At 39.7% G+C, this 144179-nt stretch overlaps 1 protein-coding gene across 1 annotated transcript; it reads right to left on the bottom strand.

Annotated features, from left to right (window-relative positions):
• Positions 1 to 59850: 59850 nt before the first annotated feature.
• On the bottom strand, positions 59851 to 113378 carry LOC147623881 (uncharacterized). Its single transcript, XM_086820815.1, has 5 exons — positions 112361 to 113378; positions 111940 to 112277; positions 60694 to 61067; positions 60533 to 60593; positions 59851 to 60383 (listed from the first exon to the last, which is right to left on the bottom strand). The coding sequence occupies exons 1-5, from the start codon at positions 113376 to 113378 to the stop codon at positions 60027 to 60029; spliced, it is 2148 nt and encodes a 715-aa protein (XP_086676941.1). The 3' UTR covers positions 59851 to 60026.
• Positions 113379 to 144179: the final 30801 nt, after the last annotated feature.

The following is a 144179-nucleotide window of genomic DNA, read 5'->3' as shown; positions in this document are numbered from 1 at the left end:
GGATGTTCATCATTATCCTAATACATGGATTGACATGCAAAGAACCAAAGTACAGATGGAATCTTGCATGCTCCTGCTCATTGTGAAGTATTCCAACACATTTAAATACAATGGCCGATATTTAAAGATGAACCTTGAAATTTGAAGCTTGGATTAACACTTAGCAGAATTAACCCATTTTCCATAAGATCATCCAAACGGTCAACATGGCCTATTATACTAGTCAACTATACTATTCCTCCCTTTATGTCAATAAAGAAGGAACACTTGATCTTAAGCTTGTTGATTCCAGTTATGAAGTGTTATCATTATTCTTTATAAATTTGTATTATATAGAACTAATTTTTTTTCTAATCATCTTTTGTTTCTCATGCTTGGAAAAATGTGAGGTAAACAACATAAATGTGTACTTGGCTCCACTAATTGAGGAGCTATGAGAACTTTGGATAGGTTTTGATATGTTCAAGAAATCAAGGATTGAGGGACTTCAAAACTTTTTTTACATGGTATATTGTGTTGGATAATTCATGATTATCTTGGTTTTGCACTATGTTTCGGTATAGCATTAGAAGCTTTCTCTCTATAAGTATATTATCTTCTCTTGTATTTTTCCTCCATAAGGGGAAAAGAGCATGTCCCTCTTATGGAGAAAACTTGGATTATGGAGAAACTAAGGGGAAAAGAGCATGTAACTCTTATGGAGAAAATTTGGATTACAAATGGAGTAATAGCTTGAATAAATGTGTTTAACCTCATTATATGAGGTTTTTACCTATGGATCATCCATTTTTAGAACAATTGAAAAACATAAGTTTAATAACAAAGATGAGTTGCTACCAATGTCTCCTATAAGGACTCCACAAGATTGGGATATAGCTTTGACAACATTTGAAATTCAAAGAATACAAAATCCACGTGTGAAGAATCCTTACGCATGAATCCTGAAAAGTCTATATTTTATAAGCTTGAGTACTGGAAGAAGTTGAAACTTGTACACTTTTTGGATCCTTTGCATGTGTTTAAAAACATTGGAGAGTCCTGGTGGGGGACGTTTGATAGGGATAAAGGACACGAATGCATGTAGGGCCGACCTTCAAGAGTCTGGCACCAAATAGCTGTTATGGCGGCCTAAATATAACAAGGAGGGTAATCAAGAGGATTACGAAAGGGCACCAAGTTAGTTCTACAACGGATTGCACAAGTGCAAACTCCAACTGGATATGGATCTTCCTTCAAAAATCTTTTCACAATAGAAAACAACAATCTATCGGGTCTAAAGAATCTTGACTGGAACAACTTCATTAAGGTATTATAGCTTTTAACACACATCATTCTTAATATTTATCTAGATACATTTGTATGATTAACATCTACTTTCTTGATCACTTGGTAGCATGTGCTACCATTGGTCATTCAACACTATTGGACACCTGCCATACATGATATTATTTATCCACTAACATCCTTTTCTCGGTAAGGTTACCGAATTTCACTTTATTGTTATTCCTTTATTCTCAATATGTTTTCGGAACAATTCTAAACGAGTTTGATGTGTTATGCCAGGTTTTTTTTTTCAAAATAGATTAACTCCTTTGACTTGCCGAGCATGAAAGTTGAAAGCATAATTCTTTTATGTTTGATGGAGAAAGAATTACCAAGAGGCTTCTTTGATAGCCAAGTGCATTTACTTGTTCACATCATAGATGAAATTTTCCTGGCAGGTGTCATAAGTAGCCAATGGATGTTCTTCTTTGAGGGCTTTATGAAAGTTATAAAGGATTTGTGCATCAAAGAGCACAACTAGAAGGTTCCATTGCCAAGGGATGGTTGGTTCTTGAATCATTATATTATGTAATACAATTTATGGTTAATTTGGATCCAAATACGCCAAGGTTATGGTAAGCTAATGAAGACGATAAGAATACAGGGAGGTACTATCACACAATGGAAAGGAAATAAAGCTATCACTGGAGCTTCATGAAAATATAAATACCTTTATGTTATGTAACACAGAAAAGATGAAGAAATGGGTCAAAGTGTAAGACATTGAGATGGTAAAGTGCACAAGAAAAAGATCTCACCACAAATGTCAAAAAATGCCTTGTGATGGAATGGATTAAAGGGTTAATGATGAAAACCATAGAGAAAGAAGGCAAACCAATTAATCTAGATGAAGAAGGGAATATCATGGAGAAAGAAGAGAAAATAATTGATCAAGATGGAATATAAATATCATGTGGATGTGATAAATATGTATGAATACCTCCTTCACTACTTTAATCTTTGGAATCATGCTATTTAATTTACGTATGTATAATTACATCTTGATCACTCATTAACATCATATTGTACTTACACGCACACTATTATAGTAGTATGTGGAATTATAGATAACATTTTTGCATTGAAAGAATTGATAAGCAACGAGTCACTGGATTCTGGCATATCGGCCTTGTTTCTACAATAAAGTCCTGAGACACAAATGTTATTAATGGCGAGTAAGGTTATGTAGGTGTTCTCAAGGAAATCATCTAGGTCAACTACAGGTCCTTCAAGAAAGTGCTCCTAAAGGTACGATGGTTTCAAACTGTGCATCATGACTTCAATGCTACATTCAGAAAAGAGGAGAATGGATTTTATGTTGTTGTCTCAATAGAAAGTTTACAACAAAGAATTTAACCTTTTGTCTTCCCCTTGAGCACTCTTAGCAAGTATTCTTCCATCCAATTCCATGAGATGAAAATTGGTGGTATATAGTCCCAGTAAATCCATGTGGACGATGTGTATTTGAAGCACCAAAAATTAGAGAAAAATGAAAACCTAGAGCAAGATGAGATGGAAGACGAAGCAGTGAGTGTGAGAAACTCGATCGAGAAAGAGACCTTAGGAAACATGGAATCTAGTAGGCTTCTTGAAGGCAATGAGGACAAATATGATAGGCTTCCACTGAAGGTAAGGAGGATGAAGAGGATAATGATAATGACAAGGAGCTACCATAAATCGACGAGGATGAGGATGACATTATCCACTTGCATGTTGTTATTCCAATTGATGATTTGGAAACTTCACTAGATGAGAATGAAGACTCGTCATGGATGAAGCTCTTGGTATGCTCAAGGAAGACCATCGAGAGCCTTGAGGTAAATGATTTGGTTATCTTTCTTTTTAAGCATTGTATATTTTTATTTTCATGGAGGAAGACTGCTCCAAAATTCCTCTTATTGAATGAAATTCATATGGAGCATGGGTGGGGCCGAGTGCAAGTTTCGGGTGACTTTGACAGAATAGATTAAAACCCCTCATCCATGGCATCTAATCCAAATGTGAGGAATACACTATTAACTTTTATTATTTAATAGTGCATTACGAGAAATCGTTGTCCTAACTTTTTTTTAATGTTATACATATAAAGCTTACAAATTTTTAATTTTTTAAAGCTAAAACATACAAAGCTTCTAAAGCATAAAACCTCAAATAGTTAGAGCATACGCATAAACCACACAAAGCATATATAGAGAATCCATATGAATGAGCTAAATCATATACAAGTTAAATGTTGTACCTCACATTGTCACGTCTATGTCGTGTCATCTCTCATATCTCTTAATACAAGAGCATGACTCCATCCACCCCCGAACTCCTCCTTCAACTAGTTCAGCAAGCACCATTTTCTTTCTCTGGTGTGGTAAGTTTCTATATTCAAATATCATTAGATAACAATTATGAGTAAGTTGAATTAATGTAGAAAATAAAATTATAATACTTTCTTCAAATGTATTTAAACGTAGATTACCTCCAAATAATATGCACATCCTCGAGATAAATGCAGGTTAACTATTTAATGCGTCTGTGAAACTCTCTACCCACATCATCAAACATAATCTTCTCAGTGGTGGTAAGCAAAATGGAGATACCAATGTGTTGAGTTGTAGTACTATCATCCGCATCATTTGTAGGCCTCCTAGATGAAGTAGCACATCTAAGTGAAGAGCTCGGGGTGGGTATAGCTATCAGTGAAGGTGGGCATGGGTGAGCGGCTAGTCCTAGCACTATCAACTGGTCAGAACCCTCTAGGATCCTACTTAGGTGTCCTAGCACTTCACTCAGGGAGACGACTTCGTCGGTCCTCGCCCATCGTACTGGAAGCGCACCATTTTAACCATACCGAGGCTGGTCAAGACCTTGGAAGGCTTTGCCGCGAGCAACATCCCTCGACGACTCCCCACCAGCTATTGCAAACAATGAGTCTCTCCTTAGTTAAACACATACTAAATGCTTCCTCCAGCATTGTGGCATAAAATAATCCTTTAAAAGAAAAGAGAGGTTCTATGCAAGTAGAATTCCCGGTTTGAGATTGGTTCCACAAAATCCTTTTTCCTTAATCCATATTTTCCTAATGAGAATCATTGATCTCTCATCAGGGTAATCTACCGATCATTTTACTGAATTTCTAACTAGATTCTTGGTGACTTCGGTCAAGGGAAAACTATGCTAATTCAATGGTAGTCTATTCTTTGTATTAAGAACAGGAATTGGTCATGAGGTTTTTGCTTGATTCAGATCAAGAAATGGGCAAGTAGTTTACTGGTGGCCATCCCTCTCATAATCATGGTCTAACAAAAAATATTCGGTTTTCTTCTAACTTTGATTACAAGGATTTTCTTCAGATAAACATCTACTAAACTTCTAACCGTAAGGAAAATTCCAACTTTATGAATTTCATTCCTTCCTAACCATAATAGATTAAGAAATGGTTTTATATGAGAATATCGGATTTTTATAAAAATACTCTTTTTGCATTTAATCTAATTTTGGGTAAATATCAATTTGGTGATTTATCCACATAAAATATCTAAAGATATTATTTCTACCAATTTAATTTATCAACCCTAATTCTCTAGAAGAAATTATGGTGAAAATTCCTCTTTTGTCACCAAAATTTAATTCAAACCTTTCTCTACTTAAATATCTCTACTTAAATACCATAAAAATTATTCTTTTAATTGAATACAAATATCTTTTTTTTTTAAATATACTTAAAATTTCTCTTTTTTTTCATTTAATGATTGAATTTAAAATGTCATGGAAATTTTTCTCTTTTATCATGTAAAAATTTCTCATGCATAAAAGACCCATTTTTCCCTCCCCGCAACAACCTTGGCCAACCCCATCATATGTGCCTCAACTTCAACCAACTCAACCATTCCAATTTCCACCCGTTGTACCACCTCACCTTCAAGTGACCTCACCACCTCTTTTGCCTTTAGCACCCCCACCTTCTTCTAGAGTTGTGGCTCCCCTAACCTCTTCAAAAAATCATGTTCCTGCCCCTCATGCTCCATCTCCGTATGTGACTTACCCTAATTCTACTTCTACCACTCCACCACAAGCACATCACAAGGGGGGGATGGGTATGAAAGCACTGCGTCTAGTATTGGGGATTTGAAAAACATGATGACAAATTACATGAAGCAACTTAATGAAAATGTGAAGGCTGTAACTCTTGATGTGAATTTTCTAAAGTGCCAACAAAACTTGTTGTCTGCACGTCGCCCTAAGCCTAATCCCACCAACATGGTGTGTCGAGCTTGTCATGTACCTGGCCATCTTTCCAAAGATTACCCCACTATTGTTTGCACTTATGAGAAATGTTTGGGTTGGGGGCACACAGAGGATATGTGTTACATTAAGATGCTCCATTTGATGAATAGGAGCACCACTTTACCACCCCCCGGCCCCATTAATCATCGTATTGGTGTCGAGAAACCCCCGGGCCCTAGTTGGACACTTCTTCAGAGGGGGTTTCCTAGTTCTCTAGCAGTTTCGTAGCAGTTTCTTTGTCTAGTGCACCACCTACCACCACTAAGAACCCTTCGATTAATATGATCGAGTTAGATTCATCACCCGTGCGAGCCATCACACGAAAGGGGAAAGAGAAGGTTGTTGATGAGGAGGGAGATCCCGAACCTGTTGTTGCTACCCACCCACGCACCCATGTTGTTGTTCCTGTTGCCAACTCTTTACCTTTACCTCGCCACACTTGTCCACGCCCTACTCCAAGTAAGTTGTTTTCCCCCATTCTTTCTTTTGACCTTGTTTTTGCTCTTAATGGAGTAGAGCTCACCATGTCCCTTCCACAATACCTTCTCACTTCTCCTTCTAGCCGAGCCCTTTTGAGGAGGTACTGCAAAGCTTTGAGTTCTTCCCAGGGAGTGGGTCCTAATCTTCCTGTTGTTCAGAAAGTGGATTCCCTTCTTGCTGAGCGTGAGTGTCCTCGAGTGGAGTGCATGATCCACCAGCTATTCCACATGCTATTGTTGATGGAGGATCTGGCGTCAATGTTTTGAGTTATTCTACCTTTTCCAAGCTGGGGTTATCTTTCAATGGAGTTCCTGCTACTAGTTTGCGTATGGGTGATCATCAGTGAGAGTTGAGGGTTTCATCCAGGGTTTGCTAGTCACTATCGTTGGGCGTATGGTGGAGATTGAATGTTCTATTTTGCGGCTTAGTCCAGGACCTGGCTAGTACCAGCTTCTTTTAGAGCGACCTTGGATATGGAAGACTTATTGTGTTATTGACATTCCTAGAGGGCGGTTGCTTCTTGGTAGAGGATCTTCTCGAGCAGTTCTTCCTACTTACCCTTCTTCTATTGTGAGTCCTAGGGTTACTTACTGATGTTGAGAGTGATGGGGATGATGACAGGAGTTCTACTTCTTCATGTACACCAAGTTCCTACTATTGCATTTACCCTAATTCTGTTGAGATTACCCTTGATGATGATGAGGAGACTCCAGCTTTGGCCAGAGAGGAGGATACTGTGAGAGTTCCTATAAAAAGGGGGATGAGAAAGTTGTGTTTTTGGGAACTTCTTAAATCCACCGTTGAGGGAAGAGATTATTGATTTATGTCGGGAGTATCGACATCTTTTCATGGGATTACACTGAGTTGAGAGGTTTTCCACCCGAGCTTGTTGTGCACCCGACACTACACCTGTGCACCAACGTCAGCGCAGATTGCCTGAGCATTATAGAGAGGGGGTTTACACAGAAATTAAAAAGCTTTTAGAAGCTGGTTTGATTTTTCCTGTCGATAACACTAAATGGGTGTCTCCTATTGTTGTAGTCTCTAAAAAGAATAAGCAGCTTCGCATATGTGTTGATTATAAGCAGCTTAACAAAGTTACCATTAAGGACTACTACCCTTTGCCTTTTATTGACCAAATCCTTGACTCTTTAGCGGGGAGGGAGATATATGCTTTCTTGGATTGCTTTTTTGGGTACAATCAGATGGCTATCACTGATGAGGATAAGCTCTTTTCTGGGAACAATCAGATGGCTATCACTGATGAGGATAAGCTCAAAACCACTTTCACCACTATATTTGGCACATATGCATATCATGTCATGCCGTTTGGGCTTTGCAATGCGGGTGCTTCATATCAGCGCTATAAGCATGAGTCCTTTCGTGATGATTTGACCGATTTCTTAAAGATCTTCATGGATGATTTGGGGATTGGGACCACGCATGATAAACTTGTTGCAGCCCTTACATATGTCTTTCACAAGTGCTGTGAAAAATCAATAGCTTTGAATGCAAAAAAGTGTGTGTTTGGGGTCACTTATGGCATTTTGTTGGGTCACCTCATTAGCAAGCATGGCATGTCTATGGATCCCCAAAAAGTTGAGGCTATTCTTGCATTTTTGCCACCCACTACCCTGCGTCAAGTAAGGGGTTTTCTTGGAGCCGCTAAACACTATAGCCGCTTCATTAAATATATGGCACATCTTATTTCACTGAATACACTTCTACGCGTTGAGCACAAGTTCATTTGGGGGGAACCTCAACAAAATTCTTTCTCTTCTCTTAAAAGTGCATTCACTACCGCCCCTATCCTCAAACCACCTGATGCTTCCAAGCCTTATGATTTATTTTCTTCTTGTTCTCATTTGGTAATATCCGCTTGCATTGCACAACTTAATGATAAAAAAATGCACCCCATTGCATATTATAGCCGCAAGCTTAAAGATGTTGAAACGCGCTACACATGGGTTGAGAGAGCTTGTCTAGCTATTGCTGAGAGTGCTAGGAAGTTTCGCACATATATGGCTACCCAGCACACCATCAGCTATGTCTCTAAAGATTCATTGTGCCTTTTATTGAATAAGTTAGAGCCCCCTGAGCGTATTATACGATGGATTGTCGAGTTGCAGGCCTTTGACTATGAGCTTAAATTTGAACCTCCTGCATTGCAAAAGTTAGTGGATTGCTTAGCTGATGTAATCCCATGCAAAGATGAGCCTATTGCACCTGCACCTGAGTTGTTTCGCGTTGAGTATGCACGTGAGTGGTATGACCAAATTGCTCATTATTTGTCCACACTTGAGTTTCCTTCTGTCATGAGAAAAGCCGCGAAGAAGAGATTAGTTACGCATGCTCAGAAATTCACTATCATTGATGGGTCTTTGTACCACAAGGGGTTTGAGGGCATTTATCGCCGATGTGTTGCACAAGAGGAAATTCCACACATTTTGAAAGAGTGTCATGATAGTGCATGTGGAGATCATTTCAGTGGGAAACTCACTGCATTGAAAATTTTGAGGGCTGGGTATTTGTGGCCATTTATTTTTAAAGATTCATTTGAGTGGTGTAAAAGATGTGATGTTTGCCAGAGAGCCACCTGCCTTGAGAATCGTTTGTGCCCTAATAATCCTATTTTAGCTACCCTTCCTTTCGAGAAGTGGGGGATTGACTATGTGGGCCCTATTACACAAACTTCCAGGCATGGGAAATCTTATATCATTGTTGCTATGGATTACTTGCCTAAGTGGAGTGAGGCTAGAGCTCTGAGGAAAGATGATGCATGCACTACTGCTACATTTTTTACTGAGCATATCATTTGTCGTTTTGGGGCACCTGCTGAGTTAGTTTCTTATAGGGGCACCCATTTTCTTAATGATGTCATTGAGGAACTCACTGCTTATTTCAATATCCGTCATGATAAAGCCACCCCCTACAAACCTTCTACTAATGGGCAAGTTGAGAGCACAAACAAAACTTTGGTCACTATCCTTAGAATAATTGTGGACACTCATAAAAGGGATTGGGATGAGAAGTTGCCAGCAGCTGTTTGGACTTATAACACTACTTTCAAGGAAGCCACGGGGTTCACTCCTTTCTCTTTAGTTTAGTTGCAGATGATGTTTAATCTACCATGCCTTTTTGGAGTCTATACTTTGATGGAGCATGTAGGGGCTAGGACAAACTTGGTAGTTGCAGCATTGTCATATATCCACGTGAAGGGAATGCTATTCTTTTGGGAGATCATTTGAGCAACAACATTGCTGAATATCAAGCACTTTTGATTGGTTTGAGAGCACTACTTCTTTTGGGAGCATCTCATGTTCATATCTATGGAGATTCACAGCTCGTGGTCCACCAGTTTCATGGCCAAGCCCGCACCCTCCACCCTTTGATGCACTACTATAGTCTTTTAGCTCGTGACATCTTCACCCATTTCACCTCTTCTTCCTTGACCTTTTTGCCTCGTCATGGAAATCGTGTTGCAGATTCCTTAGCTTTGATTGCCCTTTCCGGTTCCTTTACGCAAAATTTTGATCGTGCCTTGGTAGATACCCCTTCCTTTGACATTGATCCTTGGGAAACAGTGCAAGACCTTAAGTGTTTGGGAGTTGAGGAGTTGGGTAGTCTTCTAAGGGTTTTCAAGTCATCCCATCCTTCCACTTTTGCTTCTCTCATTCTATCCATGACCCGTCGATTGATTCACTTGTCAGATGTTACCTTTCTCACTATAGATCCTATCCATTTGCTCATGATCCTGTAGCCCAATGGATAAGGCAGTAGTCTAACCGGAGATTCTTGGTTCACACTAGCTAGCTAGCTTTTCCCGCACGATGCCACTGTTGCATTTTTTTCCGCCCTTCCACTATGTTTTGATGCATGAGCATATGCGTAGCAGCACGCGCATATTGAAGAGTGATGCCTTCACTTCGTACCCTCACATGGTTTTGGCACACAATCATTTTTTTGCAGGGGCAAAGCTAGCATCAAGGCACCACACTCAAGCATGTGTGGGACCAAGGGCATGTCCCACTTTAATTTTTAAAGCTTGAAACCTTAGCTTGGTGGGAAAATTGACAAGCAACATATATTCGAAACGCCGCCATGCATGCCTGCACCGAAGCGTCGCCAAGCACATGGACCACACGCATTCGCTTGAAGAGAGAGAGAGTGTAGCCATTTTCTGGGCCGGCCCTTGTGCTGCGAACAAAAGAAGTGAAGCAAGCCTTGCTAATCGCCACTGCAGCCTGTCGCGCCGAGATTGTGAAGGAGAAGAAGAGGAAGTCGCACACTCCCTTACACGTGCAAAAAGAGAAAGAGGTGTGCTCATTCTGGCATCCAGAAGTGTAAGAGTGAAGGGGAGAAAGAGAATGATTCATCCCAGCTGCATTGCAGGGAAATAACCTTCATATTATATGTTTCTTTTAAGCTTTTCTTTATAAAAAAGTATCGTTGAAAAGGGGCTATTCCCGCTTTCACTTGACCAAGGGAAAAAAGGGGTTTAAAAAAAGAAAAAGCATAATAACATTGTCTCGTTTCCTTGCATGTGGAGAGGGAAGCGGAAGAGGAGAAGATATTTGTAATAAAGAAGCAGGTGAGATTCTCGGCGGCAAACAATAACATAGCTTCAAACTCACCCACTCACATAGTCATGCGTTAGTAGGCCTCGTAAGTTGTTTGTATTCAAAAATTGAAAGCATTGTAAAATTCAATCATTGAGGGCCGTGAGGGCATTGTTTCTTGTGGAGGGCATCATCGGCAAGCACGCAAAAGCTTCGTCAGCATCAAGCAAGGAGTGTCTAGATAAGATCTTTCTCTTTCTCTCATATAAAAGCTACATAAATTTGCTTTATGAAGCAAACACGCTGTCATGACGTGGGCGGTGTCGCTGGGAAAGCGCGAGGCTTCTGGCTGTGAGAGTAAGTGGTTGAACTTCAAGGGGTATCACTAGCAAAAGCTAGAACCATCAAAGATCGAGTACCCAACTATACATGTGCATCCTCAAAGCCAATATTGGACACATGATACATATAATAAACTGACATTAACATGGCTTGTTTCATCTCATATGGCTTTGCATTCCAGAAAGTCACCTTGTGGTATTCACATGAAGATATACATGGCCATCATGGAGCATCAGAGGCTCAACATCAAACAAACTATAAAATCAAAGCAAACATAGACACCTCATATACATGACCAAACCAACCATCTTATGGTTCCAAAACCCAAGAAAAATCATAACATTGTGACCTCATGATCAGCAGCAGCATCTTCATCTCGTGTAAAATATTTGGCCCATAATCTCCAGGTCTACCTCTTCCTTCCCCTCTGAGACCTTTCTGGATTGAATCTCTGTCCTCTTCTCATTGCCCACATTCAGGAAATCTGCACCATCCCTAATCACTGCATCACTCACTGGAAAAGCTGCATGCACCATATCTGCAGGTACCCAAGTTCTCTCGTAATGTTCTTTTCCCTTTTTCTCATAGCCCTGTCACCGCTTTGGTTTCTACTAGGAGAACTTGCTGCCCCGCTTCCCTTGAAATCATCTAGCGCTCTCATAATCACGGAGCTCCTGCTCCTTCACCTCTACTGCCAGAACTCTTGATCTTCTAAGTCTGAGACTCCTCAGAGAGTTAAGAGATGAAAACGTCTTGAAAAGCTCCCCAATAGAGTGGTTCGATCATCTTCTTAAGAAACCACCACACAGTCTCAATAGCTAAGCCTGGGTTGTAGGAACAGAAGATGACAAATCGGGAAGCAACAATACTTGATTCTAATGGAGATACAGGTGCGCACGGCTCCTTCACAAGATTCAGACAGCAGAAGGAATCCACTACACCAACCCCGCTCTCTTATTACAGATTCACGATCACCCAGTTCTGGTCCTCTTCTGAAGAAGCCTCCCCACCAGCAGCTTGTGCTCCCCGGCCTGTCACAAGGCTCCCCCTCCGTATTACCAGACGATCCTCCCCCTTGTATATCTGCTGCTGCGCTCCCCTCTCTTCCCGACACACCGCCTTCACGTGCCCAGCGGCCCCGCTTCCGACTCGCCAGCCTCGCCCAGCTTCTGGATTTCCAGCTGGCCGCTACTGAAGCTCCCCGCCAACTTTTTAGGAAGGCACGTCCATTTCTTATTTTATTTTATTTATTTTTATTTATTTGAAAAATGGCCACCTTACAATCTCTTTTCACACCAATGCCCATGCTTTCCTTGGCCACTTCAAATAGCAACCTTGAATGCTCGCTTCTCTATATCCAGACATCCGAGCAGCTGACATCATCTCCATCATCTGACCTCTTACTGACAGGCCTGCAACAAGCTCAAAGCCAATACCGTCCACCCTTAACACCTGGCGACGCCCTTAAAAGCAAAACCCTCCACACGCCATACATCCCATATGTACACAGGCACTTAATCCCATTCATCTGGATTTGTATTTAACGGCCTCACATGCATGGTTTCACACCATAGACGTGCTGTGGCACGACATCCACCCCCTCTAAACCTGCACATCCTCTGGTATGTGCCACACAGGTCCTGGAATTCAGTGTCCATGCATTATTTGCACACCAACATTGGTATATGTACAAGCCTCAGCAATCACATCTGAATGGTTCTGCTTTCCCACCTGGATCAAATACCAACCGCTTTTGGCATGTGTGCCATATCCTTTGCTCATATGAAGCCCTATCCTCACTTAGATTCCCCGCATATGCATAATTACCCTCATCATTCAAAGTGGGATGCTCTTCAAAATGATTTGCTTCAAAATTTTCCTCAGGCCATGTTTGAAGCCTTTGCACCACATATTGTATGGCCACACCAAGTAACAACTGCATTAACAGCATGGAATACACACTTGGTAACATCCCATCCAAATCTACCTTGCCTGGATCCAGCTCTGATAAACATTCATTCTTCTCATCCAAAGACGGAAAAGCATCAACACATACAAAGTCCAACAAGGCATCATCGAGAATAGCCTCCAGCTCTGAATCAATCTCATCACAATCATTTGGCTCACATAACACCTGCACATCCTCACTTGCACCCGACAGTTGACTAGCATCAAGCATAGAAGAGTCCAAAGCTGATGGGGATCTATTATATACCATGAAATCATCCAATGCATCATCTAGGATAGCATCCAATCCAGGATCAATCACATTGAAGCCATTATCATCTTGCAATCCCACATGTTGATTATCATGAACATTCATACCCCCATAACTATATCCATTTGGTTGCTCATATGCAGCCTCATGAGGCTCTGTGTCCACACTTTGCATATCCTGCATGTTATCTCCCAGTATTTCTTGATACCTGTCTGCAGATGGGCTTAGAATTATGGGTCCCTCACCCAAGTACCCTTGAATCTGTATGTCATTGAACCCTGCATGATCCAAAAAGACAGATTCAATTTCCCTCTCCAAATCATCATCATAAACAGGCTTCCAAGCTCGAGATTGTTGCTCACAAATGTGGTTGCAAGGTAACCCTGACACTGATGACATAGCATCACCCTGTTTATTGTTGGAACACCCTGTTAGCATTCCAGAATAACCCAAATCCAAAGAACCTTGGCAACCAGCTTCAGAAGCAACATCACTGTTGGAATCACCCATATCACTCACCCCCTCTAAATCAATCACACATACTTGTGGCCCGTCTGCATATTCATGTACATCATCCTGCTTATAAGCATCATATCCAGATAAGAATGCAGTAATGATAGCATCTTCTTCTTGTCTTAGATCTTCAAACTCTGCAATCATGCTTTCAGCAAGAAGCATTGGTTCCTGCTGTTCTTCACACATATGATACGACCCCTGAGGAATACCCTTCAAATGTGTCTCCTCAAGCATAGGCATACATACATCATGTGGTATGATTATAGGACCCTGTATGTCTGCACCCAAGGAAATCAGATTATACTTGCACAGTTCACCCATTGCATCTTTTTGAGTCTGTAGCAAAGCATCACTTTTGGCATTGTGAAGGCCTTGTTGCTCACTAATGGCTTTTTGCAGTCCCAATTTAGCATAAACAGCCTCCACAATCTCTGTATCAGCCTTGAATAGCAATTGATTGTCCTCCATAAGACATGCATCAACAACCGCTTCTAAATTGGCTCGGTGGAACACTATCACAGCTCACATTATACCTGGAACTCGCATAAATAAGTGCATCTGCAAAATCATTCCATCGTTTGGAGTGATACTCTGCTAGTTCCAGCACTTCATCTTTTAAATCAGGACTTACAAGGTATGCAAAAGATGCAATCATCATGTTTTCTGGAACCCCTTGATCCTTCATCTCTGTCTCGTAACACCTTAGATAGCTTTCTGGATCATAACCATCAAATATATTGACCCTGTCATATACCAATTGCACCACAATTTCCACCGCTTCCTGAATTCGCTTTTCTTCTTCAATCTTCCTGAACCGCTCTTCAAGCTCTTTCATCTCTGCATATAAATGCTCCATTTTGCTAGCCATCTCTACGTACTCTCACCCCAGCGGTTTCACGTCGGGTTCACCAAAGCTGTCATGACGTGGGCGGTGTCGCTGGGAAAGCGCGAGGCTTCTGGCTGTGAGAGTAAGTGGTTGAACTTCAAGGGGTATCACTAGCAAAAGCTAGAACCATCAAAGATCGAGTACCCAACTATACATGTGCATCCTCAAAGCCAATATTGGACACATGATACATATAATAAACTGACATTAACATGGCTTGTTTCATCTCATATGGCTTTGCATTCCAGAAAGTCACCTTGTGGTATTCACATGAAGATATACATGGCCATCATGGAGCATCAGAGGCTCAACATCAAACAAACTATAAAATCAAAGCAAACATAGACACCTCATATACATGACCAAACCAACCATCTTATGGTTCCAAAACCCAAGAAAAATCATAACATTGTGACCTCATGATCAGCAGCAGCATCTTCATCTCGTGTAAAATATTTGGCCCATAATCTCCAGGTCTACCTCTTCCTTCCCCTCTGAGACCTTTCTGGATTGAATCTCTGTCCTCTTCTCATTGCCCACATTCAGGAAATCTGCACCATCCCTAATCACTGCATCACTCACTGGAAAAGCTGCATGCACCATATCTGCAGGTACCCAAGTTCTCTCGTAATGTTCTTTTCCCTTTTTCTCATAGCCCTGTCACCGCTTTGGTTTCTACTAGGAGAACTTGCTGCCCCGCTTCCCTTGAAATCATCTAGCGCTCTCATAATCACGGAGCTCCTGCTCCTTCACCTCTACTGCCAGAACTCTTGATCTTCTAAGTCTGAGACTCCTCAGAGAGTTAAGAGATGAAAACGTCTTGAAAAGCTCCCCAATAGAGTGGTTCGATCATCTTCTTAAGAAACCACCACACAGTCTCAATAGCTAAGCCTGGGTTGTAGGAACAGAAGATGACAAATCGGGAAGCAACAATACTTGATTCTAATGGAGATACAGGTGCGCACGGCTCCTTCACAAGATTCAGACAGCAGAAGGAATCCACTACACCAACCCCGCTCTCTTATTACAGATTCACGATCACCCAGTTCTGGTCCTCTTCTGAAGAAGCCTCCCCACCAGCAGCTTGTGCTCCCCGGCCTGTCACAAGGCTCCCCCTCCGTATTACCAGACGATCCTCCCCCTTGTATATCTGCTGCTGCGCTCCCCTCTCTTCCCGACACACCGCCTTCACGTGCCCAGCGGCCCCGCTTCCGACTCGCCAGCCTCGCCCAGCTTCTGGATTTCCAGCTGGCCGCTACTGAAGCTCCCCGCCAACTTTTTAGGAAGGCACGTCCATTTCTTATTTTATTTTATTTATTTTTATTTATTTGAAAAATGGCCACCTTACAATCTCTTTTCACACCAATGCCCATGCTTTCCTTGGCCACTTCAAATAGCAACCTTGAATGCTCGCTTCTCTATATCCAGACATCCGAGCAGCTGACATCATCTCCATCATCTGACCTCTTACTGACAGGCCTGCAACAAGCTCAAAGCCAATACCGTCCACCCTTAACACCTGGCGACGCCCTTAAAAGCAAAACCCTCCACACGCCATACATCCCATATGTACACAGGCACTTAATCCCATTCATCTGGATTTGTATTTAACGGCCTCACATGCATGGTTTCACACCATAGACGTGCTGTGGCACGACAACGCGCACATCAAATTCAATATACAAGGCACATTGCACATTATATCTTGCCTCATTCATTGGTGTCGTAGTGTCATCTCGCTCTTTTTTCATTTAGCACAAAGCTTGTTTAACAATTGTGTGTGCATACATCATCAGCACCCCATCATTGCAGCGCCGTATTTGTCGGAAAGATCCATAGCACACATTTAGTGCCTTCTCCTTTGGGGTGTTGGGAGAGTGTAGCTCCATTCTTTGTTGGATATCTGGGGGGGTTGTCGGGTTTTGTCCTCTTTGCCTTGCTTGTCCAGATATTTCCCAGACATTATGTTTTGTCCGATACCGAGGAAAAGAGTTCCCAGGCCCCCTACTGACGCTTCAAGCAAAATTTAAGGTAGGCATACCACGTACACACCTAATATATGAAATTGCCATTATAACAGATTCGGCTGTCTTTAAAACAATCTTTCAATGAAAATCATAGTATTACTGATCATAATCCTCCAAAATATGGAGCCCATCGTTTTACAAAATATATCATCCGGACTCTCCGTTGAAGACCAGCTGGTCAACCAATGAGATCCAATATCAAACATTTCACAAAAGTCATTCTTTCCAATTCATCCGAATCTTTCTCGACGTACACATGGGTGTCCTAGCAACCGCGCGCCTGTGCATCACCTGGTCAGAACCCTCTAGGATCCTACTTAGGTCTCGTAGCACTTCACTCAGGGACCGCTTCGTCGGTTCTCGCCCATCGTACTGGAAGTGGACCATTTTAACCATACCGAGGCTAGTCAAGACCTCTGTAGACTTTGCCGCGAGCAACATCCATCGACGACTCCCTGACTCAATTGTATGGTATAAAATCACATGATTGGCTAAAGATGTTACAGATATGTTCAATTTGTTTGTATAAGCTTCTTGATGGTCTTGAATTGTAATTACATAACATTGATTACATTGTTTTATGCTACATAGTTCATTCTTCCCATATGCATTAGTGATGGATATGTAGATCAAAACGTGTGCAAGGCTATGTACAAAATGGGGGTAGTGGTGGTGAGGTATGAAAAAGTAAAATTCCAACATGGCTTTATTTTATTGTTGCACTAGTTTGTAAGATAAGCTGTGCTAATTTAATGGAATCAACTTCATCTTAGGTACATAATGTAATGAAGGGGGCTTGGAATTAGACTCAAAGACAGCCCATGGGCATAGGTATGGCCGAGAAAGTGTAGAGGCCCAACTTTTACATACTTTATCAACATACTTTAATCAATGAATTGATACTTTTTGGAGCTTCATGCTTCTTGGCTATGGTGGTACTCCCTTGAGTGCATGTGGTACTCCATCTTGAGTGCAATCTTATCTCTCTCTTTTTCCCATCATTACAGTGGTATCAGAGCCTTGTCTTTGATCCATGATTTCTAAAAATTTTAAAAATTCCTACATTTTCTTTATTTTCTTTATTTTCTTGGAGTTTCTTGGGAATTTTCTTGATTTTCTTGATTTTGATTGAGTTCTTGATCAAGAAATGGGAGTGTGGAATACTTGGATCATCTTGAATTTTTGATTTGGGTAAATTTTTGGGGTCATGGGTTAGCTAAGGACCAATTTCCGAGGCGGCCGTCCCAAAACTTGAAAGGGAGGATCACAATTGGGAAAAAATTAGTGGCTAATCTTGAGTTATCTTTACCTAATCCAAAAACGTTTTTGATTAGCCCCTTCATCTTCTTCTTTACCATCGATCAACATTGTGTTAGGGTTTTGAATGTGCCTTCCAAGACCTTCCTAATGAACCTATCAATGGAGCTTCACCATGGAGGACTGTGAGCTGTTTTTGTGCACTGATTTGAGGAGGTGTGAAGACGTTTCTTGCACGAATCAGGGCTATACAACCATGGAGTTCCTTGTTAGGCTTTAGCTAAGGTAAGGCAACCTTATTACACAACATCAAGGCTGGTATGTTTTTTTTTGTCCTGTGCTAGCAAACCTACATCGTTTTCTGCATATTCCTACTGTTGGCTGTGCAAGCGCCGACTTCGCTGCAATAATCGACTGTTCACAATCCCAGCAGCGGAGTCCAAGACGGCTACAGCAACAGATCACACGTCGGTTTTCAATTTGCAGTCTGCTCTGACTTCCAAGATGGCTGAGACTCATTGCTTCAGGGTCTGAGAGTGCACCACAGGCCGAAGGGGGCCACTGGTGGGCCGTGGGAACAAACAGCCTTCTTCTGGTGAGCGTGACATTTGCGCTTCTTGCATGGGATGCAGGCAATCATGGAGTCTGTTTTGATGGAGAATATTCAGACTATTATGTGCGCCGTTTTCTACTGTCGTGGAGCCATTTTAATGGAGAATACACTGTTCTCTGCACCACGTTGAAGGGTTTTGAAGCCGTTTTTGCTCGAATCAAGGCCATACAGCCAGGAAAAAATGAAGCGATTCCCATCTTCAAATCACGGGAAGCAGCAGCGTTCGGCAATTTTGACGTGCAGCCCATCTATGGAGGTTAATCAAGCTTCTTTCAACCGTTTTGATTTGATGCTTCTTGTTGGAATGTGTGGTAAAATTCTTGCGTTTTATTCTTCTTGAGAGCTTCTAATCAAGCTTAGCAAGATATTCTTAGTGTTGAGATTGAAGTTTTCTTTCCAACAAGGGGTCTAATGAGTGCATTGAAATCATGATTATGAGCAAGATTGATGTGTTGAGATTCCATTTGGATGCATGAGATGTTCTGCTTTTATTCCATGCCAATCGGATTCTCTAGGGAACATGCATTGCTTATGAGCTTTGAAAGACCCTTGCATATTCAATGGGCCTACCATTGAACTGATTTTGAAAATATATCATATGAGCCATTCATTTGCTTAAGCATTAAGCAAACGTCACTCCCTTGGTGTTCATTATTGAACCAATTGGAGTCTACTTGCCATATGATTGCTTGATTGGAGCATTGATGAGGGCCATGGAGTAAAGGCAATGGGACTGAAGTGAGTACTTATGAATCACATGATTTTGGATGCTATATGTCGATGTTATTTTATGGTGATTGATGTGATGGAGCTACTTTGGATGAATTGGGGAAAGCATGAGTGCATGCTCTTTGTAATGATGGAATGAAATAGCATGAGCCATGCTAAAAATATTGTAAGTACTCCTATCTTATCTTTTTGAAGCTACATCCACATACACTTCACTGTTTCAATTCATAATATCTACTATGCTTGTGAGGGTACTTTGGGCATTGGAGGAGAGGCCTGGAGGGAGCATGACATGAACTCTCCTTGTCGTGAGTGCTTTTGGTAAAGCAGTAAGGAGGGGGATTAGGTACTTGGATGTGAAGACTTGGCCCCAAATTGTGCCTAGAATCAGACTAGGTACGAGGGTGGGAAGGCTTGGCCGGGAGATCGGCAAGCATAAAGCCCTTCTGTGGAATTTTTTTGTATGAGACACTTTTGGAGATGCAACAAATGTACTTCTGCATTCATGAGGGAAGTCAAGAAGATTCCAAACAGCCCATACATTGCTCCATACATGGTTTCAAGGATAAAAACTTTGGGTAGGGATGGTTTGTAATGAAGGGGGCTTGGAATTAGACTCAAAGAGAGTCCATGGGCATAGGTATGGCCGGACAAGTGTAGAGGCCCAACACTAATGAGTGTGAAATGGGAGCAAGTATATAAGTGAATATTGTGCATACTTTTACCATAATTTTTACAACATACTTTTATTAATGAATTGATGCTTCTTGGAGCTTCATGCTTCTTGGCTATGGTGGTATTCCCTTCAGTGCATGTGGTACTCCATCTTGAGTGCATGTGGTACTTCATCTCATGAGTGCATGTGGTACTCCATTATGAGTGCAATTTTATCTCTCTCTTTTTCCCATCATTACACATAATTTCCAAGGAGATCCATCCATCCATGATTTAAGAAACTCAAGTAATGTGGCCGTAGTGGTGGAGGCAATGTGCATGATTGAGAAAAACTTCCCAGTAACTATCCTTACTAGTCAATTACATCTTGTAGTACACTTGATAGATGAAGTGTCAGTGTGTAGTGTTTTACAGTCATGTTGTTTCTTGAGATTTTCATGAATACTTCAAAGGATTTTGTTAGGCAAAGAGCTATGACAGAAGGAAGCATGGAAGTGGGATAGTTAGTGCAAGAAGCATGGGTCTAAATTTAAGAGTATCTATGTTGATTGGATTGTACAATGCTATGATTATGGAGCAATGAGGATAATGAGCGTATGGTGTGTCGGCATGTATCACAAGAAAAGTGAAGAGCAAGGAAAATGAACACATCAATGTTGAAGAAGGTGAACATTTGCATTCTCAATACTAAAGTTATGAAGATATTAGCGAAAATTCAGGCTCCAAAATGGGCCTTTAGATCCTATTAAATGATATAAGGCCATCCAATGAGAGTGCTTGGATTCTAGATCCATGTCACAAGGTTTTTTTGGGTCAAAATGGTCCCCACGATTTCAAGCTCAAAAAAGAGGAATAAAATATAGTGGCATAAAACTTAAAAATAGAAGAATGTCAGGCCTAAATACCACCTCCAAAACATTATGTCAGAAGGAATATCATAAAAAGAGGCCAAACTGATTGAAAGCTAGTCTGATTGAATACTTTCTCCACAATTTGAACTTAGTTCTCTTCGTTTCCTACCTCTCTTATAGCGTCACTTATTTTTTCCATATTTGCTTCATCTCTTCTTCTTCTTCTCTCGGCCTCTTTTTTCTTCTAGCTTAATAGTCTAGTAAACTTCGTTAAGCTATGTTTGCTAATCATGATTTTTTTGTGACCTTATTTTGTTTATTATGTTCTTTAACCTTCCTAACCATGATGTCATTTGTGAAATTTTATAGGGTTATTTTTCAACTCAAGGAAAACAGAGTACAAGGTTCACAACATTTCTTTATAGTCTTATTTTTGTTATTTAGATTGTTGAGCCCACGAAATGGTAATAATGTTCTGTTTTTCCTTTGTAGATGAGCTCTAGGAGAAAACACATTTGTAGCATTGAAATAGTGGAGCTTTTTAATAGGAGGGATGCTGATGGCAGAGTTGGATCACTGAGTGATTCATGTAGCCAGACTAGGTCACAATGAGACCCAACACTCGAGGAGCACTCAAGGTAAAACAAAAAGATATTGGTGATCCTTAACAAGCATTGGAAAGGTAGAATTGTGTAGCATGTTTATATACACTCGGATATAATGTTATGTTACCGTGATATGAATGTATAAGATCTAGGACAAACAGTAACAATTCAATAAGTATTCTTCATTTTTAAGGTTTAATACCTAATTGTTTTGTGCTCTATAACTAAGTAGAAGATGTCGATTTAGTTATAGAAGATGGCGATTATGGAGAGGTGTCTGCAAGCTTGGATCAAGACATGCGTGATGAAACTCACTCTTCCATCACAGATGTGGTAATCCAATTACAAATTCAAGACCCATTTTAGGGGTCAATGTAGAAAGCCATTGGCCATTGGCCTTTCTTAGACAAGAGATCCAATTGATGTGTTGTAGTGATGCACTGAGGGATTTCTATTTTGAGCAACAAACCCGTTGCAGAGCAAAAATAGGAGTGATTCGAGTAGGCAAAAATGGCCCAACACCTAGCTACGCTTTAGTTATAAAAACACTGCTATACCCTCATTATGTTGTAGTGGAGCAGGGTTGCAATGTTGCATGGCTCTCCGGGGGGTCACCACACTGCTCCTGGTGGTGGAGCCGGGTCGCAACACGGCACGGCCTGTGTGTTGTAGTGATGCACTGAGGGATTTCTATTTTGAGCAACAAACCCGTTGCAGAGCAAAAATAGGAGTGATTCGAGTAGGCAAAAATGGCCCAACACCTAGCTACGCTTTAGTTATAAAAACACTGCTATACCCTCATTATGTTGTAGTGGAGCAGGGTTGCAATGTTGCATGGCTCTCCGGGGGGTCACCACACTGCTCCTGGTGGTGGAGCCGGGTCGCAACACGGCACGGCCTGCCCGGGGGGGATCACTGCACTATGGGGGAGGGGTTGTGGCATGGCACAATAGGGGTGGGGGTGGGGTCATGACATGGCTTTGGGGTTGTGTGGACAACATGGCCCGAGGGAGTGGGCTACTGTTGGATGGTGAGCCAAGATAATGCTATCGGTTTACTTTTCTGGGTCGTCCACAACCTCATAAACCATATAGTGCTCTAGATGATATGCTCTAGACCTCGATGCCAATGTCATGTTGGAGATATGGTGTTTTGGTTATGGTGGTTATGATTTCCTTAGTCAATGACCTCGACTAGGGATAGGGTTAGCTAAAGATCAATAATGGTCAGTTAGCGTCAGTTGAGTGCCATAGGGAGTTATTTTCATTAGGAGCATTTAGGTAAGACTTAGGCCAGGCCATAAAGGATATCTTCCAAGCCATAGGAGGGCTTGGGCAGCCAATGAGTTACCCTATACATGCCCCATTGGCTTCGGCCACGATTACAGCCTCCCTATGGGCTATCAGCATAGCAAATACTCCTGCTTGCATATAAGCTAAACCCATCATTATATTTAGAGCATCACTCCTCTATAGAGTATAGCTTACATAAGAATCATGGCTTACATCAGCATTAGAGTAGATCATCATGGCACCGTACACATGGGAATTTATTTGAATGTGTGTGTGTGTGTGTGTGTGTGTGTGTGTGAGAGAGAGAGAGAGAGAGAGAGAGAGAGAGAGAGAGATAGCATTAGGGTCGAAAAACGAGACTCATTACTTGGCCTTTTAGAGAAAGGAAAAATAGTTGCCCAACCAATGAGTGCAAAGGCTACGTAGTAACGTAGAAATTCCTCAAAAAATAGATTTTTTTTTAAAAGATTGAATTTGTTGCTCCACAAAAAAAGAAAGAAAATGATGTTCTCTCTCTTCTTTTTCCTCTCGTATGCTAGATGATGTCAACATTAAAGTTTGAAGCAATAAATTTTCCTTTGCCTCCCATTGCATACATTTGGGAATGCTATTGCGAGCAAACTAGGTAATATTTCTTGAAAACGAGAAACATTTAGCATCTTTCAAAGATTCCATAAAAAAAGACCAAAATTTTACCTTTTTTTGGAAAGTGGTCTATGCATGCGTACAATGCCGCCCAAAAACGACACTATTTAGGACACTCTACGCATTTTTAACAAAAAAATGGAACGAAAAAAGAGACATGGTTTTGCTTACTTTTTGAGATTACAACTTAAAATCTAACAATAAGTATTAAAAAATAAATCAAAATAGATACCATTTGTCATTGACATCTTCAATCCAAAAAAGTAATTAATGCAACTTTAAAAAAGGAGTTGTTTTTTAGACATACAACTCATGGCATAGTTATGGCTCTTCATCATCACTGCTACCTATACCATCCCCATCACTTGTTGGTGTGTCTTCCCCTGAGGGGGTAGACGAGGCATCCTCTTCATCACTTGTTGGTGTGTCTTCCCCTGAGGAGGTAGACGAGGCATCCTCTTCATCATCATTGCTACCTATACCATCCCCATCACTTGTTAGTGTGTCTTCCCCTGAGGAGGTAGACGAGGCATCCTCTTCATCACTATCCACAAAGACATTTTTTTCTTCTATGTGTACACCTAAAGCTAAAACTCCTTAGGTTCGTTGTCGTGTTAGCACACCCGAGGATGTACTACCATGCTCAGAGTTATTGAAGCAAGGGATCTTCTCTTGTAAAATAGAAATGGTTGACTTTCTCAAGTAGACTACTTTTGTGAGAGTAAAGTCATACACCAAAATATCTACCTCATTAAGTGATAGTACACTAGTGCTAGCAATGTTCTTTCCCCTCTTGCACTTGCCCTTTCCTTTTGTTGTATTTACCATTTCCAAGCTATACTTTCCCTCAAATGCATTTGCATGAGGTGTTCTCATCTAGTGCACTGTGAGTGATATAAGGTCTCTCCCAAGCCATGTATGTGTCTCTTTTAATATAGATTTCAATAAGGAAAGAGAGTGTACTTAGAGAAGAGTGAGACAATAAGGCTAGAAAAATTAGGAAAGTGTTATAATAAAAAAAATTAGCTCCAAAAATCCTAAAAGAAATAAGAAGACAAGAATAGTTCTATTAAGAGATAAGTATCTCCAAAAATAGAAATTAGAATTTAAGTGATAAGAGGTCGTATTTAGAGTACTTTTACATATTTAGAGTCCATGCATACTAAAAATGTGAAAAAGCAATGCGTTTCTAAAGATGGCGCATTTGCAGCTATATACGGACATTTTTGCCTATTCTACCTGGGTTAGCTTGTAGACTAGATAGCTTCTAGTCCTTTTGACTCGTTATACGACCATATTCTAAGTTCTTATCGGAGAGTTATGGATAAAACAATTTACTGATTTTGTCAGGGTCTCTACAAAGGGAAAACGAAGAAGGCAACAACAAGTAGCATCAAGGTAATCCTAGAGCTTGAGATGTATATATCCCTTCTTTCTTATCTGATCTCTTACAAGAGAAGGTTAGATTGCGGTGGTCTTTCGAAGGAAGAGACCAAAAACTCCATAGCTTTTCCTTTAAAGAAAGAATAGTATGCCATAGCTCTACAAGAGAAGGCTGTTCTACCATAGACCTTCGAAAGAGAGAAAAGTTAGAGTACGAGTAAGAGGAGATAAATCTTGGGGATGATCACATGATTTCAATTCGTAAGAGAAGGTATTAGAAGACTCTCCATTCTCATATATCAAGCTCTGAGACTCTTATTAACGAGAAAAAACAACGATAAATGACAAATTTGTATAAGGTATATATATATATATATATTTTTTCAATTATGTATCATTCTTAGGGGTTGAGGTATGGCCCCAGCTTCTCTATTAATTGTTAATAGTGATCTATTTGATTGATTTATAGTTAAAGTTTGTATTCTTTTAAACAACAGCATATGCCTTAATAAAGAATGTCTTATCACACAATCTCAAGTTGAAATGCTAAAATCTTTGTGAAAAGGATTGTTTTCTTAAGAAGGTAACATGGATTCTAGTCCTATGGTTTAGTTGAGTAAATGGATTGTTATCTTGGTTAAATTAATGTACAGGTATAACTCTCCCTGCCTTGATGCTGCCCCGTTCTTGTGCTTGTATAGCAAGACGGCACAGACGTTAGTAAGGCCCGAAGTTCGCCCATGGTATTCCTCATACCATTGGAAGAATGAGGTTTGCCGATTGAGGTGAGTGATTGTGATCCTACCTGAGGGCCCGGGCTAGTGTGGTGAATTAGCCCACCCTAGTGCGTAGACATCCCTCTAAGGGGCGGGAGGATCGAGTGACGGAGCCTGAGAGGGCGACAGGTTGGCTTGAGTCCTCGCCCCAGCGGTCGATGATGAGGTGTATGGTCTGGTAGGGTTTTGCCCAGCATGTAGAGGCTAGAAGGCCAAATTCTAGATCATCACCAGTATAAAGGAAAAAAATAAGAGAAATGGCTTGTATGGAATTGATTCATGTATAAATATTTTTTATAAATCTTATCTTTAGCATTAATGTACTATGAAAAAAGGTTGTTTTAACGAACCTTGTGAAAAGGGCCTTAATTAAGGAACATGTTTATTTATGTCAAACAGTGTGGTAGGATTAATTAGAAAATAAATTGACGCATGAGTAGGGTGGAAAGTGGGAGGATGGAATGCCTCGACGGCACCATCCTACAGACGCGTGGACACGATTAGTCAGGTAGCTTTCCAACAGATTCAGTGAAAGCCCTATGCTAGATAAATAGGTTCTTGAGGAACTCTATTCTAGGAGACTATGCTAATGACCGTGCCTTGCATGGATGAGGAAAAAAGCGTTGTCTCTAGGAATCAAGATTAGTAGTTTCCCAAATTATGCTCCATTACCCTATGGGTAATTTGACTTTTAGAAGACCACGCTCCCCCTATGGGATAGGACTAGGTCTTACCTATAAATTATATCCTTGAATCTCTACATGGTCAAGGTGTTGATGAGTAGGAAATTTTCTCCAAGATAAGACTTAGTGGACTATCTTAAGTGTTTCCCCTATTTTGGAATGTCTTGTGGATCACCACTCCACATCTTTTGAATTCTTTTTTGCCTTTCTTTTGATCGTCTGGCTCCTATGTACATCTCTCTTGCTTCCCCATGAAGAAGTTTATCGATCTCTGTTGGAATTGGTATTACAAAATAAGTGGTTTTTTCAACAAGAGTTGGCCACTGAAAATAACTGGCTAGATTCTATGAATATTGATATTCCTTTCAAGTATTTCTTCTTGTTGTTCAAAGAATGTGTCCCACCATTTTACATCTTGCTCTCCTGCATACTGTTTTGCCTTCTCGATTAGTGATCTTCTCTCTGCAATGCACCTTTGAAAGTCCATAGCGGCACGACCTACCTTGTTTGACTCCTTTGCTTCCTTTAAGCTTTCCAAGGGTGCCATTTTTGAAGCTTGCATAACCATGTCTAGGATAAATTTGAGAACTTTAAGGTCACCTGAAGAAAGCCACTCTACATCAGTAGAGACAATATTTCCATACAATAATGTTTGACCACTTTCTTCTACATGTTTAATCAGAAAGGCATGTTGATGACTTAGATCATTCAACTACTCCAAGCACCTCCTTTTTTCTATCCTTGGCCCATTAACAAAAAACTTGAAATCCATTGTCTCCTTCAAATGCTTTACCATTGGCTTTGGTGTGTAAGCTTTCTCTATAAGTGTCATCATGATCGGCAAAGTAAATGCATTGTGGCGAGATAATTTTTTGAAAACATGCTAAACATCTGATCAATGTGGTCATGAGTGTGACCCACAAGTAGAAAATTCACTTTCACTTTCTTAAACACCCCTAAGGAAACCAACATGCTTAGGTATCCAAGAACTATTTGATTCTTATTCTCTCTTGCAGTGTTATCTAGCTGTAAATATAATATGTTTGGCAATGCACCTTCCTAATTAGATATCACATGATGAATGATTGTGATGGTTAGATTTGGATATGTGAAAAAAACCCTTGGGTGAGCTTGAGCATTGTATACAAGGAAACCAACCAAATGCATTTGCACAAGTGTGTCTTCTGTAATGTCCTTAGGCAGCCTAGCAAAGTGAGGTAAGTAAGTTTTTTTCTGGTCCATTCCATCAATAACTAGCCCAAAGATACTTTTCTAGAGATGCAAAACACTTTCCTCTATGATCCATTGCCTTCCTTCTTTCATTTTCTTGCTCTTCCCTATGAATTCTCAAAGCATCCTTGACTATCCTGAGCTCATGTGGATCACTTGCAACCTTTCTTCTTGTTTTTGGCTTTGCACACATAGTGCACACACCCATTCGAACTTTTCGTGGGATAGTCACGTTGGCAAAGAAGGTTTTCCAAAGCGTGGTGAAATAAGAGTAGCTTGTATATTGCTCTTGTTTAGTTGTCATAGCATCTCTATACAATGAGAATACCTCTGACCTTGTAAAATTGTCACATAAGTTAAACCTTCCTATTGTCAGTATACATTTTGCATGATACTTAAAATAACAATGAAGCCATGTTAAAGCATTTTGCCTCATTGGACCTATGGATAATAAAGGATCTAACGACTTCGGTCTGCCTCATTTTTTGGTCCTGCACTTCACCCTCTCAAGCCGTACATTTCCAAGACTCAAAGGAACCTTAAAGGCTGTCCTACATACCAAATGAGAGCCAAGGCTATATTCAAATTTTCCATGCAAACAAGGTATTAGCAGACCACTAAGAAGTGCATCTTGCTCTCCACTGCTCATGTAAAAATAGCGTGTTCTCATAATGCCTTTAACTTTTGTAATCCAAACTTTGCTAGATAGTCTTGCTTACAACATTCTGTTTTAACTACATCCCTTAATTGTCTATCTGCACACAAGAATGCTTTTCCCTTCAACCCATGGTAGGTCTTACCTGGATACATTGGAGATGATGTCAACTGCTCAATGGTATTCAAGGCATCATGTTCATCTCACTCCCATCATTTGTTTTCTTACTTGGAGAAGCAAAGTAAGGACTCCTTCTTGTGCTCATACCTTAATATGATGTAAAAGATAAGCCTGGTGATTGCCCATGGCTTGGAGTTTCCACTTCTCTATCTCTATTTTCAAAATTTTTAACCCTAGGAGAGACAAGGAATAGGATGAGAATGAGAGACTCTTTGAATGTGATGTGGCGGTAGGGGATGAGCTTCCACCACTTGTGTAGGGGAAATGACGAATGGAAGGTCTCTCCTCATGTCTTTCTCCTTGCCTGACAAATGAGAAATGAAAACCTAATAGCCCATGTGGCCATCGTATAGAAAGTCATTAAACTTTATACATAATTAAGGTGGGACTTGATTAAGAAACCCTAGATTTAAAACACTAAATAACTACTATTTTTGGAACTATGAGACTACATAAGAAGTTAAGAGGCCCATTTGGTCACCTCTCATTGTGAGAGAGAGAGATATAAAGAAAGAGAGAGAGCACTATTTGGGCACCCAAGAAGCAAAGCAACAAGGAGAGCAAATCGCACTTTCAAGTCCAACCATGGCGAGGTACGCAAAATCTTGATCCTTAGAAAAATATTCCATAAAGATTTCCTTTTCTTCTTATTACTTAAAAGCTTTATTTGTGGTAACATAACATTATTAATATTTGTTTGAACCTATAGGATTTTTTAACTTAGATGTTAGAAAAACCAATATAGAATGTACTTATATCTACCGATGAACAAAATTTTAATAACAACAACTAGTTTGAAATAAATCTTAAAAGATAAATAAAGTTTCTAAAGTATTTTTCTTAAAAGAAAACTCCCACAAAGAATGGACACAGTTTTAGTGTTTTTCATATATTAGGAGAGTAGCACACAATTTTAAAAAAATGTTTGTGTACACAAAGTTGATACATTGCATCAACTTTGGCATAGAATCTTGATGCTGTGCATCGAGTTGATACACACAACATTAAGTTGACTATGTTTGTGTATGCAAAGTTGATGCAATGTATCAACTTTTAAAAAAATTATTTATGCATAAAAATTAATGCATTGCATCAGTTGATGTTTTGTATCAAGTTTCTGTATGAACAGTTGATGTTTTGTATCAAGTTGATGCACAACATCAAGGTGGATTGGCAAAGTTGATGCAATGTATCAACTTTGAGAAGATGCACAACATCAAGGTGGCTTAGCAAACTTGATGCAATGTATCAACTTTAAGAAGATGCACAGCATTAAGATGACCTGACATTAATTTTAAGAAGTTTTGTTTAATAATGCAAAGTTAATGCATTTCATCAACTTTGCTAAGAAAACAATGTATGCAAAGTTGAAGCATTGTATCAATTTTTCCACGCAAACTTGATGTTTTGTATTCAGTTGATACAGAATATCACGTTTATGTAGCAAAGTTGATGCAGTGTATCAACTTTAAAGAATTTTGTTTGTCTGTACAAAGATGTTGCATTCCAGCAACTTTGCCACACAAACTTGATTTTGTGCATCAACGTGATGCCCAACATCTAGTTTGTGTGGCAAAGTTAATTCAATGCATCAATTTTGCATATGCAAACAAAGTTTTTTAAAGTGGATGCATTGCATCAACTTGTCCACATAGACTTGATGCTATACATTGAGTTGAAACACAACATGTAGTTGGTGTGGAAAATTTTATGACATGCATCCACTTTTGAAAACTTTTTTGTGTATGCAAAGTTAGTGCATTGCATCAACAACAAAGTTGATGCACCGTATCAACTTTTTCACGCAAACTTGATGTTATACATCGAGCTGATGCACAACATCAAAAGTTGATGTAGTGAATCAACTTTAAAAACCATTATGTAAAGTTGTATAAACTTTTTCTCACAAACTTGATGTTATACATCGAGTTGATGCACAACATCAAGTTTCTATGGAGAAGGTGATGCAATGCGAGAACTTTTTATTTTTTAGGGAATTTATATGAGATGGTTTTTGATTAAGCTAGCACAATGTTAGTTAGGTTATATGTATGTGCGGAAAGTTATTTCTAAACCTAACCATAGAAGAGCTATATCTGGAGGCACTGTCACACCTCGCGCAATTAGGCCAACAACTTATAGGCACCCGATAGGGTACACAGCCAAGGGGTGAAGGGGGGGGGACACGCCCCCTTCTTAGGGGGTCCGAGGGGTAAAAAACCAATGATGTTTTACTGTAACATCCCAAAGGGCCGTTATAGTAAAACCTCATTGGTTTTCTCCACCTATCTGACAGTGTAATTAGTACTCATATAGTGATCGCGAGCCCAAAAAAGCATAGTTTCTTACATAAAGTTAATGCACTGCATCAACTTGTCCATGAAAACTAGATGTTATGCATCGAGTTTACCACAAAATCGATGCACGACATCGAGTTTGTGTGGAGAAGTTGATGCGGTGCATCAACTTTGCTTACATAAGCATGCCAAAAATAATAAGCATGATATAATAGTTCAAAGTCTCTTTCTTTTACTAGTAAAATCGCCCTAAAATCACTTCACCCCCAAAAAACCATCGCTTTCTCCTTGGGGACACTTTATCGTTTGCGCATATCTTCTTGCTATCCCTTTTTCTACATAGCGGGCAATATCTTTGCTTGATTTCATGCTACGCCACTTCTTTACGTTTTCTATACCACATTGTGACTACTGAAATTTAATGTCACAAAGATGATGGACAAAAGAGAAGGCGACCTTCATCTAAGGGGAGATATTCTTCTCCATTCAAACTTTTTTAGTTTTTCTTTTATTTGATTCCGTTATAATGCATCCACTTCTCCATGAACTCGATGCAGTGCATCGATTTTGCATGTAAACTAAAGGTTGAGAACAATCTACACTCAATCTTCTCCTAAAAGGACAGTGCATCTCGACAATTATTCTTATTCCTTCTCCTTTGCCCTCAATGATCTAGCAACCATATCGATGTGCCGCATCAAAATCTAGGCCCACAAGTTTATCCCTTCTCATCTCTCCCTTTGGTTTTCCATACCACTTTGCAACAATGTAAGTCCTCTTTCAATGTTCTCCTCCTTGTTGCCTTTTTTCTACAAAAATTAGTTTATTTCTTAATTCATTCTTAAATTCTTCTTTTTTTATCATATAGAAGTAGAATAATTTTTGTTTTACTTTTAATGTCGCCTGATTTCATTTTCTTGTCTTATAGAAGCTTGTTTTGCTCTATTTCTTGCATATTTTTGTTTTTGATCTGCTTGTGATAGCCTTGTTTGTTGCTCACTTTAATGGTTAGCTCCACCTTATTGAATTTTTTTTGGATTTGATTGATTGAACCAACTAATAATTATTGTGCGAAATCTATTTCTTTTTATCTATAAAGTAGGGGTGACGAGATGAAGAAGTCCTCTAAAAGGCCTGCCATTGAGGCTCCAGAATTTGATTCATCTCCTCAAATACAAGATGCAAAGAAATTAAGAAAGGAACATTCTAAAAAAATTGCAAAGGAAGCCCAAGCTGCTACTTTACCTGGGAAAAGATCCCTCTTCCAACAAGTGGAGGCTTCACAACAACATGAGAAGAGAGATGGTGTGGCAGGTGTCACGCATACCAACACAATGTTGGATGCTATTGCAGAGAAAGAAGTACAAAATCAAACTCGACCAGGTTTAGGGACCATTGCCACTTTTCCTCCCCGAGTGCTACGACTATTGAAGCCTTCACTCAAAAGAGATTTATAGCTTCATCACCATCCTCTGTTGGATGAAGATGTAGAAGAGAAACAGGAGGGTGATTCTACGTATGTTCCAGTGAGAGCTAGGACAAAGACAACAACTTATTATGTACCCCCAGGAAGAACTCATGGTTTTATAAATGCACCAAAAGATAGACCTCAACTCTGAGCAACAAGTACATCAATTAAAACTCTTTCTTATCTTCAACATGACTGGAGTCTTTCTGGGATCGATGGTGGTCTTTTTTTCATCATTGCTAGGCACTCTGGCGGCAAGGGTAATCTTCTTAGAGTTCAAAAGTCTTGTGGCAAAAAGTTAAAGGTGGATTATACAGGGGAAGAGAGAGATGATGTTGTTTCTTTTATTGTTGACGATACGAAAAACATTAGAGAGTTTCTAGTGAGACAAAATAATCTTCAAGTGGGTCTTTGTGGTCCTGTGCAACTAACTTGTGCATTGGGAACAAATGACAATTTGTTAGTGAGCTTAGGACCTTTCTTGACTCTGACTACTGCAGCCCTCTAATGTTGCTAGCTTAGAGGTCACCCCTCAAGAGCCTCCAAGGTCTTTTGCACTTGACTCTCATGGGAAAGGAGGGAAATAGAGAGAAGTTAAAAGGATTTCTATGTCTACAAGCTCTCGAGATGAGAGGAAATCTCATAAAAACATCAATTTGTCAAGCGAGGAGGATTTTGTATCTTCAGATGACAACGAGGAGCTTGACATCATCACTCCTAGTGGTGAGCTTGGCACAGGTGCACTCCCAAACTCAACAAAATAAAATAAGGGAGATAATTAAATAGTAGAAACTTGTGCTCAATAGTAGGATTTTAAACTTGCCAATGGAAAAGATACTTCAACCACCTGTTGATACACCATTTGGTAGAAGATCAATGGAGATTAGAGAACTCAAAGAGTACATGTCAATAATCTTAAGAAGAAAATGAAGGTCAATCCCCATGCCACAGTGGTCCCATTTATTGTTTTGGTAGACCCCCAAGGTTGTCCCAATAAAAATATCTTTAAAATGGCAGAATGTCAGAATTATAACTATTATGTCATTGGGGGCTCACACTTTGCTGAAGCTATTAAACGAAAATCTAGATAGTCCTTTTACTACAGCACTATAGATTGCAAATTAAAATCTATGCTGCTCTCACAGTTGAAGAGGCAAAACTTCTTGCATGGGATCATAATAATGACAATGACTACCGTGCAAAGATGTCCTAGATTGAGAAAATCAGGTTTTTTCATCACCCATGAGTTTGAGGAATATGTGGCTCGATACCAAAAGGTTGATGGAGTCTCTTGTTTGGTATGGTTTCAAGAACTTATGTTTTTAGTTTCTTTTCATTATTATTCAAACACTTTAAATTTATATTTTACTAAATTTGATTGTAGGACCAAAAAAATAAAGATCATGTTCCTTATTTTCGTTTAAAAAGTTCCTTTGAAATGATCACGGTTGGCTATTGGGATGACATTGAGCAAAGACATGTTGAAGCACATGTCAATGATATTGGATGCTCCAATGTGCTTTCTTTTCCTGTAGTAACTAGAAAACTAAGGCATGTGACTGAGTCCAAAGCCTTGGTGAATCCCTACCAGAAGCCTCAATGCTTGATTAATCGTTTGATCAACCTATTTTCTACGCATACTTGACTTGTTTTATGAAACTGGTATACACTTATTTTTGCTTTAAAAAATCATATTTAAATATATAATTTCTTATTGTTGGTTGTATGTTAGTTCTTATATTCATTTTTTTAAAATTGGAGGTACAACTGTGACGTGCAGTTAAGAGAAAGAGAAACTGCATTGCAGTTGAAAAGGATGAGATCCAAGCAGCCTTTATTCCTATGCATGTAAGGGTGCTACGGAACTGCCAGATGAAGATCAAGAGGTGGGAGCAGTCTCCATTGATGCTAATGAGAAGTTCCCACCAGCATCAAAAGAACCTATGCCTCCCCTCTCTAATGAGCCTGGGAAATTAGCATTTCTAATAGAAAATGAAAATCTTACTTTGATGCTCCATGGTTCCCAAGGAGAATAAAATGATGACCAATCCAATAAAGAAGGAGAGGAATATCCAGATCAAGTCCTAGATGTTTAGATTTTTGAGTCTACTACTTTACATAATTTAGTTTATCATGACTCTCCTACTTTACATGCTTTAGTTTATTGCTCTAGAAACCTTCAAGAAGTTTCATCTCATCTTTGTATGAAGAACCTTTATTTCATATTATTTGTATTGGCTTTGCTATCTGGGTTTAGAAATACATTCAAGCCTGATTGTAGGGTTTTTTATAAACTATAGAGCTTATGATGTTATCTATTCTAATCTTTTTTTATCACTTGTCAAATAATATGTATATTTATGTATAGTGGTAAAAACTTTTCCAAGAAAGTTCATTAAAAAGGTCTATTTCATTCATGAAATCTATAAAATAATTTTTAATTTAAAAAATTTTGGTATTTCTTTAAGTTATGGGGACTTCTTCTATCCCATTTAAAAGTCAAGTTGTTTTTATGTCAAGCATTATTAGTTTATAAATCTATGGAGGTCACCACATGTTCTCTCTTGAAAAAAGTGTCAAAATTCATGGTTTTTTAATCTACACATGGAATTCTATATGTGCTTTTAAAAAAAGCGTGTCTTTAAGCTATTTTAAAGCTTTCATGCATTTTTTCAGGGAATCTTTTAAGGTAATCCTCGTCAGTTACCTATTTTGCCTGCAACAGTATTTGGGAACACACCCAATCTCTTCTCTTTTTTGCACACACCCAATTTCTTCTCTTTATCATGCTCTCCTTGCAATAACATACCATCTCACTATGATTTCTCAATTTTTTACTCTCTCGTCACTCACCAACAAACAACCCTCCGACTGAAATGTCGACGTGCCCAGGAGGCCATCTTCACAAATCCAAACTATTATGATTCATAACATGATATATGCACAAAATGCATGGAATCCTCTGACGGTTTTGAAGGAGAGTTGGATTTTGCTATAGCTTTCATGGAAGAGAAAGCAAAGAGGATCATCAATAAACGATTTTGTATCATGTTGGAAAGGAAGAATCCAAGGATTCAAACACAGAAGCAATAATTCAAGTATCAAAGAGGTGCTTGTCCAAAATGTGTATTTGCATAACGAGTTAAGGTTGGATGGTTAGCCACATGATCTTCCACATGCCATAGACTAAACTGCAAGCTTCTAATTCATTGTAGCTTTATTTTAGACTCAACACAGCTTTTTTAGTCAGATTGTTTGATTAATTTTTTTAGATGTATATCCTTCAACATATATTGAATGGCAACCAGTGGAATCAATAATTGGCATCCTTGATGTTCTGCATGCATATACTGGAGAGCAAAAATACAAAGGTCGCTCTCCAAGATCATTGACTAAGGCAAGTATATTCTTTTATGACTAATATTTCCAAATTCATAATGGAACGATAGCCTTTGACACATTGAGTAAGGCTCCTCTGCCCGAATTCACAAAGTCGAGAGTGGGAATTACCAAGTGCAGCGATAAGTGAGTTATTGAGCAAAAAAATTTCGAGAGGTGTAATGTAATCTCTAACCACAGATCTCAACAGGATGCATTCGAGTAGCATTTTTTGGTAGTAACGGTATTTGTGAATTCATTTGCAAAGTCAAGAATACGGGTTACGAAAACAATGTTTGTGTGTGAAAACATGCAAAACATGGATATGCTTGAAATCCTTGTCAGAGAATGGGATAGAAAGAAGATATAAATGTAATTTGCTGCGTGGTAATGAATACAATGTGTTGCAAGTATGATGTTCATAGTCAAAACTTCATCATGTCTTTCTACTACAGATGTATACACAGAGTACATAACAAATTAGTGCCAATGGATCAAGACATGGATGAGATGGATGGGAATGGTCTTATTGAAATTTCAATAAACTCAATGATAGAGTGATTTCAATGAATGTAAAGTTGGCACCCCCCCTCGATCTGAATGAAGGGTGCCAACTTTACATTCAAATGAATTTTCAGCCATGGATACGAAGTGCCTAAAGCACATAAAAAACTCTGACTTCTACTTTAATGGATACACCCAGCTATATCTGGAGTAATCATCAATAAAAGTGACAAAGTAAAGATATCCCCCAATAGATAGTGTCCTCATAGGACCACATACATCACTATGTATGAGCTATAATTTCTTAACAGCTCTCATAGATCCATCATTTGGAAATGATGCCCGATGCATTTTACCAAGAATACACCCCTCACATACATGTTTAGTAGGGGTCTCAAGAGTTGGCAATGCAAACACCATATCATGCCTTTGAAGAAGGCGTAACAAACTACCATAATTTAAATGGCCAAATCGTGCATGCCATAATTCTGCATTGCTTATAGCACGAGTCGTAGAGACTAAGCAAGCATCATGCTGCAACTTCTCAAACACATCCATCTTGTCTAGGTCATGAAACAAGGTACCTAAGGCAATGATATAATAACCATCATTTCTATCTGGAAATGTACATCTATCATCCACAAATTTCACCGTCAAGAGTGGTGTACTCATGCTCAAAGAGAATACAATTATTTGAACAAGCATAGTGTGTGTAATAGTCCATCCCTATAGAGTGAAACATTTCTTTTCCTCGTGCACAGTTTGAAGTCATCTCATTTTCTTATGGTAGAATTTAATCCTTCAATAACCTATTACATATAACAAAACAGTTTGAAGTCATCTCATTTTCTTATGGTAGAATTTAATCCTTCAATAACCTATTACATATAACAAAACAAATAGTAAAGGAGAAAGACAAGACATTCATGCAAGCATGTGAAACATAGAGAGGGTAAGGGACACATACCTCATAAGTTTTGAAGTCATCTCATTTTCTTATGGTAGAATTTAATCCTTCAATAACCTATTACATATAACAAAAAAAATAGTAAAGGAGAAAGACAAGACATTCATGCAAGCATGTGAAACATAGAGAGGGTAAGGGACACATACCTCATAAGTTTTGAAACACTTGTATCAGACCACCCATATATTGATTACAAGTTCAATATGGAGAGACAAGTGTGGATAACTAAAACACCTGCTCTAGAATAAAGTGCTAGACAGGCAAGCCTATGTAGCTCTTTCTCCTCTTGAGAAGTATGCTCCACACGTTGTCAGATGTCTTTTAATTATTGGGCCATTGCATGCTCCGAATCATGATCGTCTACTTTGTGGCTTGTGACATGCAAGGTATCTATCATGTCGTCCATGTCATGTTCTAGAACTTGATCCGAGTTTGTAAAATCTTGGCTCGGGTTCAAATCCCAACAAGGTTTCCTCTTCCCTTGCTCTTTTTCTCTGCTCAGTATGGATATCCAAAAGTTCATTGTTTTCAGGGTGAACATTGAGGCCAATAAGTAGATGTTGCAAGTGCTTCGCTAGAAATACGCCCCATTTTTTGGAATGCTCGTTTGCAAATTCTTTGACGTCGACAGACGACTTGGTACTTGTGACTTCATGGGTACATTGTTTTCTCCTCTAAATTGATAAAATTTGAAAGTTCCATATAGCACTCAGGGGCTCCATGTATGCTGAATATGCACGTGAATTGGGGTTTAAATGACGGGACGTGGAGTTTCTTTTATAGTTCATGCATGGACTAGACGGTATATTCTTGTTTTTTATGGAAAGCTGTCGACCCACCAAAAATTTTAAATATTTGAATGTGAATTTACATAAAAAAGTCAACTAAATAAAGTGTCTAAGTAACCGTCATAAATTACCGTCAAACATGCATCAAAAATAATTTTTATCGACCTTTATTTTAATGCTTATTTTGATGCCGGTATCGATTCGTATTTTATGGTCTATTTTGACTTTGGAAAAGTTTTAATAGAACCACGTGTTGGAATTAGGGCTAGGGTTGCAACAATGCACACACACACAAGATAGAGAAGCTTCAGAGCACACAAACTCACTAGATAGAATGAACAAATGTGTGCCAAATGCAAAAGATAAGTAGAAACCCCAAAATGAGTGGATAAGAGGGTGTACATATGCACGGGGAAAAAAACCTCCTAGTGAGGGAAAAAGTGCCCCGACGACGGTCCTACGTTGTCGTGACGTGGGCGGTGTCGCTGGGAAAGTGCGAGACTTCTGGCTGTGAGAGTAGCTTTCAAATCCCTTACAATCCAACTAATGTGTTCTGTAACCCTCGTACCTTAAACCTTCATCCCAAGAAATGTCCCAACAGCCTTCAAACAAGACAACATGCTCATCCACAACTGATACCATGTAATATAGATTCATCCAAAACAACACTCAAACATCATAGAAATATCATCGTGTATCACCATCATCCCATTTATCATATGTTCAAACCAAATCCTCAGTCATCTTTGCACTTGCTAAAAAAGATGTCTCAACAACCCTGAGACAGGGGACTCATACACGAGAAGAACAAAAACATAGACATGAAAGTGAACATCCACAAGTGGACTCAAGAAAATAGAACCTCAAACTTGCATCCTCATCATATCAGATACAATCTTCATTGAACCTGGAGCTTCATCTCTTGAGCTAAGCAAGTCCTCTTTGTTCAAAGCTCCAATCCTCAATGATGTAATCTATACCACAACATCTACAGGCCTTCCTCTTCAGAAAACAAGGAACAATTGAGCGATGAAATCAATTATCTAACAAAGATGCTTTCACAGATATCCTACTGCATCCTCACATCCTAGATGATCATCTACCTCCTCAGCACACCCTACCCTCTGATTTGACTCAAAATCTCACATCGCTGGCTTGCTCTTCTCTACAACCATCAAACAATGCAGGACCTCAAAACCTATAAACCACTTACCTCATAAAACTCTGCAGCAGCAGCAGCTGTTCACAAAGCTGCAAACCTCTAAAGCCTCAACCAAACTGCAGGTAACCCCACTTCTGCAGATCCCTTCACTACTTCTTCCAAGCCCAAAACTTCAAAACTGGCCACCCCACCACCACAAGGCAGGCTCTTGTCCAACACAAGCAATCCCTCTCTTGAACCTGCAGGCTGCGCCTCTGCTCTGCGCTTCTAGACGACCACCCTCGTCTCAGCTCATCTACCCTGCTTTATCACTAGTCAGTTCCTTGCTATACAAGGCGGCCACCACCTCTGTCACTGTCTTCCACCTCACACCCAGCAGCACTGCTTTCTCACGATCACCCCGGCACCTCTGCCCCAGGCGGTTCTTCCCCACACACAAAGCGGCTGGCCTTACTCCTTCTGCTCACTGACGACTTTCAGCAAAGGTGATTCCCCTTCGCTCCTTTTCCACTGCACTGTATCAAACTCCCAGCCCTTGTGGCTCTGCCGCTGGAGAAGCTTCTCCCCCCTCTTCTCACGAACCGGCCCCTCCGTGTATACCTGCTGCTGCACACCTTCCGCGTCCGAGAGCCTCCGGCCTTCTACTTCAGAGCGCCGTCCAGCCGCTCTTCAGACTCGCGATCGGTTATCACACTTCTCCAATCTTTTTTTCCCCCTACACACAAGGCTTCTGGCCTTTCTCCTCCTGCTCATTTTGCGCCTTCTAGCTTCCATCTTTTTTGTTTTTCTACCACCTTCTACGCCTTCACCCTTCGAGATGTCTGTGCTGGCCGCCTCCAGAACCTCCACGTCCTTCTTGCCACTTAATATTATATATATATATATATATATATATATATATATATATATATTATTTTGCCTAAGATGGCCACCCCAATATGCTTCTTTTCACACCATGTCAAGGCATATTGGCCTCATCATCTTTAATTGCCCATGCCTCATACCTTCGAATACTGACTCACGAGTGCCCATTGTATTTGGACGCGCCCACAAATTCAGACGACGGAGCAGCTGAAACCATCCCCAGCTGACCTCTCACCGGACAGGCTTGTAACAAGTTCAAAATAAAAGCCATCTACCCTGTACACCTGGCAACGCCCTCAAAAGCAAAACCTTCACCACGCCATGCATCCATATGTACACAGGCACAGAGACTTCTGCTAGTTCTCGGAATATCGTGTACACTGTGGCACTTAACCCCATGCATCTGGATTTGCATTTAATGGCCTCACATGCATGGTTTCACACCATAGACGTGCCGTGGCACGACATCCACCCCCTCTAAACCTGCACATCCTCTGGTATGTGCCAAGTCATCATCAAGATCCACATATATCTGAATGTCATCTTCATACATTAATCAGCAAAAAGAACCTGTCATCTGGCCAACCCCCATGTTTGGAACACTTTAAAGTGTTTCAAACCAAGCTTTGGTATCCATAAATATCAAACAAGTAAAAAAAACAAAGCCTTCCAGATTATCCACCATTGTTCTGCATTCAATCCCCAGATACATTTGTCATGGTTGCCAACAATCCATATACCACGATCAAATACCCATTTGCATTCCACGTGAGCCTGCTCCATTGAGTTATACCATATCCTTGGTTCAAATACACATAATGGCATCATAGCAAGCCATTCATCACATTGTGCTCTTTTGCATATTGCCTCCTCATCTATCTTCACCACCAATATGCTATCAAAGCCTTTACATGCTTCACATGCATCTATGCAAACTGGTGCAAGAAAATCAAGGTGTGATGCTACATCAGAATGTCGCATTCCATCAATAGCATAAACATCAAAAGCATCATCTTTGTCATGTAAACAAAACACATCTCTAGCATCATCAAGAGTGCAAGAAGCCTCATTCATAGATTGTTGGTTACCGATGTTTGCAAATAGAAACTCATCATCATCAAACAGCTGAGCCATCCCAAGATCCTCACTGTCTTGAGCAATAGACTCATCCACATAAACATTAACTTCACTAAACTGATCCTCTAACAAAACCTGCTTGTCTTGAAAGAGAAACTCCAAACAAAAACCACCATCTGCAAAGCAAACATCCTCTGAAACAACATTCGTATGACTTCCGATCACATATGCACTATCCTCCATAACATCATTAGCAATATGCATATCATCAACACCTTGAACACTATCAAACAAACATGGCAAAGCATTCATAGAAGCATCATAACCATCATCCATGGCATCTCCTTTGTCATTTTCCCTCTTACGCTTTTCCTCTACCTGTGCCTCATTATTCTGGCATTTTGCAATGTAGGCATGAACAGATTGAGAATCCATAGGTTCTTCCCAGCCAGTCTCAAGACGTATACAGTCTCCTGCCTCGGAATCCTCCATGAAATAATCATCCTTCAAAGCAAGCTTGAACTCCTCCCAATTTCTGCCACCATGTGCTGCCTGTAATCTTCTTATGCGCCCTCTTATTTCGGGAACACATACCAGCTCAAAGCTTCGAACCATATCCTCCTGAGTCACCCTGTCTAGCTCCATTTCCTTTATGTAATTGCGCAGGTACTTTGTGATATCCTTTCCATCAAATTGATCCACCTTTTTCACAATTGATTGTAGTGCTTTGGTCGTGGAAATTTGTCCCCTCTCAGCAGCTTGCTGCTGTTGCATGTACATAGTAAACATCTGAAACATCTGCATAACTCCGGGATCAAAATGAACCCCCTGACCCTCAGAATTCTCAGCCATAGCTTCCCTGTATATTTCACCACACTCTCACCCCAACAGTTTCACGTCGGGTTCACCAAAGATGTCGTGACGTGGGCGGTGTCGCTGGGAAAGTGCGAGACTTCTGGCTGTGAGAGTAGCTTTCAAATCCCTGACAATCCAACTAATGTGTTCTGTAACCCTCGTACCTTAAACCTTCATCCCAAGAAATGTCCCAACAGCCTTCAAACAAGACAACATGCTCATCCACAACTGATACCATGTAATATAGATTCATCCAAAACAACACTCAAACATCATAGAAATATCATCGTGTATCACCATCATCCCATTTATCATATGTTCAAACCAAATCCTCAGTCATCTTTGCACTTGCTAAAAAAGATGTCTCAACAACCCTGAGACAGGGGACTCATACACGAGAAGAACAAAAACATAGACATGAAAGTGAACATCCACAAGTGGACTCAAGAAAATAGAACCTCAAACTTGCATCCTCATCATATCAGATACAATCTTCATTGAACCTGGAGCTTCATCTCTTGAGCTAAGCAAGTCCTCTTTGTTCAAAGCTCCAATCCTCAATGATGTAATCTATACCACAACATCTACAGGCCTTCCTCTTCAGAAAACAAGGAACAATTGAGCGATGAAATCAATTATCTAACAAAGATGCTTTCACAGATATCCTACTGCATCCTCACATCCTAGATGATCATCTACCTCCTCAGCACACCCTACCCTCTGATTTGACTCAAAATCTCACATCGCTGGCTTGCTCTTCTCTACAACCATCAAACAATGCAGGACCTCAAAACCTATAAACCACTTACCTCATAAAACTCTGCAGCAGCAGCAGCTGTTCACAAAGCTGCAAACCTCTAAAGCCTCAACCAAACTGCAGGTAACCCCACTTCTGCAGATCCCTTCACTACTTCTTCCAAGCCCAAAACTTCAAAACTGGCCACCCCACCACCACAAGGCAGGCTCTTGTCCAACACAAGCAATCCCTCTCTTGAACCTGCAGGCTGCGCCTCTGCTCTGCGCTTCTAGACGACCACCCTCGTCTCAGCTCATCTACCCTGCTTTATCACTAGTCAGTTCCTTGCTATACAAGGCGGCCACCACCTCTGTCACTGTCTTCCACCTCACACCCAGCAGCACTGCTTTCTCACGATCACCCCGGCACCTCTGCCCCAGGCGGTTCTTCCCCACACACAAAGCGGCTGGCCTTACTCCTTCTGCTCACTGACGACTTTCAGCAAAGGTGATTCCCCTTCGCTCCTTTTCCACTGCACTGTATCAAACTCCCAGCCCTTGTGGCTCTGCCGCTGGAGAAGCTTCTCCCCCCTCTTCTCACGAACCGGCCCCTCCGTGTATACCTACCGCTGCACACCTTCCGTGTTCGAGAGCCTCCGGCCTTCTACTTCAGAGCGCCGTCCAGCCGCTCTTCAGACTCGCGATCGGTTATCACACTTCTCCAATCTTTTTTTCCCCCTACACACAAGGCTTCTGGCCTTTCTCCTCCTGCTCATTTTGCGCCTTCCAGCTTCCATCTTTTTCGTTTTTCTACCACCTTCTACGCCTTCACCCTTCGAGATGTCTGTGCTGGCCGCCTCCAGAACCTCCACGTCCTTCTTGCCACTTAATATTATATATATATATATATATATATTTTATTTTGCCTAAGATGGCCACCCCAATATGCTTCTTTTCACACCATGTCAAGGCATATTGGCCTCATCATCTTTAATTGCCCATGCCTCATACCTTCGAATACTGACTCATGAGTGCCCATTGTATTTGGACGCGCCCACAAATTCAGACGACGGAGCAGCTGAAACCATCCCCAGCTGACCTCTCACCGGACAGGCTTGTAACAAGTTCAAAATAAAAGCCATCTACCCTGTACACCTGGCAACGCCCTCAAAAGCAAAACCTTCACCACGCCATGCATCCATATGTACACAGGCAGAGAGACTTCTGCTAGTTCTCGGAATATCATGTACACTGTGGCACTTAACCCCATGCATCTGGATTTGCATTTAATGGCCTCACATGCATGGTTTCACACCATAGACGTGCCGTGGCACGACAACGTGTGTTCACACACATCACTACCATCATATAATGCTACAAATCCCCCTTGGAGTGATAATGTGAACATGTACAAGGTATGGCCGATCAATGCTGAAAAGGTAGTAAGCTCAAAGATTTACGAAAAGCTTGGAACTTTTCATGAGGAAGAGCCATGTTGTCATGTGTAGGCACATAGACCAAGCTAATCTCTGCTGCTATAGAGAGTCTTTCCCTGACAAAGTGGTAATGCACCTCAATGTGCTTAGTCCAAGCATGAAACAATGGGTTCCTCACAACTGCTAATGTGCTCTAGCTGTCAGTGAAAATTGTAGTGCTAGACGATTTTCCAACACCCAAATCAACCATAAGATGTCTAAGCCACACACACTCAACTGTAGCTATAAAAGCTACCCTATGCTCAGCTTCACAGCAGCTAGAAGTGGCCACTGTACACTACTTTTTGCTGACCAAGGCGAAAGCAAAACCCACTAGTGGACACTCGTGTGTCATAACATCCAGCCCAATCTGAATCACTAAAAGCATGCAGCTGTGACACATTCCCCATTGGATAAAACAATCCAAAATACTGAGTGCCCTGCAAATAGTGAAAAACCCGCTTGATAGCCTGCTAATGCTTTGTACCTAGGCTATGCGAAAATTAGCTCAACTGTGAGACCGCATACTGTATATCTAGTCTCGTGTTATATATATAAAGAAGGGATCCAACAACCTGTTGATATACAAACTAGCATCAAAAGAGTCTCTTGCATCTTTGTAAGATTCCTCCCCCAACCCCTTTTGATGTCTAGTATCTTCCCCTGTAATCAATCCCTCTTCAGAAATATAAAGACCTTGTTTCTAACTGTTTTAACCTAGAGAGAGAAAATATTCTAGAGAGAGAATATTCACATTTTGAATATTTTTGGATTAAAAAATATCTCATATAATTAAGATGAGCTCCCCTGAAATAGAAATTTAAAAAGAATTTTCCAATGTGCAATTGGAATTAATTGGAAATAGGTATAAAGAACCTTAGCCTAAGGGTCTAAATTTTCATAAATCTTTAGACTATGGTCCAATTAAGGTTCCTATGGGCCAATAGCATCAATCCATGTGTAGGGAGGAGATAAATCCAAATTGTAAAAAAGAAAATACCCAAAAATGAGTAAATGCTCAGTGCTCACATGAGGTGAAGAGTTGAAAATGTACAAGGTTTATTAGTAAAAAACTATATTAAAAATATGAGATATTTTGGAAATAATTATTTTATTATGACACATATGTAAGGAAGGGGAGTCCCTTAAATGCTCACATAAGATGAAGAGTTGAAAATGTACAAGGTTTATTAGTAAAAAACTATGAGCAATATTAAAATGATTCCATTATGACACATATGTAAGGAAGGGGGAATTCTTTAAAGGAGGTGCATATTTCACATGCTTGAATAAATTTTAAACTCATAAAAAATTGAGATATTTTATCTCTCCTCTCTCCTCATTCAAGTCTAGTTCCAAAAAGTTAGCTTAACTGACCTAAAAATGGTCAAAAAGTGACCAAACTGACTTGGAAAATTCTAGAATTAGTTTGTTTGGTTAGGAGCTCAAATTTTCCTATAAATAGAAGCCTCCCCTTGTTGAAAAAGATATAGAGTCTTATGCCTTGTTACTCTACTCCACCTAAGCCAAAATATATAGTGTCTTATGCTTTATTACTCTACTCCACCTAAGCTAAAATATATAGTGTCTTATGCCTTGTTACTCTACTCCACCTAAGCCAAAATATATAGTGTCTTATGCTTTATTACTCTACTCCACCTAAGCTAAAATATATAGTGTCTTATGCTTTGTTACTCTACTCCACCTAAGCCAAGAACTGTGAATTCTTTAATAATTCACTAGTTTTTGACACTTCTCACTTTCTTCAATCCCCATTGGTGGCTCCATCAACATACTAAACCAATTGATTGGTTGGGGGCCTCTACCGTGAATAAAGAATCAAGCAAATTATAAGAAATGGTCATACTCATGACCCATTCTCAATCCAAATGAAGCTTTTCATAAAGCTTTTCCTTAATCCAAGATTAAGCTATGCTTGAGGCCAAATTAATGGCTTTTTGCTATGCTTTTAGTTTACGCACATTGATGATTCAATCCATTATGGATTGATGACCCAATTAGAGACCATTCTAATTATTTCCTTAATGATAAGCTTTATCCCTTAGAAAAAAATTGAGATTTATCAGTCATAGTAGCGGAGCTATGGCACAATTTTTATAGAAATTACGCATAAAATAAATTCATTCAAAGCATAAAAAGAGGACTCCCTACCATATTCTAGGAACTATTATCCTAGATTAATTAAAAGAATTTTATTATGCATGGAGATGTGGATGTTTGCATGTAGATGTAGATGTATGGATGTGAGTGTGAATGTGGAGGTGGATGTATGCATGGAGATGTGGATGTATGCATGTGGAAGTAGATGTATAGATGAGGATGTAAATAGAGATGTGGATGGATGCATGTAGATGTAGATGTATAGATGTGGATGTGAATGGAGATGTAGATGTAGGCATGTAGATGTAGATGTATAGATGTGGATGTGGATGTATGCATGTAGATGTAGATGTATAGATATGGATGTGGATGTGGAGGTGGATGTATGCATGTAGATGTAGATGTGGATGTGGATGTGGAGATGGATGTATGCATGTAGATGTAGATGTATAGATGTGGATGTGAATGTGGAGGTGGATGTATGCATGTAGATGTAGATGTAGGAGGAGAATGTGAATGTGGATGTGGATGTGGATGTATGCATAGAGATGTGGATGTATGCATGTAGATGAGAATGTACGCATATAGATGTAGATGTATGGATGTGAATGTGCATGTAGATGTGGATGTATGGATGTGGATGCATGAATGTGCATGTAGATGTGGATGTGAAAATAGATGTATGGATGTAGATGTGGATGTGTGGATGTGAATGTGGATGTGGAGATGTGAATATATGTGTGGATGTGGACGTGGAGATGTGAATATATGTATGGATGTGAATATACGATATGTGATGTGAAGGAATATGAAGTGTTGAGATGGGATGAGTATACATATAAATGGAATATGGAATAAGTAATGTGGATTGATGAGGGATAATGTGGAAAAATGAAAGTAAAAATAGAAACTGTATTGTAAACTGTTTGTAAATGCTGTTTGTAAATGACTGTTTTATGTCAAGATTGCTGGGGGAGCATTGTGACTATCTTGTGATTAAGGTCGTGGAGACCTAACTGATAATGTTGCAACTGCTGACGGAGAGTCAATGAAGGACGTCTCGCGTAGCAAGGTCGGCCGAGGTCTTGACCAGCCTCGGTGCGATTAAAATGGTGAGCTTCCGGTACGGTGGATGAGGGGCCAAGGAAGCGGCCTATGAGTGAAGCGCTAGGTCAACTGCGAAGGATCCTAGAGGGTGCTGACTATACGGTGCTCGGGCTCTGGGTCGCCTAGGATACCCACGCGTGCGTCGAGGAAGATATTGGAACAAAGTTGGAGTTGTTTTCTGAAATCGGGCATGGATCTGGTTGATTGACCTTGCTGGTCTTCAATGGATGAGTCCATGGCTCTTTATATGGATCTGTTGGTTGATCTTGCTGATCTTCAACGAGAGTCCATCTTGATAAGTGATTATATTGCCAAGTATTATGGGCTAGGGATTAGGAAACGGCCCCTGAGTGGACAGGTGGTGAGCGTCCTAGTTGCCAATGATGCCATAAATACTCTGATGAAGGAATGATGGAAAAATTAAGAATCAACTGGATAAATTGGAAGATGGTGATCAGTGATACTATGGTTTTATTAAAGGACTGTTTTAAACTGGTTGAATCTGTGAAAAGGCAATTTCATATTGGGTGTGTGAGTGGTGTGACTAGTTTTATTTTGCATGAACATCCGGCTAGGGGGCCTTGGAACTCTTTTCCTTGGTACCCGGGACAAAACCTAACCAAATTCTTAATTGGATCCCATCATTACAGTGGTTGGGCGGTTGGCTAACCCATGGGTTTGGATGGGGTTAGGCTGGACTGATGGATCCGTAAATCGAGACTCAAACTTTTGTTTTTACGATAGATAAAATAAATCCCGGACAGTAACTGTTCTATGGATAGGAATCAACGGCTGTGCCTCTTGAATGGGGAAAAAAGCGTTGATCCCAATGATCCAAGTGCAAGTTTCTTCCTTGATCTGACCAAGTATCTTATAGATGTAATTGGATCAGCTCGATCAGAAATGATCTTGACTACGTTAGAGTAAAAAGTTATCGTGGTGGAATCGCCCGTGCTTTCCGGTAAAGGAAGTTTTTCCGGGTTCGGTTTTGGAACAACCGACGGATTAGTCTCTTATCCGGATATCCGTGGGTGAGGCCCCGAATGTGGGACCCCTGTTCCGCGCGAGAAGTGCTACTTCCGCTGCTAGTATCCCAAATCTGTTGCTTGGTGGGAACAGGGATCTTACAGTTGGTATCAGAGCCAAACTGAAGGCTAATAAGGATAATTAAATTCTTATCCGAAATTGGTAATAAGAATTCAGAAATAGCATTTTCATAATGTATTTTCATTCCATAAGCTTCTTTGATGAAGAAATTTTAATCAAAGAAATTGTTTTTTATAGATGGAAGCTCCCCATTTATCTGGTATTCCCGACCTCACCCAGTCCCAAGATATGATTGCATTTGCCTTCGAGCATCTCATCTCTTCCGCTTCAACTCGAACAAGCCAAACAAGACTTGCATGCCATTTCGAGGAATTATATTTTCCTAATCTAGTGGAGAGACAACAGCATAAGTGGTTTGCACGGCTATATATCCACGCCCCTTGCAACCAGCATGCAATGCTGAGGCAGAACCTCTCATTGGCCATGATTTTGATAAAGCTGAAAATGGTGCGTGGTATCATTCTATATCATTCAACACCTAAAAATTTCAGACTTGTTTGTCGAGTTTATAGACTCTTTAGTCGATTTATCCCTAAGGAGAAAATAAGAGCTCCCTTCGCAATTAGAGGAATTATGTAAAAGGGCATGACTATGGCCCAGTACCGTCGTCTTATGCATCTCCCGAGGAGATTTTGAATTTTGGAGCCGAGCCACTCTATGTACTTATTGCAACTTGTATATAAATATACAAATGTCTTCCTGTTATTTAAGTGATTGTTTACGGACGAACGAAAAAAAAAATCTGTTTATCAGACATATGTCATAAATCTCCAATAAGATCGACTGAGGAGCCAATTATGTCTAAAATTTATCAAGACCGACAAAAGATTGTAATTGTGTGATATAATTCATACAAATTGTTATTCAAACTGAAATTCGTAAATTAGTAATTAGGATTTCAATTATAAAAACCGCAATTATATAAGAATCCCTGACTTGCTTGAGGCCTAGACATGATGGTATTTACCTTATAATTCCAAGGGCCGTGACTCTCGTATATACCGAGAGTATAACTGCAGCTCTTTACTGACAGTATATACGAGTAAATCTAAGACTTGAAATTATAAGCGTTAATACTATCCAGATGATGATTTTGCATGTGATTGATATGATTTTTAATTCTGTTTGAGAATTGATGAATTGATTTGGATTCTGATTGAAAATTCTGATTATAAAATGATGATTTTTAAAAATTAGTTGAAATATAATGAAACCACAATGAGGGGGAATGGGACGAGTCCCTGTGATGATATTCATAACTAGAATGATGATAATGAATTCAGCAAATCACTATGAGGTTAGTGGGTTGTGCTGTTAGATTGCTACTGTTAATACTTGACCGGTAGATCAAGTTAAGGGATGTCAAATTGAGAACTTGCTTGACTGAAATTTCCGTGGAGGAATGTTCCGAAGGAAACTTTTCGGTCTAATGGACCATTATCATGTTAAAGATATGAATGACATGATCTGAATGAATTGTTATTTAATGATGAGTTCTATATAAGAGATATTTATCCCAGTGTTCTGTTGGGTTGACCAGAATATAAAGAACCCCAGAATAAAATTGGATCTTAAGAAAAAGAGCTGTCCTCTACCTTGCGAGATGAGGACATCTCGCACTTTTTAAGTGGGGTAGAATGTAAGATTCCTCCCCAACCTTCAAGGTATATAGGAGTAAGAATCTTCCTTTCTGATCTTATAATTATTCCCTCTCTAAAATAAAAGAAAGTTTCTGTTTAAAAAAAAGGAAGACCCTTTCCCTAGAATACTTCTCAGGAGTCCCACCTGTTTTAAGGATTTAGAACAATGAGTTCAGAAGTGAGAATCGGTGTTTTGGATACCAAGGTTTTGGCTTTCATTCGAGTACGGCCCAAAAGAAGTTCTTTATCTCTTGGGGAGTATAAGAAGTTATCCCCCAGATATTGTGACCCTTATATTTGAATTCAATGAAAGTAGGTGACTTAGCCTACAAGCTTCTTTTATCTCCTCATCTCAAAATTCTTAATGCCTTCTATAGAAAAATGTGTCAAACACAAATCATGGAAAGACGGTAAAACTTCAGTGACAAGTTACCGTGGCTTCTAGGTTATGCTAGCTCCTTCCTTTATATAAGTCGTAACTTTTACTTGTCGCTCACAGTAATCTTACTCCCATCAATCTCCTTTCTTTCTTAATCTCCTTCATGGCTTGGCAACAAGAACTAGTTTTATCCATGATGATTTCTCATCTTCAAGACGCAAGAGAGTCTGTGAAGAAAGACTTTATAGAACAGTATGAGCGCTCACTTTTTCCTCACCTAGGAACTTCTATAGCGTAGACCAAATGGCGGACCTATCAAAACATAACTAGGGTAACACCCTGGGGTCAGCAGCACTTTCGTAACAATGTCCGCTTGGCCGTGGTTATCGAAGCCTTGGGTTTGGGTCCCCGATACTACTACGTCATGAGATCAAGGCATCTTGGGTTTTCTGAGCGGGTCTTCTTACTGGCGTGTTTTCTTCCTCATGAGAAGATATGCCTTTACCCCGTTTTTGGCTTGCCTCTCAGAGGTCCTTTTGTTGGATCACCTCATACCACTGAGATAGGTGCAGCAATAACCAGCAGAATCATTCCCATAGACGAGTTACCCTAAACTTGTGCAGCTTGTGAGGACTGCTTTTGTGACCATATGATGGACGGGCTTATGGAAGTGTAAAGAGTTCTTCTATCTTTACTGTATAAGTTCCGTGAATGAATAAAGTTTAAATCTTGTTCTTATTTTGAATCTTGCTCTCTTTAAGACTTTTCTTGGTGGTTAATCGTGATTAAAATTTTTCTCTAAGTCTCATATTCGTGCATCTTGCGAAATTATCCCAAGTTGCGAGATGAGGACATCTCGCGTTTTTTAAGTGGGGTAGAATGTAAGATTCCTCCCCCAACCCCTTTTGATGTCTAGTATCTTCCCCTGTAATCAATCCCTCTTCAGAAATATAAAGACCTTGTTTCTAACTGTTTTAACCTAGAGAGAGAAAATATTCTAGAGAGAGAATATTCACATTTTGAATATTTTTGGATAAAAAAATATCTCATATAATTAAGATGAGTTCCCCTGAAACAGAAATTTAAAAAGAATTTTCCAATGTGCAATTGGAATTAATTGGAAATAGGTATAAAGAACCTTAGCCTAAGGGTCTAGATTTTCATAAATCTTTAGACTATGGTCCAATTAAGGTTCCTATGGGCCAATAGCATCAATCCATGTGTAGGGAGGAGATAAATCCAAATTGTAAAAAAGAAAATACCCAAAAATGAGTAAATGCTCAGTGCTCACATGAGGTGAAGAGTTGAAAATGTACAAGGTTTATTAGTAAAAAACTATATTAAAAATATGAGATATTTTGGAAATAATTATTTTATTATGACACATATGTAAGGAAGGGGAGTCCCTTAAATGCTCACATAAGATGAAGAGTTGAAAATGTACAAGGTTTATTAGTAAAAAACTATGAGCAATATTAAAATGATTCCATTATGACACATATGTAAGGAAGGGGGAATTCTTTAAAGGAGGTGCATATTTCACATGCTTGAATAAATTTTAAACTCATAAAAAATTGAGATATTTTATCTCTCCTCTCTCCTCATTCAAGTCTAGTTCCAAAAAGTTAGCTTAACTGACCTAAAAATGGTCAAAAAGTGACCAAACTGACTTGGAAAATTCTAGAATCAGTTTGTTTGGTTAGGAGCTCAAATTTTCCTATAAATAGAAGCCTCCCCTTGTTGAAAAAGATATAGAGTCTTATGCCTTGTTACTCTACTCCACCTAAGCCAAAATATATAGTGTCTTATGCTTTATTACTCTACTCCACCTAAGCTAAAATATATAGTGTCTTATGCCTTGTTACTCTACTCCACCTAAGCCAAAATATATAGTGTCTTATGCTTTATTACTCTACTCCACCTAAGCTAAAATATATAGTGTCTTATGCTTTGTTACTCTACTTCACCTAAGCCAAGAACTGTGAATTCTTTAATAATTCACTAGTTTTTGACACTTCTCTCTTTCTTCAATCCCCATTGGTGGCTCCATCAACATAATAAACCAATTGATTGGTTGGGGGCCTCTACCGTGAATAAAGAATCAAGCAAATTATAAGAAATGGTCATACTCATGACCCATTCTCAATCCAAATGAAGCTTTTCATAAAGCTTTTTCTTAATCCAAGATTAAGCTATGCTTGAGGCCAAATTAATGGCTTTTTGCTATGCTTTTAGTTTACGCACATTGATGATTCAATCCATTATGGATTGATGACCCAATTAGAGACCATTCTAATTATTTCCTTAATGATAAGCTTTATCCCTTAGAAAAAAATTGAGATTTATCATCATAGTAGCGGAGCTATGGCACAATTTTTATAGAAATTACGCATAAAATAAATTCATTCAAAGCATAAAAAGAGGACTCCCTACCATATTCTAGGAACTATCATCCTAGATTAATTAAAAGAATTTTATTATGCATGGAGATGTGGATGTTTGCATGTAGATGTAGATGTATGGATGTGAGTGTGAATGTGGAGGTGGATGTATGCATGGAGATGTGGATGTATGCATGTAGAAGTAGATGTATAGATGAGGATGTAAATAGAGATGTGGATGGATGCATGTAGATGTAGATGTATAGATGTGGATGTGAATGGAGATGTAGATGTAGGCATGTAGATGTAGATGTATAGATGTGGATGTGGATGTATGCATGTAGATGTAGATGTATAGATATGGATGTGGATGTGGAGATGGATGTATGCATGTAGATGTAGATGTGGATGTGGATGTGGAGATGGATGTATGCATGTAGATGTAGATGTATAGATGTGGATGTGAATGTGGAGGTGGATGTATGCATGTAGATGTAGATGTAGGAGGAGAATGTGAATGTGGATGTGGATGTGGATGTATGCATAGAGATGTGGATGTATGCATGTAGATGAGAATGTACGCATATAGATGTAGATGTATGGATGTGAATGTGCATGTAGATGTGGATGTATGGATGTGGATGCATGAATGTGCATGTAGATGTGGATGTGAAAATAGATGTATGGATGTAGATGTGGATGTGTGGATGTGAATGTGGATGTGGACGTGGAGATGTGAATATATGTATGGATGTGAATATACGATATGTGATGTGAAGGAATATGAAGTGTTGAGATGGGATGAGTATACATATAAATGGAATATGGAATAAGTAATGTGGATTGATGAGGGATAATGTGGAAAAATGAAAGTAAAAATAGAAACTGTATTGTAAACTGTTTGTAAATGCTGTTTGTAAATGACTGTTTTATGTCAAGATTGCTGGGGGAGCATTGTGACTATCTTGTGATTAAGGTCGTGGAGACCTAACTGATAATGTTGCAATTGCTGACGGAGAGTCAATGAAGGACGTCTCGCGTAGCAAGGTCGGCCGAGGTCTTGACTAGCCTCGGTGCGATTAAAATGGTGAGCTTCCGGTACGGTGGATGAGGGGCCAAGGAAGCAGCCTATGAGTGAAGCGCTAGGTCACCTGCGAAGGATCCTAGAGGGTGCTGACCATACGGTGCTCGGGCTCTGGGTCGCCTAGGATACCCACGCATGCGTCGAGGAAGATATTGGAACAGAGTTGGAGTTGTTTTCTGAAATCGGACATGGATCTGGTTGATTGACCTTGCTGGTCTTCAATGGATGAGTCCATGGCTCTTTATATGGATCTGTTGGTTGATCTTGCTGATCTTCAACGAGAGTCCATCTTGATAAGTGATTATATTGCCAAGTATTATGGGCTAGGGATTAGGAAACGGCCCCTGAGTGGACAGGTGGTGAGCGTCCTAGTTGCCAATGATGCCATAAATACTCTGATGAAGGAATGATGAAAAAATTAAGAATCAACTGGATAAATTGGAAGATGGTGATCAGTGATACTATGGTTTTATTAAAGGACTGTTTTAAACTGGTTGAATCTGTGAAAAGGCAATTTCATATTGGGTGTGTGAGTGGTGTGACTAGTTTTATTTTGCATGAACATCCGGCTAGGGGGCCTTGGAACTCTTTTCCTTGGTACCCGGGACAAAACCTAACCAAATTCTTAATTGGATCCCATCATTACAGTGGTTGGGCGGTTGGCTAACCCATGGGTTCGGATGGGGTTAGGCTGGACTGATGGATCCGTAAATCGAGACTCAAACTTTTGTTTTTACGATAGATAAAATAAATCCCGGACAGTAACTGTTCTATGGATAGGAATCAACGGCTGTGCCTCTTGAATGGGAAAAAAAGCGTTGATCCCAATGATCCAAGTGCAAGTTTCTTCCTTGATCTGACCAAGTATCTTATAGATGTAATTGGATCAGCTCGATCAGAAATGATCTTGACTACGTTAGAGTAAAAAGTTATCCTGGTGGAATCGCCCGTGCTTTCCGGTAAAGGAAGTTTTTTCGGGTTCGGTTTTGGAACAACCGACGGATTAGTCTCTTATCCGGATATCCGTGGGTGAGGCCCCGAATGTGGGACCCCTGTTCCACGCGAGAAGTGCTACTTCCGCTGCTAGTATCCCAAATCTGTTGCTCGGTGGGAACAGGGATCTTACAATCTTGAAGACTAAGTCGAATACCTGTCTCCATAGGTGTAGCCAGAGGTTTATAGTCTTTAAGATTAAACCTCTTCTATAGAGTTTGGATATATTTATACTGTAGCGTTTGGATATATTTATACTGTAGCATAAAAAGGCCATCATTGCGTTGCATAAACTGAATCTCCAAATAATAATGCAAGGGCCCCAAATCTGACATCTCAAATGATGACTTCAAATCAGCCTTAAAAACTAAAATCTGATATATATTGGGTCCCGTGAGCAACATGTCATCAACGTATAGAACGATGACCAAAAATATGTCCTTACTCTTCACATAGAGGGTAATCTCTGTTGGACTGTTACAAAAATCATTTGCAACCAAGTATGCATGAATCTTCTCATACCATGCTCTAGGATCCTACTTAAGGCCATAAAGAGCCTTTTTCAAGCTGCATACTTTAGACTCTTCTCCTTTCACATCAAAACCAGGAGGTTGCGATACATACACCTCCTCATGTAGATCACATTCAAGAATGCAATCTTAATGTCCAAGTGATGTGCATTCCACCCATGATGTGCTGCCATAGCAATAAGACACATTATAGTGGTCATACGAGATGTGGATGCAAAGGTCTCATCATAATCAATGTTGTTTTGCTAGGCATACCCCATTGCAACAAGTCTGGCCTTGTAGCAATCAATGCTACCATTTGCTTTGCGTTTTAACTTATAAACCCACTTAGTACCAATGGCCTTCTTGCCATGAGGTAGATCTGTCAAATACCAGGTGTCTTTCTAAGTATAGAGTTATACTCATCCTGCATAGCATGCATCCAATGATCATCATCATGTGCTTCCTCAAAGGAAACACGTTCCTCCTCATTACATAAAGTAGAAATGAGAACATGATCCACATGAGAATAATCTGTATGATGAGAACCTACACGAGTTTTGCTAGGTAAAGAAGCTGCCAACTTGCTATCGCTCAATGTCTGCAAAAGCCATTTTGGCATACGCCTAGATTCTTCTACGGCTTCTCTCTCCTCATCCACTACATCCTCAATAATTGCCTCATCAAAAGGTTGATTTGCAGGTTGATTTTGCACCTGCAAAGGCTGAATTTCAGCACTTGGTCGAGCATTCAATTGCTCTACATATGGCTGCCCTCTATTAAACAAAGGTAGGAGCAAATCAAACATGTCCTGTGAGCATACATTTGTAAGCATACATTATGCTGTTTTTTGCATGAAAGCATGTGTTGAACTGAGTTTTTGACAAAAACAACATCTCTACTTACCAAAATCCACTTTGAGGCCGGATGGTAGAGTCTATATCTCTTGCTTTCAGAACTGTATCCCACAAATATGCATTTAACTACCTTATCATCAAGCTTACTACGTTGTTGCTCACGCACAAGAGCATACGCAAGACAACCAAAAGTACGCAAATGATCCATAGAAGGCTTCCTACCACACCAAGCTTCATAAGGAGTTTTAGATTGCAAGGCCTTGGTAGGGCATTTGTTAAACACATAGTTTGCACATATAGTTGTCTCTAACCAAAAACCATGAGGTAAATCTTGGGCTTTCACCATACATCATGCCATCTTCATGAGAGACCTATTCTTCCTCTCAGCCACACCATTTTGCTGAGGTGTGTATGGCACTGTACATTGATGCGTTATGCCTTTTTTCAGCCATATCTGCATGAAATTCCTTGAACATATACTCCCCCCCTCGATCTGAATGAAGAGTGCCAACTTTACATTCACATGCATTTTTAGCCATGGATACGAAGTGCCTAAAGCACATAAAAAACTCTGACTTCTACTTTAATGGATACACCGAGCTATATCTAGAGTAATCATCAATAAAAGTGACAAAGTAGATATATGCCCCAATAGATGGTGTTCTCATAGGACCACATACATCACTATGTATGAGCTATAATTTCTTAACAGCTCTCACAGATCCATCATTTAAAAATGATGCCTGATGCATTTTACCCAGAATACACCCCTCACACAGACATGTCTAGTAGGGGTCTCAAGACTTGGTAACTCAAACACGATATCATGCCTTTGAAGGCGTAATAAACTACCATAATTTAGATGGCCAAATCGTGTATGCCATAATTTTGCATTGCTTATAGCACGAGTCGTAGAGACTGAGCAAGCATCATGCTGCAACTTCTCAAATACATCCATCTTGTATAGGTCATGAAACAAGGTACCTGAGGCAATGATAGAATAACCATCATTTCTATCCTAAAATGTACATCTATCATCCACAATTTTCACTGTCAAGCCTGACAAGGCTAAGCTGAAATTGACAACAAATTCTTCTTAATGCTTGGCACATATAAGACTTTTGAAAGAGTAAATGCACCCCCATTTGCACTAGTGAGCACAACTCTACCAACTCCTTTGACAAGATATGAGGAACCATTTGCACATGTGATGGTTCCTACACTTGGGACAGATTCCAGAGATGAGAACAAACCTTTTTGTTGTGAAGTAATGTGCTTACTAGCAAAACTGTCAAAGTACCAAGCATCCGATTCTACCACTAACATGCATACACAGAAGGGTCATGTGAGATCCTTGACCCCAGTGCGCAACAAATTTGGGGGTGCTAGCAGCAGAAGTAGCACTTCTTGTGCGAGGCAGGGTCCCACACTCGGGGCCTCGCCCACGGATATCCAGACAAGAGACTAATCCATCGGTTCTTCCAAAAAAAACTCGAAAAAACTTACGTTGCCGAAAAGCACGGGCGATTCCTCCAGGATAACTTTTCTCTAACGTAGTCAAAAGCCTGAACTAACTGATCTGATCGAATCTGTAAGTCCCATAGTCAGATCAAGGAAAAGGTTGTACTTGGATCATAGAGACCAACGCTTTTTTCCTCATTGAGAGGCACAATCGTTGATTCTTTTCCATAGAACGATTTTTATCCCGGATTTACCTCATCTATCGTACTAAACAAAAATTGAGTCTCGATTTACGGATCCATCAGTCCAGCCTAACCCCATCCAGTCTAGCCTAATTAGTCCCATGGGTTAGCCAACCGCCCAACCACTGTAGTGATGGGATCCAATTAGGAATTTGGTTAGGTTTTGTCCCGGGTACCAGGGAGAAGAGTTCCCACGCCCCCTAGTAGCCGTATATTCACGCAAACATAAAACTAGTCACACCACTTACACACCCAATATGAACTTGCCTTTTTCATAGATTCAACGATCTTTAAAATATTCATTTAATGAAACCATAGTGTTACTGATCATAATCCTCTATTTATCCTGTTGAATCCTAATTTCCAATTCATTCCTTCATCGGTGTACCTATGGCATCATTGGCAAACAACCAGAACGCTCACCACCTCTTCACTCAAGGGCCTTTTCAATAGTTCATAGCTCATAGTATCCGACAATATAATCACATAAAAATAACCAGATGGAATCTCCGTTGAAGATCAGCAAGATCAACCAATAGATCCATATAAAAGAGCCATGGACTCATCCATTGAGAACGAGCAAGGTCAATCAACCAGATCCATGCCCGAATTCAGAAAACAACTCTTACTCCTTGCTCCAATATCTTCCCCGACGTACTTGTGGGTATCTTCGGTGACCCAGAGCCCGAGCATCGTATGGTCAGCACCCTCTAGGATCCTTCGCAGGTCACCTAGTGCTTCACTCATAGGCCGCTTCCTTGGTCCCTCATCCACTGTACCGGAAGCTCATCATTTAAATCAAACTGAGGCTGGTCAAGACCTCGGTCGACCTTGCTACGCGAGACGTCCTCCGATGACTCTCCGTCAGCAGTTGCAACTTTAACAGATAGGTCTCCACCACGACCTCATTCACAAGACGATCCAAATGCTTTCCCAGCATTCTTGACATAAAACAGTCATTTAAAAACAGATTTCACATGCAATGCAGTTCCAACAATATTTCCATCTTTCCTCATTGCTCTGCATCCTTTCACATTAGACTCCATCTTTTCTCATCTTACCACAATTTTATTTTCTTCATCGATCCCTATCACATCACATCATTCCCACATCAAATCACATCCAATCGCATCATCCACACATCAATTCACATCATCCATACATCCATCCACATAGGTGCATATGGACTAGCCACGTCTATAACATATGCATTATAAGTACGGTCTAAAGGATCTTTCATGAAAAACTAACCGCCAACAACTCTCTGTGATTGAGAATAATACATTTCTTACTCTCCGCAGCAGTAGGTAAGATGGCTATAAAAAATCAATACGCTCTAACTTCTATAGCAATGAGGGATGACCCTAAGGCTTTCAAGGATTGCGTCTTTTTTTATAGACCATAGCTATCCAAAGGAGGTATTTCAATAATATCAACTAATGCCTTCATTAACTATCTCAATTATAGAATTATGTTTAGTAGTAAGTAACATTATTGAGGTATGTAAATTGTTAAGAGAGATAAGAGTAGCTAAAGTTTATTCTACCCAAGGAGACTTTTAGTAATATTAACGAGGTACATCGTTATGAGAAATTAGAGTAGCTAAAGTCTGTTCTACCCAAAAAGAAATTTAGTAAGCGTACATGTTTTGTACTTTAACAAAGATAAGTTTGTAAGTAGAGAATAGATAATAAATCATGTGGGTAACTGTTTATTGTATCGGTGGCAAAAAGTTATTCTGCAGAACCGATAGCTTGGCAACACTAAAATGCTAGAACTAAACTCGTTCTAATTAAACAAGTCTTATGCCACACTCCAAACGACCCCATATTGACACATCAGCAAACGATTTTTAAGGCCTAGGAGACTTTCTTGGAGTGTCACCTCGGCCCCTTAGTGACCGTCTACACAATGATCCCTTGATCCTTTCAAACTTACTACTTTTTCCCTATATCATATTAAATTTAAAAAAGCCTTCATGTAAATAAGAATCTATAAGAAATCTAGCCATGGGGACTTTACAAAGAATATTCAAAGGGGAATTTAGAAAGGATATGCAAAGGGGACATTCCTTGTAGTGACTTGGTGAACAACAAGAAAAAGGAATTATAGGCGAATGTAGTTAGTTCAAAAATCAAGAGTTGCAAGCCCCTAAGATAATTGTGTTTAACAAAAAAGAAATTTGACCTCTGAACCTTTTTTAGTGGTTAAGGTGATACATTTATAATTTTCAAAGAAATGGTAGCTCAAAGCTAATGAGTCATTAAAGGTGATACACTTATAATTTTCAAATAAAATGGTATCTGGAAAGCTAATTAGTCATTGGAACCAAGAGAAGCTCATTAGTCATTGGAACCAAGAGAATGCGTGGGTTATAGATATTGTTTTAGAAGTGCGATTCCGTCTGTATGCACGGGAGCCATTTTTGAGTGTGGAGATTGTGTTGTGATGATCTCGCCATATGCGCCACCCACGTGCTCTACACGTGTGGATCCCAATCCACACGTCTTGTTGAGCTCATCTCCTCGTCTTCCACGTGCATTGTGATAGTTAAGTACATAATTAGTTGATTTCTCATCGGCAAGAGAGGTAGATGTAGTAGGGGCATTAGTACTCCCAACATTGGATGTAGCTTCATTTGATTCTAGAACTTTGCTCTCCTTCACAAACATCTCTTCAATCATAGGTTTCCAAAGTCTAACTCGTGCATTGACGAACCAGTTTGAGACCTGCTTTGGCCAATATTCCAAGTCATTGCATGTCAAATGCACTAATTAAAATGCACGGCTCTTAAGTAATTGATAGATTGATGTCTACAAAATTAAATGCAGGTTGAATGAGCATGCAAGCTTAGACATTGCATGGAAGGGTTGCAAACCTGGTTTCTTGTGAGACCGGTGAGCCTAGCAAGCATGAGCTTCTCTGAGTCTTTGGGATACCTGGGAGAGCATGGAGACAACGTAGTTGGAGAAGATGGTATAAATCGAAAAGAAAGTTCTCTTAATTATATTTTTAAAAAAAGCTAAAATGAGAGCTTACGGGTGGAGGAAGTGCTCGAACAGCCATTCACGCAGCATGGAGACGGAGCGCTCGGGGAGGCTGCGTTGGCGGCACCAGGCCTGTTTCTGCTGCTGGAGGAGGCAGTGGTGGCGGAAGCGCTGGTCCACTATGCGCAGTCGGGGGTTCTCGCCCTTGTTCAAAATAGGCATGCTCGAAAGGTCCTCCCCGAGCGCCTTGCATACCTTATGTATGTGGTCCCCTATCGTGTCCCTCAGCCCCCTGAACTGCCTCGACATCGCCCTCCTCGCTAGTGTGGTGTACGGCGCCGCCGCCCCCAGCACGCCGGTCGCCGACTCGAACGACGTTATTATCAGCTGCATGTGATCCCGATACTGCTGATACCTGCGGTCCAGCTGCTCCACAAGAACACACTCCCACGATATAAATCACGATTCACAGCTCTTTTCACCATGCATGTACGCGCGCTCAGAAAAAAAATGAAAATTCCCTATAGCATCCTGTAATAATGTCACTGGGGCGAGCAACATTATCCTGTAATAATTATGTCACTCGGGCAAGCAATAATATCCTGTAAAAATGAAAATACCATCCTGTTCTCACGGAGCAGGCAGTTGCCCGAGTGGACTCATCATAACCCACCCTAACCAAGAAGTTGGGGCAAGCGACTCGTCACAACCTACCCTAACCAAGAGGTTGTGGGTTCTAGCCCGTCTAACTTCTAGCTCGAGGTTATGGGTTCTATCCCTTGACACTTTAGGGTTGTGTGTGTGCCTTGACACTCTAGAGTTATATCTTAGTTTAATACTTTTCATGAAAGTTCACATGTGAATATCCGAATGACCTTATTTTGTCCTAAAATTAATCAAATAACTCAAGTAAAGATGCTATTTTAATTTTTTACGGTTGGCTAACGATGGTCTGTTCCTTGCCAAATTGAAGGTGATATACAAAATCTGATGTTATTAAGAGGTCGAGTACATGCACCAGCTTCAAATCAAATGGGTGAACATTCCTATTTAGATTTTGGAGTAGCTAGATGTGGCCATACAATCTAGACTTGCCAATGAAGTTAAGATCCTTCTTTCTGAGGTTCTATTTGACTTCAAAACAATATTGCAAAGAAATATCTAACACTTAGAAGATATCCAAGTATACTGAAAAGTAATTTCAACTCCACTAAACTAATCCCGCTTGTGAATCTCAAATTACAATCACAAGATTCCATTAATGATATATCAGAAGCATCAAACCGTTGATCCAAAGCCACTCATTAAATCCTTTAAGAATTGGACAAATTTCCGTGTGTAGGAGCTCAAACTTCATGGGCACCTTGGAGATCCAGTAGACAACACTAGAAAAATGACCTAGGGTCCCCACCATATTGGCAACCTCTCTCACTTTCACACTCACTCTTGCAAATACAAAAGGATTTCAGACAGTCAATTTAGAGACCCATACACTTCAATAGATGTCTAACCAACCACTACAAAGGCGGTTTGTCTTAATCTCACTCTCATATTATATTGATTCACTCGTGTTTACAATGAATCAAATTTGAGATTCAAACATGCATGTTCTACGTTCTTGTATTCGGTTTGTGGTTTGATTATCGCTTACATTGAGATTATGGAGAGGCACACACTCACACATGCATGTTCTATGGTTTATACATTTAGTTTCACTAATAGCCACACCTTTTAGATACCTTAAAACCCATTATCATGAAATCTCTATAGGTAATAAGAAATATAAACTTTGCTTTTAGTGATTTCCCAACAAGCTATGTAAGACTATGTAGGATCCTTTAATAAATTATGCATGTAAACAAGGATAATTTTAGGTGAGTCCCAACAAACTATGTAACACTATGTAGGATCCTTTTTCAAAATATTGTGCATGTAAGCAAGGATAAATTTTTTGCATGAAAATCCCTCTCATGGATCTCCATATTCCCTTTGATTGGTCCCAAATCAATCTCTAGAAAAATGTAGCAATCTATAAAATGATACAATAGAGACAAAGAATAACATTGACAGAATTACTATTACAAACCGAATTTATAAATTGATGGTGTTTGCCCACCCATGCACCTCAAGCACGAGCTCTAATGGCAACCTAGAATCTACGTAGACAATTGTAATATTTTAAGGTATTTTCCAATAATCCCAAGGATAAAACAAATTTTTAAGTGCAAATCCATAGCATAGCTAATGGCATGGCAATCAATCAGATGGTATCTTAAGGATTCCCATTGACTAGAGACACATTGAGGAGGCATGGATTGAATTTAAGGAGGAACCTGATATATACATCTTGGTCTAGCAATGGAATCGATGGTGTTAATTCATTTCGTTTATGTTCGGCTTCATGGTACATGGCCAATGGTGGTATTAGAACATTATAACATCCCACCATGGTTGACCATTAAGAAGAAGCATCTCTTTCTTTATCTACTAGTACCTAGAAAGTACAAAGTGAAAATTTTACCACTAAGAAGGGGCATCTCTTGCTTGGTCCACAAATTTCTAGGCTATGGAAAGTTCTTGAGTAAATTTTACTATACAAATATGTATATATATATAAAGCTTGAAAAGGTGATACCTTACCTACTACTTGTACTGACTATGTAATGTTTTGAAATCAGGCCGTACTACAAGTGGGTATCATGCATGTCCTATTTGTGAACCTCATTTAGATGAATGTCATTCTCAAGCTCTAAAGAAGATGATATATCAAGGCCACACAAAATACCTCCAAACAATCATCCACAATGAGAAGGGAATCTAATTGGTCAACCACCTCAAAGAATGAAGGTTAGATTTATGTAGAGGGAATAAAAGTACCGACTCTTTCGAATGAAGAGACTATATCTGTCATCAATTCCCTTGATGGAGAAGTTTTCTAATTAATCACCTCTTAGATTCCATAAATATATTCAAAATAATTGAGCACTCTTTGTTGGGAGCACTTCATTGGTAGGCGAGACAGTAAGGGTACACAAGATGATTTGAAAGATGTTAAGAAGATGGAAAGTCTGGCAACAATTTGGATAACAAAGTAATCCTACTCCATGCACCTTGGATTTTTTCTAAGATGGAGGAGATAAGAGTTAAGAAGGTGATTGCATCCTTACGCAACCCAACATGCCATATGAATTGCCTCAAGGGTGCCTTCACAAAAAATAATAAGTTGAGTGGCTTAGTCTCATGATTAGAACAAGTTCTAGAAGACGATGATCGTATTGCCAGAGATGTACTACAAGGAAATGGGATCACCCATAAGATAGATGAATCCTTACGAAATAAAATCAATAAATTTTTTCTTGAATTCTTGAAAAAAGTAAAAATGGATTGATAGGTATAAAGAGGCACACGTGGAAAAAACAAATGCTAGAAGACTTTTTAGGAGATGTTATGTGCACATTATATGTGCATATACTAGAAGGCTAACCCGCATTAGGCTTGTGAGCATGGGAGCATGGGAACAAGCTCTAGTGGAGAATGGGTAAAGATTAACCTTAAGCGTTGAGGTTAGGGTCAGGCTTCCAAGGGTCACACATAGGAAATGGAGAGTCAAGAGTCACTTGAGGGCCCTCCTATATAATAGGGGCATGGGGCAAACTCAAGGGATGTTCTCTTGTGTAGAGGATTGTATCTGCATTCTTTCCATTTCATATTAGAGCTAAGTGTTGCAGGATTGGAGTCATACCTCTTCGTGGTATGGCACATCAAGGTTAAGGTATGAGGTACTTCATTGTCATTCATGTGTGCATCCCTTGGGCTCGAGGGTGGCTCGAGGGGTTCACCTCAAAAAATGTTAGTGTACCACGTGACTTCAATAGGAGGGGTTTTTAATTAGATACATTAAGAAAAATTAACAGGATTACATTAATAAGAGGGGTTTTTTAATTCAACTTTAGAAAAAAATATGTTAGTTCATAAGTAAAGAGGGGTTGTTTTATTGGGGGAGGAAATTTTAGTTAAGGGTTTTTTTAAATACCTCTTGAATGCACGTTATAGCTAGAGTTTTCTAGTAGTGCACCCCCCATGGAGGGTGGTTGGGTGGATGAGATTATGCATGATTATTGCATATTTATGCATGATACTTATCTAGAGAGATCTTAGGGTTTTAACAGAAGAAGATATAGATATCTTTCATACTCACCAAGCTTGCATGTCTCCTCACCTCAGTCTTTTGGACCAGGAGCATTGGTTTATTTAAAAATTCCTAAAGACTCTCAGACTACTTCATCAACGGAAAAATGCTCGAAATTATCTCCTAGATATTGTGGTCCATTTCGAGTTATACGGCGGATTGACACGATTGCGTATGAACTAAAACTGCCTCAACATGTTAGAGTTCATCCAATCTTTCATGTCAATAGATTAAAAGAGAAATTGGGAGGTGAGGATAACACAGTCATTCCTCAAGAACTCATTGAAGACAAAGATTTATCCTATATTCCACACGAACCTGAAAAGGTACTTGAATTTAGAGAAAAGAAACTTTGTAGTCAACTCATACCTGAGGTTAAAATTAAGTGGAAAGATAGGAAAATATAGGATTCAACTTGGGAGTCAGTTGAGAATGTTTAGCAAAGATTTTCTTCTTTTCATTGTAAGAGTGCAATGTTTTCAGAGAGGGAAATTATGTTATGTGCACATTATATGTGCATATCCTAGGAGGCTAACCCACATTATATGTGCATATACTAGGAGGCTAACCCACATTAGGCTTGTGACCATGGGAGCATGGCAACAAGCTCTAGTGAAGCATGGGTTACGACTAACCTTAAGGGTTTAGGTTACGGTCAGGCATCCAAGGGTCACAAATTGGAAATGTAGAGTTAAGAGTCACTTTTGAGGGCCCTCCTATATAATAGGGACATGGGGTACACTCAAGGGATGTTCTCGTGTGTAGATGATTATATCTACATTCTTTCCATTTCATATTAGAGCTAAGTGCTGTTGGATTGGAGTCATATCTCTTGGTGGTATGGGACATCAAAGTTAAGGTATGAGGTACTTCATTGTAGTGTGCATCCCTTGGGCTCGGGGGTGGTTGGGTGGATGAGAATATGCTTGATTAATGCATGTTTATGCATGATGATTATCTAGACAAATCTTAAGGTTTTAACAACAGAAGATATAGATATCTTCCATACCCACCAAGATTACATGTCTCCTCATACATATGTCAGTTATATGGCTAGATAATGCATGTACGTAAAGAAGCAATACATAACAGTGAAAGGATCAGTCCGCTAAAGAAGTAAGTTAAAGCAGATACACTCGAGAGGGTCACTATATGTAAATCCTCTATATCACGTGCGTTCAAGGCCTATTTAAAAAGTCCCTTATCTGTGAATTTTTTAGTGAATATAATGTATCCTTTCCTATTCATATCTGTAATTTTTTTTAAAAATACAATAAATAAATCCCCTCTGTAAATATATTTCTGTAAGTTTTAAATATTTAAAATGTCCTTCTGTTGAACCCACGTGATACTTACATATTTATACAAGTGACCCCCCCGAGCAGATACACAACTCTTTATAATTATTTTTCTCATATTATTGATATTTGTTTGCTTTAATGTCTATTGTAGTATCATAAAATTGGCGCATTATGGTCCCATGGTCATCACTTTCACGTGGAGGATATAGATAAGGGTAATGAAGTATAAGCTAAGGTCAAAATAGGTAAATAATGGGCCATGCAGGGCAAGGCTACTGTAAATACAGTGTTGGGGTCATTGTAGGGATTGGAGTCATACCTCTTGGTGGTATGGGATATCAAGGTTAAGGTATGAGGTACTTCATTGTAGAGGATATGCTTCATGCATATGTCTCTAGAAAAGCATCAAATTAGGAAAATTATCTTCCAATGATGGAATTTTCCTATAACAGTTCTAAACTTATGACTACTGGTTTTAGTCCCTTCATGCTTATGTGTGGGTATCGACTCCCCAAGGCACCTATTGATGTCGGTCTTAAGGACATTGAGCTTAATGCATCAAGGGATTTCTTGTGTGATTTGCAAGAAATGCTAACCAAAGATCAGGATTCTATGAGGAGTTCTCATCAGGATAGGGCACAGTTTTATGCTGCTGATAGAGGACGCTCACCTTGGTTTGTTGAACCAAAAGTGTTGGCTTCTTTAAAAGTTCCTAAAGACTCTGACAAAGGGAAAATGCCCAAAATTATCTCCTAGATATTGTGGTCCATTTTGAGTTATATGTCGGATTGGCACGCTTGCATATGAACTAAAATTACCTCAACATGTTAGAGTTCATCCAGTCATTCATGTCAGTAGATTGAAAAAGAAACTGGGAGGTGACGATAACATAGTTACTCCTCAAGAACTCGTTGAAGTTGAAGATTTATCCCTTGTTCCACACCAACCTGAAAAGGTACTTAGATTTAGGGAAAGGAAACTTCATAGTCGACTAATCCCTAAGCTTAAAATTAAGTGAAAAGATTGGGAAATAGAGGATTCGACTTGGGAGTCAGTTTTGAGAATGTTCAGTATAGATTTCCTTCTTTTTATTACAAGAGTGTAATATTTTGAGAGAGGGAAAGTATGTTATGTGCACATTATATGTGCATATACTAGGAGGCTAACCCACATTAGGCTTGTGAGCATGGTAGCATGGGAACGAGCTCTAATGCAGCATGGGTTAGAACTAACCTTAAGGGTTGAGATTAGGGTCAGGCATCAAAGGGTCACACATGGGAAATGGAGAGTCAATAGTCACTTAAGGGCTCTCTTATATTCTAGGGACATGGGGCACACTCAAGGGATGTTCTCTTGTGTAGAGGATTATATCTACATTCTTGCCATTTTATATTAGAGCTAAGTGCTGTTGGATTGGAGTCATACCTCTTGGTGGTATCGGGGACATCAAGGATAAGGTATGAGGTACTTCATTGTAATTCATGTGTGCATCCCTTGGGCTTGGGGGTGGTTGGGTGGATGAGATTATGCCTGATTCATGCATGTTTATGCATGATGATTATCTAGAAAAATCTTAGGGTTTTAACAGCAAAAGATATAGATATCTTCCATACCCACCGAGCTTGCATGTCTCTTCATACATATGTCACTTATATGGCTAGATAATGCATGTACATAAGCAAGACATAACAGTGAAAGGATCAGTTAGCTACAAAAGTAAGTTAAAGCACATACACAACCTTATATAATTATATTTCTCATATTATTGATATTTTTTTCTTTAATGTCTATTGTAGTATCATAAATTTGCCGCATTATGGTCCCTTGGGTATCACTTTGACATGGAGCATATAGTTGAGTGTAATGAAGCAGAAGCTAAGGTCAAAATATGTAAATAATGGGCCATGGATGGAAAGGCTACTTTAAATACGGCCTTGGGGTCATTGTAGGGATTGGAGTCATACCTCTTGGTGGTATGGGACATCCAAGTTAAGGTATGAGGTACTTCATTTTAGAGGATATGCTTCGTGCATATGTCTCTAGAAAAGCATCAAATTGGAAAAAGTATCTTCCAATGATGGAATTTGTCTATAATAGTTCTAATCATATGGCTACTGGTTTTAGTCCGTTTATGCTTATGTATGGGTATCAACTGAGGGCACCTATTGATGTCGGCCTTAAGGACATTGAGTTGTATGCATCGAGGGAGTTCTTGTGTGATATGCTAACGAAGCTTGGGATTCTATCGGCAATGCTCATGATAGGGCATGTTTTATGTTGATAGAGGATGCTCATCTCGGTCTCTTTAGAACCAGGAGCGTTGGTTTATTTAAAAGTTCCTAAACACTCTTAGACTTAATCAACGAGAAAATGCTTGAAATTATCTCCTAGATCTTGTGGTCCATTTCGAGTTATATGTCGGATTGGCACGGTTGCGTATGAACTAAAACTGCCTCAACATATTAAAGTTCATCCAGTCTTTCATGTCAGTCGATTGAAAGAGAAACTGAGACGTGAGGATAACACAGTTACTTCTCAAGAACTTTTTGAAGTCAAAGATTTATCCTATGTTCCACACGAACTTGAAAAAGGTACTTGAATTCACAGAAAGGAAACTTCATAGTTGACTAATCCTCCCTGAGGTTAAAATTAACTCGAAAGATAGGGAAATAGAGGATTCGACTTGGGAGTCAATTGAGAATGTTCAGCGCAGATGTCCTTCTTTTCATTGCAATAGTGCAATGTTTCGAGAGAGGGAAAATATGTTATATGCACATTATATGTGCATATACTAGGAGACTAACCCACATTAGGCTTGTGAGCATGGGAACATGGGAACAAGCTCTAATGGATCAAGGGTTAGGACTAAGCTTAAGGGTTGAGGTTAGGGTCAAGCATCAAAGGGTTACACCTGGGAAATGGAGAGTCAAGAGTCACTTGAGGGCCCTCCTATATAATAGTGGCATGGGGCACACTCAAGGAGTGTTCTCTTGTGTAGAGGATTGTATCTACATTCTTGCCATTTCATACTAGAGCTAAGTGCTATTGGATTAGAGTTATACCTCTTGGTTGTATAGGACATCAAGATTAAGGTAGCAGGTACTTCATTCTAATTCATATGTGCATCCGTTGGGCTCGGGGGTGGTTGGGTGGATGAGATTATGTTTGATTAATGCATGTGTATCCATGATGATTATCTAGAGAGATCTTAGGGTTTTAAGAAGAGAAGATGTAAATATCTTCCCTATCCACCAAGCTTGCATGTCTCCTCATACATATGTCCCTTATGTGGCTAGATAATGCATGTACATAACCAAGACATAACAGTGAAAGGATCAGTTGGCTAGAGAAGTAAGTTAAAACACATACACAATCCAATGTAATTATATTTATTATATTATTGATATGTTTTTTCTTTAATGTCGATTGTAATATCGTAAATTTGGTGCATTATGGTCCCATTTGGTCATCACTTTCATCACGTGGAGCATATACGTAAGTGTAATGCAACAGAAGCTAAGGTCAAAAGATGTAAATAATGGGCCATGCAGGGCAAGGCTACTATAAATATGACCTTGGGATCATTGTAGGGATTGGAGTCATACCTCTTGGTGGTATGGTACATCAAGGTTAAGATATGAGGTACTTCATTGTAGAGGATACGCTACTTGTATATTTTTCTGAAAAAGCATCAAATTGGAAAAAGTATCTTCTAATGATGGAATTTTCCTATAACAGTTCTAAACATAGAGCTATTGGTTTTAGTCCGTTCATGCTTATGTATGGGTATCAACCCAGGAGGACACCTAATGGTGTCGGTGTTAAGGACATTGAGCTTGATGCATCGAGGGATTTCTTGCACGTGATATGCAAGAAATGCTAACTGAAGCTCAGGATTCTATCATGAGTGCGCAGGATAGGGCACGGTTTTATGATGATACAGGATGCTAACCTAAATCTTTTGAACTAGAAGCGTTGGTTTATTTAAAATTTACTAAAGACTCTCACACTTTATCAACAAGAAAATTCTTGAAATTATCTCCTAGATATTGTGGTCCATTTGGAGTTATACGTTGGATTGGGATAGTTGCGTATGAGCTAAAACTACCTCAAAATGGTAGAGTTCATCCAGTCTTTCATGTCTCTTGATTGAAAGAGAAACTAGGAGGTGAGGATAACACAGTTACTCCTCCTCAAGAACTCGTTGAAGTCCAAGATCTATCCTGTATTCCACATGAGCCTGAAAAGGTACTTGAATTCAAGGAAAGGAAACTTTGTAGTCGACTAATCCCTGAGGTTCAAACTCAGTAGAAAGATTGGGAAATAGAGAATTCAACTTGGGAGTCATTTAAGAATGTTCAGCGTAGATTTACTTCTTATCATTACAAGAGTGCAATGTTTTAAAAGAGGGGCAGCATGTTATGTGCACATTATATGTGCATATATTAGGAGACTAACCCACATTAGGCTTATGAGCATGGGAGCATGGGTTAGAACTAACCTTAAGGGTCGAGGTTAGGGTCAGGCATCCAAGGGTCACACATGGAAAATGGAGAGTCAAGACTCACTTGAGGGCCCTCCTATATAATAGGGGCATGCTGCACACTCAAGGGATGTTCTCTTGTGTAGAGGATTGTATCTTCATTCTTGCCATTTTATATTAGAGCTAAGTGCTGCTAGATTGGAGTCATACCTCTTGGTGGTATGGGACATCAAGGTTAAGTGTATGAGGTACTTTATTGTAGTTTACGTGTGCATCCCTTGGGAGGCTCGGGGGTTGTTGGGTGGATGATATACTAGGAGGCTAACCCACATTAGGCTTATGAGCATGGGAGAATGGGAACAAGCTCTAGTGGAGCATGGGTAAGGATTAACCTTAAGGGTTACGGTTAGGGTTAGGCATCCAAGGGTCACACATGGGAAATGGAGAGTCAAGAGTCACTTAAGGGCCCTCGTATATAATAGGGGCATGGGGAACCCTCAAGGGATGTTCTCTTGTGTATAGAGGGTTGTATCTTCATTTTTGCTTTTTCATATTAGAGCTAAGTGATGCCGGATTGAAGTCATACCTCTTGGTGGAATGCGACTTCAAGGTTAATGTATGAGGTACTTCATTGTAATTCATGTGTGCATCCCTTGGGCTCTGGGGTGGTTGCGTGGATGAGATTATGCCTCATTTATCCATGTTTATGCATGATGATTATCTAGAGAGATCTTCGGGTTTTAATAGGAGAAGATATAGATATCTTCCATACCCACCAAGCTTGCATGTTTCCTCATACATATGTCACTTATATGGCTAGATAATGCATGTACATAAGCACGACATAACAGTGAAAGGATCAAATGGCTAGAGAAGTAAGTTAAAACACATACACAACCCTATGCAATTTTATTTCTAATATTATTAATATTGTTTTGCTTTAATGTCTATTGCAGTATGGTAATTTGGCGCATTATGGTCCCATGGTCATTACTTTCACGTGGAGAATATATATAAGTGTGGTGAAGCAAAAGCTAAGGTCAAAATATGTAAATAATGGGCCATGTAGGGCAAAGCTACTATAAATATGACCTTGGGTTCATTGTAGGGATTGGAGACATACCTTTTGGTAGTATGGGACATCAAGGTTAAGGTATGAGGTACTTAATTGTAGAGGATATGCTTCCTACATGTCTCTGGAAAAGTATCAAATTGGGAAAAGTATCTTCCAATGATGGAATTTCCCTATAAAAGTTCTAAACATACGGCTACTAGTTTTAGTCCATTCATGCTTATGTATGGGTATCAACCCAGGGCACCTATTGATGTTGGTCTTAAGGACATTGAGCTTGATGCATCGAGGGATTTCTTGCGTGATATGCAGGAAATGCTTATCGAAGCTCGAGATTCTATATCAAGAGTGCTCACGATAGGGCATGGTTTAATGCTGATAGAGGATGCTCATCTCGGTCTTTTGAACCAAGATTGTTGGTTTATTCAAAAGTTCCTAAACACTCTCAGACTTTATCAACGGGAGAATTCTTAAAATAATCTCCTAGATATTGTGGTCCATTCCAAGTTATATGTCGGATTGGCATGGTTGCGTATGGACTAAAATTACCTGAAAATGTTAGAGTTTATTTAGTGTTTTAGGTCAGTAGTTTGAAAGAGAAATAGGAGGTGAGGATAACATATTTACTCGTCAAGAATGCATTGAAGTCAAAGATTTATCTCTTGTTCCACACAAACCTGAAAACGGTACTTGAATTTAGGTAAAGGAAACTTTGTAGTCGACTACTCCCTAAGGTTAAAATAAGTGAAAAGATTGGGAAATAGAGGATTCGAATTGGGAGTCAGTTGAGAATGTTCAGCGCAGATTTCCTTCTCTTCATTGCAAGAGTGCAATGTTTTAAGAGAAGGGAAGTATGTTATGAGCACATTATATGTGCATATACTAGGAGGCTAACCCACATTAGGCTTGTTAGTATGGGAGCATGGGAACAAGCTCTAATGGAGCATGCATTAGGACTAACCTTAAGGGTTGAGGTTAGGGTCAAGAATCCAAGGGTCACACATGGAAAATGGAGAGTCAAGACTCACTTGAGGGCCCTTCTATATAATGTGCATCCCTTGGGCTCGGGGGTGGTTGGGTGGATGAGATTATGCCTGATCTATACATGTTTATGCATAATTATTATCTAGAGAGATCTTAGGGTTTTAACACGAGAAGATATAGATATCTTCCATACCCACCAAGCTTGCATGTCTCCACATACATATAGCACTTATATGGATAGATAATGCATGTACATAAGCAAGACATAAAAGTGAAAGGATCAATGAAGTAAGCTAAAGCACATACACAACCCTATGTAATTATATTTCTCATACACAACCCTATGTAATTATATTTCTATGTAACAATGAAAGGATCAGTCATAAATTTGGTGCATTATGGTCCCATGGTCATCACTTTCAGGTGGAGCATATATATAAGTGTAATGAAGCAGAAGCTAAGGTCAAAATATGTAAATAAATATGGCCTTGGGGGGTCATTGTAGGGATTGGAGTCATACCTCTTGGTGGTATATGGGACATCAAGGTTAAGATATGAGGCACTTTATTGTAGATAATATGCTTCGTGCATATGTCTCTGGAGAAGCATCAAATTGGGAAAAGTATCTGTCAATGATGGAATTTGCTTATAACAGTTCTAAACATATAGCTACTGGTTTTAGTCTGGTCATGCTTATGTATGGGTATGAACCAAGGGCACCTACTGATGCCGGTCTTAAGGACATTGAGCTTGATGCATCTAGGGATTTTTTGCATGATATGCAAGAAATTCTGACCGAATCTCGAGATTCTATCAAGAGTACTCTCAAGATAGGACACCGTTTTATGGTGATAGAGGACACTCACCTCGGTCTTTTGAAACATGAGCATTGGTTTATTTAAAAGTTCCTAAAGACTCTCAGACTTTATCAACGGGAAAATGCTCAAAATTATCTCCTAGATATTGTGGTCCATTTCTAGTTATATGTTGGATTGGCATGGTTGCATATGAACTAAAACTGCCTTAACATTTTAGAGTTCATCCAGTCTTTCATGTGAGTAGATTGAAAGAGAAACTGAGAGGTGAGGATAACATAGTTACTCTTTAAGAACTGGTTGAAGTCGAAGATTTATCCTATGTTCCACATGAACCTAAAAAGGTACTTGAATTCGGGGAAAGGAAACTTTGTAGTCCACTAATCCTTGAGGTTAAAATTAAGTGGAAAGATTGGAAAATAGAGGATTCCACCTAGGAGTCAGTTGAAAATTTTTAGTGCAATGTTTTGAGAGAGGGCAAGTATGTTATGTGCACATTATATGTGCATATACTAGGAGGCTAACTCACATTGGGCTTGTGAGCATGGGAACAAGCTCTAATGGAGCATGCATTAGGACAAACCTTAAGAGTTGAGGTTAGGGTCATGCATCCAAAGGTCACACATAGGAAATTGAGAGTGAAGAGGCACTTGAGGGCCCTCCTATATAATAGTGGCATGCGGCACACTCAAGGGATGTTCTCTTGTGTGTAGAGGATTGTATCTACATTCTTGCTATTTCATATTAGAGCTAAGTGATGTTGGATTGGAGTCATACCTCTTGGTGGTATGGGACATCAAGGTTAAGGTATGAGGTACTACATTGTAATTCATATGTGCATCCCTTTGGCTCCAGGGTGGTTGGGTGGATGATATACTAGGAGGCTAACCCACAGTAGGCTTGTGAGCATGGGATCATGGGAACAAGCTCTAGTGGAGCATGGGTTAGGACTAACCTTAAGGGTTGAGATTAGGGTCAGGCATCCAAGGGTCACACGTGGGAAATGGAGAGTCAAGAGTCACTTGAGGTCCCTCATTTTATAATAGGGGCATGAGCACACTCAAGGGATGTCCTCTTGTCTAGAGGATTATATCTACATTCTTGCCATTTCATATTAGAGCTAAGTGTTGTTGGATTGAAGTCATACCTCTTGGTGGTATAGGACATCAAGGTAAAGGTATGAGGTACTTAATTATAATTCATGTGTGCATCCCTTGGGCTCGGGGGTGGTTGGTGGATAAGATTATGCTGTGCCTGATTAATACATGTTTATGCATGATGATTATCTAGAGAGATCTTAGGGTTTTAAGAGGAGAAGATATAGATATCTTCCATACCCACCAAGTTTGAATGATGTCTCCTCATACATATATCACTTATATGGCTAGATAATGCATTTACATAAGCAAGACATAACAGTGAAAGGACCAGTGAGCTAGAGAAGTAAGTTAAAGCACATACGCAACCCTATGTAATTTTATTTCTCATATTATTGATATTTTTTTGCTTTAATGTCTATTGTAGTATCGTAAAATTGGTGCATTATGGTCCCATGGTCATCACATTCATCGGGAGCATATAGTTAACTGTAATGAAGCAAAAGCTAAGCTCAAAATATGTGAATAATGGGCCATGCAGGGCAAGGCTACTATGAACGGCCTTGGGGCCATTGTATGGATTGGAGTTGTACCTCTTGGTGGTATGGGAAATCAATGTTAAGGTATGAGGTACTTCATTGTAGAGAATATGTTTCGTGCATATGTCTCTGGAGAAGCATCAAATTGGAAAACTTTTCTTCCAATTATGGAATTTTCCTATAAGAGATCTAAACATATGGCTATTGGTTTTAGTCCAGTCATGCTTATGTATGGGTATCAACCCAGAGCACCTATTGATGCCGGTCTAAAGGACATTGAGCTTGATGCATCGAGAGATTTCTTGCATGATATGTAGGCAATGCTGACCGAAGCTCAAGATTCTATCAACAAGGGTGCTCAGGATAGGGCACGGTTTTATGCTGATCGAGGACGCTTACCTCGGTCTCTTGAATTAGGAGTGTTGGTTTATTTAAAAGTTACTAATGACTCTCAAACTTCATCAACGGGAAAATGCTCAAAATTATCTCCTGGATATTGTGGTCCATTTCGAGTTATACGTCGGATTGGCACAGCTGCATATGAACTGAAACTGCATAAACATGTTGGAGTTCATCGAGTCTTTCATGTCAGTAGATTAAAAGAGAAACTGGGAGGTGTGGATAACACAGTTACTCCTCAAGAACTCATTGAAATCGAAGATTTATTCTATGCTCTACAAGAAGCTGAAAGGGTACTTGAATTCAAGGAAAAGAAATGTTGTAGTTGACTAATCCCTGAGGTTAAAATTAAGTGGAAAGATAGGAAAATAGAGGATTCAATTTAGGATTCAGTTGGAAATGTTTAGCGTAGATTTCCTTTGAGAGAGTGGAAGTACGTTATGTGCACATTATATGTGCATATACTAGAATATGCTAACCCACATTAGGCTTGTGAGAATCGGAGCATGGGAACAAGATCTAGTGGACCATGGGTAAATGTTGAGATTAGGGTCAGGCATCCCAGAGTCCCACATGGGAAATGGAGAGTTAAGAGTCACTTGAGGGCCCTCCTATATAATAGGGGCATGTGGCACACTCAAGGGATGTTCTCTTGTGTAAAGGTTTTTATCTACATTCTTGCGGTTTCATATTAGAGCTAAGTGCTGCTAGATTCCCATCAAAACTCTTGGTGGTCTAGGACATCAAGGTTAAGGTATGAGGAACTTCATTGTAGTTCATGTGTGCATTCCTTGGGAGGATCGGGGTTGGTTATGTGGATGATATACTAGGAGGCTAACCCACATCAGGCTTCTGAGCATGGGAGCATGGGAACAAGCTCTAGTGGAGCAAGGGTTAGGACTAATCTTAAAGGTTGCGGTTAGGGTCAAGAATCTAAGGGTCACACAAGGGAAATGGAGAGTCAAGATTCAATTGAGGGTCCTCCTATAAAATAGGGGCATGACGCACACTCAAGCAATGTTCTCTTGGGTAGAGGATTGTATCTACATTCTTGCCATTTCATATTAGAGCTAAGTGCTGCTAGATTGGAGTCATACCTCTTGGTGGTATGGGACATCAAGGTTAAGGTATGAGGTACTTCATTGTAATTCGTGTGTGCATCCCTTGGGCTCGGGGTTGGTTGGCTGGATAAGATTATGCCTAATTAATGCATGTTTATGTATGATGATTATCTAGCGAGATCTTAGGATTTTAATAGGATAAGATATAAATATATTCCATACCCACCAAGCTTGCATATCTCCTCATACATATTTGACTTATATGGCTAGATAATGCATTTACATAGTAATTTGCCTATAATAGTTCTAAACATATGCGTAGTGGTTTATTCCGTTTATGCTTATGTATGGGTATCAACCCAAGGCACCTATTGATGTTGGTCTTAAGGACATTGAGCTTGATGCATCGAGGGATTTCTTGCGTGATATGTAGGAAATGCTGACCGAAGCTCGGGATTCTATTAGGAGTGCTCAAGATAGGGCACAATTTTATGATGATAGAGGACTCTCCCCTTAGTCTTTTGAACCAGGGGCATTGGTTTATTTAAATGTTCCTAAAGACTCTCAAACTTTATCAATGGAAAAATGCTCGAAATTATCTCCTAGATATTGTGGTCACAAGCTCACACACTAGGTTTTATCCAAAATCCGGCGAGTTTTAGTATTCTATAGCATAATTTCCATTTTTAGCCTATATACTTGAGAACCCTAAAACAGAGGATATTAGGGCACCTCATCTTAATTGGTTCTTTGCATGGTTTGATACGGCATTTCATAAGCTTTTTATCAAGCATCATATCTCTCCAATCTGACATCCTTACCCCAAGTTATGGATAATTTTCAAAAAATAATAAATTTTCATGGCACCTAAGCCTAAAGGAAGGCCAAGAAAGAATGCATTGAGCTCCGAGGTTATAGAGGGAAAAGAGATGGTGGAACATAGTAACATAGAGGTACTGGAGGAGGCTTTTGGGCAACATTCTAGAGAGGTTGAAGAAGAAGTGAATGTTGGAAGTATCCATGAGCATACCCCCCAACCCTCACATACTGTCTCAAATGACACTCTTATCCAAATGTTGATGGAAATGAATGAAAAATTTGACACTATGGCTAAAAGAATTGGATAGGTGGAAGAAAAGTTAGCCCAAACAATGGGTCAACTTAAGCATGATGATGGTCATGGTTTTCATCAAGGAGACAAACAACCTTTTCATGGGATCTTCTTGATGAAAACCATGACGATAGTCATGGTCATTATAGAATAAATATAAGCCAAGCAACACAAGCAAGAGGCTTTTACAAGGGTTACCCATGAGAATCCTACAAAGAATGCCACAAGTGGATTCATGCCACTTGAGGGAAATGAGTCCTACATCTTTCCAAGCCGTTCCTTCTCAAATATATGGAAAGCAACATATATCTTCATCTAGACACTTAGAACCAAACCTTGAAGAACCCAAAAGAGTATCTTTATATTTCGGGGAAAATCAGTCTTCTATGTTTGAAGAACAATTGTATGTTGATGATGATGTGGTTAAACATGATTGAGAGCATATGTCATTCACTGAAAGGAAAAGGGAAGCTCATGATATATGGATGGAAATGCCTAATTTCATTAAGAAAGAGTAATAGGTGGAGGAGAAATGAGCACTTGAATGTTCTCTAGGAAATATTTCTTTGATATACAAGGAGACAAAGGTCTCAAGCTATGATAGTCAAACCGCAAGCTTATGGATCTCTTGTTAACACTTCATATGCAAATGAAGTACATAGCCTTCAAGCTAATTTGCAACAAGGTGATTGGAGTTGTGGTTCTATTTTTAGGAAGAAGAATTTTCTTCCACCATTGATGCACCAAGAGGGGGCAAGTGCATTGAGGATGCCTATGCAACAGGGTGAGACAAATGAGTTTGATACACCTATGTATTAATTTGGTGCACATGGTGAGGCACATAGTCAAACATTATTTTCTTCAAAGGGAGTGATTTGAAGGAGACAATGCATAATGATTGATGGTAAAAACTCTACAAGTGAAACCAAGATAAACAAGCGTAATATATGTGAATTATTAATACCTACAGTTGGTCTTCCTCTTTCTTTGAGTGGGGATAGAAGATCAACAATGCACTCAATGTTGCAAGATTTGAGCTTGAGAAAATGCAAATGAGGGCTTCCATTCACTATCACATTTGGTCATTGCATAGAGTATGACTATGTTGGTCTTTATGCACACATAGTGGGTGTTGAAGTGGATGAGATACTTGCTGTAACTTATGGTCAGCAAGAAGATGAAGATACTTTGTTGCGGAATCTTTCTCGACAAGTCACCAATATATACGAGGTTAAAGGGGATATGTAAGCTAAAAATGGGTATGATTGGACATCTTTCATAAGTGCTTTGATTGAAACATTTTCAGCTCATGATATGACACCATGAGATTGTGAGGACATGGTCATTGATGACATTTTGGATGAGTACTCATTTTTTTGATGAAGAATGGGATGATGAATCATTTGTTGATGACTATAAGATTCCTCCCTCCAGCTTTTGAGGTGTAAAGGTGTAAGAACCTCCCCTTATGTTCTTGAAATTATTCCCCCCTCTGAAATAAAAGAAAGATCTTGTTTTACCCTATTTTGGCCTAGAGAGAGAAAATGTCTAGAGAGAGATAATCCAAAATTGAGATGATTTTTGATATAAAAATCCTCCTAGTGTCTAAAATGGTTTCCCCTGAAACAAAAATTCAAAAAGAACTTTCCAATGTGCACTTGGAATTAATTGAAAATGTGTATAAAGGACCTTAGCCTAAGGGTCAAGATTTTCAGAAATTTTTGGATTATGGTTCAATTAAGGTTCCTATGGTGAACCAATTGGATTAATCCAAGTGTGGGGATGAGATAAGTCCAAATAATAAAAGAAAATACCCAAAAATGAGTAAATGCTCACATAAGATGAAGAGTTGACTGAGTACAAGGTTTATTAGTTAAAAACTATGAGATATTACTAAAAAAAATGAGATATTTTGGTATAATGATACATTTTTGACACCTTGGTAAGGAGGGGGGAAAACTTTAAGGAGGTGCCTATTTCAAACATGTGAATGAGTTTTTAAATCAATAATATTAGAATATTTTTATCTCTCCTCTCTACTGGATCAAACCAAATAAAAAAGGGAGCCAAACTGATCCAAATCTTGTTCAAATTCAGCCAAACTGAAGCTCGAAAATTCTAGAACTTAGTTGGACTCAGTCAGTGGCCTCCCTCACCTATAAATAGACCCTCATTCTTTTGTATTCTCATCTGTGAACTATACCAAGCCAGTATTACATTAAAATAATGATATTTTGTATTATCCCTTAAAAATCCTCTACATTTTGGAGAGATTAGAGCTTCTCTCTCTCTTCAACCATCCTTGGAGCTTTCCTCTTGACATACTAACCAATTGATCGGTTGGGGGCTTCTTCTAAGATAGAGAAGCAAGCAAAATCAAGAGGTAAGGTGTAACTTCATGGTTTTTCTCTACTATTCTCAATGTTTTCACTTCTCAACCCCTCTCAAGCTTGAGAAGTTTCTAAATTAAGTGTTTATAATGCAAATCAAGCTTTTCTTAAGAGTTGTAATGAATAATTAAGAAAAGTTTACATTTATGCTTAATTAGGATGCTTTTTATGTTTATGCTTAATTAGGATGCTTTTTATGTTTACGCTTAATTAGGATGCTTTTTATGTTTATCTCTCTCTCTCCAAAAGAATGGTCATTCTTATGACCAATTCTCTATTCAAGTAATGCTTCTCATTGATAAATTCTCAATTCACAAATCAAAATCTAGGCTTGTAAAGCTAGAGATTAAGAAAGTGGCTTTTATACTTTTATGCTTCTAAAATTATGATAATCTTATGATTTAAATCCATAAATTGGATTTAAGTTTAGAAGATAGTTATAATATCATAATAGTATTACTAAGTTTATTCTTTTCAAAAATATTAAAAATTATCAGTAATAGCAACAACGGAGCTTTGGCAAAATTTTTAAGAAATTGATACATAAATCATTCTTATGCATAATGTGAAAAGAGGACTTCCCACCATATTCTAGGATTAGTCATCCTATTCTAAAAGAATTATTTTCATCACATTCAATGGAAAACTAATTTTTAAGGTTTATGCATAATTAAATAATTAAGAAAAGAGAAAATTATGGTAATTTTTTTTAAATGATAAAAGAGGAGTTCCCATGACATTTGAAATTCAATCATTTAAATAGTAAAAGTGAAATTCTTAGCATATTGAATTAATAAAAATTTTTATTAAAATTCAAAGAGAAATTTTAGATAAATTTATTTTATCAATGAGAAATATTTAAATGATAAAAGAGAAATTTCCATGACATTTGGAATTCAATCATTGAAATAGTAAAAGAGAAATTTATGGCATATTGAATTAATGGATATTTTTTATTAAAGAAAAGAGAAATTTTAGATAAATTTATTTGATGATAAAAGAGGAACTTCCATGACATTTAGAATTAAATAAATTAAATATAAAAAGAGAAATTTCCATGATATTTGAGATGCAATAAATTAAATGAAAAAAAGATAAAATTTTAGCACAATTCAAATTATGAGTATTTATCAAAAGTGGAATTTTGAGCATTTTTGGGAAATATGGGTAGAATTGATTTTTGTAAATCCCATGAATCTTTTGCTCAAAAAGAAGAATATTGAATATATTTCACTTGAGAAAATTAAGAAAGAATATGAAAATATCCGTTGAGAAAAAGAACCTTTACCTAAGCCAAGCAATTGGCTGAAATATTAGAAAAGTCCCATCGGTATCAAAAATAGGAAATGTTACTAAATGTGATATAAATGGATGTGGATATGAATGAAGAGACGAGAATGAGATGTGAGAATATGTGAAAGGATGTGATGTAAATGAATGTGGATGTGGATGTGATAGGATGTGATGTGATGTAAATGAATGTGGATGTGGATGTGAAAGGATGTGATGTGATGTAAATGAATGTGGATGTGGATGTGATAAAATGTGATGTGATGTAAATGGAGTGGATGTGGATGTGAAAGGATATGATGTAATGTAAATAAATTTGGATGTGGATGTGGATGTGACAGGATGTGATGTGATGTAAATGGATGTGGATGTGGATATGAATGAAGAGATGAGAATGAGCTGTGAGAATATGTGAAAGGATGTGATGTAAATGAATGTGGATGTGGATGTGATGTGATGTAAATGAATGTGGATGTGGATGTGATAGGATGTGATGTGATGTAAATGGATGTGGATGTGGATGTGAAAGGATGTGATGTGATGTGTAAATGGATGTGGATGTGGATGTGAAAGGATGTGATGTGATGTAAATGAATGTGGATGTGGATGTGAAAGGATGTGATGTGATGTAAAAGGATGTGGATGTGGATGAGATGTGATGTGGTGTAAAGGGATGTGGATGTGAATGTGATGAGATGTGGATGTGAATGTGGATGTGAATGTGGATGTGGATGTGAATGTGATGAGATGTGGATGAAATGTGATGTGATGTGAATATATGTGGATGTGAATGTGAATGTATGGATGGATGTGGATAGACATGCATGTGGATGATTGGATGGATGTGGATGAATGAGATAGAATGTGTATGGATGTGATGAGATATGGATGGATATGGATGTGATGTAATGTGGATAGATTGTATGTAATGGGATGGGAATGTAATGAATGTGATGGATGTGAATAAATGTGATGAGATGTGAATGGATGTGAATGCGACATGTGACGTAAATAGATGTGAATGGATGTGATGTGATGTGATCTCCCACACCCTTCCTTCTTCCCTCTAGGTTTCTATAGTCTACTATTTTTCTCTTCTCTATGCTCATGTACAAATTGTTGCATGTAGATCTAACCTATTTTTTTGGGAGTTTTTTTAAAGGTCTTAGCTCACAACCATCTACTTTGATTCTTGCAAAGGTAATCCCTTTTTATCTCTCCCTAATCCTTTTTGTTTGCTTAATTTTGTCATAACAAGTCCTTTTTACCTCTCCCTAATCCTTTTTTATTTGCTTAATTTTGTCGTATCAAGCCCTTTGTACCTCTCCCTAATCCTTTTTTATTTTCTTGATTTTGTCATGCACAGGTACTCTATAGCTTTCCCCAAGTGTTAGAGAGGTAAGCCCTCTTATCTTATGTTTTTAAACCATGTTCATGCATGCATGTATGTAGATAATGGATGGGGGATATAGCTCAGAAATGACCCCCTGCATTACCCCCAAACCAACCGTCCTACCTACTCCACATATTATGAGCCCTGACTAGTTTTTCTCTTTCATTGCACAAGACACTCCCAAGCAATAAGTCATGGCTCGATCCTAATTCACCCAATAAACAAGCCGGGTAGCCCATCGCAGGAAACCACGTGTATGGTCACACCTGTTCCATCTCCTATTCACACCCCATCCTCGGGTTGTTCCTCCAATCATAGTAGATGCTCGCATCATAGTGGTGGTGGTGGCCCTGTTGTAACCGTGATTCCACGGGTGCAATTACCGCTCCAGGAGAGCGGCCACCCATAGATAGTGTTCTCAGCTCCCCCATCTTATCATGTCGCTCTAATTGGGGTTTTGGTAGTAGCCCTCTCTATAATGCAAATCAATATCTTTACATAGTGTGGGAAGGGTGTGTAGTTCTTGATGAGGTAGGATAGGAGATGCGTAGTCGCATAAGGCAACTATGTGGCATAGTGTTTGCCCACGACACTATGACCACATTCTCCCACCTATCATCAGAGAATAAAACTCAAATATGCAATCAAATCAAGACTGAGTTCAAGCCATCCCGGGTATCAAGGAGGTACCAAATAGATGGATCTATGATCTCATGAGACATTGTATGAAGCACAAGAGATCCGATATCACAAAAGTAGTGAAAAGAGGGGGAGAAAAGCCTTGGCATGTGGACCAAGATCAATGGGATGAGGAGGTGAGGAAGCACACCGATAACCCTTGACGGTATGTGTAACAAGAGCAAGAGAGGCAGGTGGAAAAACAGATGGAGAGCATGGGGACCCTTGGGAGCGGTCGATTGGGACTCATTATATAAGTATTTTGTAAGTATCTATGCCTCCCTCTTGTGTCCTCTCATGTGTATGTAAAGTGTATAGTTGTATGTTTTTATGTGTTGTTTGCATGCATGCAAGAGAGGGTGATTGGACGTTGACCTACTGAGCTAGAGGAGTGCCATGCATTCAAGCATGGCATGTATGCCTTGCTTGAGAGAATCGACCACATGATGGTGAGAATGTAAATTGGATAGATTTGGTTTTGGTAAGTACTTTGTACGTTTTAAATATATGTTATGAGCTTGTAGATCACTTTAGTTTGTAGGGGCTGATTTGTGGGTCTTACATTGTTTTTGTAGAGAGCAACAATACTTAGAAGAGACTAGCTCACGGATGGACACCACTTAGTAGCTCACATCTACGAGCTTCTTTTTGCTTACATATGTAGATGGGGATGTATAGATCCATTTTGGGGTTATATAGATCCAATTTGGACCCTTTTTGGGGTTGTATAATTTGATCTCCCATACAACAACGTTTATGTATGATGCAAATTTTTTATAATGTTTGATATCTGACCGGAAATTACTCATATCTTTGTATCAATGAATATTTGTCTTAAATGTTTAATGGTGCTTCTTCCAAGTACATGTGCACTTGGATGCACCATTATGCCAAAAAATTTGAAACTTGCATGTGTCTTTAATATCATTGAAAAAGATGTCAAAAATAGAGTCTAAAAAACAATCAGTTTATGCATCAAAACATTTGTCTAAAAAAGCGTCAAAATATCTGTAATAGATGAACTATTTTTTCAATTAGTTTTGAGATAGATATAAAGACATTTATTTAGACATTTATTATGATAGATATATACATGATATTTTTGGGGTGAAAGCATAATCAAGTGGTACAATTTCTACTAGTTGCATTAGTTTCTACCACACTTGAGACAACCAATATTAGTCAATTTAATATCATCATAAGATGTATTTATAAATTTATCTAGTGCCTTTTAGATATAATAAAATATGAAACAATATTAAGCAACCATGTTTTAATTCTCTAACTCTGCATAAAAGAGTTTCACAACCATTTATAAATTTATCTAGTGCCTTTTAGATATAATAAATATGAAACAATATTAAGCAACCATGTTTTAATTCTCTAACTCTGCATAGAAGTGTTACACAACCATTTATAAACCATTGTCCAGGACACAGATTTTCCGTCCACCTTATCATTGTAGAAATGTCAAGCTCGTATACAGCTGGAGGATAGCACATGGGTGCTGACAGAGTGACAGTATGGTAGATAGATATTGTGTGGTGTGTTTATGACCGCGTCCAGCTGGTCATGTGTGGTGTGGACATTACATTAGGTTTACTTTGTAGTGTGGACATAACACTATGTTGTGTTCTCCTTTGTGTGTGTGAGAGAGATGGTGACTATGGCTTCTCTCCTTCTTTATGATTGATGGATATGGATTAGGGTTTGCTTCTCTTGTGTGTGTTCCCTCCTGCTTCTGTTTTTTATCATGGTATCAGAGCCTAGAGCTCATTAGCTGGGTTGTGAGAGTGAGTGAGAGAAGAGGGAAGAAGAGGAAAAAGTTGTGAAGGAAGCCATTGGAGCTTGGAGCAAAGGAGAAGCTGTGGAGCACACATCGGCATCAGATTTGAGAGGTAAGGACCATTGGTAAGTGTAGCAAGACCCCCTCTGCGGATTGCAGGTATCAAGAGCAAGTGTAAGAGAAGATTAAAGGTGCAAAAGCAAGCAGAAAATTTCTGTTTTGAAGCTTTAATGGAAAGCTTATGAAGGAGTGTGTCTTGGAAAATGTATTGGATCAAATGCAAAGCAAACACTGAGGCTCTCATGTATTGTGAATGAACACATGTATTAGCAACTTTGGGGCAAGTCATTGCATGGAAAATTGATGCATTACAGGCAATTTGTGAAGAAAAAAATTCTGGTTTTTTGGACTCTACAAAAACAGAGAATATATGCCCGGTGGAGGATCGAATGCGGAAGATTGAAGCAAAATTGAGTCAAACCCTTCATACCCATGATAGATTAGGTCATTTATAAGAGACCTATCAACTCATTGGTGATTACCCCTCTCTCCTAGAGCTCCAAGAGCAGGCGACGCTTTCTGGAAGAGTTTCTTGGACAGTTTGCAATGAATTTGGTCTAATTCCCTCATTTGGACACCAAATTGAATGCTTTAAAGCTTGGAGTACTTAGCAAAAGTGTGATTGAGAGCAAGATAACATTTGGGGCAGCTCATTTGATGTATTTGGAGCTCATTGAACTCAATTAGCAGAGGTTTGCAGGTTTGTAGAAAGTCTGTCCAGAAATAGAGCAGTATTAATCAAGGCATTAATCCTTGTCTATATCAAATTGGCTTAATTCCTTTGGTACAAGTAGAGTCCTATGAGTTGCTAAACTTTTGATTCAAAAAGTTTTGAATTTGGATAAGATTTGAAGGAGATAGAGCATTTTTAGTGAGAGGTGGTACCTGACAGATGCAGAAAAAGGCAAACCAGGGAGCTACAAAAATTGGTGGTTCTCATTCACCTTGAAGAATTTGATCAAACCCTTCTAGAATATGTTGGAGCAATGTGTTGACAAGCCAATTCAAGTTGAATCATTGCATTTGGACAAGATTTGAAGGATTTAGAGCATAATATTTGACTGGTTACTGGCGAGAAATTACCAGAAATTACTGGCGAGAAAAAAACCAGAAAATTCAACTTTACCCCTTTTCAATTTTGATGATACAAATGAAGTTCTTATGCAACATGAAGTCATTTGTGGTGTGAATTCATATGTATAACACATATTGAGCTTGTTTCATAATCATTTGGAGTTTTGGAAAGCATCAGGAAGAGTGTTACATCAGGGTACATCACAGGTATTCAAAATGGGAGATGGTCCAGTACAAATTGTTGGAGAGAAGCTTGACAGAACAAACTTCCAAGTGTGGAAGTTTCGAATGAAGAGTTTTTTGAAAGGCAAAGGATTGTGAAGCCTTGTATCGTATGAAGACCCGGAGCCATTCCTACCTCCTCAACCAAATAATGCTCAGTTGCTGGCTCACAAGCAATGGGTAGAGTGGTCTTCGAAAGTGTTGCATTATTTTTCAATATGTGTAACAGATGCCTTGCTTATTCACATCCAAGATGCAGATACACCGAAAGAAGCATGGGGTATATTGTGCCGAATGTATGAGACAGACACTGGTGCAAGGAAGATACAACTAAAGCAACAGATTCACAGTGTAACACGAAGGAATAGGAGTATACATGAGTATGTTCACGAAATCAAGGGTTATGCAGATTCCTTGTCATCAATCCATGCCCCAATGGATGATGATGATTTGGTTGCTCTCACATTGCGTGGTTTAGGCAAAGAATACAAATCTTTTGACACTTCCATCTCAGTAAGGTTGGGAGGAATGCCAGACTTTAATGAGCTTGTGTCATTGCTCATTGTGGAAGAATTGAAGCTTGGCCTTGGTGGTATGAGTGTTACAGGTGGTGCATCCTCGTCAAACAATGATGAGCATGCAAGGAATCAGGCTTTTTACTCATCTAGAGGCTTTCAAGGCAAGGGGAGATTTACCCCCCTCGAGGCCGTGGAGGACGTGGTTGGAATGACAGGTCTACTCAACCACAATCAAATCAAAATTTTCCGAATTCACAGTCATCATTTGGAGCACGTGGAGGTCGTGGATTTCAATCCCATAGGGGGAGATTTGGAACAGGTTCTCGTGGTAGAGGACGATGGCAAGGTCCTCAACAAAATTTGAATGGGATTGAATGTCACTATTGTGGCAAACTTGGACATATGGCAAAAGATTGTTACAAAAAGCAGAATGATGTGAGGAATGGAAGACCACAACATGGAAATTATGCATCTACCAGTAACAATGATGGGAGTTCAAATCATCTTTTTGCAATGAAGCACATTATGGGGACAATAGATTCTCAGAATGCAGGAGATGAGTCATGATATATGGATTCAGGTGCCTCAAACCACATGACATGTCAGGGTGAGTGGTTTGAGAAGATGCAACCATTGGATACAAATGGTTATGTGGTCACAGGAGATGATACTCAGCATCTTATAACACATGTTGGCAGTGTGCCTTTGAGGATGCATGATGGAAATGTGAAGAATATGTCAGAAGTGTTATATGTACCATCCATCACAAAGAATTTAGCATCAGTAGGCCAAATGGTTGAGCAGGGATTACAAGTAGGATTCAATGAGAATGGCTGTTTTGTGGAAGACTTCAAGCATGGCTGTAGATTGATTGCCAAGGGCAAGAAGGAAGGAAGGTTGTTCAAATTGGATGCAGGCATACCAGAATTAAGCTCAGCCATGTTTTCAAAGAGCAATGGGATTGTGCAGGACATTGACATGTGGCACAAGAGGATTGGACATGTCAATATACAGAGATTAAAGAACATGCAAACAAGAGGCATTGTCAGTGGATTGCCTCGATTCAAATATGATGGACATATGCATGTTTGTGAAGCCTGTCAGTTTGGAAAGCAGGCAAGGTTGAGGTTTCCTAGAGAAGGAAATATGAGTAACAGGCCACTTGAGATAGTACACAGTGATGTATGGGGCCCTGCACAAAATCCATCTATCAAAGGAAGTCTATACTATGTGACATTTATAGATGACTTCAGCAGGATGACATGGATATATTTTTTGAAAGAGAAGAGTGAAGTGCTGGAAAAGTTCATGGATTTCAAAGCTCTTGTAGAAAAGCAATATGGCTGTTGGATTAAATGTTTGAGAACAGATGGAGGTGGTGAATACACCTCAAAAGCTTTTGAGCATTTCTTGCGGAAGCATGGGATAAGAAGACAGTTGACATGCAGGTATACACCTCAGCAGAATGGTGTGGCTGAGAGAAAGAATCGAGTCATATGTGAAGTGGCAAGGGCAATGCTCAATGAAAAGAGCATGCCAGATTACTATTGGGCAGAAGCATGTGCTACTGCAGTATATATCCTGAACAAAACACCTACAGCAGCCATTCATGGAAGCACGCCAGAGATGCGGCTTACAGGTTACAGGCCAGACATTGGACATCTCAAAGTCTTGGATGCGTAGCTTATGTCCATGTGCCTGATGAAAGAAGACGGAAGTTGGATCCTAAGGCAGAGAAATGTGTATTTGTTGGATATGCACAGGATCGAAAGGCCTACAAATGTTATAACCCTCAAACTAGACAAGTAGTCATCTCACGTGATGTGGTGTTTGATGAGCTTGCTAGTTGGTACAAAGCAAAAGATGAGGGAGTCATTGACTCACTTGAGGCTAATGTGCCTGTGAACTTGCCATCACAAGCAAGTTCTAGTTCTACTACTATGTCTGGGCCAGCAGCAGAAGCTGAGAGTAGCAGTATACGTCCATGGTCAGGACGTTTGAGGCATGAGAGTGTGAGCACTGGGAGTAGTGCTATGGATAAAGGCAAGAAGAAAGTCGAAGGAATTGGAATCACAGGTTATGAGTCATCTAGTTCTGAGAGTCTGGATGAGGAGTTCGGCATACCTGTTTTACGTACACCTGGTGCTAGGCAGGACAGATATGTGCCACCACATGCTAGAGTTACAGGTGTACAGAGTGACCCGCATGCATTGCGGAGATCCCAGAGAGTCAGATATCCAGTTGAAAGATTGACATATAGAGATTTTGCTATGCACTATGCATACATGACATCTATGGTAAAGCATGTGGAACCTACATGCTATACAGAGGCTATTGGAGAGCATGTATGGGAGAAAGCCATGGATGAAGAGATGGATGCTTTGGACAAAAATGATACATGGAAATTGGCTGAGTTACCTCAAGGAAAGAATGCAATTGGTTGCAAATGGGTGTATAAGGTAAAGTGCAAGTCAGATGGCAGCCTAGAGAGACATAAGGCAAGGCTGGTTGCTAAAGGATATGCACAAACTTATGGTCTTGATTATGATGAAACTTTCAGCCCAGTGGCTAAGATGGCTACAGTGAGGTCTATCATTGCACTAGCAGCACAAAAAGGTTGGGCTTTACATCAAATGGATGTAAAAATGCTTTCTTGAATGGTGAACTACAAGAAGAGGTGTACATGGAACAGCCAGAAGGATATGTACATCCAAAATATCTAACTTTTGTTTGCAGGTTAAAGAAAGCAATCTATGGTTTGAAGCAAGCACCTCGTGCTTGGAGTGAAAAGATCAGCAGATATCTTGTCAGTATTGGATTTGTGGTTGGAAATGCAGACTCTTCACTTTATGTGAAGAATATGTGAAGAAGACACATGATGGTATCGTGATGATAGTCATTTATGTTGATGATTTGATTATCACAGGTGATTGTGGGAAAGGCATTGATGAGGTTAAGGCCTCTTTATGCAAAGAGTTTGATATGAAAGACCTTGGTGATTTAAGGTTCTTTCTTGGCATTGAGGTGATAAGAACAAGCAAGGGTATATGGCTGGTGCAAAGGCAATATGCACTTGACATGCTGGCAAAGTATGGTATGATAGCATGCAAACCAATGTTGACACCATTAGAGCAAAACATGAAGCTTAGGGCTGATTTGGGTGATGAGCTTGATGATATCACCATGTACAGGAAAATGGTTGGTAGCCTTATCTACATGACCATTACGAGGCCAGATCTCAGTTATGTAGTTGGTTTGGTGAGTCAGTTTATGCAAAGTCCTCGTAAACCTCACTTGGATGCTGTGAGACGTATTCTGAGATACGTCAAAACTACCGTGCATTATGGTCTTCTCTATGAGGCAGGAAAAGACATGCATGTCTATGGATATACAGATGCAGATTGGGCCGGTAGTGCATATGACAGGCAGTCTACCAGTGGCTATGTTTTCAGCCTTGGTAGTGGAGCTGTGAGTTGGAGCAGTAAAAAGCAACCTACAGTTGCTTTATCTACCACAGAGGCAGAGTATCGTGGAGCAGCCATAGCTGCATGTGAGGCTATGTGGTTGAAGAAGTTGCTAGATGATGTCAGGTTACAGAGTGATATGAGAGTTGTCATTCATTGTGACAACATGAGTAGTATTCAGCTTGCTAGCAACCCAGTTTATCATGCCAGGACCAAACATATTGAGGTCCACTATCATTTCATCAGAGAGAAGGTGCTAGATGGGCATGTTGATTCGACATATGTGCAGATAGATGAGCAGGTTGCAGATATCTTTACCAAAGCACTTGGTAAGGATAAGTTTGAGTATTTCCATACTAGATTGGGAGTCCTAGAGATGGACATGTCGAGCTTGAGGGGGAGTGTTGAAATGTTAAGCTCGTATACAGCTGGAGGATAGCACATGGGTGCTGACAGAGTGACAGTATGGTAGATAGATATTGTGTGGTGTGTTTATGACCGCGTCCAGCTGGTCATGTGTGGTGTGGACATTACATTAGGTTTACTTTGTAGTGTGGACATGACACTATGTTGTGTTCTCCTTTGTGTGTGTGAGAGAGATGGTGACTATGGCTTCTCTCCTTCTTTATGATTGATGGATATGGATTAGGGTTTGCTTCTCTTGTGTGTGTTCCCTCCTGCTTCTGTTTTTTATCAATCATGCTTTCACCCTTTGACAGTTTATTAGATCTTTTTTCACAAGATTCAATATCGATAGAAGTGCCGGCGTGCATATGGCCATTTCTGTATTTTCATTGCAATTCACTTTCATTGGATTAAACGCCAAAATTTAGTCAGCCGTATTGGTGTTTTGTAAAAAAAAAAACTCATAAAATAAAAATCATTTCGACGCTTACTGCAATGCTTGTTCCGCTGAATCTTTCAACACTTATTTCGGCAGACATTTAAATGAATCGATATCGATGTTTTTCTTGACATTGTGTGGTGGCTAGATGATGGCCTCTATAACACCACCAGCAGACACACAAGTTGAATATGTAGGAAGATCAAAACTTGGAGACTGTAAGGTCCTAGCTGAAATGTTATTAATCAGCTCAACTTCTATCCCTCGACCTCTGGGTGTGGCACAAATGAGCACCTCTAAACCTTTCTATTCAACCTGACCACTACCTCCAAGTGTCCTCCAACATCACACCTTACCTTCAAGACTTCAAATCTTTTACCCAAAAGCCTCAACTAGCCACAACTGACAACCAGCTGACTAAAATCATCACAAGTTGATGCATAACTATTCAAATTATGTCTTCAAATCCTTCCACTTGTCCCCAATTAGAATTATGTCCTCCACGTTCCCAGAATATCCTCAACTATCATCTCATCCCAAAACCTTGCTTTAGATCTCCTCTGAGCCTATCAACTCTCTCATGCTAACACTGTGATGACCTTCTGACCTTACACACTCTAGCTATCTGAAATGTGACTTCGAATTTTGATTTCTAATCCCAGTCAATTAAACATTCTTGAGACCTTCCAATCTTTTTCACTCTTCATCTAATCTCAAGTTCTAACCTTTTTAGAGTATGCCTCCGAAAGCTTGATTTCTAACCCTAGTTCAAAAAGGAATCCTTTGTAAAACCACCATTTGAAGCTTATTTTTCCCAATTTAACTCTAATACTCCCAATTGAAATTCGGGATAGTGTTTATTTTCAAGTGATAAAATCAATGAATTCTCTTTATTACGTTTTTAATTGAAAAATCTCGCCTTTATTTTGAAAGTTGGATTTTTTATTCTTTTTAAAATTGGGGTCCCTTATGTAAGCACTAAACATTTGACTTTAGTGAGAATGGTGCACAATGACATTGACATGTGATTAGTAAGACATAGATGGATACATTGTTTTCTTATGTCTCATGTCCATCCAAGTGTATTAGTATGGGTGTTCTCCATTCTTCCACACACACTATAAAATTTTCATAGCCAATATGTCCAAGTCCACGAAGACACATTTTACTTGGTAACTACATTTTCATGGCTTGCTTGTAGTACATTTCATGTAATACAAAATTATGTTTCAAATATTCCCATATATATTTTCTCTTTACATGTTCGTCTCAATGTATAAGTGTAAGCCATGTAATTCTACATGTTCCTCTTTATGCATGAGTGTCAACTATGTAATTTTTACATGTTCCTCTATATGCATGTGTGTCAAACCATGTAATTTCTACACTTTCCTCTCTATGTAACCCTGTCAACCATATAATGTCCACATATTTTTGTTTATGTATGTGTATCAACCATATAATTTCTACATACTTCTCTTTATGTATGCGTGTGAACCATGTAATTTCTGAACATTTGTCTCTATGTATGCTTATCAATAATGTTATTTCTACATGTATTTGGAATTCGTTCACATAGCTTCTTGATGCCTTGTGTTCTCTATCTTCTGTCTAAATATGGAAATCCTTATTTCCTTTTTTTGATCTAGAGTCATTGGGGTTTCTTTCCTACCCTTGCCTTACACAACTTACATTTATTCAAATAGCAGTGAGTCTTCAACATGCTTCAACCCCCAATAGATTTTTCTAGTTTCCATGGTTATTAGTGTTGTAAGTTTACACCACCATTATAGGTTCACTTACATTATCCACATGAAAAGTGAGTTAAATGGATATCAGGAAAAGATGAAAAATGATCTCTACAAACTTCTTGCAGTACCACTCCCCAACCCTCTTGCCCCTCCTTTCCCAAATAAACAAAAAACTACCTACACACAAAATACACTTAAGAAGATATTCCTTGTAGTCAGAACATTATTTAAATTGCTTTAGAACAAGGAAATTAATGCACAACCCATTTTTTAGTGTTTGTTAAGAACTAGAGTACTCAAAAATGCTAAAAAATGAGTCTTGGGAAATGACTTTTTCATAATAAAAGTAGGGATGAACTACTTAGAAGTGCTCAAGACAATTCTTGGTACGACTTTTGGTGGAATTTTTCTTAGTAGAAGTGAGAATTAAGGATGGGAAGTTGTTGCTCCTTAAGTGTGGAGAGGAGTCTAAGTAGTTCTTGGGTGGGAAAGGTACTCACAAATAAAAAAATGGTTACATGGAGGATTAGATGGGGTTTTCCTTAAGGAAAGTGAATCAAATAAGTTATAAGAAGGTAGGAGACAAGTATAAAACATATTATCCCCCCACCACATAGTGTAGTGGTTAGAGTGTTGAAATCTTAAAGCATTGGCCTCTTGCTACTTATGGCTAGGGGAAATATCATAAGCGGACATCACAAGAGGGTCGGGGGAGGACCCACACATGGATGTGTCAAAATGGGTTTTCATACCCATAAATTTCCTAAGAAAGAAGTATCTCTTTTTAAATTTGTTCCCTTTAAATGGATATGAAAGCGTTTTGACAAACATCATCCTAATTTCTAGCTCATCTTTGCACTTCAAAAAGTAATCATTTATGCTTGAAAATTTGTCCATAAAAGTGAGTTTGATGGATATGGAGGATGGAAAATAGTTTTTTAAGGGTGCTCTAGCATCTTAGTGGTAGTGGTCTTTGGGTAGAAAAGTACTCATAGAGCCTTCAAAATGGGTCATAGGTAGACTTCTCCTCACAATCACATTAGGAAACCTTTGGACATCTTTTGGGCCCTTTTATAATTACCTCGGACTCATAAATATGTAAGCGTAGCACGTTCGTTTAACAGAAGGGGTTTTTTTAATCCCTTTTTTACACATTTTTTATATACAGAAGGGTACCATTTAAAGGGAGCATTTACAAATTCAATAGAAAAAGGGTGTGTTTTATTCATGAAAAATTTATAGATAAGGGGTTTTTAAATTAGGCCTTGAACGCACATGATATAGAGAGTTTACATATAGTGAACACCCCCCGAGCTAATGACCTTCATTAGCAATGGACCAATAGGAAGAGAGGACTTTGCACATTTGGTCTCTTCCAAATGTAGGGAGCAAGTAGGCTTGTCTCCCTTATTACTACATTTGTGGGGTTCAAAAAGTAGGTAGTGGCCATTATAAATTAGGGAGGTGGAGTGCAAAAAGTAGGGGGTGCTATAAAGCAAGGGGGTAGCTTCTAAAAAGTAGAGGGCTCCACCAATTTCAGCCCCATCAATCTCGTGTGTCAAAAAACCCTAGAAAATAAGATTTAAAAAAATTTTAAAAGTGCAATTTTCCCTCTCAAAACCCAACCCAAACCATATTATATCAAAAAACTTCTTTTTTCACCTCAGATTTCTCTCCCTACACATTATTCTTCTCTCAATCATCATCCTCTTTACCCCAAACCTCAAATCTCCATAGCTCATTCTCTTTCTACTATGTAACCTTCTCTCTCTCTCTCTCTCTCTCTCTCTCTCTCTCTCTCTTCTCCTCTCACTCACTCTCTCTATACTATGAGTAGATCTTCAACCTATCTCTCTATTGTGCAACCCTCTCTCTCTCTCTCTCTCTCTCTCTCTCTCTCTCTCTCTCTTTTCCTTCTCTCTACTGTGCTCAAATTTGCAGCCTTCTCTATCTCTATCACGCTTGCATGCACACCCACATCTACCTCACTCTCCCCTAACAACCCCAAATCTGTACTATGCAACCTTCTCTCTCTCTCTCTCTCTCTCTCTCTCTCTCTCTCTCTCTCTCTCTCTCTCTCTCTCTCTCTCTCCCCCTCAAACGTTTCTAGTAGAACACACCATGGAGGGTAGTGCATCTTTGTTGAGGAGAAGGCCAACGGACGAGGTTGGGGCTCTGCTCATGCAAAATATGAGGGATAAACACAGTGGGTTGAAAAATAATTTCAAAAGGGATATTGGGTGTATTTGTAGCCTAGATCCACTGGACTGCATTGAGTTCGACGTCGAGATGTGGTTGAGCACCATTGGAAGGGTCGTCTACTAGGATTCAAGGAACAAGGCATGATGGATTGGTGGCCCTAGTGCTACATGTGTACGCGGCATCGAAAATTTCTTCACGTCCACATCATCATAGTCCTCGTTTCCCTTGCAACTGTATGCTTTGACTTTAGTAAGTTAGTTTACATGGTATGTGAACTATTCTTTTCAACTTTATTTGATAGTTTCCTCATTTCCAGATATTTTCCATTCCAACATCATTGAGGAGCAGCCCATAAGGAGCCTAATAGGAACATTCTATGCCGTACACGTGCACGTTGGGGATGGTGTATTCTCTAACACTTCCCCTTCTAACCTTGCTAGTCAAAAGATTTTCTTCTACACCCACAACTATGTAGTCTCGACACACAGGTCAACGGGTTTGGTAAGCTTGAAGGAGTCGCCTTTGCTTCCCTCTCTAGTTCTGAATGGCCAATGCCTGATGTTTGGACTATTGTTTCTCTTAAAGCAAAGATGGCAAATGATATACATTCTTCTTCAAAGTACACAAAGGCCTCAATATCGGTTGGTCTTAGCTAGGCATGCCCTGCGCATGTTTTTGCCCACATGTTTTGGGCCATTACTTGCACATGAATGACAACAATATACATGTGCAAGGTGGTGAACGTTGAAGAGATTGTCAATTTGCTTGGCCAGGGGTGGAACATTGTGGAGGGGGAGTAGAAAGGAGAGAATTCAGGTGTAATGTAGTGTATTCTAGTGTCTTCTTTTGATTCTTGCGAGCTCGTACCACTTTGTGTACTTATTTGTGTTACAAGCACTGGATGAGGAAGAAGGGTGCATGGATACCCTTACAAGCTCAAGAGGAGGTTGTAGAGCCTATATATCTCTCTATCAGCCTACCTAATGTGGGGGTAGAGCCTATATATCTCTCTATCTGCCTACCTAATGTGGGGGTAGAGCCTATATATCTCTCTATCGGCCTACCTAAATTTCCCACACTTTCTCACGCTAAACAACATGTTTGCGTATGCAAGCATCCAAAGTAGTACAAGCACAAAGGTCTTTCCATGGCTCCCATCTCTTTGCAGGAACATTTTCACCTTCCTTAACATGTTGCATGTCTGCATTTCTCTGAACCTTGTCCCGTTTGCTGAAAGTCTTCTGGTGGAGAAACCTTCTTGTCTTGCCTCCACTCATTGAAACCTTTTGAGCAACCATCTGTTAAACTCCAAAGATATTTTGGTTAACTCGTATCTCCTTGTTGCCTCCATGGCAACCAATGTCATTTAAAATATTCTCCACTCTAGCAATCGCCTCATCCTGTCGAGTTTTACCAAGCATAGTGAACACATAGTCTATGTGACACTTTAAGAGGCAGTCAAAGATATGCATGAAAGCAGGCAAAGTACAAAAGTGAACATTTCTAAGAGGGAAAGGAATTATGGGGTTCCATCTATTATCCCTTAAGTCCCTATTTGGAGGGGCAAACATAGGTGATGAAAGGACACCATTATCCCACTCTCCCTAGTAATTTCATGTTTCCTCACATTCCTCTTCACCATTGGCTATCCCCCCATGTGTTTCTTCTTGCATGCACCAAGGGCATGGATGATTTGTATTTGCACCTTGAGTGCAACCCAACATACACTTTATTGTCTTCAGATCTTGCCCAGATGCCAATCAACGTTAAAGCTCCCTAAACCATCAACATCCAGCTTCTCACCCCCTGTGGATACTATCCTTGTATCCTTTACATACCTTTTCCACTATTTTTGTGTGTGCATTGCACCGAGAGACCTCATAGTTTCTCTTGATGTGTAACCTCCTAGTTTCTCTTGATGTTTCTCTTGATGTGTAACCTCCTAGCTTTGAGTGTTTTGACAATGTGATCTCTAGCCCATTTGTCAGACACACATGCCATGGGGATTGAGAAACCACTATTTCATGTATTGTACTACATAGATTTAAACTCTTTACCCCTTTGATCTCCCTATGGTTTAAAGGAATCCTTGTATGTTTGGTTATCCAATTTTTAGAATTTATAGTGAAACTTCTTCCCCATATGATCCATCAAGGGAAATCATCAGCCAAGTCAAAATATATGAAATTATCCTCAAGCTCCTCATCCACAACTTTTGATGGAGACAATCGAAAAATGAACCAAGGAATCCAGGACTATAATGATGAGGAAACTCTAAAAAGTGTTGAAATATACAAGTGAATAGGGTGTGTGTGGGAACAAGCTCTTGGATAGAGACTGTAAAAGAGAAGATGTAATTGTGAAAGAACCTGTGAAAAGGTGAGAAGAATCTACTGGGAGAGAATAAAGGGTAGCATGAGAGAATTTAGGAGTGTGGAGTTATTCTGGGAGATAATCAGGGAAAAGAGAAGAGGTGGAGAGAATCAGGCAAAAGGTGGAGATATTCTGGGAGTGAATCATGGAGAAATCAATGGGATTTGATGCTTGATGTAAACTCTATAAATTGAGGCATAGCCCTAATGAGAATTTGCTGGTTTTTGAGTATCCATGCCTACATTAATCTATCTGCTAATTATTCACTAATTACGTCTTAATCATTTCTTAATCACTTTGTTAATCATGTTGATTCTAGTGTATGATCCACCCTAGCTCATCATTATGCTCAAATTTCAACATGGTATCAGAGCCATGCCTAGAATCAACCAGATTTATGAGCCCATTAGTGAATTAATCAGGATTAGCAGGTAATTAGCAAAAAAATCAGTTTTTAGTGAGTTTTTCATCTTCCCCTTCACCCCCAGCCAGTGGAGGGTCTCTAGCATCTAGCACACTCAGAGTTAGGGCATAATCTTTTAGCACTAGCTAGGTAACATCTTTGGCTTCAAGCCTATGTAAAAAACGCAGCAAACCGCCGTCAGGATGCGCCGATTTTCGTTGATTGCTGGGCGCCGTTTTTCTGAAGCATTTTGAAGATTTCTCCTTGTGCAAGTCAAATTGATTCAATTCCTCCTAGACCAAGGTGTAATCAAGCATGCTCTACAAGCTGGTGAAGACAGAAATCAATTTCATCAAGTCTACATTGAGATCAAAGCTCTTCATCAAATCTGCAGGTGACTTTGGTAAAACAGAAATTAAGCTTTCATTATTTGGTCAAATCTTGTGTTTCTTGGCTTAATCCTCTACTAGACTCATTGCTATTGATGCCTTTGAAAGCATTTGAGCTCATTTGAAGTGGAAGGCACCAGATCTGGACTCCCCGCATACTCTGTTTTTTGCACACAAAACAGAGCATTAATTTGCTAATCAATGATTAATCAGTACTAATCACTGTATTTTGGTGCAATTGAGGGTTCAAATTAACCATTAGGTATCTGATACAGATACCTATAACTTCAGATTTCAAATCGGAGTTGGTTTGATACTCCAACCATCCCGTACAAATTGGTTACCCTTAATTTAATGTAATTTCTGGTAAAATTGTGCTGATAAAATTGTGAAAATCATCATTTTGCATTTAACCCTTGGTTAATGCCTGTAAATCTCACTCAAATTCAAGATTATTCACAGCCAGAGTTGCATTTGGAATGTGCATGAGAATGAATGCTATACGCATTATGTATTGGGCACATTGCATCAGTGTAAAAATGGGAACAGACACTGTCCTTGTCCAGATTAAGGCAAGAGGTAAGACCTCCCGCATAAATTTGGGTTTGCATTACATAATGATAAAAGATGAACATCAAAAGCCCAAAGGAACTGTCAGCAAAACATTAAAACATGTTGCTCACATGGAGCAAAATGACCTGACGGACGAACTCATGGCCCCAGCCATGGAAGCAGAAGAATATCTCTTCCCAAGAAGAGGATCCACACCGAGAAGAAGATCTGAAGGAAGACATGGAGATGAGAAGAGAAGCTGCCACAAGAAGAGAAGCTGCCCCGAGAAGACTGAAAGAAGAGACGGACGCGTGGAGAGAAGCTGCCACGACAAGAAGACTGAAGACAAGAGAAGATGTGAGGCTCCAAAGAGTGAGGAGCCATGTGAAAATCTCTGAGAGAGAGAGAGAGAGAGAGACCCCACAACCCAATGTAACCTGCCCCAACAAAGTAAAACCACCTCTGAGCCACCAATGATGTAGGCCACGTGGTAGATGTATGTGTGAGCACTTTAGTCAAGGTCGCGGGCACATATAGTAGCCTTGGACACATAGAGAGAGAGTGTGTCAAGGACTATGGAGTTTAGGGACTTGAGGCACTGGTCGCGGACTGTCAAGTAAGAAACAAACTTGATACAGGGTCCAGGTGTGCTGAGATAACTTGAGGGGAGGAGTAGACACTCGTCGCGGACTACCAAGTAAGGGGAGGCAAACTTGGTATAGGGTCTAGGTGTACTAGGAGTATTCACTTGAGGGGAGGTGTTGAAATATACAAGTGAATAGGGTGTGTGTGGGAACAAGCTCTTGGATAGAGACTGTAAAAGAGAAGATGTAATTGTGAAAGAACCTGTGAAAAGGTGAGAAGAATCTACTGGGAGAGAATAAAGGGTAGCATGAGAGAATTTAGGAGTGTGGAGTTATTCTGGGAGATAATCAGGGAAAAGAGAAGAGGTGGAGAGAATCAGGCAAAAGGTGGAGATATTCTGGGAGTGAATCATGGAGAAATCAATGGGATTTGATGCTTGATGTAAACTCTATAAATTGAGGCATAGCCCTAATGAGAATTTGCTGGTTTTTGAGTATCCATGCCTACATTAATCTATATGCTAATTATTCACTAATTACGTCTTAATCATTTCTTAATCACTTTGTTAATCATGTTGATTCTAGTGTATGATCCACCCTAGCTCATCATTATGCTCAAATTTCAACAAAAACTACTTATAAGTGGTGAGAGGAGGCAAAACCATGTGGAGAGCCACTACCATCATGAAGAGGGGTATGATGAGTGGGTGACAAGAGTGAGGAATTTACCCTTATGAAGTTTCTTCAAGCTTCTTATCTAGAAAAAAAAACATCCTCCCAAAAGATCTAATACTTTATAATTCACTCTTAAGACCATATTAGGGAGTTTGAGAAAATCCCAATTCCTATTTTGTAGGATCCAAAAATGGGGGGCATGGTAAATCCTTTTAAGATTTTGTCAAAAACCCCTCATGTGACATAACATTGGAAAGCTCTTGAAGAGTAGGTTCTAAATCCACATTCTCTGACAACTTTGGAGTTTGTGTGCTTAAGGTACACTTAAAAGAAGATTGAAAAGAAAATTCCCAAAGTAATGGGATTTTTCCAAACTCCCTAATATTGTCTTTCTTTATGAAGTTTCTTCAAAGATGCAAGGTTCTTATCTATAATGGGCTGTTATGAAGTTTATTCAAGTTTCTCATCTAGAAAAGAGAATCATATAAGGCCACTAAAAAGATTCAAATTTCTCATCCATAATTTACCCTTATTAAGCTTATTCAAGGTGGTCATCTTCAAGGTGGTCATCATATAAGATCTCCAAAACAACCATATAAAATTATTTATTACATATGGAGTTTTTGAATATTTAAAGATACGCTTTTGAACTTGCATCCACATAACAATTCACAAGTTTTTACTTCCAAGAAAAGTATTACCATAGAGGGTGTCATTGATGAAAAGCATAATAGTCCATATATGATAGCAAGTGTTATCACAATCTCTATTAGATGTTTAAAACAAGTGTGATAGCCATTTCTCCTTGCATAGGAATATTGAGTAGAAGAATATCCTTGCATTCCATTACTGAGTAGAAGAATAGAACACAAGGATCTCCAAAGAAGCTTATGCACTTATACTTATTCCCACTTTCACTCATGCAAAGTCGCCACTAATTTTGGCATGCCTATAAATATAAAAAACACCATAAATTTGATGTATTGCTAGCCTTACATATGACAATTGATGCAGTTAACATTTGCATAGAGAAGATACTGCCTCCAAATATTATTAAACACTCAAACAAGCCTTTGAACTTGCCGGCATGTGATAATTCACAAGCATAAATTAACATTTGTGTAGAAGATACTACCTCCAAATTAAATTCCATAAAACCCTTAAAATAATCTATGAACTTGCAAGAAAAGTATAATCATAGAGGGTGTCAATGGTGAAAATAAGAGAAACCTTTAAATATGATAGAAAATTGCCATGATAATCTCTTTTTGATATTTAAAATATGCATGATAACAATTTCTCCTTGCATTGGATTACTGAGTAGAAGAATCTCCAAAGAACCTTATGCACATACACTTATTCCCACTTTCACTCAAGAAAAGTAGCCACTTTTGGCATACCTATAAATATCAAAATAAAATAAAATTTGATGTATTTCCAGATTAACATATAATAATCAATGTAATTAACATTTTTGTAGAATATTTTATTCCAAAAAGGGTGTGATCATAAGGAGGGCCTGCAATATGTTCCCCAAGCATGTGCCTGCATGTTCCTGCATGTGCCTGCGCGTGCCTGCACGGGCACGCACGCGCACACACACACACACACACACACATGCAGACACACATATATGCATACATCTTCACCTTAGTAGCTCATTATGTGAGTGGCTATTATTTTTCAAGGTGGAGAAGATCACACACTTTTTCAAAGATGTTTTATTAAGGTGGTTGTTGTATATATATACATATATGTATGTATATGTATATACATGTATGTATTCATGTGGGTGGGTATTATTATGCAAGGTAGACATTTCTACACACTATTTCAAAGATGTTTTACTAAAGGTGGTTGTATATGTATACATTTATGTATGTACATATACCTATATATATATTTATATATTTATATCCATGTATGTATAATGTAAATTACAACATTATTAAAATAAATATATATTAATCATTTCTAAGAAATAAGGAACCACAAAATCTACCGTCGTACATACCCTCAAATAGCTAAGGAGATGGTAGGTTAATATATATCTATGAAAGGGAAGATGGTAGGTTAATATATAGCTATGGTTCCTTTTAAAACATTACAGGAACCACAAAATTATCCTTTATAGATACTCTCAAATAGCTAGGGTGTAATCATGCGTAAATATATATCTATGAAGAAGGAAGATATATCCCATATGGCGAAGTAGAAAAAGACTATACATCAAGGTATTAAAAGATATGAAGAATGAAGATATATCCCATATGGCAAAGTAGAAAAAGACTATACATCAAGGTATGAAAGGTTTCCCAAAATGGCTAGACACAATCATTGCATATATATTTTGAAGTGTTGAAAAAAATAATTCATATACTATTTTTTTTAAGCTTTAAGAGCTCAAAAATATTCCATTCCATGCTTGCATCTTTTTGTTGAATTCAAAGCTATACTCAATGGTGAATTTCATGTTGGATTACCGCTATTCACACAGACATGCCTAACCCACATCCTTCATATGGGAGTGTGCGAGAGCCTGAAGTGGATGATGACTAGACTAAATTGTAGTGCGCTCAAAACTATTCCATGCCATGCTTTCATCATATCAAAAGAGATTCGAGTATTGTTTAATGACAATATCTAATATCCAAGATAACTATGCCTAATTTTACAAAATGAATTTTTTCTTCATTCCCTTGCAAATTTGCCAATACATCTTCTTTTAATATCTTAAAAGGAATCCATGGACTCTCCATGTAAGGTAAACTTATCCAAGATAAGGTATATATCTAAAACGTAAATTACAGATGATCCCTAAACTATTACCTTACTCTAAGGAAATTTATATGTCAAACTCATCCAAGATGAGGTATATATCTAAAACTTAAATTGCAGGTGATCCCTAAACTATTACCTTATTCTAAGGAAATGTATATGGTAGTTTACCTATTTAAAATGTCATAGTATTAAAGTGGTCATAGTTGGGGCTTTAGAGCTCATATTGCTATGATATTTATCTTTTCATAAATCTTGGAAGCAGATGCAAAAGTGTATCCTCTAAAATTCAAGCCAAAATTAGATTGAAAACCACAAAGATTTTGTTGAGATCAAAGCTAGTCCAAAACTATAGACTTTCTCCCACTTCCAAAGTTTGTGAAAAGGATTACAAGCCCCCCTTATAGCACTTATAGCTTAATTCCTTTACCTTCAACTTATCTCATATGGAGTTAAATTAGGAATATTACCTAATCTTTCCATTTAGAATCTTTATTATTTAACTTCATGGTAGTGGTAGTCCACTAGGGGTAGCTCCTATGCTAGAAGTGTATATTGTCCATAACACCTGCACCCTTGTCTCTGTCATTGCTAATTTAATGTGACGCAATGTTTCTAACCTATTTTTTTCCACCTACTACGAGACAATCTTATTTTGATAAAAATTCATCACAAGATATTTATTTATTTTTTATACCTTCACCTAAGAGATTAATATTACAAGAGTGAAATCACTATTAGGGGGGGGACAGGCCTATTTGCGACATTTTTTTGACAGAAATGAACACGTCAAAAAACCCCAAAAGCGTTAAAATTCACATTGTGAGAGGTGCCCAAGGTCCAAAATAAACACAGGATGTGAAAAAAAATACAAATAAATGATGACATGTAATGAGTCTAAGGTGGCAGTAACAGCGTGGCAACAAAGAAGATAAGAGAAGGTGTCATGATACCAAAATAGGTAGGCTAGATCCTAGCCTGTTTTGAATGTTTGGTGGGTTTAGAGGTGTCGGTTGAATTAGAAGAGAGAGTAACTGTATTATCTAGGTCAATTTAACAAGACTTAAAAAAGACAGACTGTTCGGAGGCACCTGTGCAGCATCAGTTGGATACTGTCAGAGCTGAAAACCTATAAATTGATAACCCTTCAGGTTTAGAAGTGTCTAAGGTGTTGTGGGTGTCAGAGGACCCTTGAGGAAAGTTTCTATTTTAGTAAAGGTTTCTAAGTCAAAATTTGTGTCAAATTTTTGAGACAACTTTGTTTAATCCAGTCAACTAGGGGGTCAGAAGGTGGTTAGTAAAGAATCCACAGATGTCCTAGGAATGTAGATGTGAGATCATCCAAACTTGGAGGACTTTCTGTGAATGTTTTTGGATTAGGGCTAGACATCAAGCTTTTGGAGGCACAATCTAGCATATCTATGACCAACTGAGTTACATTTCTTGATTTGGAGATGCTCTAAAGGTAAGAGCTTGAGACTAGATGAAGAGTGGAAAAGGTTGGAAGGTTTGGAGGATGTTTAACAAACTAGAATCAAAAATCAAAATTCGAAGTCAGATTTTGGATAGTTGGAGTGTATACAGGTCAGAAGGTCATCAGAGTGTCAGCATGGGAGAGTTAATAGTCTTAGAGAAGATCTAAAGCAAGATTTTGGGGCAGGCTAACAGTGGAGAATATTCTCGAAACCTGGAGGATAGAAATATTACCAAGGACAAGTGAAAGGCATGGGATACGGAAGTTGAGGAGTTGTGTGTCCGGCTCTGGAGATGATTTTAGTGAGCTAGTTGTTAGCTTTGGTTGGCTGAGGCTTTTGGGTAAAAGATTTGAATTCTTGAAGGTAAGGTTTGATATTGGAGGTAGTGGTTAGGTCGAACAAAAAGGTGTAGAGGTTCTCATCTGTGTCAACTACAGAGGTCCAGGGATAGAAGCTGACCTAATTGATGACATTTGAGTTGGGACCCTAGAGTCTCTAAGTTCTGATCTTTCTACATATTTATCTTGTGTGTCTGCTAGCTGATGGTGTTATAGAGGCCATCACCCATCCACCACACATACTTTGGTGCCCCCACTAAGGATAGAAAGATCTTGTTTAAAGCTTTTATTTTCAAGTTGAGGATCACTTAGAGGTCAACTAAGGGCAAATGGCTAATTCCACATATAATGTCTTCAAAGGTGAGAGAGGGGAAGACGTGTCTTTGTTTTTGTAAAGGATTAAACTGACAACCTTGAGAAATAACAGAGATGATGATATGTATAAGGCTAAGATGATGGGGTTTCTTTTGGAAGGGGCAGCGAGGGAGTGGTATGAGGATGTGCTAATAGATGAGTAAAGAGGGAACTTGGACTATTTAACGAATTCTCTAAGGAGAAAATATGGGAGGACTCAGAGTCCAGAGGAGCTCTAGAAGGAGCTCGGTAGGTTACACCAAGGGGAGGAGGAGGATATTAGAGATTTTATTAACACATTTGAGGGGGTTTAAATATTTCATTCCAAAAAAGGTGTGATCATAAGGAGGGCCTACAATATATTCCCCAAGCATGTGCGTGCACATGCCTGCACGGGCACATGCGCACACACACAAACACACACACACACATGTAGACACACATATATGCATACATCTTCACCTTAGTAGCTTATTATGTGACTGGGTATTATTTTTCAAGGTGAAGAAGACCACACACTTTTTCAAAGATGTTTTATTAAAGGTGGTGGTTGTATATATATACATATATGTATGTATATGTATATACATGTATGTATTCATGTGGGTGGGTATTATTATGCAAGGTAGACAAGTCTACACACTATTTCAAAGATGCTTTACTAAAGGTGGTTGCATATGTATACATTTATGTATGTACATGTACCTATATATATATTTATATATTTATATCAATGTATGTATAATGTAAATTACAACATTATTAAAATAAATATATATTAATTATTTCTAAAAAATAAGGAACCACAAAATCTACCTTCATAGATACCCTCAAATAGCTTAGGAGATGGTAGGTTAATATATATCTATGAGAGGGAAGATGGTAGGTTATTATATAGCTATGGTTCCTTTTAAAACATTACAAGAACCACAAAATTCTCCTTTATAGATACCCTCAAATAGCTAGGTGTAATCATGCGTATATATATAGCTAGGTTCCCATGGGTGATGAAGTATTTTGTGTGCAAGTGTTTGTTTCAACGCCCATCAGATTTCTAAAGGCCGGTTACATTAATCCTCAAGAATGTTTTGTGGAAGACTTCAAAAATCAGTGTCACTTGGTTGCAAAGCGTAACAGAAATGGCAGGATGTTTACTTTGGATGTGAACATGCCTGAAGTAAAGACACTCATTTTTGCGCATGGAACAGGTGTGATTGCAAATATTGACATATAGCACAAGCGCATTAGTTATGTGAATATACAACGACTAAAGTCTATGCAAGCCCAAAATATTGTTAAGGTTGATGGTATGCACAAAGTATGTGAAGCAGGCCAAACATGCTTTCCCATGAAAAGCATGTCAGTGCAAGGCCATTAGATGTCATACATTCAGATGTATGTGAACTGGCTAAGACTGCAACAATTACAAGTTGCAGGTATTATGTTACATTCATTGATGACCACACTAGGAAAGTGTGGGTTTACTTCATGAAGGAGAAAAGTGAGGTGTTTGGTCACTAGATATATCCCATATTGTGAAGTAGAAAAAGACTATACATCAAGGTATTAAAAGATATGAAGAATGAAGATATATCCCATATGGCAAAGAAGAAAAAGACTATACATCAAGATATGAAAAGTTTCCCAAAATGGCTAGACACAATCATTGCATATATATTTTAAAGTGTTGAAAAAATAATTCATATACTATTTTTTTAAGTTTGAAGAGCCCAAAAATATTCCATTCCATGCCTGCATCTTTTTGTTGAGTTCAAAACTCTACTCAATGGTGAACTTCATGTTGGATTACCGCTATTCACAGACATGCATAAGCCACATCTTCCATATGGGAGTGTGTGAGAGCCTGAAGTGGATGATGACTAGACTAAATTGTAGCGCGCTCAAAACTATTCCATGCCATGCTTGCATCATATCAAAAGAGATTCTAGTATTGTTTAATGACACAATATCTAATATCCAAGACCACTATGCCTAATTTTACAAAATGAATTTTTTCTTCATTCCCTTGCAAATATGCCAATACATCTTCTTTTAATATCTTAAAAGGAATCCATGGACTCTCCATGTAGGGTAAACTTATCCAAGATGAGGTATATATCTAAAACCTAAATTGCAAATGATCCCTAAACTATTACCTTACTCTAAGGAAATTTATATGGTAAACTTATCCAAGATGAGGTATATATCTAAAACTTAAATTGCAAATGTTCCCTAAACTATTACCTTACTCTAAGAAAATGTATATGGTAGTTTACCTATTTAAAATGTCATAGAATTTAAGTGGTCATAGTTGGGGCTTTAGAGCTCATATTGCTATGATATTGATCTTTTCATAAATCTTGGAAGTAGATGCAAAAGTGTATCCTCTAAAATTCAAGCCAAAATTAGATTGAAAACCACAAAGATTTTGTTGAGATCAAAGCTAGTCCAAAACTATAGACTTTCTCCCACTTCCAAAGTTTGTGAAAAGGATTACAGGCCCCCCTTATATAGCACTTATAGTTTAATTCCTTTACCTTCAACTTATCTCACATGGAGTTAAATTAGGAATATTACCTAATCTTTCCATTTGAAATCTTTATTATTTAACTTCATGGTAGTGGTAGTCCACTAGGGGTAGCTCCTATGCTAGAAGTGTATATTGTCCATAACACTTTCACCCTTGTCTCTCTCATTGCCAATTTAATGTGTCGCAATGTTTCTAACCTATTTTTTTCCACCTACTACGAGACAATCTTATTTTGATAAAAAATCATCACAAAGTCAAACCCACTTGTGATGATGAGGATTTTTTTGGATAAGTGATAATAAATCTAGAATTTGCAACTTCTTAAAGTAAACTTGAATGTGGATTATATTCAAGTTCAGATCTGTCTAATGGATGTTTAAAATTAATATCTACCATATGAGTGGAGGGGTAAACTTACTTATAAGAATTAATTTGGGAAGATAAATAATTTGAAAAAAAAAACTACACTATCGAATTTATGGATTTTGTAGAATCTACATGCTGCTATTTGTTATCCGAAATGTCAATGACCAGATAGTCACATAATCGCACCATGTCATTGTGTACAAGTGTGAGAAGTAGCACTAGTAGTGTAGATACACGTCGTGAAAGCTAGAAGGACAATTTGAAGGAGATTGCTATGCCAGAGGTGGGACTTCCTTTACTGAAATGAGTCACAACCATTTATACCACATTCTTATTTGGTAGAATGGGAAAATCTCTAGCTTAAAAGGTTTCTACGTCATGCTGAATAAAAGTTACACATTTACAAATTTCTCTCTTTAGCACACGAACATGTTTTCAGTTCTTTAACTTGTTCTTCTAGAATGTTCTCTTTGGCCTCCATTATTCCAATATGCTCTTCATGATTGGTCTTAATATAAGATCTCTCTAGTACATGAAAACAACTAGAGAGATCTATCTAGTACATGATAAAAGTACACAAAAAATGGTCAAAAGGCTACTAAGTTGTCTCCAAGTTGTTTTAAGACCAAGTTGGTTCCAAAACCTTATCTCCACCATTACACACATTCTCTATTTATGAGTTTTAAAATATTAAAATAAAATGGATTATACTGTCTAATGTTTTCTATATTTCTTACTTAGCTTACTCTCCTAATTTCATATATGTGTGAAATCCATGGTATGAAAGCACATAAAGTGAGAATTGTTTCCCTGATCTAAAGAAAACTTTTATGTCATGCCATTTTTTGCATATCCTTATACATGTTGGAATAATAACTCCCCCTCCTCTCAACATGTGCCTATCTCAACATGTGGACATGTGGTAGGGCTCCTTAGTTGATTATCCCACATGCATGGTCATGGAATGTGAAGGCTAGACGGAGTAGAGAGGCAAGTTGCCTTCATCCTCGTGCTATTTTGAGAGTGAAGGCTATGTGGGTGTCACACCCTAACATGTGGGGCCACACTCTCAACATGGTATCAAAATTCAGAACCTTGGTATAAGGTGGCCTTGTTGGAGGTTTTTATCCCGTGTGATTCAACGATCATTTTTTCAAAAAATGGATGTTGTTAGTGGAAGCATCTAGCTAATATTGAGACTGCTATTGTATTTTGATCCTCCTATTTGTGGGGGAAGCACTTGCTAGTGGAGGCATTTCGCCAATATGGAGGCTACTATTTTATTTTAATCCTCCTATTAATGGGGGAAGCACTTATGGTCGCTGCACTCCTTCAACATGGGGAGGCATGCACACTTGGGTGCATGTGGCAAAGCTTGATGGTATTCGCTTCTTCCTCTTCTTTACAAGGTATCTATCAACTAAAGTGGTTTTGTAAGGGAGTGGTAACGATGCACCTTGGGAAACATGGTAGTGAACATGTGTCGTTGTGGATATGTGGTAGTGGACATGTGTGGTTGTAGAGCAGTAAGGGACCTTCAAATCCTAGTGCACATTTTTAGGGTGAAGTTCTTGTGGGTGGCCAGGCATTTTGGATTTTGGACCTTGACTAATGGCCGAGAACCCTTAATGTTATATGAAGACCATAGTAGGTGGTACTTTTGAATCTCCAGCTTATTAGAGTATCTTGAGTACACCAACTCCAAATTTGACAAAGATTATATATTTAGAGTCTACACGTCAAGAGTTTTCAAACGATATGTCACATGAGGGGGTTTGGACAAAAGATTAATAGGGTCACTGCGCTTCCCATTTGTGAATCTTTGCAAAGTGGGAATTGGGAATATCCTAAACTTTTTAATATTGTCTTTATGGTAAAGCTTGGTGATATTGGCTTCTCAATTCTTTTCGCAGCATCAAGTGGGTTCATTAAGGGGTATGTTAGAGAGTGGTGCATTGAAGTAACAACCCACCCTTCTTTAGTTGATTATCCCATACGCATGGTCGTGGAGTCCCATGGAGGATATATTGGCTAGAGGAATATAGGCAAGGGGCTTGCAGTATGGTGTATGTTTTGTGGGTGAAGGCCCTCTGGTGGCTAGGCAACCCGCTTAAGGAACCTGACTGAGCAGGCCCACAATCCTCTATGCCCACTAGTGGATTACATTTTTATGGTCGAGGCCATCAAGCGGGTCTTTTACTTATACAGATATTTGAAATGGATTTGATATTGTTAAAATATTACTCCCTTTTTACTTTGGTAACAAGAAAACAAAAAAAAACACGTTGAGCCATATAAAAGTATGTAACTAGCTTTAAAAAAGAAGAGCTTTAAAAAAACAAGTGATCGCCTTGAAAATAACAAAGCATCTAATAAAATCATAGCTTCCATAGAATAAAAACCTTTAGTTTTGAATACACAATTTAGGCATTACGCGGTGATTCTGAAAACCACTATAATGAGATAGAGAATAAGCAAGCTTCTTTAGTAAGTCAAGCTCGTGAGAAACACGATTGATTCTTATTAGAAATAGTAAAAGAATCATTTGATATGTAATGGTTGAAGCAATTAAAAGCTTTGTCGTTGTCACCTTTGTAATTCAAAGATCAACAACATAAAGTTTTTTTTTAAATGCAACCATGTGAAGATTACACAACCGCATTGTGCCTATTGGAGCTCTTATAGTCCCTCTTAATAACAGGTGGCCCATGCTAGCAAACCAATCTCCTCTAGCACACAACATCCTTTTGAAGAGGTGCGTAAGAGTATTATAGCATAGCAGCGAAAAGTACATGGTTGAAAGACATTGGAGCCAGGGCTTGTTCTATTGAGTTTGAAATCAAGAAAGATGAAAACCAACTTAGCTTATGAGATTCACAAAGATTATCTTAAGATATTGCCCTCTACAAGAGGCGATTCATATGCAGAAGGTGCTTTGAAGAAAAGGAGGCATTTCCACATTCATTTACATTGCTACTGTTATCTAGGCATCTTAAACAAAACAACATATTCCAGATTAAGTGAAAAAGTGGGAGCTACAACCATTATGAAGAGGTTCTATCAAATGGATCTGCAATGACAAGTTAATCTAATGAGCCAATTTAGGCTCAGTTCAAATCATTCTAGGAAGATGCGAAATGATAGAAGAATCCCATGCGATCAAGCGCATGGAAAGAGAAAAAGTGGAAGTGAAACAATACTAGTAGGAGAAATAGTGATAATTGGGAGCTACTTATCTTGGAGGAGGCACTCCGGTCTAGCATGTTCAAATAAAGCATGATGTAAGAACATTGAAAGTGTTTTTGTAAAAAGGAAAAGGGCTCTTTTCTCTATATTTATAAATTCAAGGGGAGACTTATGCCACCAACCTGCCATACGTATTTTTCTTTGTTTTTTTCCCACCCACACTCACAGCCAACACCGAATAAGTGTATCTCTAGTTAGAATGGTTAACTTCACACTAGCAACTAATATTGATTAACACAAGTGCATGTGCAAGGAATCTATGACAGGATTCTTGTGTATTGCATATATCACTCAAGACCATTACTGTCGCATTTGTGCTTTTGATACCAACATTGTTAAAAACTAATCCCCTACTCCGAAAACAACAAAACTTAGTTATGATAACGGTTAACAAGAAAAAAAAGTCGTAAAAACGGCACGAAATTGAGTTGAACAGCTGCACCTAGTACCGACCGAAGTTTTCTAGTTTTAAAACAAAGAGAGCATACGAGCTACGAAAGAAAGAAGCGTACCTCTTCTACCATTCCGATTAGGCAAGCTTTCCTCATTTGGAGGTTGCGCCTTTCATCACTCGACAGGTGCTGCTTGGGGTCTTCGGGATCAGTTGTTTGATTAGAATTATTAGATTGATGATCAGCCAACTGGAACCCGGAGAAGCTTGACTTCATCGCTCTTACTGAAAGGGCACACCCACTAGCTGCTCCTTGTATGGTATCCGACACTGGAGGAAAGCTGCCGATATTGTGGCTCCTTCCAGGACGGATGCCATCTCGCCCAACGTTACAGATCTCGTCAAGAAGCTTTTGGGCGGCTTTAAGGTACTTGGAATTGCGAAGGACGCTGACGGAGCCTGCGCGCAAGAAGATTACAAAATTAGGGTTATTGATGTACGTACTCATGAGGGGGTTAGTAATGAAAAGAAAGACCTTCTACCTGTACCAGAGAGTCTGGCATCCAGGCTGAGATTCGTTTGTGGATGCTGTGACTCCTGTAAGAAATGAGAAAGGCCAGATTTTTGCCTTGCACTGCTGCCCACAGACATGTTGCGTGCGTCGGATAAGCAGACTTCCATATCGAGCTTGTGATCCCAATTGGGCGAAGGTATTGAGTCCTTGGAGTTCTCGTCAGAGGAGCTCGCCCGAAGTAGATGTAGCTTTAAATTCTCTTGTCTCGCAGTAGTAGTACCCGCCGCGACCTCTACCACGCCCTCTACTCGAGGTAGCAAAAGAAGCTCGTGCATGCCTAATGAATCTATCCCCCACTCGAGCTGCTGGCTGCTGATGGCAGGGTTTTGAACGTTGTGGCCACTTGTTGCTCTGGAAATTCTGTAAGTCCTGCAAGCACCATCATTGTGCGTAGTTTTCTGATTTACTAAGGAGGAAGGCACTTCTTCATAAAGCTTCTGGTGCGCTGCATTATTTGAGTACCTCTGTTCTTGGCTTGCCCTCAAGATCTCCATATTCTCTGCTGGGTTTCGGCCATATGACCTCGTCCTTTGGAATGTCGTCAAATATGGCTGTTTCACGTCTTGTCCAGATACTGAATTGGAAATTGAAGGAGCATGGACAAAACTCTGGCCCAACGGATTACTGGCAATGCTCCCTTCTAAACTCTCCTCTCTTGTATGCATTACAGAAGGCTTGAGATTGTAAACTTGCAAGTTCTCTTCCTGATCAAACGTCCAATTTTTAATTAATCCGCCCGCGGCTGCATCTGCTTCGTATGCCAGATCTGACCTTATAGCTTGCTCATCACAGCATAATTCTGCATGCAAGGCTACCGGTTTCTCCAGGTCAGGAAGACTAGTGTAAAGAACATTGCCGACTTCTTCAAAGCCACCTTCCGAAAGCGGATAGGCAGCTTGAGAAGGGGTTTGGAGCAGAAGGGGACGGAAATGAGAGAAGTCATAGGCCTGGGCCGGAGCTACAGGGATTAAAGAGTTGGAGGGCATGTTTGAGCGACTTTGGATGGCCGGGACCTTCGCCCAGAGTGGTTGTCGTTGTTAGCAGCAGATGAGAAGGCGATGCGTTGGAGTTTCGAATCGTGAGTTGGGAAGGACTGTGGACGTAGGGTCTAGCAGAAGGACCTTCCATGGGTTCATCCTAGCATCCGCTCGTTACCAGTAGAGCGACAACTCAGGTAGCAATCTATGGCGTGTTATAGGCAATGATGACGATGAGCTCTCACCCTACACAGACTACAGTACTGCAGACACTTTTATCTATGTCACTCTCCATTACCAGTCACAACATGACTTCACACTGACAGTATCCAGCACAAGCACTCTCATGTATCACAGCAATGTCTTGTAAAGTTGTACCCGTGTAAACATGTGTGGCTGGGTGCCTAATCGTGAATGGCCATTGCTGAGTGTCCCCATAGTGTGGAATCGATTTGCGGAGTTCTACGTGAAGCGGACAGCCCGCACGTACGTTCTTCAACAGGGCGAGAACCCCCGTAGAGCAGACACCCTATCTGGCATCCTCATACAGAGTAGATACGCACAGGCCCTAGTGGTTAAATATACAAGATCTTTTGTAGGCGTCCTTTACAATAATGGAGCTTTTACATTACTACTACTACACAGTGTTACATATGCTACCGTCCCTTGTCTTTCACAGTTGTGGGACTGTGTGGTACTCGACGGCGTTCCTGCTAGTAGCGCCGGTGACAGTGGACGGGCCCGGGCGGCCCCGCTCAGCGCTGTCGTTACATTGAGCTGTAGAGTCTGGACTCTATACAGCTTTCAGAAGGGGTTTCGACTTTCCACTTCCAAGATGATCACAAAGCTAAGCTAAATTACAGCCGTTATTGAACCTGAGCAGTGGTTAGTGGTAGCTACTGCTGGTCAGTGGCACCTATGCCGTTCCGTATGCCGTTCCCGCAGGCTCCTGTGTTCGAAGTTTGAACATTTCGTCGACGGTCATTGGTCAACACTAACGAGTCCTGCCTTAATTTTGGTGCCGTTTTTGGTAACTTGAGCATAACTACAAAATTTCCAACGTCCTGCGAGATCACCACAGCAAAAATATCAAGGCCTAGTGAGGCATTTATTAGCACTTCTCACATTCCTTGCTTGTGTCATAGATATGTTGCTTAAGTTTGCAACGCACTCCACCGAGTACGACACAACTACAAAGTGTTGTTCTTTAACAAATCCATGGCCCACAAATGTGGGAAAACTACACAAGAGACTTGCTATATATAGTAGCAAAACTTCCATTGTCATAAATAAAGTTTTTTTCTAACCATTAAAAAAAAGGATGACCTTCAAGCTCAACCGGTTTCTGCATAGATGAATCGGTTTTATGACTAAAATTTTAATCTTCATATTCAAGGCTAGGCGAAACTACAACTGATTTTCTTCAATTTGAGTCATGAAAATTACACCAAAGGATGTTTTTTTCTGACACTGAGAAAAAGAGCAGTGAACTTGAAAAAGTAGATGGGGTAGTTAATTAACACCCTTGGAAAATATTTATCCCACCTCTCGCTTTCTGCTTTAGGCAGCTTTATTCAAAAAAAAAGAACATGACATGCCTTCTCTCCACAAATACACCAGCTTTTCTAGGATTTTTGTGAGAAGCCAAGGCGAGATTCATGTCAATAGGTGAAGTGATGAGTTTCTTGTTTCTCCTCTTTTTCATTTTCTTTTTATGAAAGGTTAAACTTCTTCTTTTTGTGCTCTTTCATTTTTTCTTTATGCAAGGTGAGCTTCTCTTTCACTTTCTTCTTCCTTTTGTTATTTTCATTTGGCTTATTCATATATCTTTGATGGATCTGATGCTTTTTAAAATGAGAGCGTAGAGCTTATGCATGGAGCTCTTGCAAGGATCTTATGCATGGAGCTATATATGTGCACTCTAATCTCTCTTATGTTTTTTGTTTCCGTAAGTAAACTGTAGTAGAGTGGGTTGCCCAGATGTGTGAGTTGTAATCATGGTTGTAATGAGAAAGCAAAGAGAAGATGTGTGTGTGTGAGTTATCCCATATACATATGGGTGTGAAGGTGCCTCAAAGTTGTATAAAAAGGGCTTGTGTGCTTTTGTGCCTTACTTTTTGCACCCTAGCTATCCATTCATCTTGTTTATTCGTTTATGCTTTCATTAGTTTAGTTAAGGCGTTCAAATCAGCTACAGATGTAGATTGATTTTTTTGGCACGCCCTGTGGGACTGGGTAGAGCTTATATCGCTTCCCCTCCCCAGATTCCCGTTCTGATCTTCTTCTTTTTTCACTCTGCGAGATGCTACTCTGCAAGCCCACTTCATGTAGTTGTGGATCCTCGCCACATTTTCACTCCCTCAAGCCCGCCTCTTGCTTGCCCTACCATCCGCTTCTGCTCCCCCCCACCATCGCTTTCCTCCACTATCGCCTCCTCCTCGCCCGCCATCTTCCTGTTACTTGCCTCCCTCCCATGTGCCTGCTACCTCCATCCGCTTCCTACTTGCCTCCCCATCCACCTCTGCTTACCCTCCCCACCACGGCCTCCTGCTCGCCCCTCCCCCTCCTCAACACACACACGAAATAGTCCTCTGTTTTCTCAAGCTGCCTACCGATACTAGCATAGTCGACACCACGGTGACCTCCTCCATCACTTGCCGACTGCCGACGGCTTGTATCGATTTTTTCCTCTGCTCAATCACTTCGGTTCAGTGGCGCTGCTTCGCAAACATCAGTCCGGAGGTGGCGTCTTCACAGATCCCGTTCGGTGCGCCTTTCGTGATACTTTTTTAGACGGCAGCCACTTGCATCGTGTGCCACCCATACTTGGCGCGTTTTCCACATCTCGGGCCCCTTCACACTTTGGTCGCCCGTTGCAAACTCCTTCTGCCCTCCCCGCTTGCCACCTCTTCGCTAACTTCACCAGCTTGCCACCTGCCTGTGTATCGCTACACCCATCTCTCTACCACCCTTTAAGGTCACTATGTTGCAGAGGTTGCACTACATAGCAAGAGCTCGTCATGGTGTTGAGGTCAAGGAGAATGGTTGCCGAGTGCTGGTTCATGTAGTCCCAGACTCTCTAAACCATCAAATAATTTCTCAATATCTCTCTCTTTCTGTAGTCTGTTTTACTTTATTTTCCCTTTTACTGTGGTATACACCTCTTACATTATGTGGTTTCTCTCTCTCTCCAACTCGTGGTGGTAAATTCTCCCTCTTTCTCTCTTTAAATCCTGTGGTGGATTTTCCTCCCTCCCCCTCGCTCTCTCTCCCTCGGTATCCTATGATATATATATATATATATATATAAAAGGGAATTCTCTCTTCCTTCCTTTGTGTCCTGCGGTGGATCTCTCTCTGAATCTTGTGGTGGATTTTGTCTTCCTCTTCTTCTTCTTCTTCCTCTCTCTCTCTCTCTCTCCCCTCTATGTCTTGTGGTGGATATCCTCTTTCTTTCTCTCTTACTGTGATTTTGCATTCTGGTTAATCTTCTATCCTCTATCTCATAAGTGATCCTACACAATTTGATGGCACAAGCACAACCTCTTGCTACATGGACACCCCTCTTCCATGGATGTGGTCCCCTCAACATCTGCATCGGTATTGGCATCACATATGTACCTTTACCTTAATGCTTGTTCACGAGGACAGTGAACTATGACCCGGGGTATCTATAGTAGGTTGGTTTGCAATCATGGTTGTAACGAGAAAGCAAGGAGAAGATGTGCGTGTGTGAGTTATCCCATATACATATGGTGTGAAGGTGCCTCAAAGTTGTATAAAAAGGGCTTATAGAGCTGAGTTGGAAGTTCAGTCGAATGCAATACATCTTGTGCTTTTGTGCCTTATGTTTTGCACCCTAGCTATCCATTCATCTTGTTTATTCATCTGTGATCTCATTAGTTTAGTTAGGGCATTCAAATCAGCTACATAAACCAAGCTTCTTTTCAAGCAACCAAAAAATCCAAAGCTTCCTAAGGAATTCTTCAATGTGTAGCATTATGCAAGCGCTATGGTTCAGCTCCTATGCATAGCTTATATGGATTTATGCATAAGAAACCTATGTATGGAGCTCCATGTGCATTCTTTTCATAAAAAACCTATGCGTAGGCTCTATATACACATTGATCTCAAATTTGATCTATAGCAAAATGCATGGAGCTTGTGCATAGATCTATACAAGAGCTAAGAGCTTATATATATATATCTCTTTGCATAAGAGAATAGAGATCTAATGCATACAAGATTTATGCATATGCATTTTTGCATTAGAGCATAGAGCTCTTTGCATAAGCTCATAGAGCATAGATCATAGCATTCCTATGCTTGCTCTTATGTGTAGAGCTCTATGAATAAAAGCATATAGCTCTATGTGTAAGGTCTTTGTGTGTATAGTATGACGTGAGAGTGAAAGTGTCAGAATAGTGAATTCACAAGTTTGTGGAGATTCAAGGTAAGCCACTCCATTCTCATCCCTCCTCCCTCGAGGGAAATGCTCCCTTATGTCTACTCCTTCTCCAAGATGCACAAGATATAATGTAATGGACATTTCTATACCATTAGACTCTCACAATCCCTTTCACAATCCCACTCTTCATCCCCACACAATATTAACTCCCTCACTCACAAGCTCATGTATCTCTATATTGCTAGATCCATTCCCTCAACATGCTCAAGCTACAATTTACACTAGTATGAGATATTAGCCCCAAGCTTGTCCTTTCACTCTTCAAGAGAACTTTGTGCAAGCTTCCTGCACTGGCATGAACTTGAAACCTCAAGTAAATTGCAAAAACTATCATAAGAAGAGCTCCCATGAGAGCTAGAACACTTACAACTACCATGGAACAAGATTTAATAAGACAAAAGTACCATAGGGAGAGTAAGAAGAAGCACCCACAAGAGTGAGACAGAACACAAGAGCTTTGAAGTAAAAATTTCCATGCAAAAGTGCATTTTGGTGTAGTGATTTTAACCTATATACAACTTAAGTTATGGATGTTCACACTTGTGTACTACTACCGGCAGCCATAACTCACTTATCACTAGTCTACTATCTAAATCCTTGTTTCCTAAGATCCTAATTCAGAAAAATAATTCCTAGACACATCCTTTGGCATACCCTAGTGCCATCGTGTGCATCTAATAGTATAACATAGTATAACTACATGTTTTAATAAAGCAATGAGCAAAAAATGGCTTTCCATCATGCTATTAGGTTTCAATATTGGGCAATTAAAATTGATGTAGATCATCAATCCATCTCTAATCAATAGATTTGACCTTGGGAATGATGTTCTATACTATGTTGACCTTCCTTGTTTGCCATCCCATATCCATCATAACTTAAAGGCTACTACCTGCATGATGATTAATCTCCTTGAAAGTCTTGTTGCTTGTTAAAGTCCAAGTCTCTAGTGTGCATTCACCAAAAGTTAGAGGTTTTCCACATATTATTTAATCTCCTTGCTAAAGTCTTGTCGCTTTCACTTGCATACCTAGTCTACACATCCTTGACATCATCAATGATTATTTTCTTATTGTTATTTGGTTTACACTGACTCTTGTTGAGTTGGTCAATGCATTAGTTGGGTCAACATCACCCCCTTCCTAGATGACATTTCAACCCCTTGGATATACATGTTTTTAATTGAATAATTTGGAGGTTAATGTCAGTAAAGCTCTAGCCTTATCAGCAATTATGGCTTCTAGTACCTAAGTGACCTTATTCATGGACCTTTGTCTCTTTAGAAGAATATATTCAGCCTATGACACTTTGCTTATAACTCTATTTATAGCATGGTCTACAAAAAATCACTAAGTAATTTGTAATATTTTGTTGCTTTGTTAGAGAATCACACACAAAGTTGTTGGCATTGGTGTCTTTGTTGCTTCCATTGGCTTGAATACCATGACCGTGTGCTATTTCCATCAGTGGAACCCTTGGTTGTTTTGATAAAGCAACAAATATTTATATTAATATACTGCTTTTTGGGACCTAATAGTTGAAATTAATGGTTAATGGCAAGATATCTTTAGTCCTCACACAAATATAATGTAACTAGGGGATCTCCACCATACCAGATTGTGAAGATCTTTAGGCCTCACACAAATGGTTAATGCTCGGGGGGGTCACTCACAAAAAAATGTGAATATCACGTGCGTTCAACAGAAGCATATTTTTAATTTATGAAACTTACAGAAATATATTTACATAAGGGTATGATTTAAAATTTTTTAATTTTTTTTAACATATTCATAAAGAAAAGGGGATATTATATAGATAAAAAAATTCACAGATAAGGGATTTAAAATATAGGCCTTGAACGCACGCGATAGGGGTATTCTACATATAGTGACCCCCCCGAGGGTTAATGGTAAGAAATCTTTAGGCCTCACACAAGTGTAATGTAACTAGGGGATCTCCACCATATGAGTTGGTGACTCGATGGTTTAATGATGCTAATCCATGTGACCTAGGAATTTAATTTTATTTATACTCTATCATATGATCTCAATTATTAAGACATACGTGTCACTCTCAGCTACCCCCTTGCAGACTTATTCAAAAAGTTCACTCGAAGCTCGTGTTATATAAGGTTGTGCTCAATATTTTTTTTGGGCTCATAGAGATGACCTTAAACACTACTTCTTACTCTTCACTAAGGAATTCAAATGGGCCCATTTAAAGTAAGTGTTGAGTGCCTCTTTCTATCCTTTCTTCTATGTGCTTGGTTATGTATTTCATTCCACACTTTCCCATTCTCACTTCATCTCTTCCTAGTTTTGGCTCATCATCTAGATTATTTTCTTCACTCCACACTTTCCTATTCACATGTCATCTCTTCCTATTTTTTCCTCATTTTCCAAATTCTTTTCTTCATTCCACACTTTCCCATTCCCACTTCATCTCTTCTTAGTTTTGCCTCATCATCCATATTGTTTTCTTCTCTTATTCTACACCTTGTACTGTTTCTTCCTTTTCTATCTTCGGGTTTCTCTCTTTAATTCTTTCTCTTTTCTTCTCACTTCTTCTTTTTTTCTCTTATCTTTCGTTAATTTTCTCTTCCTTTCTCCCCCTTCATCTCCTCCATGTTTTCACTCCACGATTTCTCGTTTCACTTTTGCTCATTGTCCAAATTCTTTTCTTCTCTTTTCATACACCTTGTACTATTTTTTCCTTTTTCTATCTTCAAACCAAACCCTTTGATTCTTCCTCTTTTCTTCTCACTTTTGCTTTTTTCTCATTTGTTTTGTTAATTTGCTCTTCCTTGCTTCTCTATCATCTTCTTCATGTTTGTCTACATCTTTGTTCTCTCTCCAAGTTTCCCCTCCTCTTTTTCTAATTATCTTTTCTCATCTCATCCTTGGATATTTTTTTCTTGCTCTTATTAGTTTATAATGTTTTGGGTGCTTTAATGTGTTTGTGATTATTACGTTTCTAGGTAAATTGCTTAATACATGTCTGCGTGTGTGTGTGTGTGAGTGTGTGTGTGTGTGAGCATGTGTAAGAAAAAGTGACAAAAACAAGTAGGGTTGAGATGGAAAGAAAAAGAAGAGGAGGCCATGGGAATGGAGATGAGCATATGTAAGAAATAACAATGAAAAATGGGTGGTGGGAGGCCATGGGAATGCAAATGGTCATGAGGAGTTGAATATCAGGAGAGGTGGGAGGCATGGTGCAAGTGGCTGGGATCTTCAGTGCAAGGGAGAAGGGAGTTGGCTACTAGCTTGGAGCAAGTGAGGGAGAAAGGATGAGAAACCAATGTGGGGGGAATGTAGAGGTGATGTGTCTGCATGTGCTCATGTATACACAATGCTGTCATGTTTGCATGCACTTGTTAATATGTCTACACAATGTTGGCATGTCTGCATGCACTTGTTGACACGTATACATGACTGTGGTGTGTTTGCATGTGCTTACTAATATGTCTACACAATGTTGACATGCTATATGTTCTTTTTGACATGTCTACACAATGCTAAGGTGTGAACATGTAGCTCTCACTACAAGAGATGGGGAGCATAGCCGCATGAAGAGGAGAGAGAGTAGAGAGAGGGGATTTGGGAAGGTACATAGGGCGTACACAATTACGATACACAGCTATAGGCACAACTATAGCCACATGTATATCCATGTATATACCTAGGAGTATAGCTACATATTGGGAAAAAACTAGACATTCCAGAGAGCATTCTCAAGAGCTAAAAATATCTCAATATCACAAAAGAAGCATAAAATTTGATCCCAATATCACAAAAGTTGAAGAACCACCAAATCTATTGTAATATAATCAAATATGGACTAAATCAAGGAGGGAAAATTTTAGCAATTGTTTAATGAATTAGGGTGAGCTTAGCCCAACATCTCTCGCATCTTCCATAAAATCTATACATGCTAATTGGTTTATCTCAAGATCCATATGTTCCATTGCAAGATCAACAAAGAGATCTATCCCACTAGCAGTGGACGTAACATCATCATCATCATCATGCACGGATTCAATTTCTTCCTCATTATCTTGGATAAGGACACCTTCATCTTGATTAGGTGGTAATATCTCGCATTCTTCATCTTGTACTTGATTGTTCACATGTTTTTTTGACTGCCTTTTTGTCCATGAGCTCTTCAACATCCCTATCTTAAAAAATTCTCTTTGAAGAACAAGGAGTGACTTGCATGACATACCACCATTTCTTGTCATTTATATTTGCATGAAACACAACCTAGTAAGAAGAAACACATCGAGTGTAAATTAGACATGTATAAGGATGATAAAATAGAAGATTATGGATAGAATTTACATGTTCACAATGGTGAAGTAGCACAAATTTGAGTCTCTCTCTATTTGTTTAAATTTTGTGGAATCGATCGCCATAAATCCATTTGGATGCCTTTTCACCATTTCTTACACACATTCTTGAACCAATCACATCCAATATAAAAAATTGGAATATCCTAAATCCAAACTTTAGAATGTTTTGAATCATGCCACAACAAGCATTGTTCCACTTTCTTGCTTAAATTTTTCCATAACCCCACAATCTTGGGTATTTCTCCTTGTATCTATACGATGAGTACTGAAGTGTCTTCCTTCGGACCACATGGCATTGCATACCTTATACTACGACTAACACCAAATGAAATATATTTATGATATTGAATAACCATATCATGAGATTCTACTGCTACCCAGAGGGGGGGACAGTCTTAGGGGGTGCACTACTAGAAAACCCTAGGTGTCACATGCATTCAAGAGGTATTAAAATAACCCCTTAACTAAAAAATTTCCCCCAATATAACAACCCCTCTTTACATATGAACTAAATGATTTTTTCCTAAAGTTGAATTAAAAAACCCCTCCTATTAATGTAATCCTGTTAATTTTTCTCAATGTATCTATTTATAAAACCCCTCATATTGAACTCATGTGGTACACTACCATTTTTTGAGGTGAACCCCCTAAGGGGACAAGATAGCCTTGCAAGGTTACTGTGCAACGATGAGAGAGAGTAGTGAGAGAGGGCATAATTAGAGTACGCAACTATAGGCACAACTATAGCCGTGTGCGGTCACGCAACTATAGCCATGCGTATAGCAGCGTATTGTAATTTTAGGATTTATAATCTCGTGTGTTGTGTCGCCACATATCTCATCATCTTCTTCCAAGGAGGTTGCATCTCAATTCTTGCTACTGTAGGCAAGAATAACGGTAGGCATGGTACCCTACTTTTCCCTTTCTCCTTGTCATGATGCCCTTCTCCTTGCCCTTTCCTCTTCTTCTCTCCTCTTTTCACAAGCATAAGCCCTCTCTTCCTGGCAGTAAGCCTCACATCTCCTCACAAGGAAAAGGCCTCTCCCCACAAGCCTCTCTCCTTCCAAGGAAGGTAAGTTTTTACATTAATCTATGCATGTTTTTTTTTAATCTATTGGATTGAATGCATGCATCACAAAAAAAAATCACCTAATTCTTACTAATCTCTTCTCTTGTAGAAAATCCATTCTTTGACTACAAACTTTCTTCTTCTCCTCTCCTCTTTTGACAAGAATAAGCCCTCTCCTCCTTGCAAGCCAAAAGACATCCTCACTAAGCCTCTCCTTTCCTCTCCCCCCCACAATCTTCACAAGAAAGCCTCTCCTTCCAAGGAAGGTAAGGTTTTCCATTACTCTATGCATGTTTTGTTTTCTTAATCTATTGGATTGAATGGTAAATCACCTAATTCTTAATCTCTGCTCTTGTGTCTAGGTTGAAGCTCTCTCAAGCAATGGTGCCTTGCAAGCATTAGAGGTAAGCACCTTTCTCTCATTCATGTTTTCATAGCACCTCCACATGCTGGGGATTTCTTTTTCTTTAGTAAATCCTTGTTTAAAGCTTATGCATGCATACTTTAATAAAGCATGGATGCATAAGTAAAGGCTTTATGCGTTAAGCCTTTGTTAAGATTTATGCATGGGCTTTATTAAGCTTTATGCATGGGCTTAAAGCCATAAATAAGCTTTATGCATAAACCTTTATGAAGCTTTATGCATGGTATTATGCATAAGATTATGCAAAGGCTTTAAGCTTATGCATAGGCTTTAAGCTTTAAGCATAAGCCTTTGCATAGGATTTAAGCTTATGCATAAGCCTTTTAAACTTTAAGCTTATGCATTTGGCATAGGTTTTAAGCTTTATTCATAGGCTTTAAGTTTATGCAGGAGGCTTTACGCTTATGCATATGCTTTAAGCTTTATGCATATTTTTGGTTATGGATTTTATGGCTATATAGAGAAATAGGGTTAAGGTCAAAATCTATGCAAAGTGGATCTTATCATTACTAATCCTTGATTTATCCATGTTTCCCTAATCATAATAAATCCTCTTTTCAATCCCTTCATCCTCTTACATCAACATTTACATCACTTATGATAGAAATATGATGATCACCATGCATGGGAAAAACGGGAGAGTGTATAACATTCATGTGTATGCTTCCATAGTTCCTTGGTTACTTGAGGATTATGTTTGCTTAACATTTATTAAATTGGACAACAATGGAGAAAAATATTACAATCTTGAAAGATTCATAAAGCTTATGGATGTCATGGACACTGCCTAACCTTACACATAACTTTGAGTTATGGTTGATTGTCTGTAATAATTGCAGCAAGTACCATGATGTATAAGTTCTCTTATTGTATAAATTTGTGCTGGCATTGATTAAATGTAATCATTGAAGTAAGTACCATGATTCTAATGACATTTTGTAATGGCATGATGTATAAATGCCATTGTTGTAAGTGATCTTACCTTCTCCAAGAAATCCACATTTAGTCTTCTCAAGTTCATAGAGTCTAGATTGTGGAGAGGGTAGCTGGTTTGCATTGGAGGAGAGGAAAAGGGGAGTGTTTTTTTGAACCTTCCTAACCATAAGTCTCTTGGAAAAGTGTTAAGGAAGGGGATAGGTACACGGTGCTAATAAAGGCTTGCCACCATTAGACTCTAAACTTTAGTAATGGGTTGAGAAGGTTTGGCTGGGAGATCGACAAACACAATGTGATTCATCGACAATAGTCATTTTGAAGATTACAAGGGGGGCCAAGTGAAACAAATGCATGGGCAAAGGCAAAAGGCAGGGTAAAAAATAACACACTAATAAAATAGTATAAATGAGATGGGTTAGTGAACGTTTTTATATATGAATAGAAAACTTTAGAAAGTTGGGTGAATCTTTGAAATTTTCTATCTTATATGGCAGTATGCAATGTACTTTGGGAGAATCTCTCTCTCAAGAATCCACTAAAAACTAGAAAATTTTAAGTAATCTTTCTTAAAGGTTTTTTGGTGAAATAGCCTGACAATGTCAAAGACCCCTCTAAAATAGTCCTTGGGCTAAAAATAGTACCAAAAGTTCTTTCTTGCCATTAGCTTCTCTACACACAATCCATTATCCATCATTCTGTGTTCACTCCCTTTGTCTACTAGCATACAACGTCCACCTTAACAATTCTAGATCAACAATCGAAGCTCCTTTCACAAACGCACACGTGTTGGCTTTGCTGTCTATTGTATCACTTTAGTAATATCGTATTTTATTATTTTATAGTTTAATTTTTTTAGTTTTGTGATGTGGAATATCATACTTCTTATGATCGTTCATATATAGACACATCATTGCATCTATCTGCCACGTGAGAAGAGCTATATGTTCACACCTTAGCATTTGTTGGGGGTCATCTAACTTGGGAGTCATCCAACCATCGGACAGCACCCACCCTTGCCATCTTGTGTATCTTTTGAGTAACAACTTTCTTGTATCAACTTTGTAACCGAATGTTACCAATAAGTAGTACTCGGGATGATATAAAAGGAAAAAGAAACACTATCGAGAGGGAGTGTTATGTGCACATTTTATGTGCACATACTAGGAGGCTAACCCACATTGGGTTTGTAAGCATGAGAGCATGGGTTAGGACTAATCTTATAGGGTCAGGCAACCAAGGGTCACACATGGAAAATGGAGAGTCAAGAGTCACTTGAGGGCCTTTCTACCATTGTTTAGCCATTCTTATTGGACATGTTCCTTACTTTCTTCAATGATGGCTAGAATCTACATTCCAAGAGTGTCTCGCCTTTGACACTTGTCCATGATGATTTATTTTGCACTTGTGTAAGTGTAGTCTATGCTTAATTTCCTTAGCCTAAGACAAATTCTATCATGGGTTAGCTAATCTAGTTATTTTGGTGGGTTTTATTGGATGGTTTCCAAGTTTTATATGGACTCATCAGGTTCTCTATAGATCACTTGTGTCTAGGGTTTTTTAATGAGTGCTACACACATGTGTTTCACTTGCTTACTTTGGAGTTTTGCTTGAATGACACCATGTTCATATACTCCGGATTGATGAAGTTGGCCACCAATTTTACTACTTCTTTTGGCATGATTAGTGAACATTAGATGGCATGCAGTGAATTTTATAATCAACTATGGTTTTCATGGATTCGAGATGCTTCTATGCTTCTATCCATGGTTTTATGAGGAACTTTTGATCTTTTGGATGATATCATGTGCTTTGAATTTAGCTTTTGCCTTTGATTTTTGTACGTAATTTTGGAGTACTATATTCCTTGTACTCTTGTATATATTCCAACTCAGATACCTACTTACTTATGTATCTAGGTGAATTGTTATTTTTCTACCCCAACTTTATTATGTTTATCGGGTAGTTATCATTAGAAAGGCGCCAATAATTAAAATTCTTTTCTATTGACGTACTTGAAAAGAGTTATTCCTTGATGTGGTCTCAGGTATATAGAGATAGGTTTTAGTATATAAAAGTCTAGGATAAGGCCATCTAATTTCTTTTATGAAGAATTTTATTCATTTTTCCTAGACGGCATACTAGGGAGTTCCAAATTATTAAGGTATATATGGGTGTTATCATGGTGGTATAGGACGCTAGTGATTCCTCACATATATTATCTTATGGGATAATTTGGGCTCAAGATTGTTGCCTTGCTAACATTACTTGGCATGTTGACCCCAACATTAAAAGACAATCTCATTTTTTGAATTCACTTGATGTTGTAGTGTAGGCATTCTTTAGATTTAAATTTTTTTATCTATAGCCTGCATGTATTGATGAGTGTAATCTCGTCGGCATAAAGCAGGAAGACATGGTATTAACGGAAGGAACTAGGGATCCATTGGCACTAGCCCGACGTACCCACATCTGCAGAGGAAATTATCGGCGTCTTGAGTTACCCATATCAACATAGGGAGTCATCAACGTCTCAATGAGTCACCTATATACATCTGTAAACCATCACGTGGACTATATAAATCACCTTCTAAAGGACGGAACTTAAAGAAAGAAATGCCAACAAAGGAAGAATCCAAAATTCCTTAATTCGAATACAACAAGAAAAAATCTTTGAACTCTAAAGATATCAACAAGTAAAAATGCCCCGACGAGATTACACTCATCAAAACATGCAGACTATAGATAAAAGAAGTTTATGTAGAGAATGCCTACACGACAACTTCAAGTGAAGCCAAAAAAAAAGAGATTGTCTTTGAGTGTTGAGGTCAACATGCCAAGTAATGTTAACAAGGCAACAATCTTGAGCCCAAATTATCTGATAAAATAATATATGCGAGGAATCTCTAGCGTCCGATACTACCATGATACCACACATACATTCCTTACCAATTTGGAACTCCCTAGTATGTCGTCTAAAAAATATGAAGACAATCGTGCATAAAAGGAATAAGATGGCCTTATCCCAAACTTTCACATACTAAAACCCGTCTCTATGTACCTAAGACCACATCAAGGAAAAATTCTTTCCGCGTACATCATTAGAAAACAATTTGAATTATTGACGCCTTTCTAATGATAACTACCCAATAAACACAATAAAGCTAGGGGGTAGAAAAATAACAATTCACCTAGATACATAAGCAACTAGGTATCTAAGTTGGAATATGTACAAGAGTACAAGGAACATACTCCAAAATTACGTGCAAAAACGAAGGAAAATGCTACCTTCAAAGCACATGATATTATCCAAAAGATCAAAAGATCCTTATAAAACCATGGATAGAAGCATAGAAGCACCTTGAATCCATGAAAACCATAGTTTATCATACCATCTAATGGTCATTATTCATGCCAAAAGAAGCATTAAAATTGGTGGCCAACTCATCAATCCGGTACTTGGGAGTTCCAAATTGGTAAGTAATGTATGGGGTGGTATCATGGTGGTATGTGACACTAGCAATTCCTCGCATATATTATCCTATAATTTGGGAACTATATTGTTGCCTTGCTAACATTACTTGGCATGTTGACCCCAGCATGGGGCACACTCAAGGGAGGCTAGGTTATGTTATGTTCTCTTGTGTAGAGGATTATATCTCTACTCTCATGCCATTTGACACTACAGCCACATGCTGCTGGATTGGAATCATACCTCTTGGTAGTATGGGACATCAAGGTCAAGGTATGAGGTACTTCATTGTAATTCATGTGTGCATCCCTCAGGCTCGGGGGTGGTCGGGTGGATGAGTTTATGCATGTTTATGCATGACAATTATCTAGAGAGATCTTAGGGTTTTAACAGGGAGGGGAATAGGGAGTGTCAACTATGGACTAGTTGTTGCTGGCTTCTTTCCTTCTCCTCAGTACAACAAATTTCTTCTTCCATGTTTCAACTTCCTATTGTACTTCCTCATTCTCTTTTTGCATTTCTTCATTCCTATTGGCACCACTTCTACTACCTTTTGCTTCTAGTTCATCTCCACTTGAGGCTAGTCCGTTTGGAGCCTTTCCTTATTCTAGGCGTGAGGATATAGCCAGATGCAGATATCCCGATCCTCCATCTGGATTCCTGTCTCCTGGTTGATGAGGAATTATTTGTTTAGAGACAGGCATGGATACTTCCATTATTGATTTTAACTTTTCTAAGTATGTCCCCACACCTCCTTAAGGTCTTCCACCGCATGAGTTTCCCATTTATCTATCCTTTCCGCCTCCATCTCATACACTTCTGGATATTCCTCGGCATCTAGCACTACCAGACATGCCTCCACCTTCACCAAGTCCACTTTATCTTTGTCAACTCTGTTCTTGACATCCGTTTTATGATTCTCAACTGCTCCTCCTTGCACTACATTATTTGAGAACCTCTGTTCTTGGCTTGCTCTCAAGATCTCCATATTCTCTGCTGGGTTTCGGCCATATGACCTCGTCCTTTGGAATGTCGTCAAATATGGCTGTTTCACGTTTTGTCCAGATACTGAATTGGAAATTGAAGGAGCATGGACAAAACTCTGGCCCAACGGATTACTGGCAATGCTCCCTTCTAAACTCTCCTTTCTTGTATGCATTACAGAAGGCTTGAGATTGTAAACTTGCAAGTTCTCTTCCTGATCAAACGTCCAATTTTTAATTAATCCGCCCGCGGCTGCATCTGCTTCGTATGCCAGATCTGACCTTATAGCTTGCTCATCACAGCATAATTCTGCATGCAAGGCTACCGGTTTCTCCAGGTCAGGAAGACTAGTGTAAAGAACATTGCCGACTTCTTCAAAGCCACCTTCCGAAAGCGGATAGGCAGCTTGAGAAGGGGTTTGGAACAGAAGGGGACGAAAATGAGAGAAGTCATAGGCCTGGGCCGGAGCTACAGGGATTAAAGAGTTGGAGGGCATGTTTGAGCGACTTTGGATGGCCGGGACCTTCGCCCAGAGTGGTTGTCGTTGTTAGCAGCAGATGAGAAGGCGATGCGTTGGAGTTTCGAATCGTGAGTTGGGAAGGACTGTGGACGTAGGGTCTAGCAGAAGGACCTTCCATGGGTTCATCCTAGCATCCGCTAGTTACCAGTAGAACGACAACTCAGGTAGCAATCTATGGCGTGTTATAGGCAATGATGACGATGAGCTCTCACCCTACACAGACTACAGTACTGCAGACACTTTTATCTATGTCACTCTCCATTACCAGTCACAACATGACTTCACACTGACAGTATCCAGCACAAGCACTCTCATGTATCACAGCAATGTCTTGTGCCCGTTCCCTATGCCGTTCCTGCAGGCTCCTGTGTTCGAAGTTTGAACATTTTGTCGACGGTCATTGGTCAACACTCACGAGTCCTGCCTTAATTTTGGTGCCGTTTTTGGTAACTTGAGCATAACTACAATGACAGAGCCTAGAGGCCATGAAAAGTTGGAGTTCCAAACTTCCAACGTCCTGTAAGATCACCACAGCAAAAATATCAAGGCCTAGTGAGGCATTTATAAGCACTTAATCTAGCTTTTTTTTCACATTCGTTGCTTGTGTCATAGATATGCTGCTTAAGTTTGCAACCAGTGTTCGAAAAAAACCTAGGTTTAGTATAATATCACCTTCAAATTTTAAAAAATACTTGCAAATTTATAGCTTCAAGGTACCAATACTTGTAAGAATATAGTACAAATACTTTCAAAAATAAAAAACATTTCATTGATAATTTTTTAATTTTATATATGAAGGTTTTCTAAATTTTAAGAAAATAGTTTTTTCAAACACTGTTTGCAATGCACTCCACCAAGTACGACACAACTACAAAGTGTTGTTCTTTAACAAATCCGTGGCCCACAAATGTGGGAAAACTACACAAGAGATGTGCTATATATAGTAGCAAAACTTCCATTGTCATAAATAAAGTTTTTTTCTAACCATTTAAAAAAAAGGATGACCTTCAAGCTCAACCGGTTGCTATGAGAACATGCATAGATGAATTGGTTTTATGACTAAAATTTTAATCTTCATATTCAAGGCTAGGCGAAACTACAACTGATTTTCTTCAATTTGAGTCATGAAAATTACACTGAAGGATGTTTTTTTCTGACACTAAGAAAAAGAATAGTGAACTTGAAAAAGTAGATGGGGTAGTTAAATAACACCCTTAGAAAATATTTATCCCACCTCTTGCTTTGTGCTTTAGGCAGCTTTATTTCAAAAAAAAAGAACATGACATGCCTTCTCTCCGCAAATACACCGGTTTTTTAGGCTTTTTGTGAGAAGCCAAGGCGAGATTCATGTCAGTAGGTGAAGTGATGAGTTTCTTGTTTCTCCTCTTTTTCATTTTCTTTTTATAAAAGGTTAAACTTCTTCTTTTTGTGCTCTTTCATTTTTTCTTTATGCAAGGTGAGCTTCTCTTTCACTTTCTTCTTCATTTTCTTATTTTCATTTGGCATATTCATGGATCTATTGCTTTTTCAAATGAGAGTGTAGAGCTTATGCATGGAGCTCTTGCAAGGATCTTATGCATGGAGCTCTACATATAGGGCTATGTATGTGCACTCTAATCCCTCTTATGTTTTTTGTTTCCCAATCTCTCTTATTTGAGTGTTTTTTTAGGAGGTAATTAAACTGTAGTAGAGTGGTTTGCGCAGATGTGAGTTGTAATCATGGTTGTAATAAGAAAGCAGAGAGAAGACGTGCGTGTAAGAGTTATCCCATATACATATGGGTGTGAAGGTGCCTCAAAGTTGTATAAAAAGGGCTTGCAGTTAAGTTGTATAAAAAGGGCTTGCAGTTAAGTTGGAAATTCAATCAAATGAAATACATCATGTGCTATTGTGCCATACTTTTTGCACCCTGGCTATCCATTCATCTTGTTTATTCATTTATGCTCTCATTAGTTTAGTTAGGGCATTCAAATCAGCTGCTTTTTTGCCTTACTTTTTGCACCCTAGCTATCCATTCACCTTGTTTATTCATTTATGCTCTCATTAGTTTAGTTACGGCATTCAAATCAGCTACAGATGTAGATTGATTTGTTGGCACGCCCTGTGGGACTGCGCAGAGCTTATATCGCTTCCCCTGCCCAGATGCCCGTTCTGATCATCTTCTTTTCTTTTTTTTCCACTCTGTGCGAGATGCTACTCTGCAAGCCCACTTCATGTAGTTGTAGATCCTCGCTGTCAGGCGTTTTTCTGAGAGGTGTTTTGGGCTTGTGTACATATGGAATGCATGGCGTGTATGAAGGTTTTGCTTTGGAATGCCTTGGCAGATGTACAGGGTGGACGGTTTGGCTTTAGGCTTGTACATGTTTGTTCGAAGAATGGTCTACTAGAGGTCTGCTGAGATGACATCAACCACTCGGTCGCCTGGAAATGTATACGCGTCCCAAGAAACTGGCTGGCAGATTGTATCTGAAGGAATACGTGAAAGCATGGAGGGCAATTAAAGATGAAGGGGCAAAACATGGTGTGAAAAGAAAGGTGATGGTGGCCATCATTGAGGCTTTAAAGGAAAATAAAGAATAAAATGACCATTAACGTGGCCAACAATGAAAAAGACACGTGGAAGCCTTCGTTTGCTGCTAGCACATCATCTAGAGGGTTGGCGAAGACGCGAAAGGTGGCCGCCTCGTAGATATGGGACGCCTTGTTTTGGAGGTCGCAGGGTGGCTGAGCAGAGTGAACGGCGAAGAGAGAGTGCCTTGTGAACAGGAAGCCACCTTGTGAGAAGTGCTCTCAGGTGAGCGTCCAGGCGCAAAGGAGCGCAGCCCGCAGGTGCTAAGGGAGAGCCGCAGCAAAGGAGAGGCTGGAAAGATAGTCGGGCTGCTATACTGGCAGTGACTGGGCTTGTATGAAGTGCAGCTGGGCTAGTGATGACGACTGGGAGAAGCTAGACATAGAGAGAGCCGCATGGGTGATGTGGCTTGAGCTGGTGTTGCGTTGATGTTATAGGCAGTGGCTGGAGAGGTGGAGAGAGGCTAGCTGTTTTGCAGGCACTCTGGTGAGCGAGGAGAGCCAAGGTTTCAAAGGATGGCCACCTTGTGATGGCCACCTTGTGATGTTTAGGGGGACTTCAGGTGTGGAAAAAAGTGCTGCACTAAAGAGAGCAGCAGCGACCAGAGCCTTTGTGGTTGGATGCTGGCGAAGAGAGGGCTGTGGGCTGGCAACAACAAAGAAGGTTTTGAAGGTGTTGGCTGTGGTGGCTAGTAGGCCACGTTTGAAGTTGCTGGCGCCAGAGAGAGCTGATTGCGTGAAAGGAGCCGTCTCAAGAAGGCTGTGGTGAGACTGGGTAGCGATAGACAGAGGGAGCTTTGGCTAAGGATTGCTTGGGCTAGCAGAGGAGCTGGTCACAGATTGAAAGATGTCGACACCACTGGAGGCTGGCAGTGTGACTGGAACAAAGAGAAGAGGGAGCCTTGGATAAAGGTTGGGGTGTTTTGCTGATTAGCTACGGTTGGTGTCTCAGGGCAGCTTGAGGGCAAAGGTGATGTGTTTCTGAGGAAAGGTGACAGGGATTAGCCAAGATTAATGGGGAAAGGTGACAGGGATTAGCCAAGATTAATGGGGACAGCTTGGTGAGTATGCATCCTTGTGTTGATGTAAGGGTCGTGTATGTGAGAAGGTTGTGTGAGTGAAGCTTCTGTGTCGAGAGAAGCTGTATGAAGTGTTGATTGGGAATCAAAGATGAAAGACACTGGTGATGTGTCTGCTTATGTTGTTGTGTTGGTATCCTGTGTGTGTTGATTTGCAGGAGAAGGCGTGATTGACATGTTTGGTGGTGTAGTCCACGGGTTACACTCTCACAACGCACTTTGTGCCAGCCTCGTCATGCACACGGTGGAAGTGTATGTGTTGCTGGGTGTTTACTTGGTTTATGGTATCCCTGTTTTGGTTGTTCTTTCTGGTGTGGGTGGGCGGTGAATCGTGAAAAGTGTTCCAGCCGGTGGCTGGTGGTGCCCCCGTTCGTATTGTTGTATCAAAGTTTGGGAGGTGAAGGGCTATAGAGATGTGATCTTTTTTCTTTTTTTCACCTCACATACTTTCTGGTGCCCCCATTGAGGAGAGCTCAGGTATATTTCTCTTGCCTACAAGGGTGTATGCCCCAGAGTAAGAGATTGAAAGAAGGTGTTTCCAGTTTTTTTCTTTGGTTTGAAGGTGAAGCTTGCGGATAAAAATGATGTCGTATCCAGAGTTTTTTGGTGGTTCTAATGAAGATGTAGCAGATTTTCTTGAGAGGTTCGAGGTTGCGTGCATTAGCAACCTTGTTGATAATGAAGAGCAGGTGTTGAAACTTTTGAGGATGTTTTTGAAGAGTGATGCTAGAGATTGGCTCAAAGGTTTTGAAGCAAAGGAAGCTAAGGCTGTACCACCTAGTGTTTTGACATTAGACAGGTTGACAGAGGCTCTTTTGGAGTGGTTCCAGCGAGTTGATGACTCGAGTGTGCTATGGCAGGAATTGCGACAGGGACAAGGACAAAACGTGGATGATTTTTTGCATGTGTTCACAGGGTTGTGGGATCGATGGTGCTTTTCTTTGCGGAGTGAGGCTCCCCCGATGTTTGTGTGTGAAGAAAGGACTGTTTGTAAGTGGTTTGCTTCCTGCGTTGAAGCTCAAGGTCGAAGGGAAGAAACCCAAAACGTTTGAGGATGCTGTGCAGATTGCAAGGGACAAGGAGTGGAAGATGAAGAAGATGGCAGAGCTCGGTATGCATTCAGAGGGTGTGCATGAGGATCTCTTTAATGCTGGAAAGAATGCCAAATGTTTTTTGCTAGAAGGAATGCCTTTAAGGCCAAAGCAGGTGAATAAATGTATGCTTGATAAGCCGTCAGGGTTCTTTTCGTGGTTGAAAGGGTGTCCAAATGAGGATTCCATACAGGTTAAAAAGCTAAAGCAAAAGGAGTGCTTGACAGGTCTTGAAGAGAAGCCATCGTTTTTGGAAAGCGGGGTTGTTATGCCGAATGAAGAGATGGAGGTGCCAATTTGTGTAGAGGAATAGATGTCCTTGCAATCGTATGTCGATGCTGTTGTGGAAAGTGATTTGGAATGCTCTTTGGATGATGAGCTGGACTGTATTCTTGATAATGCATTGGATGATCTGTTGGAGTTGGCTTCCTTGGAGAAGATTACTTGCATACCAGTTGTGCAGGAAGGGCGTGATGGTGTGACTGATGATGAGTTGGATGCTACTTTGGATGATGACGTGATAGATTTCGCAGGTGCGGTTGCTGATCATAAGGTGTGTGTTCCTTGTCATGCCCAAGAGAATGAGTCGGTTGTCAGTAGTGAGAATGCATGTGAGGCTATTGTTGTTGGTCAAGGGGACCAAGGTGCTTTGCCTAGGAGTTTAGGGAGCTTAGACTTGGTAGGGATGCCTGTGCAAGATGTGGAGAATCTTGAAGGATCACCAATGGTCTTGAAGCTGGAGAAACTACAGGGAAGTGACAATGATGAGACTACAGTGCATGAAGTTGCTGTGTTTGTGATGTTGATGGGCTAAAGGGAAATGGGTTTATGGTGGACACACCACATGTTGATGCTCAACATATGGATGAGTGGTTTGGCTATAGTCTTGGTCTGGCAGTTTGTCCAGAGGGAGAGTTGGAAGCCAATGATGCAGGTTGCAAATTGGATGATCATGAGGTGGGAGTTGAAGATCAGGTGTTTGTTAAATCAGTATATGATTATGAGTGGGAATCAAATGTGTCAGAAGGGAGTAGAGGTGAAGAATGGTTGTTTCCATCACAAGACCATGTGAGCTGGTATGGAGAAGGAAATGTAGTATATATTGATGAAGCCATACATGAAGAGCCCAGGGGGTTGCTAAAAGTGGAAGACCATATCAATGGTTATTTGACAGAGGAAAATGGTTATTTGACAGAGGAAAATGCTTGAAGGATTGGAAGGTAGATGCACCGAGATTTCCTTTTGATCCTGGTGGATAGCTATTGGAATTTATCTTTTTGCTGCTGAGCATGACTGCTCTAGCAGCAGACGGGGGGGTTGGCAAACTATGTCAGGCATTATTCTGAGAGGTGTTTTGGGCTTGTGTACATATAGAATGCATGGCGTGTATGAAGGTTTTGCTTTGGAATGCCTTGGCAGATGTACAGGGTGGACGGTTTGGCTTTAGGCTTGTACACGTTTGTTCGAAGCATGGTCTACTGGAGGTTTGCTAAGATGACATCAACCACTCGGTCGCCTGGAAATGTGTGCGCGTCCCAAGAAACTGGGCATTGGCAGATTTTATTTGAAGGAATACGTGGAAGCATGGAGGGCAATTAAAGATGAAGGGGCAAAGTTGCCTTGAACATGGTGTGAAAAGAAAGGTGATGGTGGCCATCATTGAGGCTTTAAAGGAAAATAAAGAATAAAATGACCATTAACGTGGCCAACAATGAAAAAAACACGTGGAAGCCCTCGTTTGCTACCAGCACATCATCTAGAAGGTTGGCGAAGACGCGAAAGGTGGCCGCCTCGTAGATATGGGACGCCTTGTTTTGGAGGTCGCAGGGTGGCTGAGCAGAGTGAACGGCGAAGAGAGAGTGCCTTGTGAAGAGGAAGCCGCCTTGTGAGAAGCGCTCTCAGGTGAGCGTCCAGGCGCAAAGGAGCGCAGCCCGCAGGTGCTAAGGGAGAGCCGCAGCAAAGGAGAGGCTGGTGAGACAGGTTGACAGTCGCGCAGTGACTGGGCTTGTATGAAGTGCAGCTAGTCTAGCGATGACGACTGGGAGAAGCTGGATGTAGAGGGAGCCGCGTGGGTGATGTGGCTTGAGCTGGTGTTGCGTTGATGATACAGGCAGTGGCTGGAGACGTGGAGAGAGGCTAGCTGCAGGCGCTCTGGTGAGCGAGGAGAGCCAAGGTTTCAAAGGATGGCCGCCTTGTGATGTTTAGGGGGACTTCAGGTGTGGAAAAAAGCGCTGCACTAAAGAGAGCAGCAGCGACCAGAGCCTTTGTGGCTGGATGCTGACGAAGAGAGGGCTGTGGGCTGGTGACAACAAAGAAGGTTTTGAAGGTGTTGGCTGTGGTGGCTAGTAGGCCACGTTTGAAGTTGCTGGCACCAGAGAGAGCTGACTGCGTGAAAGGAGCCGTCTCAAGAAGGCTGTGGACTGGGTAGCGAGGACAGACAGAGGGAGCTTTGGCTAAGGATTGCTTGGGCTAGCAGAGGAGCTGGTCACAGATTGGAAGATGTCGACACCACTGGAGGCTGGCAGTTTGACTGGAACAAAGAGAAGAGGGAGCCTTGGATAAAGGTCGGGGTGTTTTGCTGATTAGCTGCGGTTGGTGTCTCAGGGCAGCTTGAGGACAAAGGTGATGTGTTTCTGAGGAAAGGTGAGAGGGATTAGCCAAGATTAATGGGGACAGCTTGGTGAGTATGCATCCTTGTGTTGATGTGAGGATCGTGTATGTGAGAAGGTTGTGTGAGTGAAGCTTCTGTGTCGGGAGAAGCTGTATGAAGTGTTGATTGGGAATCAAAGATGAAAGACACTGGTGATGTGTCTGGTTATGTTGGTATCCTGTGTGTGTTGATTTGCAGGAGAAGGCGTGATTGACGTGTTTGGTGGTGTAGTCCACGGGTTACACTTTCACAGCACACTTTGTGCCAACCTTTGATTACCTCGTCACGCACATGGTGGAAGTGTATGTGTTGCTTGGTGTTTACTTGGTTTATGGTGTCCCTGTTTTGGTTGTTCTTTCTGGTGTGGGTGGGTGGTGAATCGTGAAAAGTGTTCCAGTCGTCGCGGTGGCTAGTGGTGTCCCCGTTCGTATTATTGTATCAAAGTTTGGGAGGTGAAGGGCTATAGAAGCGTGGTCTTTTTTCTTTTTTTCACCTCACACTCGCCACATTTCCACTCCCTCAAGCCCGCCTCTTGCTTGCCCTCCAATCCGCTTCTGCTCCCCCCCACTATCGCTTTCCTCCATTATCGCCTCCTCCTCGCCCCCCATCTTCCTCTTACTTGCCTCCCTCCTATGTGCCTGGTACCTCCATCCGCTTCCTACTTGCCTCCCCATCCACCTCTGTTTACCCTCCCCACCACGGCCTTCTGCTCGCCCCTCCCCCTGCTCAACACACACACGAGATAGTCCTTTGTTTTTCAAGCTGCCTACCGTGTACTCGCATAGTCGACACCAACTTGCCGACTGCCGACGGCTTGTATCGATTTTTTCCTCTGCTCAATCACTTCGGTTCAGTGGCGCTGCTTCGCAAACATCAGTCCGGAGGTGGCGTCTTCAGCCACTTGCGTCGTGTGCCACCCATACTTGGCGCGTTTTCCACATCTCGGGCCCCTTCACACTTTGGTCGCCCGTTGCAAACTCCTTCTGCCCTCCCCGCTTGCCACCTCTTCGCTAACTTCACCAGCTTGCCACCTTATCGCTACACCCATCTCTCTACCACCCTTTAAGGTCACTATGGTGCAGTTGCACTACACAGCAAGAGCTCGTCATGGTGTTGAGGTCGAGGGATCTCCACCATACGAGTTGGTGACTCGATGGTTTGATGATGTTGCTAATCCATGTGACCTAGGAATTTAATGTTATTTATCATATGATCTCAATCATTAAGACATACGTGTCACTTTCAGCTGCCCCCTTGAAGACTTATTCGAAAAGTTCACTCGGAGGCCCATGTTCTATAAGGTTGTGCTCAATATTTTTTTTGGGCTCATAGAGATGATCTTAAACACTACTTTTTACTCTTCACTACGGAATTCAAATGGGCCCATTAAAAGTAAGTGTTGAGTGCCTCTTTCCATCCCTACTTCTATGTGCTCGGTTATGTATTTCATTCCACACTTTCCCATTCTCACTTCATCTCTTCCTAGTTTTGGCTCATCATCCAAATTATTTTGTTCACTCCACACTTTCCTATTCACACTTCATCTCTTCCTATTTTTTCCTCATTTTCCAAATTCTTTTCTTCATTCCACACTTTCCCATTCCCACTTCATCTCTTCTTAGTTTTGCCTCATCATCCATATTGTTTTCTTCTCTTATTCTACACCTTGTACTATTTCTTCCTTTTTCTATCTTCGGTTTTCTCTCTTTAATTCTTTCTCTTTTCTTCTCACTTCTTCTTTTTTTCTCTTCTCTTTCGTTAATTTTCTCTTCCTTGCTCCCCTTTCATCTCGTCCATGTTTTCACTCCACGCTTTCTCATTTCACTTTTGCTCATTGTCCAAATTCTTTTCTTCTCTTTTCATACACCTTGTACTATTTTTTCCTTTTTCTATCTTCAAACCAAACCCTTTGATTCTTCCTCTTTTCTTCTCACTTTTGTTTTTTTCTCATTTGTTTTGTTAATTTGCTCTTCCTTACTTCTCTATCATCTTCTTCATGTTTTGTCTACATCTTTGTTCTCTCTCCAAGTTTCCCCTCCTCTTCTTCTAATTATCTTTGCTCATCTCATTCTTGGATCTTATTTTCTTGGTCTTAGTATTTTATAATGTTTTGGGTGCTTTAATGTGTTTGTGATTATTACGTTTTTAGGTAAATTGTTTAATACATGTGTGTGTGTGTGTGTGTGTGTGTAAAATTGCTTAATGTATTTGTGTGTGTGTGCGTGCGCTGTCGTGCCATGGCACGTCTATGGTGTGAAACCATGCATATGAGGCCATTAAATGCAAATCCAGATGCATGGGATTAAGTGCCATGACTTGAGTTATTATATGATGTCTAAGTACATATGTTCATATTGTAAATGAGGTTCAATAAGACGACCTGAGGCTGAGCCAGGTCTCGAAGCCTCTGTACATAAGTGTGGTGTGAATCATGGAGTTTTTATGCTTATGGTAGACCTTGTAGTAGGGAACACCCCTCTCAACATGTATGGGAAATGTGAGAGCATGTATGATGCAAGGATTGGTTTTGAAAGAATGCCTTTTCAAGATATCGTGTCTTGGAATGCCATGATTTCTGTTCTTACTCGGAATGAGCAGAACAAGGAGGCTCTGGGTTTGTATGATGAGATGCACTGTTGGAGGCTGGGGGTTGGCCTAGGCATTAATAAGGCAATGATGAAGCTAATGGAGGGAAAGGTCTTGGGTGGTGGCTTTCATTTCCACCACCCAGAATTAAGAACAAGGCTGGGGTGTGGATGGGTGGTTATCAACACCAAGGACCTCCATATCATGATTAAGATTGGGAGAGACTAGAGAGGGCGGCTACTGCTTAGCTAACTGTGAGCTTTTGAGAGAGAAGGCAAGGAAAGAATCAAGAGAGCAAGAGCCCGTTTGCGCTTCATGCTGGCGTCAAATATGCTGCTTGTGACCTAGTTGTGAGAATGTCTTGGCGGTGCTTCTATACATGCTTCTTCTATGGATGCACTTGAGAGTTGTTGTGTCGTGAGCAGGTTATTATTGAGTGTTTGCTAGAGATGTGAGAATATGAAGGATTTGAGCGCAGCGTGTATCTACTGAAAATGGGGATCACTCCATTAGAGTGACCAGGGTGCATCATATGAGAGTGGGAGTGATGCGCATCACTCTCATAATGATTATGTGGAACATGCTTTTACAAAGGCAAAAGCGTCATTCGCATGACGCCTAGCAAGGGCAGCAGCTGCAGACGCAAGGTGGTGGCTTGCGTGGCAAAAATGCAAATGATTTTTTTTAAAAAAGGGAATATCCGAGTATTAAGCTGGAAAAAAGAAGGCGCAACGTATTTTTTAATTTGGGAAATCCGATGTTTTGGCTGCAAAAAGGAAGGGGGACCGAATTCCCTGCGGGAAAGAGAAGAAAACCAGGAAAACGGCGCATATTGAAGGGGGGTGTGAAAAAAGAGAACAAAAGTAGATTTCAACCAGAGATTCAAAAATCGTGATGACGGCTACTGTGTAGGGCATCCTGGGGTTTGAATTAAAGAGAAAATGAAGCTCTATCCAATGTCATGATCTTCAAAAATCTCATAGTATACAAGCAAAATGATATCAAAACCTTTACGAATGCTCAATTTGGCGCATACTGAAGCGAAGCAGAACATGGGGAAAAGCGAAATTCATGAATTCGCTTCTTTTTTTTACTCTGAGATAAGTAATTTTTTTTCTTTGTTTTGTTACTTACGATTTTCAAAAATCGTATAGTCTTGGAATAATAACATTCCCCCTTTAAGGTTTTTGGGGATGAGAAGGTTTTTATGGTTTTGGAGAGTCTGGGAATAGGAAAACATCAAAAATACAAAGAGTTTCCTAGATTTGGATTTCATTTTGTAAGAAGCTACTTGGTTGGAATTTGGATTTCTAGACATGGAGTTTTCTAAAATCACAGGAATATGTTGTACATATGCCATATGTCATCTTTTGCTTTGTGAGTTGTTGGAATCTGAAAGCAGGTTTTCATGAGATCAAGGGTCATCTTGAAATGGTGGAGTTGGCAATATATGAAATATGTGATGTGAATGGTCACATGTATATGGAAATCTTTTGTAGATTGTGTTATGCCTACATGTGATATGTTTGAGGCATTTGGAAAAAGAGTCGGGAGATCTATGCTTGGAACTGGCCATGCTCTTGACACATAATTTATGTGCAATCATCAAGTTGAATTTGGGGATGTATTGAAGTGAATTGGCACATGTACATGTCATCAAAAATGGAGATGTCTTATGCTCCTTGAAGAGTTATGTGTTTTTGTTTCCTTGCTGGATTTTGGAAGCTACTCCCACAGCCAGAAGTCTCGCACTTGCCCAGCGATACCGTCCACATCACGACAGCTTTTTGGTGAACCCGACGTGAAACTGCTGGGGTGAGAGTGTGGTGAAATACACAGGGAAGCTATGGCTGAGAATCCTGAGGGTCAGGGGGTTCATTTTGACCCCGGGGTTATGCAAATGTTTCAGATGTTTACCATGTATATGCAACAGCAGCAAGCTGCTGAGAGGGGGCAAATTTCCACGACTAAAGCACTGCAGTCAATCGTGAAAAAGGTGGATCAATTTGATGGTAAGGACATCACAAAGTACCTGCGCAATTACACAAAGGAAATGGAGCTAAACAGGGTGACTGAGGAGGATATGGTTCGAAGCTTTGAGCTGGTATGTGTTCCTGAAATAAGAGAGCGCATAAGAGGATTACAGGCAGCACATGATGGCAAAAATTGAGAGGAGTTCAAGCTTTCTTTGAAGGATGATTATTTCATGGAGGATTCTGAGCGGGTGACCAAGCGAACTTTCTTGGAATGGGTCACAAAACCCAAAATGGGAATTTCTGCCACCACAGAGTTGCTAAGAGAGTTTGAGAAGCGCTATGCCCAGCTGTCAAGGGTAGAGCGCACAACTTTGGATAGGGAAAAAACAGAGCTCTTCTTACAAGCAGCTGGGAAAGATCTCCAAGAGAAACTGGAAATCCTCCTTGAGGATAAGAATACAGAGCAGGGGCTAAAGAATGATTGGAATGATGTCGAGGATGCGGTCACCATGCTAGCAAAGCGGCAGCGAAGGAGGGATAAAATGGTGATGAGCTCGGCAACCCCTATAACTACTGTTACCCCTGAGAATCTACCAAAACCAGCTGCTGCAATCCCAAAGGTAGAAGAGACGATGGAAGAGCTTATTAAGGGCATGCGAGACCTAAAATTGAAGATGTCTAGGATTGAAGAAAAAGGGCTACCATTAGGGTAGGCTTCTATGCAAAGGCCTCAAAGCAAAGAAGGGTTTACATTCAGATGTATATGGTGTGATGACCCAGAACATGCAAAGAAAGACTGTGCTAGCTATAAGGAAGCCCTCAGAAATCAATTTGTGTTTTTCAAAGATGGGAAAATCCACCTTACAGAGACTGGTCTTCCATTAAGCACAAACTTTGGAAAAGGAGGGATGAAAAAGCTGGTTGAGGATATGGCTGCTAGCCATGCCATCTCTATGGTTGAGGCAGCAACCTATGGGTTAAAGGTTGGTCAATCAAAGCAAGAATCTGAGAATGATGAAGATTATGGGAATGAAGGTTTTTGGCCATCAACAATGGAACTAATTGCGTCAAAGAAGGTGTCTAAGCAGGCTTTGCATGAGGCAGGTGACTGTATACGTCTTGAGACTGGCTGGGAAGAGCCTGTGGATTCTTTATCTGTTCATGCCTACATTGCAAAATGCCAGAATAATGAGGCACAGGTAGAGGAAAAGCGTAAGAGGGAAAATGAGGAAGAAGGGCCATCAAAAAGTGTCACTCGTGGTAGTGAAAAGAAGAATCCTGGGCCATCACATATGCCTCCACCGCATAGCAGACCTCCACAGGAAGTATCAGTGGAAGAAGTGCCAGCAAAAATGAAGCATGAGAGGGAGAAGGGTAAAGGGAAAAGTCCACTCTACAAGCTTCAATCTGATATTGAAGCCGCAACAGACCTCAAAAAGGTACTTGAAGAGAGGATTCTAAACAGTAGGGTGGAATTTACACTAGGGGAAGTCTTGGGAATTGCAAAGAAAGAATTCCATGATGAGATAATTGATATTATACGAAGGAAAAGGCAGTCTATAATTGAATCTATTCCATCACAAGGGGAGGCAAGCACTTCCAAGACTCATGGAGTACAGGTACAGCAAAAGGAAGAGAGAGAGAATGTGGTGGAATGTAATCACTCTGCTGAAGGGGCACGATAAGTACGCTTTGTAGATGAGGATGATGAAAAAGAAGTTCTTACAAAGAGTCATTACTCCAGGAGCCATTGGGCAAGGGCCACCACTGAAACCCTTGTCAAGATAGGTGACTTGGAAGAGCCGTATGTCGCTCTAATCGACCATGGGTCTGAAATAAATCTTATGGCTAAAAATCTCTACAACAAATGTAAGTGGCCAATGGATGTAGATCATGGGTGGATGATTAAAGCAGCTAATAACTCATCTGGAGAGCTCTATGCAGCCTGTCCAAATGTAAGGGTAACTATAGGGGATGTGAAAGATGATCAGAACTTCTTTGTTCAGGAAATGTCATCGTATCCCCTCATCCTTGGGCAACCCTACATTATAGCTGTGAGGATGGAAACAAAAGTTTTAGATGATGGCTCGGCATATGCAAGAATAAGGAGTAAAGATGGCAAGAAAGCTGTTCAGTTCTTGACAGTTTGTATTAACCATGAAAGGAACTGTGAGTCTCTTCGAGCACAGTCACTCCCAAAGATAAACAGAGAATTCATGAACTATAGGGAGATGAGGGATTTTGGCCAGGTGCCATTGTAAAGCGGGATTCCAATGGTACAAGGGAAAATGAGTTCTCGCAGGACTCAATCAATGTAAATAACTTTCCAGCAAATTTTCAGGGATTTTCTAGCTATGGGTCACTGGTCTTTGTAAAAAGCAAAGATTTGAAGCGTGGCATGCGTCGACATGTACAAAATGAACAAAAAAGTCTTGAGCAGTGTGGTCTTTTGGAGAAGAATGAGTCTATTTCAGGGATGCTTGATGAGGTGTCATTTGTGGATACTATGGATGTGCTTTTTGCTATGGAAAGGGCATGCTTACAGGGTGGAAATGAGATGATAGAGGTGTCATCTGTGGGAATGTATGATATAATCCAGGAATTTGAGGGGATGGAATGTAAAAACATGAATTGTGAGATGG

This window comes from Cibotium barometz, chromosome 26 (genome assembly GCF_041138505.1).
Source record: "Cibotium barometz isolate CiBa-2024 chromosome 26, ASM4113850v1, whole genome shotgun sequence".
Classification (NCBI taxonomy): domain Eukaryota; kingdom Viridiplantae; phylum Streptophyta; class Polypodiopsida; order Cyatheales; family Cibotiaceae; genus Cibotium; species Cibotium barometz.
Note: the sequence above shows the minus strand (reverse complement) of the source record. Positions and strands in the feature narration are given on the sequence as shown.

Coding starts and splice junctions, on each gene's coding strand:
- LOC147623881 (XM_086820815.1), bottom strand. CDS start 113,378: ATGCCCTCCAACTCTTTAATCCCTGTAGCTCCGGCCCAGGCCTATGAC. Junction 61,068..111,939: donor TAATCGGAATGGTAGAAGAG/GTACGCTTCTTT, acceptor CTTGTGGAGCAG/CTGGACCGCAGGTATCAGCA. Junction 60,384..60,532: donor CCGGTCTCACAAGAAACCAG/GTTTGCAACCCT, acceptor TGGCCAAAGCAG/GTCTCAAACTGGTTCGTCAA.